The sequence below is a fragment of the Leucoraja erinacea genome, chromosome 22, assembly GCF_028641065.1.
Source record: "Leucoraja erinacea ecotype New England chromosome 22, Leri_hhj_1, whole genome shotgun sequence".
Classification (NCBI taxonomy): domain Eukaryota; kingdom Metazoa; phylum Chordata; class Chondrichthyes; order Rajiformes; family Rajidae; genus Leucoraja; species Leucoraja erinaceus.
In genome coordinates, this window is record NC_073398.1 from 601,071 (window position 1) to 717,500 (window position 116,430).

Genomic DNA, 116,430 nt, shown 5'->3' on the forward strand with positions numbered 1-116,430 from the left:
TCTACCGTCATTTCTCCTCATTTTTGGAATTCTGAAGTAGGCTAAATGTCTCACACGCTTATTCCGATTTCCATAATTATTTACAGCGCAAAAATTGACAATTTCAGCAGGTTTTAACGGGCCCGCTACGTTGGGAACAATGATAAGTGCCTACTTGCAGTACATCGCATGTAATCCATTTGGAGTAGCGTAGCAACAGTACGGGTCATGGGTCGTGACCTGACTGCCGTGAAACCTCCTTAGAAACAAGATGCTAATTTCCGAGTATGAAAATGGCCATAACATTTTTAATACTGAAGATATGAAAGTGAATTACGTGTCAAATTAAACTTCTTTTTATGCTATATCTGATGGGATAAATTAGACTTGATTTTTTTAATCTCAAAATTTTGTAACATTGCTACCTTGAGGATCTACAGCCGGGAAGATGGGGTCAACAGGAAAGCCACTCCACTCGAATTGGAGTTATGATGGCTCATGTAGACCCCCTCCTACCTCCCTCCCTCCCTCCCCTTCACGCTGCAGGAGCCAGGTGGATTCATCACTCGCCACAGTGTGTGTTTCCTACAAGAAGCTCATCAAAGATACTAGTATCCTTGAAGGTACACAAAAATGCTGGAGAAAGTCAGCTGGTGCAGCAGCATCTATGGAGCGAAGGAAATAGGCGACGTTTCGGGCCGAAACCCTTCTTCAGACTGATGGGGGGTGGGGGGGGAGAAGGAAGGAAAAAGGGAGGAGGAGCCCGAGGGCGGAGGGATGGGAGGGTTAAGGAAGGGGAGGAGACAGCAAGGGCTAGCAAAATTGGGAGAATTCAACGTTCATGCCATCCGGACGCAAGCAACCCAGGCGGAATATGAGGTGCTGTTCCTCCAATTTCTGGTGTTGCTCACAATGGAGGAGACCCAGGACAGAGAGGTCGGATTGGGAATGGGAGGGGGAGTTCAGGTAGGTTATTGCGGACTGAGCGGAGGTGTTCGGCGAAACGATCGCCCAACCTCCGCTTAGTCTCCCCGATGTAAATCAGCTGACATCTAGAGCAGCGGATGCAGTAGATGAGGTTGGAGGAGATACAGGTGAACCTTTGTCGCACTTGGAACGACTGCTTGGGTCCTTGAATGGAGTCGAGGGGGGAGGTGAAGGGACAGGTGTTGCATTTCTTGCAGTTGCAACGGAAAGTGCCCGGGGAGGGGGTGGTACGGGAGGGAAGGGAAGAATTGACAAGGGAGTTGCGGAGGGAGCGGTCTTTGCGGAAGGCAGACATAGGGGGAGATGGGAAGATGTGGCAAGTGGTGGGGTCACGTTGGAGGTGGCGGAAATGGTGGAGGATTATGTGTTGTATTTGTTGGCTGGTGGGGTGAAAGGTGAGGACTAGGGGGACTCTGCCCTTGTTGCGAATGCGGGGATGGGGAGAGCAGTGTTGCGGGGTATGGATGAGACCCTGGTGCGAGCCTCATCTATGGTGGCGGAGGGGAATCCCTGTTCCCTGAAGAACGAGGACAAATCCGATGCCCTGGTATAGAACGTCTCATCCTGGGAACAGATGCGGCGTAGGCGGAGGAATTGGGAGTAGGGAGGGGATGGAGTCTTTACAGGGGGCAGGGTGGGAAGACGTGTAGTCCAGATAGCCATGTGAGTCAGGTTACACAGAAAAGCTGGAGAAAACTCAGCGGGTGCAGCAGCATCTATGGAGCGAAGGAAATAGGCAACGTTTCGGGCCGAAACCCTTCTTCAGATTGATCAGGGGTGTGGGTGGGGACAAGAAAGGGAAAAGGAGGAGTAGCCGGAAGGCTGGAGGGTGGGAGGAGACAGCAGGGGAGCTGAGGAAGGGGAGGAGAAGTCTAACGATGGGAGAAGTCGGTGAGGGGGTGCAGACTCAAGGAATGGGTGGGTTCCTCCAATTTCCGTGTGCTGCTGAAATGGAGGAGACCAGGACAGTAGGTTGGGAGGGGGAGTTGAAGTGCTGGCTGGCCAAGGGGTGCTTGGTGAAGTGGAGGTGTTCGGCGAAACGATCAGCTTGGTCAGTTGTGTGTCTAGGGTGCAGATGAGGTGGCCCCTGTCGCAAAGCAGTCGTCAATGTAACGGAGGTAAAGAGGTCGGGGATGGGGCCCTGGTACGTATTGAACAAGGATTGTTCAAGCGTACCCAGATACAGATGTGGAGTAGAGGAGGCGAAACTGACAGGCGTAGCTGGAGCCCATGCGTGTGCCCATAGCTACGCCTTGTATTTGGGGAGGAGAGCAGTGGGCGGGGTAGGAAGAACGTGTGCGAGTTGTATGGTGAGGGTTCCCTGAATAGGAGGACATTTCAGATGTCCTGGTGTGGAACGCCTCATCCGCCAAGATGCGGCATAGACGATATTTGGGAGTAGCCACCCTCCCGTTGCCCTGGTGTAGCCTGGCGGAGCAGATATTTGGGTTACTCTATCGCGCAGGAGATCAAGCAATGTCAGGGAAGTGTTGGGGGGGGGGGTGGAGGTTGTCTGAAGTGGAGCGCGCGCTGTCACTCCCCCCAAAGCCTATGTGGGGGAGGTCGGGGTTGGTAATTGGATCTCGCGCTACGCAGTCTCTATTTGTCGCTGAAGGGGGCGGGGCGCGTACGTGTAGCTCGCGCAGTCTCGCTGTTGGGGGGGGGGCGGGGTTACGGAGAAAGCGTTGTCGGTGATAGGTCCTGGGCGAGTGGTCCGCGCGCAGCCGCAGTCGTTGCCCTGGGAGACTGGGGGCGTGGTGCCGGGAACGCGCGCGTTTGCGTCCGTCCGCCCGCCCGCCCGGAGCAGCAGCGGTTGGTGCCAGTGGCCGGTCGGTCGGCCTGAGCTGTCCCGTCCTGTCCTGTTGTTCGCCGGGCGGCCGCACAACTACCCGCGCTCATCCGCAGACCCCGCTCACAACTCGGGCTTCCGTGTTCATCCAGCCCTTGTCCCAAGTTCGCCCGGAGAGAGCAGCCCGGGAGGGGAGGGGAGGCGGCCGTGGCCCGCAGGTAAGTTGCTCACGCCGCCGGAGACAACTGCAGTCTCAGCGGCGACCGCGGCTCCCCCTCAGCCCTGCCCAGCGGGCACACACGCGGGGAGAGTGGGCACACAGGGGAGAGTGGGCACGGGGAGAGCGGGCACACGGGGAGAGCGGGCACACGGGGAGAGCGGGCACACGGGGAGTGGGAACACGGGGAGTGGGAACACGGGGGGAGTGGGCACACGGGGAGAGCGGGCACACGGGGAGAGCGGGCACACAGGGGAGAGTGGGCACACGGGAGAGCGGGCACACGGGGAGAGTGGGCACACAGGGGGGAGTGGGCACACGGGGAGTGGCACACGGGGAGCTTGTATCCACTTGTATGACAGACATACAGAGTTAAAGAGACCCTTTGGCCCAACTTGCCCACGCTGATATGTCCCATCTACACCAGTCCCATCCCATCTGCGTGCATATGGTCCATATCACTCTAAACTTGTCCTATCCATACACATGTCCAGATGTTTCTTAGGCAGCCTGCATACGAAGGAAATGAGAATACTGGTTTACACTGAAGTAAGATACGAAATGTTGGACTAACTCAGCGGGACAGGCAGCATCTGTGCACAGAAGGAATGGGTGATTTTTCTGGTTGAGGCCCTTCCCTTCCTCTGGCACTGTGTTCCATACATTCACCACCCTTTGTGTGAACCTCCTCGACCCTTTGTGTGAAAGGAGACCTGCTCCCAACAGAACAATCCCATTCACCCTCCCTATTGCCTCATATACATCCATCCCGTTGTCTCTTGCATGTTCATCAATTCCACTTTGATTCTTTGGTAGACAAAAATGCTGGAGAAATTCAGCAGGTGAGGCAGCATCTATGGAGTGAAGGAATAGGTTACGTTTCTGGTTGAGACCCTTCTCCAGACTGATGTGGGGGTGGGGGGGCGGGAAGAAAAAAGGAAGAGGCGGAGACAGTGGGTTGAGGGAGAGCTGGGGAGGGGAAAGGGGGAGAAAGCAAGGGCTACCTGAAATTGGAGAAGTCAATGGTCATACTGCTGGGGTGTAAACTACCCAAGCAAAATATGAGGTGCTGCTCCTCCAATTTACGGTGGGACTCACTCTGGCCATGGTGGAGGCCCAGGACAGAAAGGTTGCATTCGGAATGGGAGCGGAAGTTGAAGTGCTGGGCCACCGGGAGATCAGGTTGGTTGTTGTGAACTGAGTGCAGGTGTTGGGCAAAGCGATCGCCAAGCCTGCGCTTGGTCTCACAGACGTACAGCAGGACACCTCGAGCAGCGGATGCAATAGATGAGGTTGGAGGAGTTGCGGGTGAACCTCTGCCACACCTGCGAAGACTGCTTAGGTCCTTGGATGGACTCAAGGGAGGAGGTAAAGCAACAAAATGTAGCATTTCCTGCGGTTGCAAGGGAAGGTACCAGGGGATGGGGTGGTTTGGGTGGGAAGGGACGAATTGACCAGGGAGTTACGGAGGGAGCGGTCTTTGCGGAAAGCTGAAAGGGGAGGAGATGGGAAGATGTGGCCTGTGGTGGTATCCTGTTAGAGGTGGCGAAAATGTCGGAGGATTATCGGTTGTATGTGATGGCTAGTGGTGTGGAAGGTGAGGACAAGGGGGACTGCGCTTGTTAAGAGTGAGGAGATGGGGTGTGCGAGCGGAGCTACGGGGTACAAAAGAGACTCATCCTGGGTGCAGATGTGGTGTAGGCCGAGGAATTGGGTATAGGGGATAGAGTCCTTGTAGGAAACGGGGTGGGAAGAAGTGTAGTCCAGATATCCATGGGATTCAGTGGATTTGTAGCAGAGATGACCCAGGATGAGGTGTTCCATACCAGGGTATCTGAGATGTCCTCATTCTTTAGGGGACGGGGGTTCCCCTCCTCGACTATAGATGAAGCTTTCACCAGGGTGTCAGAGCGACCCCCGCAGCCACATGACCACATCTTCCCATCTCCCCTTTCGTCTTTCTGCAGAGACCGCTCCCTCCGTAACTCCCTTGTCAATTCATCCCTTCCCACCCAAACCACCCCCTCCCCTGGCACTTTCCCTTGCAACCACAGTAAATGCTGCACTTGTTGCTTTACCTCCCCCCTTGACTATCCAAGGACCAAGCAGTCTTTGCAGGTGCGGCAGAGGTACGCCTGCACCTCCTCCAACCTCATCTATTGCATCTGCTGCTCTCGGTGTCAGCTGCTCTACATCGGTGAGACCAAGCGTAGGCTTGGCAATCGCTTCGCCCAACACCTCTACTCAATTTGCTGCCCAGATTCTGCCCAATGCTGCCCAAATTCTACCAGCATGTTAAATGTGCTACAAGAGGAGCTAACACACTGGACAAGGTCTACTCCAACATCAAGCTGGGCTACAGGGCTAGACCACTACCACACCTGGGCCAGTCTGACCATATGTCCCTGCTCTTAATTCCTGCATATGCCCCCCTCAGGAAAACCGCTCCTACTATTACAAAGACCATCACAACCTGGCCTGATGGTGCTTCTCAGCAGCTGCAGGACTGTTTCGACAGGACCAACTGGGAGGTGTTTGAAAACCAGGACCTGGAGATGTTCACAGACAGTGTACTGTGTTACATTAAAAACTGTATGGACACGGTCACAGTGGGCAAACGCATCCGGGTCTACCCCAACCAGAAGCCCTGGATGACCCGGGAGGTCCAGCGGCTGTTGAAAGAGAGGAACACCACTTTTAGGTCTGGCGATAGGGCTTTATACAGCATGGCCCGAGCTAACCTGAAGAGAGGCATCAGAGAGGCCAAATCAAACTACAGGAGGAAGATAGAGGACCACCTGGACAGTAATAAAAGCAGGCAGGTGTGGCAGGGGATCCAGTATCTCACCAACTATAAGACCAACCTTGGAGCTGTTGAAGGTGACGCCTCGCTGGCAGAGGAGCTGAACCACTTCTTTGCTCGCTTTGAAGTGGAGCCACCCGAGACAGCCACATCATAGCACTTGGTCCACAGCAGCCTAACACTCAAGATAGAGGAGCATGAGGTGAGGCGCACGCTGCGGGCCATCAATCCAAGGAAGGCTACTGGACCTGACGGCGTCTCTGGACGCGTGTTGAAGGACTGCGCAGACCAGCTGGCTGGAGTCTGGACGAGAATTTTTAACCAGTCTCTGGCACAGTCCACTGTTCCACCCTGTCTGAAGTCCTCCACCATAGTCCCCTTGCCCAAAAAAACCAACATCTCCAGCCTCAACGACTACCGGCCAGTCGCACTCACACCAGTGGTGATGAAGTGTTTTGAAAATCTGGTCCGGGGTCATATCACATCACTCCTGCCCTGAAGCTTTGACCCCTACCAGTTTGCGTACAGAGCAAATAGATCTACAGAGGACGCTGTAGCCACAGCTCTCCATGCTGCACTGTCTCACCTGGAGCAGCGGGGGAGCTACGTGCGGATGCTCTTTGTGGACTACAGCTCTGCTTTTAATACCATCCTTCCCCACAAACTGGTGGACAAACTGGGGGACTTGGGACTTCCACACTCCACCTGTACGTGGATAAATAGCTTCCTGTCGGGTCGCAGCCAGAGAGTCAGAGTGGGCCATCACACATCCACGGCCCTCAGCCTCAGTACCGGCTCTCCACAGGGCTGCGTACTGAGCCCCCTGCTCTACACCATCTACACACATGACTGCACCCCCGCCCACCACAGCAACACCATTGTCAAATTTGCGGATGACACTACGGTGGTGGGACTCATCTCCGGGGGGGACGAGTACGCCTACCGGGATGAGGTGGAGCAGCTGACAGTGTGGTGTGAAGAAAATAACCTGCTCCTCAACACCTTAAATACAAAGGAAGTAATAATAGACTTCAGGAAGAATAAAACGGACATGGTACCATTGACTATCAGAGGGGACTGTGTAGAGAGGGTGGCGGATTTCCGCTTCCTGGGAATCCATATTGAGGAGGACCTGACGTGGGGCGTGAACACCACTGCGCTGCTGAAAAAGGTCCAGCAGAGACTGCACTTCCTGAGGGTGCTCAGGAAGAACAACATCACTCAGAGACTGCTGCTGTCCTTTTATCGGTGCTCCATTGAGAGCATACTAACATACTGTGTATGCGTGTGGTACACCAGCTGCACAGCGGCTCAGAGGAAAGCGCTCCAGAGGGCCATTGACAATGCCCAGAGGATTGTCGGCTGCCCTCTCCTTACCTTGCTCCTTACCTTGGAGGACTTACACAGTTCCCGCTACACCAAAAAATCCCAGAGTATCATAAAGGACATTTCCCACCCCGGACACTCCCTGTTTGAACTGTTGCCGTCAGGCAGACGGTACAGATCTACAAGGACCAGAACGAACAGACTAAAAAAACAGTTTTTACCCCACTGCTATAAAAGCACTAAATGTAGCTGTCAAGGAACGCAGGGGCGAGACATACTAAGGGACTGTGGTAACTGAAATCGACAGAAGGATGGAGGGTTGGGTGTTTTTTCGTGATATTTATTGTAGTTTATCTTTTAATATTTTACCTTGTATGTATCGTTAGCTTTTAGAAATGTTTGAATGGTGCACTGACTGGCTGACATTTTTAAATTTCGTTGTACATGGTTCATGTTATAATGACAATAAGGAAACTATTCTATTCTATTCTACAACCAACCTGATCTCCCGGTGGCTCAGGACTTCAACTCCCCCTCCCATTCCGACCCGACCCGTAAATTGGAGGAGCAGCACCTCATATTTTGCTTAGGTAGTTTACACCCCAGCGGTATGAACATTGGCTTCTTCAATTTCAGGTAGTCCTTGCTTCCTCCCTCTTTCCCCTCCCCTTCCCAGCTCTCCCTCAGCCCACTGTCTCTGCCTCTTCCTTTCTTCTTCCCGCCCCCCCCCATCAGTCTGAAGAAGGGTCTCGACCTGAAACGTCACCGATTCCTTCACTCCATAGATGCTGTCTCACTCGCTGAGTTTCTCCAGCATTTTTGTCTACCTTCGATTTTTCCAGCATCTGCAGTTCCTTCTTAACCACTTTGATTCCTTTGTCATTCACTATGTGAAGCAATAATTAACCTTTAAGCATATTTGTCAGAATTGTGGAATGATTACACTTCAACAACTAATTTTTGAATGAATGCTCTAACCAAACAAGATTAGCCATTTGTGGGAATATCGGAGTCAGCCGCTCTGTTTATTTTGTTGAGTTGGATTGTGAATTGAGGACACTGACGGAGAAGAGAAGGAATTTCTAAATCGTTTTATCCAGAATATTACATCCTAGACAAAAGCAAGTTCAGGAAGAAATGGACGAAACTGTTGCACTACTGGGTAGAGATAAATTCTGTCAACAAGTTTAGTTTACAGACACAGCACGGCAACAGGCCCTTTGCACTGACCGTTCATCACCTGTTCTCCACAGTTCTATGTTATCCAACTTTCTCATCCACTCTTGCCATTAGGGACAATTTACAGAGGCCAGTTAACCTACACACCTGCACATGCCAAGACAGGAAGAACGTGCAAACCCCACATGAACAGCTTATGAGATCAGGATTGATCCTGGGTCTCTGGTGCTGAGGCAACAGTTCTGACACTATGCCTCCCCTGGTGTTAAGTAATCGCTATTTGTGAGGATAAGGAGAGAGGCGATCGAGTGGATCACCACATCCAAAGCACTCTGAGAAGTAAGAAGACAAGCAATCCCGTGATTCTGAATCAGTCCCAACGCACAACATTATCAGTTCATACTGCTTGACCCGCTACATTTCTTTAGCACTTTGTTTTTTTTTAAGTAATCCAGTAAATAGGATACAGTTGGAGAGATATTTACAGCTTAACATCTGTAGCTGGAAATTTACTAGAAAGTATTCTGAGGGGTAGGTTAGACAAGCATTTAAATGGAAAAGGGCTGATTAGGGATAGTCAGCATGGTTTTGTGTGTTGGAGGTCGTGTCTTACAAATCTGAGGGGGTTTTTTTAAGACATGACCAAAAAGGTTAGTGAGGGCTGAGCTAGTTTTCGTATATATGCACTTCAGCAAAGCATTCGACAAGCTCCACATGGTAGACTGCTCTGGAAAGGTTAGATCACATGGGATCCAAGGAGAGATGGCTGAATGGATAGAAAATTGGATTCATGGAAGGAAGCAGAGGGTGAAGGTGGAAGGTTGTTTCTCGGACTAGAAGTCTGTGACTAATGTGCCTCAGGGTTCGGAGCTGGGCTGATTACTGTATGTCAAATATTTGGATGAGAACATACATGGAAAGATTAGCAATTTTGCAGATGATACAAAAGTGGGTGGTTTTGCAGATAGTTAAGATGATTATGAAAATTTGCAGCAGGATCTCGATTGATTGGCCAGGTGGGCTGATAAATGATTGATGGAATTTAATAGTGACAAATGTGAGGTGCATTTTGGGAAGTCTAACATGGGCAGGACCTAAACAGTGAATGGCAGGGCTCTGGAAAGTGTTGTAGAGCAGAGGGATCTAGGAGTGCAGCTGCAAGATTCCTTGAAAGTCGAATTGCAGGTAGATCGGGTGGTCACAAAGGCTTTTGGTACATTGGCATTCATCAGCCAGAGTATTGAGTATAGAAGTTGGGAGGTCATGTTGCAGTTGTATAAGATGTTGGTGAGGCCACATTTTGAGTATTGTGGTCAGTTCTGGGAAAGCTGTTATAGGAAAGTTGTTGTCAGGCTGAAAAGGGTACAGAGAAGATTTACTAGGAAGTTGCCAGGACTCGAGGGTTTGAGCTATAGAGAGAGATTGAGGAGGCTTGGACTCTATTCCTTTAAGTTCAGGAGGATGAGGGGTGATCTTATAGAGGTGTATAAAATCGTGAGAGGGATAGTTCGGGTAGATGCACAGAGTTGGGGAATTGAGGACCAGAGGACATAGGTTTAAGGTGAAAGGTAAAAGATTTTATAGCAATCTGTGGGGTAATGTTTTCACCAGGGCTGTGTAGTCGATGCCCAAAACACCCGACTCCGATTCCTTGATTTCTTGTGTATTCGACTCCGATCCTGACCCCTAGATGTATTAATTCTAAATCTGCTATGATGACATTACACAAGATGGCATTTCATAACAACCACATGAATCATCAGGCTACCTTTTAAACCCATTTCCTTAAAGAGGTAGCCTGAGGTATAAATGGAGTAGATGGAAGGGATGTTGGTTTGTGTGATGGTCGGGGCTGCGTCCACAATTTGCTGCAATTTATTAATGCTTGCTGAACCTATTTATTTTTCTGGGGAGAGTTTAGTTTATTGTCATGTGGACTGAAGCATATCGTCAGCATGGCCTGATTCTGTTCAGTTTTGCTTTATTACCATGAGAAATCTTGAGAAAATACACGGCATGATTAGCAAGTTTGCAGATGGTACTAAAGTAAAATTGGTTTGTACAGTGCCAGGGTTTATGGGGAGAAGGCAGGAGAATAGGGTTAGGAGGGAGAGATAGATCAGTCATGATTGAATGGTGGTGTAGACTTGATGGGCCGAATGGCTTAAGTCTGCTCCTACTTGTGGGAGAGTCTAGGACTAGAGGTCATAGCCTCAGAATTAAGGGATGTTCCTTAGGAATGAGATGAGATGGAATTTCTTTAGTCAGAGGGTGGTGAATCAGTGGAATTCTTTCCCACAGACGGCGGTGGAGGCCATAAGGCAGAGATTTACATAGTCTCTGAGATGTATGTTGTCGGAGTTGGTACTTTTTTACTGATTCCGACTCGGGCAGCACCAAAATTGCTACGACTTCACGGGTCCGACTCCACAACCCTGGTTTTCACACAAATGGTGGTGGGTGTATGGAACGAGCTGCCAGAGAAGGTAGTTGAGGCAGGTGCTATTGCAACGTTTAAGAAACAGACAGGTACATGGATAGGACATTTTGAGTGATATGGGCAAAATCACACAGGTGGGACTGGGGTAGTTTTGACATGTTGGTCAGTGTAGGCAAGTTGTGCCAAAGGGCCTGTTTCCATGCTATATCACTCTATGATTCGACCAAACTAGTGTAATTAAACTGGGTTAAGTACAGGTTCTCCGCAACCAACAAGGACAAAGCTTAGATATGAAGGAGCCTTTGGAAGACTGGCGGGTTGGATGAGAATGGATTTGCTGGCTGCTGCAGGGCTACATTGATCTTCTGTCAGGCGGGACCACAATGACGCCCACCTGAGCCACAACATGGATGTGGGTGGAGCTGAGCAGAGCTGGGAGCACTGAGCAGACTCACTCACTCAGTGAGGCCGGCTGGCTGTGATCTTCCTGCGCATGTTCTCCCCTTTCGAATGTCTCTGTGATCTCTCTCTCACTGTTTTAATTAATTTCCTACTTACAAACAAGTTTGGGTTATGAACAGTTTTTGGTATTGGAGAGGTGGAGTAATCTGGGGACTTTCTGTAAAGTCTGATATAAGAAATGTTACGGTCAGTATCAGTGCTGTTGCATCGAGTTCACTAAGTACAGGTGGTGCAGTGGTAGAGTTGCTGCCTCACAGCTCCAGGGACCCGGGTTCGAACCTGACTGCGGGTGTTGTCTGTACGGAGTTCTTCCCGTGAACTGCGTGGTTTTCTTCCGGGTGCTCCGGTTCCCTCCAACACTTCAAAGACATGTGGGGTTGTCATTTAATTGGCCCTAGTGTGTAGGATAGTGTTAGTTTAAGGGGTGATCACTGGTCAGTGCGGACTCGGTGGACCGAAGGGCCTGTTTCCGTGCTGTATCTCTAAACTAAACTAAACAAATAAAAATCTATTGGCTGCACAAAATCAAGAGAGTAATTGCTTGTCATGGAATCATAATCATAATCAATACTTTATTAGCCAAGTATGTTTTGTAACATACGGGGAATTTGATGAGAATTTGATGAAGAGAAAAAGATTAGTTAAAACAAATGTAGGTCCCTTGCAGTCAGAAACAGGCGAATTGATCATAACCATTTAACCATGTAACAATTACAGCACGGAAACAGGCCATCTCGTCCCTACAAGTCCGTGCCGAACAACTTTTTTCCCTTAGTCCCACCTGCCTGCACTCATACCATAACCCTCCATTCCCTTCTCATCCATATGCCTATCCAATTTATTTTTAAATGATACCAACAAACCTGCCTCCACCACTTACACTGGAAGCTCATTCCACACCGCTATCACTCTCTGAGTAAAGAAGTTCCCCCTCATGTTACCCTTAAACTTCTGTCCTTTAATTCTGAAGTCATGTCCTCTTGTTTGAATCTTCCCTATTCTCAAAGGGAAAAGCTTGTCCACATCAACTCTGTCTATCCATCTCATCATTTTAAAGACCTCTATCAAGTCCCCCCTTAAACTTCTGAGCTCCAGAGAATAAAGACCTAACTTATTCAACCTTTCTCTGTAACTTAGTTGTTGAAACCCAGGCAAAATTCTAGTAAATCTCCTCTGTACTCTCTCTATTTTGTTGACATCCTTCCTATAATTGGGCGACCAAAATTGTACACCATACTCCAGATTTGGTCTCACCAATGCCTTGTACAATTTTAACATTACATCCCAGCTTCTATATTCAATGCTCTGATTTATAAAGGCTAGCATACCAAAAGCTTTCTTTACCACCATTTCTATATGAGATTCCACCTTCAAGGAACTATGCACGGTTATTCCCAGATCCCTCTGTTCAACTGTATTCTTCAATTCCCTACCATTTACCATGTACGTCCTATTTTGATTTGTCCTGCCAAGGTGTAGCACCTCACATTTATCAGCATTAAACTCCATCTGCCATCTTTCAGCCCATTCTTCCAAATGGCATAATCATTCTGCAGACTTTGAAAATCCTCTTCATTATCCACTACAAAATGTCCTCATTATTCAGGGAACGGGGGTTCCCCTCCTCCACCATAGATGAGGCTCGCACCGGGGCCTCTTCCATACCCCGCAACACCGCTCTCTCTCCCCATCCCCCCCACTCGCAACACGGGCAGAGTCCCCCTAGTCCTCACCTCACCAGCCGTCACATACAAAAAATAATTCTCCATCAGTTTTGCCACCTCCAACGTGACCCCACCACTCGCAACATCTTCCCATCTCCCCCCATATCTGCCTTCCGGAAAGACCAGTCCCTCCATAACTCCCTTGTCAATTATTCCCTTCCCTCTCGTACCACCACCTCCCCAGGCACTTTCCCTTGCAACCGCAAGAGATGCAACACTTATCCCTTTACCTCCCCCCTCGACTCCGTTGAAGGACCCAAGCAGTCGTTCCAGGTGCGACAGAGGTTTACCTGCATCTCCTCCAACCTCATCTATTGCATCCGCTGCTCTATATGTCAGCAGATCTATATCGGTGAGACCAAGCGGAGGTTGGGCGATCGTTTCGCCGAACACCTCCACTCGGTCCGCAATAACCAAGCTGAGGTCCGGGTGGCTCAGCACTTCAACTCCCCCTCCCACTCCGTCTCCGACTTCTCTGTCCTGCGTCTCCTCCATGGCCACAGCGAGCAGCACCGGAAATTGGAGGAACAGCACCTCATATTCCGCTTGGGGAGTCTGCATCCTGGGGGCATGAACATCAAATTCTCCCAATATTGTTAGTCCTTGCTATCTCCTCCCCTTCCTCAGTCCCCCTGCTGTCTCCTCCCATTCCCCAGCCTTCGGGCTCCTCCTTTTTCCTTTCTTGTCCCCGCCCCCGATCAGTCTGAAGAAGGGTTTCGGCCCGAAACGTTGTCTATTTCCTTTGTTCCTTAGATTTCGTGTACCACCAATTGAATAACTACTTTGGTTCCGTCTTCACTAAGGAAGACATAAATAATCTGCCAGAAATAGCAGAGCACGCGGGTCAAAGGAGATGGAGGAACTGAGTGAAATCCATGTTAGCCTGGAAGTGGTGTTAGAATGGATTAAAGGCCGATAAATCCCCAGAGCCAGATAGGCTGCATCCCAGAGTACTTAAGGAAGTAGCTCCAGAAATAGTGGATGCATTAGTGATAATTTTTCAAAACTCTTTAGATTCTGGAGTAGTTCCTGAGGATTGGAGGGTAGCTAATGTAACCCCACTTTTTAAAAAGGGAGGGAGAGAGAAAACGGGGAATTACAGACCAGTTAGTCTAACATCGGTTGTGGGGAAACTGCTAGAGTCAGTTATTAAAGATGGGATAGCAGCACATTTGGAAAGTGGTGAAATCATTGGACAAAGTCAGCATGGATTTATGAAAGGTAAATCATGTCTGACGAATCTTATAGAATTTTTCGAGGATGTAACTAGTAGAGTGGATAGGGGAGAACCAGTGGATGTGTTATATCTGGACTTTCAGAAGGCTTTCAACAAGGTCCCACATAAGAGATTAGCATACAAAGCACACGGTATTGAGGGTTCAGTATTGATATGGATAGAGAACTGGTTGGCAGACAGGAAGCAAAGAGTAGGAGTAAACAGGTCCTTTTCACAATGGCAGGCAGTGACTAGTGGGGTACCGCAAGGCTCAGTGCTTGGACCCCAACTATTTACGATATATATTAATGATTTGGACGAGGGAATTGAATGCAACATCTCTAAGTTTGCGGATGACACGAAGCTGGGGGGCAGTGTTAGCTGTGAGGAGGATGCTAGGAGGCTGCAAGGTGACTTGGATAGGCTGGATAAATGTGAGGTGAGCAAATGCATGGCAGATGCAGTACAATCCATGCCGAATGTGTCCCACCTGCCTGCACTCGTACCATAACCCTCCATTCCCTTCTCATCCATATGCCTATCCAATTTATTTTTTGCCACTTTGGTGGCAAAAACAGGAAAGTAGATTATTATCTGAATGATGGCCGAATAGGAAAGGGGGAGATGCAACGAGACCTGGGTGTCATGGTACACCAGTCATTAAAAGTTAGGCATGCAGGTGCAGCAAGCAGTGCAGAAGGCGAATGGTATTTTAGCATTCATAGCAAAAGGATTTGAGTATAGGAGCAGGGACGTTCTACTGCAGTTGTACAGGGTCTTGGTGAGACCACACCTGGAGTATTGTGTACAATTTTGGTCTCCTAATCTGAGAAAAGACATTCTTGCCATTGAGGGAGTGCAGAGAAGGTTCACCAAACTGATTCCTGGGATGTCAGGACTTTCATATGAAGAAAGACTGGATAGACTCGGTTTGTACTCGCTAGGATTTAGAAGATTGAGGGGGGATCTTATAGAAACTTACAAAATTCTTAACGGGTTGGACAGGCTAGATGCAGGAAGATTGTTTCCGATGTTGGGGAAGTCCAGAACAAGGGGTCACAGTTTAAGGATAAGGGGGAAATCTTTTAGGACCGAGATGAGGAAAACATTTTTCACACAGTGGTGAATCTCTGGAATTCTCTGCCACAGAAGGTAGTTGAGGCCAGTTCGTTGGCTATAATTAAGAGGAAGTTAGATGTGGCCCTTGTGGCTAAAGGGATCAAGGGGTATGGAGAGAAGGCAGGTACAGGATACCGAGTTGGATGATCAGCCATGATCATATTGAATGTGCAGGCTTGAAGGGCCGAATGGCCTACTCCTGCACCTATTTTCTATGTTTCTATGAGCCGTACAATCATACCAATAAAGAGCAACAAAACACACTAAATACATTTTAACATAAACATCCACCACAGTGACTCCTCCACAATCTTCACTGTGATGGAAGGCAAAACAAAAAGTTCAATCTCTACACTTCTTTGTTCTCCTGTAGTCGGGGGCCTCGAGCCTTCCGTTGATGGGACGACGGGACGATCTTGGCTCCTGTAGCTGGCGGTCTGGCCCTCCGCATCGGGGGTATCCCAGCTCCCCTGCGCGGGCGATTGGACCCCAGGTCAGGGCTGGTTGAACCTCTTGCGACTTTGGAGCTTCCCAACCGAGACTGCGAGCTCTTTGGTGTTGAAATCCGCAGGTCGCGGTTGGAACGTCGATCCCAGGCAAGGGACCGCAAGCTCCGATGGTAACTCTTGCGGCCCCGTGGTGGGACTCAAAGTCAGTCTCGAACAAGGCCGCCAGCTACATGATGTTAGGCCGCAAAGCGACCAGGCACGTTCCAGAAAAAAATCGCAAAATCATACATCGCTTCTTAGATGCTGTTGTAGCATTAGAATTTGTGCCTATTTCAGTTACTGTAAGTTATGCTTAATGGTGGAGTTGGGTGGAGTGAAGGAAATGCTGTTGAATGTTGAACTTCTCTGAGACACGGTCATTGCCTGGGTTGCACAAACGTTGACATAATTGACTGCAACGTAAGCATGGAATGTAAGAATAGGATTGATCCATGTGCAGTCACCAGCAGGCTTTCTGTCTTTCGATGTTGTGGTGTTTGGAAGGTCATTGATAAAACAGCTGAAGGTGGCAGGTCATAAAGCAATCTCATGAGGAACTCCTGCACTGATATTCTAGGGCTCTGGTGATTGTCTGTCGATGACACATTTCGTCCTTTGTGCAAGTATGGTTTTATTTAGTGGAAGGTTCTTTGAACAGTTCCGTAAAAGTAGGTTCAGTCTGAAGAATCGTCTCAACCATTCCTTCTCCCCAGAGATGCTGCCTGTCCCGCTGAGTTACTCCATCATTTAGTGTCTATTTTCAGTTTAAACCTACATCTGCAGTTCCTTCCCAATTGTTTTGTACCACAGTATTTCAAGATGGATTGATTGATTATTATCACGTACCATGTCACTGTGAAATTATTTGTTCTGCATAACATACGCAAAGAATCGGCAAGTATCGGCAGAATCGACATAGTTACACCGGGTCCCCTTTGGTTTATGACGACACTCCACGCCGGCTTCCTCTTTGTTCAGAGGCATGTCCTTGGCCCCCGCCGCCGGCTCCTCTCCTGGACGGCTCCGCCACACTCACTGGGAGCTTCACGATGGCCTTCCTTGATCATGACCACCTTGTGCTGGATGATTGGGAAAAGGCATTAATTACTTCCCTTTGTCATTCGATGAGTGAATTTTTAAAAAACTACTGAGCTGCATGCATTTTTTCCTCTTCATTTTCTATTTATCCAATTTTTGATATCAATTCACTTTTCGTGAAGCTAATGTTTTGCTAATGAAAACCTTTTATTTTGGCTCATACTTTCCAGGACATACCATGCAGGAAAGCATCAAATTAGCCTCGTGTGGGGATGATATTAAAATCTGGGATTCGGTTTCCATGACTATAGTGGAACAATTTAATCCTCATAAGAAGCCCTGTGAAATAACTTCTGTTTGCTGGACTGCCGATAATATCCTTTTGGGCATGTAGCTGCCAGTAACGACTGCAAGCGTGTGATTCAAGTTCAGTGGTGTTTTTATTGTCACGTGTACAAAGTGCTAACACAGTGAAACTCTTGTACATACAAACAGTCCAGTAGAGAATTCAATGGATTCAACAGTGGCTGAATGGGAGATGCCAGAGAGTAATGATGGATGGCTGTTTGTCAAGTTGGAGGCCGGTGACTAGTGGGGTGCCTCAGGGATCTGTGTTGGGTCCACTGTTTGTCATATACATCAATGATCTGGATGATGGTGTGGTAAATTGGATTAGTAAGTATGCAGATGATACTAAGGTAGATGGTGTTGTGGATAATGAAGTAGATTTTCAAAGTCTACAGAGAGATTTAGGCCATTTGGAAGAGTGGGCTGAAAGATGGCAGATGGAGTTTAATGCTGATAAGTGTGAGGTGCTACATCTTGGCAGCACAAATCAAAATAGGAAGTACATGGTAAATGATAGCGAATTGAGGAATGCAGTTGAGCAGAGGGATCTAGGAATAACTGCATAGTTCCCTGAAGGTGGAATCTCATGTAGATGGGGTGGTAAAGAAAGCTTTTGATGTGCTGGCCTTTATAAATCAGAGCATTGAGTATAGAAGTTGGGATGTAATGTTAAAATTGTACAAGGCATTGGTGAGGCCAATTCTGGAGTATGGTGGACAGTTTTGGTTGCCAAATTATAGGAAAGATGTCAACAAAATAGAAAGAGTACAGAGGAGATTTACTAGAATGTTGCCAGTTTAAGCAACTAAGTTACAGAGAAAGGTTGAACAAGTTAGGTCTTTATTCTTTGGAGCGCAGAAGGTTAAGGTGGGACTTGATAGAGGTCTTTCAAATGATGAGAGGGGTAAACAGAGTTGGCGTGGATAAGCTTTTTCCATTGAGAGTAGGGAAGATTCAAACAAGAGGACATGATTTGAGAATAAAGGGACAGAAGTTTAGGGGTAACATGAGGGGGAACTCAGAGAGTGGTAGCTGTGTGGAATGACCTCCCAGTGGAAGTGGTGGAGGCAGGTTTGATTTTATCATTTAAAAATAAATTGGATAGGTATATGGACAGGAAAGGAATGGAGGGTTATGGTCTCAGTGCAGGTAGATGGGACTAGGTGAGAATAAGTGTTCAGCGCGGACTAGAAGGGCCGAGATGGCCTGTTTCTGTGCTGTAATTGCTATATGGTTATATAATTGCCATACCCCTGATCCCTGATTCCCGGTAAGAAATAGTTTACTGAGCCCACCCGCTAGAGGCAACATACCATGTTTTGGTGCCATTCTGTTTCAGGTAAGTCCAAGGCTGTTGCGGGCCTCCAGCCGTTCCTTGAACAGAGCGTCCCTCGTCTCGCCCGTCCACCTTTGCTCCACAGGGGTGCCTCCCGCAGCCGATCATGTGGGAGCGGTAGGCCAAACCCCTGTTCCCTCTGCTCTACTACCGGCCTTGCTCCTTTCCTGTCTTACCGGCTCCATCCTCCTAGTCTCTGGTCTTCTGGGACGAGTAGGGGCCAGCACAGCAGCCTCTTCATTCCAGGCCGGTGGTCTGCTGGGTCCAACAAGCTGGGGTCCTGCCCAGCAACTTCCTTCTGCAGGCCACGATCCGTCATGGAGGGGGCAGCTTGGTGGGCTCCCACTGAAGCCATGGACCACCGGATTTTCTATTCTGTTCGTCCAGTTCTCAAAATGTGGCAATATTTTATCTTAAAAATAGCGTACCAGGACCACTATTTATATTGCACTGATGATTGCGAATTATGTAAGCAAGGACTAAGTCAACTTCTACATGCACTTTGCTGTTATTCTTAGTGAAATTCAAAGTTTTCCTTAATTCTACTTTACTTGGCTTGTCTTACCTCTTGCCCTTTCAGTGAAAGACCTTTTTCAGCTTTTTGTTTTACTGCGTTTTCTTGCTTTCCTTTTATCTAACAAAAGTCTAATGCTGCCATAATTGCTTGTTAATTCCCATGTATATTATTATGTACAAAATTATATTTTTAACAATACAATAAAATCTTGTGTTTAGTGCTAATGTTTCTAATATTTGGCCAAAGTAGAGCAGGAATATAACATCCAGAATGTTTTTAATATCAAGGTTATATATGCTAACAAATTTCATGCAGAACTGAGTTTTGCATAGTTTATCAATGCCTCAAAATGTTGAGTTGCAGCTTCATTTGCATATGTTATTTTGTCTGTCAATATAATTTGTTTCTTTTAAATGAAGCAAAGTGTCAGGGTTTTTTTTCCAGTTATTTTACCTTAATTCTTCTACATCAGTGTTTGTTGAGTTCATCCAGCAGTGCGGATAAGATTGTATTATCAACATGCAAATCTACTCCAGTTCCTATAAAGGATTTTGCAGAAGGGGTAGGTAACATTTTATTCAAGCTTGTGTTGATTCATGGTTGATGTATGACTACATTTGGGGGAATTCTTCAAAACATCAGATTTGGATGAATGTTTTCCATTTAATATCATACCATTTTGATGTTTTTTTTTCATTCAACAGAGAAAACAGACATGTGTAAGTCTGGGTTCTACTGGCAAGTGTATTGTAAGTGGCGGTCTGGATAACACAGTTAATATCTGGGATGCAAAGTCGAAGAGATGTCATAGAACACTGAAGGTATTCTAACATGGTATCTAACTATGCAAATGTATTTCACTGCAGAAAAATTAGGTTCTGTTATTTTTTAAGAAAATCGCCTCCATGTCCTTGATTCCTCAACTAGCACAATATATAGTTACATAATCGAACATTTAGTTCCCTGAAATATTTTTAATCAAAGCACCTCTTAACCTGGGAAATCTACATTCAGCTCCTTTTTGAATTGGTGTCAATGCCTTGGGAATAATCTAGCCAGGCTTTTGTACTCCTGTAATAGACCTTGTTTACTATTAGTTTAGAGATCCAGGGTGGAAACTCGCCCATCAGCCCACCTAGTCCGCGCCGACCAGTTCTGTACAATATTCAATCGTGTACAATAGTTCTATCCTACACGCCAGCGACAATTTGCAGAAATCAATTAACTTACAAACCTACACATCTTTGGACTGTGAGGGGACCCGGAGAAAACTCACGCGGTCACAGGGAGAACATGCAAACTCTGTACAGATACTTCCCATAGTCAGGATTGAACCTGGGTCTCTGGCTTTGTTAAGGGGCTGTCCCATTGCAGCGACGGACAAACACACACAGCCACGCCACGCCAACACACACACACACACACACACACACACACACACACACACAGCCACGCACACACACACACACACACACACGCACACACACTTCAGCCCTCCTCCCACACCGATCTGTTCTTACTAGTTCCATATTATCCCATTATCTCATCAATTCCCTAGACACTAGGGGTAATTTACAGAGGCCATTTTAGCCTGTAAATCCACCCATTTTTGGGACGTGGGCAGAAACCAGAGGAAACAATCGCACACCAGGCATAGTTCCTGCCTCACTGCGCCAGAGAGAGAGAGAGAGAGGTTCAATCTTGACCTTTGTGGAGTTTGCATTTTCTCCCTGAGACCACATGGGTTATCTCCTGTTTGCTCCAACATCCCAAGGACATATGGGTTTGTACGTTAATTGGCCTCTGTAAATTGCCACGGGTGTGCATGGAGTGGATGAGAAAATGGGATAACATAGTACTAGTGTAAACGGGTAATCGATGGATGGCCGAAGGGCCTGATTCCGTGCTGTATCTCTAAAGTAAAAAGCCCATGCGGTCACAGGGAGAGAGTGCAAACTCCACATGGACAGCACCTGAGATCAGGATCGAAACTGGGTCTGTGGCACTGGGGCAGCAGCACGTCATGCTGGTCTTCTTTTGAAGAGATGTGACTAAAAGAGATTTAATCGAGTTGTCTAAAGTTAAATGGCCTGTTTAGAGTGTACAGGAAGGATGTCTTTTCCTTGGAAGTCATGAACAATGGGTTATAATCATAAGGAAGCAGTGGGAAAGAGGAGGAGAGATAAAGAAACATTTTTCTTGCTCAGTGCATCAGGGATCAGGAACTGAATGAATCTTGGAGGCAGAAATCTTATTGCATTTATGAAAAGCACTTGAAGAGCTGACAGCAGGATTATGGGCCTGAAAGGTGAATTTAGGCTGAGCAGCTTTTTCTCAACCACATGATGGACCAAATGTAGATTCTGTATTATTTCGTCTTTTCTTTGGGAACAATAAGGGGTCCAAAGGATGTAACAGTCTTTGAGGTTTCTGCTCTTTTGAGGTTTTGTTACAGGAACTGATAACCCAAAGGGATGGATTGGGGCAGGACTTTCATGATCATGTGAGGGACAGAAGTTTAGGGGTAATATGAGGGGGAACTTCTTTACGCAGAGAGTGGTGGCGGTGTGGAATGAGCTCCCAGTGGAAGTGGTGGAGGCAGGTTCATTGGTATCATTTAAAAATAAATTGGATAGGCATATGGATGAGAAGGGAATGGAGGGTTATGGTACGAGTGCAGGCAGGTGGGACTAAGAGGAGAAAAATTTGTTCGGCATGGACTTGTAGGGCCGAGATGGCCTGTTTCCGTGCTGTAATTGTTATATGGTTATATGGTTATGTGAAGATAAGTTAAAGATACCGCTTACTGAGCAGATCTTAACATAGGCTATGCACGTCCTTCTCTTTTGTAATAAACCTGAATAACAGTCCCAAGTTTTTTCTTGCATAACCTTCAGGGTGAAAGACATGAATATTTGATTCTGGTTATATCAAGGTGCTGGGTCTTCAGTTAGAATTTTTGGATGTGCTTTAGATAAAATGCACAGTGGTGCAGTGGTAAAGTTGCTGCCTCACAGCGCCAGAGACCCAGATTCCATCCTGACTACCGATGCTATCTGTACGGAGTTTATACTTTCTCCCTGTGACCTGCGTGGGTTTTCTCTAGGATCTCCGGTTTCCTCCCACACTCGATGTGCAAGTTTGTAAGTTAATTGGATTGGTATAATTGTAAATTGTCTCTAGGGTGTAGGATCATGATAATGTGCAGGGATTGTTGGTGAGCCGATGGGCCTGTTTTCGAGCTGTATCTCTAAACTAAACTAAAAATTCCGAATAGATTCAGTTCATTCCTACTTTTGCTCAGATTCTTAATAGTTTGGAGAAGGTGTACGGCATTGGCCTTACAGGGTGATTGAGTGGGCAGATGCAGTATAATATAGATAAATGTGAGGTTATCCACTTTTGCGGCAAAAACAAGAGGGCAGATTATTATCTCAATGGGGTTAGGTTAGGTAAGGGGGAGGTGCAGCGAGACCTGGGTGTCCTTGTACACCGGTCACTGAAAGTTGGCGTACAGGTACAGCAGGCAGTGAAGAAAGCTAATGGAATGTTGGCCATCATAACAAGAGAATTTCAGTATAGGAGTGAAGAGGTTCTTTTGCTGTTGTATAGGGCTCTGGTAAGATCACATCTGGAGTATTGTGTACAGTTTTGGTCTCCTAATTTGAGGAAGGACATCCTTGTGATTGAGGCAGTGCAGCGTAGGTTCACGAGATTGATCCCTGGGATGGTGGGACTGTCATATGAGGAAAGATTTAAATGATTAGGCTTGTATTCACTGTAGTTTAGAAGGATGAGGGGGAACTTATAGAAACATATAAAATTATAAAAGGACTGGACAAGCAGGAAAAATGTTCCCAATGTCGGGCAAGTCCCTAAATAGGGGCCACAGTCTTAGAATAAAGGGGAGGCCATTTAAGACTGAAGTGAGAAAAAACTGTTTCACCCAAAGAGTTGTGAATTTGTGGAATTCCCTGCCACAGAGGGCAGTGGAGACCAAATCACTGGATGGATTTAAGAGAGAGTTAGATAGTGCTCCAGGGGCTAGTGGAATCAAGTGATATGGGAAGAAGGCAGGCACGGGTTATTGATTGGGGACGATCAGCCATGATCACAATGAATGGTGGTGCTGGCTCGAAGGGCCGAATAACCTCCTCCTGCACCTATTTTCTATGTTTCTAGGTTACCTTCGTACCCCTGCGCCTATACTACAATGTTCCTAATCTGCCATGATATTGAGCGCTCTTCTGTTGCCTATGATGCCATGCCTATTCCTCCGGCAGGGAGTCCTCATGCCCCCGACCAAGGGATGACCAGTACTCCTCGGCACGCAGAACACCTATCTTTTTCATATCCATCCCACTCCAATCTCACCTACAAAGGCACAGCCCACACTGAGTACCAGTCCTAATATTGTCATCAGATCTGCTGACTAGGACGTTGCCATTGCAGTTTAGCAGACATGTCCACTGTGTCAGCTTTAGGACACTTCATAGATTCCCTGTGGTCATGATCCCAATGGTGGATACCAGGTCACAATCTCCCAAACCATCAATGATCTTATCCCCCTCCACCGCCTCTAATCATAGTTCCCCAACATTGAACTGCCTGTTTCTATCTCCTTCCCAAAGGCACATGGCTGAGCAGTAGAGTGCTGCCTTACAGTTCTAGGGACCCGGGTTTGATCCTAAATACGGGTGCTGGCTGTACGGAGTTTGTACGCTCTCCTCGTGACCTGTGTGGGATTTCTTTGGGTATCCCGTTGCCTTGCACACTCCAAAGGCGAACAGGTTTGTAGGCAAATTGGTTCGGTTTCATCGTAAATTGTTCCTAGTGTGTGTAGGATAGTGTTCGTGTACGGGATCGCTGGTCGGTGTAGAGTCGGTGGGCCGAAGGGATTGTTTCCCAAGTCAAGTCAAGTCATGTCAAGTTTATTTGTCACATACACATACGAGATATGCAGTGAAATGAAAGTGGCAATGCTCGCGGAACAACAAAACACCAAACAAATTATAAACACAATCATAACACACATATTATTTTACATAATAAATAATAGAAGGAAAAACGTTCTGTACAGTTAGTCCCTGGTGAGAAAGGCGTTTACAGTCCGAATTGCCTCTGGGAAGAAACTCCTTCTCAACCTCTCCGTTCTCACTGCATGGCAACGGAGGCGTTTGCCTGACCGTAGCGGCTGGAACAGTCCGTTGCAGGGGTGGAAGAGGTCTCTCATGATTTTGTTTGCTCTGGAGTTGCACCTCCTGTTGTATAGTTCCTGCAGGGGGGTGAGTGAAGTTCCCATAGTGCGTTCGGCCGAACGCACTACTCTCTGCAGAGCCTTCTTGTCCTTGGCAGAGCAATTCCCGAACCAGATGGTAATATTCCCGGACAAGATGCTTTCCACCGCCGCTGCGTAGAAGCACTGGAGGATCCTCGGAGACACTCTGAATTTCCTCAATTGCCTGAGGTGGTAAAGGCGCTGCCTTGCCTTACTCACGAGTGCTGAGGCGTGTGATGACCATGTCATATCCTCAGAGATGTGGACTCCCAGATAGTTCACTCTATCCACAGGATCCCCATTTATACTCAATGGAGTGTACGTCCTCGGATGATGTGCCCTCCTAAAGTCCATGATCAGCTCCTTTGTTTTTTTGATGTTCAAGAGGAGGCTGTTCTCCTGGCACCAGAGTGCTAGATCAGCCACCTCCTCCCGATAGGCCCTCTCATCATTGTCTGAGATCAGGCCCACCACCACTGTGTCATCACGAGGAGATTCCCCGCTGTATCTCTAAACTAAACAGGTTCACGCACCTCTTCTAATCGTATCTTTTGCATTTGATGCTCCTTTACATCGACGAGGTGTGGACTCAATGACCATTTCACTGAGCACATGCTCAGTCCTTGAGAGATGGTATTAACATTGGTTTTTCCAGTTTTAATTATTGCTCTTTCTTCCCCCCCCCCCCCCCTCCCCCCCCCCCCCCCCCCCCCCCCCCCCCCCCCCCCCCCCCCCCCCCCCCCCCCCCCACCACCTTGGCAAGTGCACATTTCTCCCATCACCTAAGTCGCGCTGTTCCTTTCCCCTCTTCCGTATGCTCATATCCCACCCATCCAGTCCCTGTCCTCCATTTTCCTTTCATTCCTTATCTTTGGCCTACCATATTCCACAGCCAGGCTCTATTGTTCACTTTTCTTTCTTTATTTGATACTCTTTTGCCTCCTTTTTATCTCTAAACGGGAGGAGAATGAGGAGAGCAGGGGGGAGATAAGACTTTGCCTTCCATCACAGTGAGGAGGAGATTCGCTGTGATGGATGTTTGTGTAAATTGTGTTGCGTCTTGGTTCTTTTTCTTGTTTGATTGACTGCAGAAACCAAATTTCGTTTGAATCTCATTGAGGTTCAAATGACAACAAATAAATTGTATCATTGTATCTAACCGTTGTTATTAACTGCAGCACCCTCACTTGCATCTACATATTATTAGCCAGACTTTGCCCCACCTCACTTCTCTTCCACTTTTCTTCACTCTACTGCATCGATCTGAATGGTCCTGATTCCAAATGTCGTCTTTCCATTCCTTCCAGCTTAGTTTAGAGATACAATGCAGAAAAAGGCCATTTGGCCCACCGTGTCCACGCTGACCAGCGATCCCCGTACACTAGCACTATCCTTACACTAGGGGCAATTTGCAATTCTTACTGAACCCAATAAACCTACAAACCTGTACGTCTTTGGAATGTGGGAGGAAACTAGAGCACCCAGAGAAAAGCCACGCGATCATGGGGAGAACGTACAAACTCCATACAGACAGTACCTCTAGTCAAAATCGAACCCAGGTCTCTCGCGCTGTAAGGTAGCAACTCTAGCGCCGTGCCACCATGATGACCTGCTCCCTGACCTGCTGAGTTCCTCCAACACTTTGTTTTTAGTTCAACAGAAATGTATTTATTTAATTGTTATCTCATTTTCCCCAAGCTAATGCAACCCTTGCTCAGTACCAGTGCTTTAGTGTTTGTTCTAAAGAATTTCATACTTATATTCTTCAGATTAGTTTACTGAATGCTGCAGCCATAATTCTATACTGGTAATTCCAGAGATACAAGTAATACCAATTTTCTATTTTAATTACTTTCTTAACATTGCCTCCTTTAACTCTAAATGTTTCATCTTTTGTCGCTTTGTGCTGATCAATAATATGTGTGTTGCAGGATCACAGGGAAGCAGTGACTTGTGTATGTTTCAATTGGAATGACCACTACATAGCCTCGGGTTCATGCAGCGGTGACATTATTGTGCACAGTCTGACAACAAATATTTCCAGTTCTCCGTTTGGCCATGGAAAAACGCAGGTACCTTTTATATATTTTGCCTAATATCCCTAACTAATATAAACCTTGCTCTGTACCAGTGCTTTGGTGTGTGTGTTCTAAAGAATGGAATACATTTTATATTCTTTAGATTCATTTTACTTAATTTAGTTTACTGTCATGTGTACCGATATACAGTGAAAAGCTTTTGTTGTGTGCTATCCAGTCAGCATTCACGATTACAATTCACATCAAGTCATTTAGAGTATACGACAAGGGAATTATGTTTAGTGCAAGGTAAAGCTTGGAAAGTAAGATCAAAGTAAAGTCAGATGGTCACCAGTGAGGTAGATAGTAGTTCAGGACTGCTCTCTGGTTGTGTTAGAATGATTCAGTTGTCTATGTTTCTAACAGCTGGGAAGAAACTGTCCCTGAATATGGAAGTGTGTTTTCACACTTTCTATACCTTTTGGGAGAGAAGAGGGAGTGGCCAGGGTGCGATTCGTCCTTGATTATGCTGCTGGCCTTGCACAGGCGGCGTGAGGCTTAAATTGAGTCAATGGAAGGGAGGTTGATTTGTGCGATGGCCTGGGCTGCGTCATTTTTCTGTACTGTTAATTCCAGAGGTACAAGTAATAAAACATTTTAAAACTAAGAATATTAAAATCAATAAATTGTTAATTTTAGTTTAGAGCTTGACTCACTGGTTGCTTGACTATCTGGTTTGGGTAGACATGAAAAATAATTAAGGTTTCATTGGCATTACTAGTTCTACTTATTAAAACTAGGGAGAAATTTGTAATTTCGCTGATAATTGGTAAAATATTCAAATTTTCCGGTTTACGTGGGAAGCACAGGAGAGCAAGACTTATTTAGTTCAAGAGTCAGATGTTTTAATGTCAAATTTCCCAAAAAGGGAACAACAAAATTCTTACTTGCAGCGGCACAGCAGGTATGTAAAGACATGCCGTGTGTTCACCTTCCCCCACTGACCTCCCCCTTTCTGATATGGAACGGCCTGTCCTCAGCAGAGTCCTCACCTTTGTTCCCCTCGGCCCCAATCTCAATGAATTTCCTGTCCGCCACGTTGTAGAGCTCTTCTTCTGTCGCCTCTGCCCCCAGGGGTTTTTTCTATGCGAAGGAATCCTCACCACCCAGTGATGACCTATTCTCCCGTCTCCAACGGACCCCCACCTCTTGGACTCCCCCGAATGGCTCTCAACCTTCTTTAGACCTTTGCATTTCCAACTGCCGGCGGGACATCAAGAGCCTCAAAGTTTCCACTGCCCTGTCTCACTCTAACCTCTCCCCCCCATGCACTCTGCTCACTCTGCAGCAATCCTGACTGGATAATCAAACCCGCCGACAAGGAAGGTGCCGTGGTAGTCTGGCACGCTGACCTCAACTGGACTGAGATTCTCAGACACTTCCTCCCACTTATCCTTGGATCATGACCCCACAGACAAGCACCAGCCCTTAATCTCAAACACCATTACTGATTTCATCACTTCTGGCTCTCTGCCCTGTAAAGCCTCCAACCTTGTATCTTGTAACCTTATCGTTCCCCACCCCCGCACGGCCCCATTTTAGCTTCTCCAAAATCCACTATCAGAACTGTCCTGGCAGACCCATTATTTCTGCTTGTTCATGTCCCGCCGAATTAATTTCCACGTACCTCGACTCCATCCTATCCCTCCCCACCTATGTCCAAGACAACTCACACGCCCTTCGTCTCCTCAATGACTTCCGTTTTCCAGGCTCCCACTCCCTCATCTTTACTATGGATGTCTACACATCCATCCCCCACCAGGAGGGTCTTAAAGCCCTCTGTTTCTTCCTCGACCACAGAACCAGCAATTTCCGTCTACCAATACTCTCCTCCGCCTTGCAGAGCTGGTCCTTACCCTTAACAACTTCTCCTTTGACATCTTCCTCCAAATCAATGGTGTAGCTATGGGTACTCGCATGGGCCCTAGCTATGCCTGCCTCTTTGTAGGGTATGTTCCAGGCGTACACTGGCCCTATCCCCGAACTCTACCTCCGCTACATCGACAACTGCATTGGTGCTACGTCCTGCACCTATGCAGAACTCACTGACCTCATCAACCACCACCAAATGCAGGAGATGCAACACTTGTCCCTTTACCTCCCCCCTCGACTCCAACAATCTTTCCAGGTGAGACAGAGGTTCACTTGCACCTCCTCCAACCTCATCTACTGTATCCGCTGTTCCAGGTGTCAACTTTTCTACATCAGCATGGGCAAACGCAGGCTCGGCGATTGTTTCGCTGAACACCGCCGCTCAGACAGTCTTAACCTACCTGATCTCCCGGTGGCTCAGCACTTCAACTCCCACGTCTATTCCCAATCTGACCGTTCTGTCCTGGGCCTCCCCCATTGTCGGAGTGAGGACCAGCACAAATTGGAGGAACAGCACCTCATATTTTGTTTGGGTAATTTTCACCCCAGCTGTATGAACATTGACTTCTCTACCTCCCCTGATATCAGTCTGAAGAAGGGTCTCGACCTGAAACGTCACCCATTCCTTCTCTCCAGAGATGCTGCCTGACCTGCTGAGTTGACTCAAGCATTTTGTGTCTACCTTCAATTTAAACCAGCATCTCCAGTTCTTTCCTACATGGATATGTAAACACGTTACTCAGTTGGCACCAGAATAAACGACAAAAAGTTCAATATGTGAACTGAAACCATCAATATAGTGGAAAGGCAAAAACAAAGCCCCAAGTCCTTAATACTATCAAGGCATGTCATAGTTCGGAGTTTATTTCGAGTTCAATAGCCTGATGATCATTGTGAAGAAGCTGGTCTTGAACATGGACTTTACAGTTTTCAAGCTCCTATACCTTCCCGATGGCAAGAACTTGGCCAGGATGCTGGCTGCCTTTTTGAGGCAGAGCCTCCTATACTTTCTCTTGACGGTGGTGAGGTCAGTACCAATACTGGACTGCGCAGAGTTCACCTCCTTTTGTAATATCCTTCATTCCTGGGTGTTTGAATTGCTAAACCAGATCGTGATGCAATACATTACAATCAGTTTTATTCGTCACATTGCACATAAAGTGCAAGTGAATGAATTTGCCAGCAGCGGTACAATGATAAAGAACACACAAAAACACGCTAAAAATTTCACACAAACATCCACCACAGCATTCATCACTGTGGTGGAAGGCACAAAAATTGGCCGGTCCTCCTCCATTTTCCCCTATGGTCGGACCTCAACCCTCCGCAGCCGTCGCTGCGGGCGTCCAGATGTGCAGAAAAGGTCAAAAATCCAGGTAAGTCCTGAACCGATGCCTCCCCCACCGGAGACCGCGGCTTCAAGTTGGTGTAGGCCTTAGGTCGGCGGTTGGAGATTTAAAGTTCGCGCCACAGCCAGAAGCACTGCAGACCGCAGGGCCGGTAGTCAAAGCTCCCCTCCAGGGGTCCCCGGCGAGGAACCCTGCTCCTGATGGTAAGTCCACGCCGCGTCGGCAGTAGAAGTTTACCGCGGGCCGGCATTCGGAGCATTCTCCCAGGGTCCCCCGCGAGGGATCCCAGGCTGCGGATGCCGTGCCGGCTGGAGCTCTGCAGACCGCGGGTTCAGGCTGCCGTGGGCCAGCGAACGGAGCGCTCCCCTCCGGCGAGGACTCGCCCGCTCTACGCCAAGAGTCCGCGCTGCGCCTGCTGATGAAGCCCCGGGCACGTCTCCGGGAAAGGCCGCACCGATTCTTGCTGTTAGGCCATGTGGGAGACATGGAAAAAGCCGCCTCTCCGTGGAGGAGGCGACCAAAACTGTTTCCCCCTTACCCCCCCACACCACCTCCCACACAAGACACACAAAGAAACATTAAAAACATACATTAACACACACTAAAAAAATTAAAAAAGTTGAAAAGACTAACACGCTGCTGACAGGGCTGCCGGCTTGCAGCGCCTCCACCATATGCAGCCAGTCAATATGCTTTCCACTGTACACCTGTAGAGGCTCAAGAGAATATTAATTGGCATACCAAGTTTTCTCAATTTTCTAAGGAAGTAGAGGCGATGTTGGGCTTGCTTCCTTAAGGAACTAACTTTGGTACATTGTTTCAATTGGTCATCCATTTTTTCCCATCATTCTATGAATTGATAAATCTGAGTTTCTTAATGTTTGTAAAATTCTTGGGAATTAGAATCTGTTTTCAAATGTTTAACTGTAATACAGTCTAATGTTAGAATTGGGCACCGCTTTATTCATTTAGCACATTACAGGTACGCAACCTTTTATCCGAAAGGCTTGGGACCAGACACTTCTCGGATTTCAGAATTTTTCGGATTTCGGAATGGAAGATTTTTAGCGTAGATTAGGTAGGTAGCGCGGGCGGCTTGAAAAGTCTGGAGCGGCTGCCTCCTCCCCGGAGACCGGGGAATCATTGTAAATCATTGCTTAAATGTTAGTCAGTTAGTTTGGAGGGATTTTATGTGGTGGGGGGGGTGAAGGGGAAACTTTAATTCTTAGTCCCCTACCTGGTCGGAGAGGCGGGAAGCGGGCAATGCCTTACCAGGTCGCCGTGCAGTAAGCTCCGGAGCGCTGTGGCCGCCGACTCCCAACATCGCGGAGCTGGGGCTGCGGGCGTCCGGCCGCGGACGGCGCCGGTTGGACCTCCGACCCCGGCGAACGCTACCCCTGGCTGCGCGGCGCTCCAAATCCAGCTACGCCCGCAGCCCCAGCTCCGCGATGTTGGGAGTCGGCGGCCACAGCGCTGGGATACGAGCGGGCAGCGGGCAATGCCTTACCGGGTCGCCGTGCGGTAAGCTCTGGAGCTGGATTTGGAGCATGATATCATGGAGAGATGCGGCAGTTCTCTGACTTCACAACAGGATTAATAGGTGCAGGAGTAGGCCATTTGGCCCTTCGAGCCAGCACCGCCATTCAATGTGATCATTGCTGATCATCTCCAATCAGTACTCCGTTCCTGCCTTCTCCCCATATCCGCTGACTCCGCTATTTTTAAGAGCCCTATCTAGCTCTCTCTTGAAAGCATCCAGAGAACCTGCCTCCACCGCCCTCTGAAGCAGAGAATTCCACAGAATCACCACTCTCTGTGCGAAAAAGTGTTTCCTCGTCTCCGTTCTAAATGGCTTACTCCTTATTCTTAAACTGTGGCCCCTGGTTCTGGACTCCCCCAACATTGGGAATATGTTTCCTGCCTCTAGCGTGTCCAAGCCCTTGACAATCTTATATGTTTCAATGAGATGCCCTCTCATCCTTCTAAACTCCAGAGTGTACAAGCCCAGCTGCTCCATTCTCTCAGCATATGACAGTTCCGCCATCCCGGGAATTAACCTTGTAAACCTACGCTGCATTCCCTCAATAGCAAATTAGCCGACAGTTATACTGTGCAGTAAACAACTTTTGTTTTTTGTTAGATACAACTATACAAAAATATACTATCTACTACATGGGTACCGATTATTTGATTAGTTCGCTCTCTTGTGTGTCAGACAACGTTCTGCCATCGCTTTGCCACAGCCAGTGCCACATCTGTGCCTCTGCAGAGATCGTCCGCAGTGCATGCCTCTCCGCTGCAAGTCAGTAGGTGGGTCATTGTCTGTACCTCTCCACAGTTGCACTTGTCAGAGTTCGAGGGCCCCCACTTCTTCAGGTTGAGCGCAACGTCCCACTCCAGTGTGGAGGCGGTTTAGGGCTTTCCAGGTAGTGTAAGGCAGGTGGTGTCCTGGTGCCATCTGTTGTTTGGTTTTGGTGCCTGGTACGGTTGGCTCTAGTTCCATGAAGCTGTACCGACTCTTCAGGCGTTTCTTGCTATGTTGGTGATTGTGCAAGGGGTGACGGGGGTCAGTGTCCGCAATGAAGCGTTCTACTGCAGCTGCCCGATCATGTCTTCGAGATGGTTCGTCGATGCCAGCCAGCTCGTACAGATGTTCAACCTTTGTCGGCTTCAGGCATCCTGTGGTTTTCCTGCAGGCATTGTTTAATGCAGAGTCCACCTTACGTGCATGTTTAGAGCGGCTCTAGAAGGGGCTTGTATATTCTGCCACTGAGAAACAGAGCGCCAGGGCTGCAGTGCGGATTGTTGTTGGGTCACTTCCAAATGAGCTGTTTGCAATTTTTCGATAACATTGTTCCAGGTGTTGACATTTGCCTTGGTTTTCTCAACATGTTGGCGATGTGATAACATGCGATCGAGGACCACACCTAGGTACTTTGGGACTTTGCAGTGTTCCACTGGACACCATTCCATCACACCTGCAGTTGACATTTCGCATCCCGGTTCCGGAGGTGGAAAGCTGCACTTTGTGTTATTGTTGGGTTTGGGCTTAAGGAGTTCTGTTGGTAGTATGTTTGAGTTGAAGGGGGTACAGGAAAAATGACAAAAGATTCTCAAATTAATGGGAAGGAAAGCTCGAGAATGGACAACAGAGTACGGTCAGGGCCAATTGCGAGCGGTGCGAGGGGGGAAGTGAATACGGAGGTCAAAGTGCTGTATATGGATGCGTGAAGTATAAGGAATAAAGTGGACGAGCTTGAGGCTCAGTTAGAAACTGGCAAGTATGATGTTGTGGGAATTACTGAGACATGGCTGCAAGAGGGCCGGGGCTGGGAACAGAATATTCAAGGGTAAACCTCCTATCAAAAAGACAGATGGGTGGGCAGAGGGGGTGGGGTTGCCCTATTGGTGAGGAATGAAATTCAGTCCCTTGCAAAGGGTGACATTGAAACAGGAGATGTAGAGTCAGTATGGATAGAACTCAGGAATTGTAAGGGTAGAAAGACACTAATGGGACTAATCTACAGGCCCCCAAACAGTAGCCTGGACATGGTGCAAGTTGAATCAGGAGTTAAAATTGGCATGTAGCAAAGGTATGGCAGTAGTTGTTATGGGAGATTTCAACATGCTCAACAAGTGGCTCAAGAAATCGTGGATGCATGGTGATAATTTTCCAATATTCTATAGACTCAGCATCAGTTCCTGTGGATTGGAGGGTAGCTAATGTTGTCTCACTTTTTAAGAAAGGCGGGAGAGAGAAAACAGGGAATTATAGACCAGTTAGCCTGACATCGGTGGTGGGGAAGATGATAGCCGATAATTTGGATAGCAGTAACAGGATCGGTCCGAGTCGGCATGGATTTACGAAGGGGAAATCATGCTTGACTAATCTTCTGGAATGTTTTTGAAGATGTAACTAGGACAAGGGAGGGCCAGTGGATATGGTGTACCTGGACTTTCAGAAAGCATTTGATAAGGTCCCACATAGGAGATTAGTGGGCAAAATTAGGGCACATGGTATTGGGGGTAGAGTGCTGACATGGATAGAGAAGTGGTTGGCAGACAGGAAACAAAGAGTAGGGATTAACGGGTCCCTTTCAGAATGACAGGCAGTGACTAGTGGGGTACCGCAAGGCTCGGTGCTGGGATCGCAGCTATTTACAATATACATCAATGATCTGAAGGGATTCAAAGTAACATTTGCAAATTTGCAGATGACACAAAGCTGGGTGGCAGTGTGAACTGTGAGGAGGATGCTATGAGAATGCAGGGTGACATGGACAGGTTGGGGGAGTGGGCAGATGCATGACAGATGAAGTTTAATGCGGATAAATGTGAGGTTATCCACTTTGGTAGCAAAAACAGGAAGGCAGATTACTATCTAAATGGCATCAAATTGGGAAAAGGGGAAGTACAACGGGATCTGGGGGTCTTTGTACATAAGTCTATGAAAGTAAGACTGAAGGTACAGCAGGCAGTGAAGAAAGTGAATGGCATGTTGGCCCTTATAACAAGAGGAATCGAATATAGGAGCAAAGAGGTCCTTCTGCAGTTGTACAGAGCCCTAGTGAGACTGGAGTATTGTGTGCCGTTTTGGTCCCCTAATTTGAGGAAGAACATTCTTACTATTGAGGGAGTGCAGCGTAGGTTTACAAGGTTAATTCCCGGGATGGCGGGACTGTCATATGCTGAGAGAATGGAGCAGCTGGGCTTGTATACTCTGGAGTTTAGAAGGATGAGAGGAGATCTCATTGAAACATATAAGATTGTTAAGGGCTTGGACACAGGTTCCCGATGTTGGGGGAGTCCAGAACCAGGGACCACAGTTTAAGAAGAAGGTGTAAGCCATTTAGAACGGAGACTAGGAAACATTAGTTCTCACAGAGAGTGGTGAGTCTGTGGAATTCTCTGTGTCAGAGGGCGGTGGAGGCAGGTTCTCTGGATGCTTTCAAGAGAGAGCTAGATAGGGCTCTTAAAAATAGCGGAGTCGGGATATGGGGAGAAGGCAGGAACGGGGTACTGATTGGGGATGATCAGCCATGATCACATTGAATGACGGTGCTGGCTTGAAGGGTCGAATGGCCTACCCCTGCACCTATTGTCTATTGTCAGCCTCTGGTACGGTCTCAATCTGGCTGAAGTTTGAGGATTGCGTTGCGATGCATAAGTCATCGACATACAGAAATGACCTGGTTTTCTGGGTGATGGGTTGGTCATTGGTGTATACATTGAACAGCATTGGGGCAAGGACACTGCCCTGTGGTGGACCATTCTTGTGGCGTCTCCAACGGCTGTTCTGACCATTCAGGCATATGAAGAATGGCGGTTCTCCATCATTGTCATGATGAACTGGACAAGATGAGAGTCGTGTAGTGTTTGTTGCAGTTTGGCTTTCATGCTACGTTGGTTTACAATGTCATGCTGCGGACAAGTTTACAAATACTGCAAATTTCATGAGTCATTACATAGCATACTTTTTTGTTCAACAACAGATGGTTAATACACGTCAAACACAATGCAAGGGGATCTTGACATTATTCTATCTCACCTTTTAGATGGACCGCGCCTCCATCTTCTCTCTGAGCCAATCATAAGCCCCCCATTTACCACAACGTATCTACGCTACTAATAATAATAATAATAATATATTTTATTGTCATTGCACGTCAGTGCAACGAGATTTAGTTTGCAGCTTCCAACCGATAAGTAAATAAATAAACTGTGTAATGTGACCATCCGAGGGAGACAGTCCAGGGGGGATGGGGGTAGACTAAAAAATAGTTTCTACCCATGTGCGATAAAAGAGCTAAATTCCAACGGAGAACACTGGGGAAACAAAATGTAATTCCAAGAAATGCCGCCAAATTCTTTTAAATTCTTTTAAAATACCTATTTATTATTTTATTAAGTGTACATATGTGTTAATGGTTGTCGTGTTTGTATATTTTTTTATTAACCGGAGGAGATGTAATGGAATTTCGTTGGACAGTATTGTGCAATGACAATAAACGTATTCATTCATTCATTCATACTTACATATTTACCTCTTAATTGTTTCCAACAAAAATGCCTGAGTATTGATCCTGGAAAATCTGCAGGAAAATCTATCATTATATTGGAACTAATGCAGTATTTATCTTTCGTTCTCTTAATGATTACTTGATAATTGTATAATGTTGAATGCTTGTTACATTAGTAAGATTAAGAATGTAGCAAAATACTATTTCTCTTTAGTCTTAATTTCTGATTTATGAAGTATTGTTTTGTCCCAACAAAACTTGTTGTTTCTATAAGTGGTTAATTTGGAGAGTTTCAATTCATGACAGAGTAAGCTATTCGGTCCATTGAATCTACTTCACCAATCATGGCTGATCTAACTTTCCCTCTTAACCTCATTCTCGTACCTTCTCCCCCTAACCCTTGAAGCCTGTACCAATCAAGTATCTGTCAATCTCCACCTTAAAAACACCCAATGACTTGGCCTCCACTACTGTCTGTGGCAATGAATTCCACAGATTCGCCACCCTCTGACTAAAGAAATTCCTCCTCATCTCCTTTCTAAAGGTACGTCCTTTTATTCTGAGGCACCGTGGTTCCAGACACTGCCACTAGTGCAAACATCATCTCCACATCCAGGCCTTTCACTATTTAGCAAATTTGCCTTCTTTACTACCGATTCAACTTGCAAATGAACCTGTGTTTAAGAAGGAACTGCAGATGCTGGAGAATCGAAGGTTACACAAAAAAGCTGGCGAAACTCAGCGGGTGCAGCAGCATCTATGGAGCGAAGGAAATAGGCAACGTTTCGGGCCGAAACCCTTCTTCAGGCTGATCGGGAGCAGGGGTGGGAGGGGACAAGAAAGGGAAAAGGAGGAGGAGCCCGAAGGTTGAGGGATGGGAGGAGACAGCAGGGGGACTGAGGAAGGGGAGGAGACAGCAAGGACTAACAAAATTGGGAGAATAACCTTCGATTCTCCAGCATCTGCAGTTCCTTCTTAAACACTGTGTATACTCCACTGCGTTATCTCTTCAAGATATGCCTACCTTGAAGAAGTTCTCCTCTTCGGAGACAGTTTCACAACCTCCTCTCTAACTGTCCCCCATCTGTGATCCCTCCTGCCCTCCAACTGTACGAGGAGTCTGCATCCTGGGGGCATGAACATCGAATTCTCCCAATTTTGTTAGTCCTTGCTGTCTCCTCCCCTTCCTCAGTCCCCCTGCTGTCTCCTCCCATCCCCCAACCTTCGGGCTCCTCCTCCTTTTTCCTTTCTTGCCCCCGATCAGTCTGAAGAAGGGTTTCGGCCCGAAACGTTGCCTATTTCCTTCGCTCCATAGATGCTGCTGCACCCGCTGAGTTTCTCCTGTTTTTTTGTGTAACCTGCAAGTGAACCTTTTGGGAATCCTGCACCAGCACTCCCAAAACCTTTTGCACGTACGATTTCTGAATCCTCTCCCCTTTTTGAAAATAGTTACATTTTTATTCCTACTACCAACGTGCATGAGCTTACACTTTGCTGTGCTGTATTCCATCTGCCACTTTTTTGCCCACCCTCCCAACCTATCCTAGTCCTTCTCCAGACTACTGTTGATATGAACATGAAGAGTAACGGCCCAGCACCGATTCAGCAGTGACCGTTAGTCACCGACGGCCAACCAGAAAAAGCCCCACTTATTCCCAGTCTAAGCTTTCTGCCATTCAGACACCATTCAATCCATGCTAGTATCATCCCCCTAACACCATGGGCTCCCATCTTCTTTAGCAGCCTCAAATGCGGAACCATATAGAAACATAGAAAATAGGTGCATGAGGAGGCCATTCGACCCTTCGAACCAGCACCGCCATTTGTTGTGATCATGGCTGATTGTCCCTAATCAATAACCCGTGCCTGCCTTCTCCCCATATCTCTTGATTCCACGCCCTATCTAACTCTCTTAAATCCATCCAGTGACTTGGCCTCCACTGCCCTCTGTGGCAGGGAATTCCACAAATTCACAACTCTCTGGATGAAAACGTTTTTTCTCACCTCAGTTCTGGACACGCCCAACATTGGAAACATTTTTCCTGCATCTAGCTTGTCCAGTCCCTTTATAATTTTATATGTTTCTATTAGCGCCCCCTCATCCTTATAAACTCCAGTGAATACAAGCCTAGTCTTTTCAATCTTTTCTCATATGACAGTCCCGCCATTCCAGGGATCAATCTCGTGAACATACGCTGTACTGCCTCAATCACAAGGATGTCCTTCCTCAAATTAAGAGACCAAAACTGGATACAATACTACAGATGTGGTCTCACCAGAGCCCTATACAACTGCAAAATAACCTCTATACTCTTATACTGAAATCCTCTTGTTATGAAGGCCAACATTCTTCACTGCCTGCTGTACCTGCACGCCAACTTTCAGTAACTGGTGTACAAGGACGCCCAGGTCTCGCTGCACCTCCCCCTTGCCTAACCTAACCCCATTGAGATAATAATCTGCCCTCTTGTTTTTGCCGCTAAAGTGGATAACTTCACATTTATCTATATTATACTGCATCTGCCACGCATCTGCCCACTCACTCAACCAGTCCAGGTCTCCCTGCAACCTCCTAACATCCTCATCACAGTTCACACTGCCACCCAGCTTTTTATCATCCGCAAATTTGCTAGTGTTGCTCCTAATTCAATTTTCCAAATCATTAATATATATGGTAAACAGTTGCGGCCCCAACACCGAGCCCTGCGGCACTCCACTCGCAACTGCCTGCCATTCTGAAAAGGACACGTTCACTCCTACTCTTTGCTTCCTGTGTGCCAACCAATTTTCTATCCATTGTCAACACCCTACCCCCAATACCATGTGCTCTAATTTTGGTCACCAGTCTCCCGTGCGGGACCTTATCAAAGGCTTTCTGAAAGTCTAGATACACTACATCCACTGGCACCCCTTCATCCATTTTACTTGTCACATCCTCAAAAGATTCCAGAAGATTGGTCAAGCATGCTTTCTCTTTCATAAATCCATGCTGACTTGGACTAATCATTTTACTGCTATCCAAATGCCCCATTATTGCCTCTTTAATAATTGACTCCAGCATCCTTCCAGCATCTATCAAAGACGTTCTGAAAATCCAGATAAATAACATCCACTGACTCCTTTGTCTATCCTCCGATTAACTTCCTCAAAGACAATAGACAATAGGTGCAGGAGCAGGCCATTTGGCCCTTCGAGCCAGCACCACCATTCAATGAGATCAAAGAATTCCAACAGGTCAGGCTAAACTCCCCTTCGCTAAACCATGCTGACTTCAGCCTATTTAATCACGTGCTTCGTAAGTATTCGGAAACCTCATCCTTTATAATGGACTTTCCTTAATGGATTACCAACCACTGAAGTCAGATGACCAAAATTGGTATCGTATTGTGTTTTTGGATACTTGAGCTCATACTTTTCTCTTCCACAAGTGAAGTTTTCATTTTTATTTTTCTTTTGCAGCCAGTGCAAGACTTGAAGTATTCCATCTTTAAAAAAGCTTTGCTGGGAAGTGTCCACGACAGTGGAACTGTAACTCTTTGGGATGTTAATACACAGCAAGTTCACCATACGTTTGAAAATGCTCATAAGGCTCCAGCTTCCAGCTTGTGCTTTTCACCAGTAAATGATTTGTTGTTTGCCACAGTTGGTTTGGATAAAAAAATAAACTGCTATGATTCCTCCAGCAAAATGTAAGTTATATAAGTGATGTAAAATGCAGTGGGCCAACTGCAATTTGTAATTTGCAAATACAAGTAAAACCTGATGTAGGTCCACCACCAATTTTCCAGGCAAATATTATAAGAGCATTGCATGTGTCTAACGCTCTTTTGGGACGTGTGCCTCCATCCTGAAAGAGTTAATTGTTAAAGAGTTAAAACTTCTTTGTTTATTTAAAATTCTTTAAGTTTCTAGCAGGTGGTTTAGAGGCATGGAAGGGGTATAATTACTGGGTTAGAGGTGTATTGTCGAATTATTATTTTGTGACCTCTGATCTGGCATAATGGGTAATCTGGCAAAGCTCTGGAGCCAAGGGTGCTGGAAAATCAATGATGTACCTGTATTTAAGAGTACTGTACTGAGGATTCAAGAATGTTTGCATGGAACATAAAATCTATGTCAAATTCAGACAAGTCTGTTTAAGAACACATCCTCAAGTCCCCATGAGTTGTGGGGGAGTTGTCCAATGTTTTTGTTTAACTTTTCTGAATGGATGAGAACATACAAGGTATGATTAGTAAATTTGTACATGGTTCTAAAGTGAGTGGTATCGTACAAACTACAAAGATTGTTATCAACGGTTACAGCAGGATCTTGATCAGGTGGGCAAGTGGGCAGAAGAATAGTTAATGAACAAAATCAATGATCTGATTCAATGGTGTAGCATGACAATGGGCTGAATGGCATATGCTATCTTCTATGTAAGTGAAGAAGGTCATCAGCTTTTCATTTCCAGCAATCCCGGGGCTGCATCACAGCACACATAACTTTAGGAGAAAGAGAAAAAGCACAAAAATCATAAGTTAGAAGCAAAAAAAAGTGCTGGAGGAACTTCAAACAAATATGAAAAATAAACGTATTCAGAGGTTTTTTAATAGATCAGTGAATTATATTTGAGGTAAAATGAATTTCAAAAGAAAGTTTAAATATTTTGGATGTAATTGTTACTACTGATCAACAAATCTATAGTCATAGCGAGATACAGCACCAAAACAGCCTCCTAGTCTACTGACCTGCAGCTGACCATCAATGAACCATTTATAGTAATCCTTTACTAATACTATTTTATTTGCCCTACATTCTAAACAACTTCCACAAATTCAACCACTCACATACAATCCAGGTTAGGATTGGACCTGGGGACTGGTGCTGTGAGGCAGCCGCTCTTCTAGTTGTACCCCCGTGCCCACCCAGTCTTTAATCAGTTAGGGTTCTGATTCCACCATTCCTTGTCTGAACGTCATAAATCTTTAAAATTCTCTACTTTGAATGAAATCATTAATTCGAGGTGAAGTTTACAGGGATCAGGCAAGATATTTCCTTTGAAAACTTATTTTTAGGGCGAATGTTAGGAAGATCTCCTTAACAGCAAACAAATTGTCTAAGAACTTCTGTCAGAAACTTAATTGTTGCATCATCATAAAAATACAATTTCACCAAACGCATGTGGATTAAATAGCTCCTATAAATTTGTGTTACTTTAAATTTGTGTAAACTGAAGTACTCAGCTAAGAACTGAATTGAGGGTCAAAAGATTTTCAGGAAATATTTTTGAGCAATTTAGTTTGATGCCTTCTAAAGTGGGTTTCATTTCAGCTTGCAACTTGCTGCTTGATTTCATACCTGCCTTTTTAATTATTGATGTTTCTCCTTTGATTCAAATTTCATATTCATTAAAACAGTTACAAGAGTGACTTAAGTCACCTAAGCTTCTGCACCTGGAATGTGGTAACAACGTTTTTCCACTACAGTAAACCCCTGTAATAGTTGTGGCGGATGAACCTGCATATCCCCGTCCGCTCCAGCCTAGGCTTCGACGCCATCCCCGACTCACAGGGTGCACCAGCGAACCCTTCATCCAGCGCACCATCTGGTTGTTGCGGCTCACATTGTAGCCCTTGGGGACAGCGTTTTCTTCAGGCCACTTCCCCCTCACTAGCCGTTGATTCTTCCTGGTGCACGTTGCTTCCTCTGCTCCATCGCTGCTGCCAACTCCTTCTCCCATCACTGTGTCTAGAAGAAGCGATAGATGGTGAGTGGGGAGGAACCCCCACGATGATTGGTGTCGGTTGCGGCGACCTGAAGAAAGCGTTGCTGGCCAAGGGCTGCAACGTGAGCCGCAACAACAGTCACGTAAACCAGACTGCGGTAGCTGGGGAAGGCATGTTGGTGCAGACCAGCGGCACAGTGCTGGAGTAATGAGTCTGAAGAAGGGTCCCAATGTGACTTATCCATGTTCTCCGGAGATGCACTGAGTTACTCCAGCACACTATGTCGTTTTTTGCATTCACCATCATCTGCAACGCTTTGATTCCACCACTTTCAATGATAATCCCTTACTCTGTATAGCTGGTAATTAGCAATAACTGATACTATCCCTCCCCCCATTCTCGCATGGTCCATCTTAACGAGGGTTTACTACATAGAAAAGTTATAGAATAATCCAAGGATTTTATAGAAAAAAACATGGAATGGCACATGATTGAATCAACTCGGTCAACAGAACTGAGAAAGGAGTTTAAGCCAAGATTTATCATGCTGATTTTCTTTTCTGAATTTCTTTTTGCACAGGATATTACGAACTATTTCTGTTGAGGCCCCTTTGACTGCAGTTAGCTTTATGACAGATGGAGCAACGTTGGCTGTAGGATCCATCAGAGGAAAGATTTATGTGTATGATTTGCGAGTGACCTCTTCACCATTAAAAGTTGTCAGTGCCCACAAGAAATCTGTTCGCTGCTTAAAGTTTCAGAATGGTCCAACACAAATCAGGGTAGGTAGACTGTTTCTACTTGTACTTGGGTTGTACTTGTGTAATACTGATACACTTTTAAATCCAAGTGAATTGAGGTGGAATGCAGTTTTGCCATTTTATATTGAAGGCGCTTAAACACCCGCTATCACATGGCGTCGGGGGCGATGCCAGGTTCAGCAGTGACCACACTGTAGGGTGAACTCGTGTGACATGTTTTATTTACAGTGACAAGAGAGTCCAGGATCACATGGAACGCTGTCTCTCATCGTCAGGGTGCATGTACAGTGCGCTGGCAATCTCGGGCGTGTCCCGGCAGCTCAGTGCTAGTCTCAAAGGAGGAGGCATGGCAATCTCAATCTTCTCCCAGCAGTTCACTTTTGCCTCGAGAGCAGGCACTGGCGGTCTCAGGCATATCAAGGCGGCTCAACTTTGGGCTTGAAGAGGCGGCACTGGTGGTCTCTGGGTTATCCAAGCCACTCAGTCTTTGCCTCTGTGTGTGGGTGCAGTCCCTCGTAGTCGATGGACAGGAAGAAGCACTGGCATCTCCGCCCTTCCCCAACCACTCAGTACTGGCTGTCTAGGGCTTCCTCCCGGCAGCTCGGGGTCAAACACATTGTAACACCGGTGGTCTCAGGCTTGCCCCAGTGGCTAGGTCTTCCTCGAACCTGGACAGGGGAACACAGGTAGCAAGGAGGCACCCCACTTTCTCTCCATTCCTTTCTCTCTCTCCTCCTTCCACTTTCTGTCTTGCTTTTGTCACCAATCCCTTCTTCCCAAAGACTAGAGTGCATGAGTTTTATAAGGAGGCTGATGAGGTTAAGTGGGCCATTTCAATCGGGCATGATATTCTTCCGATTTTTTTTTTGGATTTTTTTTCTTTTTTCTTTTCCTAATAATGAATCAGATTTTTCTTTTTTTTTGTGCCCGATTTTGATAGTTTAGTTGGCAAGATCATAAAATAAAAGGGTGAGGGGAGGTACCGGTCTGGAGGCGGGCAAGCTAGTAATACATGATGGAAGTCAGCAAGGTCAGCCAATAGCTGGGGGGGAGGGGGGGGGAGGGAACACAACAATGATCTTTGGCTGTTGCTGAGATCAGCCCGGCATTTGTCGGTGGGAACCGGAGCGTGAGCGGGTGAGACGCGGGGGCCACGAACGGGAGCGCGGGCTCTGGGTGGCTGGGATACCCGGACAGCTGAGACGGGGATGATGGTTGATCCCTTCCCCATCCGCTCTTGTGGGGAAAATAAATAAATGAACACAACAGTGTTTTGTGTTTCCCATATGGAGCTGCGACTGGAAAGGGAATGGTACCGGCGATGATAGTGGAGGTTAGAGAGATGCGGGGCCCCACCTCCTGGGCAGTGGTTACCCCTCCCTTTTCTGGTGATTTTCTGTTTATATTGAGGATTTTTGTTTTCATTGTTATTGTCAGAGGTTTTTAGTTTTCTACCTTCTTAACGTTGTCGATGTGACATCAGTGTATTGACAGTTAACTGTGCCTTGCAGTATTGTGCATAATTATGCCTTGAGATGGTATATTTCCAAGGTGATGTGTAGGTTTTACTTTTGTGTTCTTTTGGCATCTCTACAAATAGCTCATTTAGAAATTCAGGTAAAATTTTTTGTAAAGATTTTTTTAGCTGTATAAAGTCAATTATTTCATGAAATATTTCTCTTTTGGAGGTTATTTTGCTGGTTATGTGTTAGAAAAATTCTAAGCTTCTGTAATGTAAACTACCAGCAGAAAGCTTGGGAATCGCTTTCAATTTATTGAAAATGAAGGAGCCCCCTGAACTGCCCGTGTACCCCCGCTGGGGGCCTAGCGGGCTCTAGGACCCCTGGCCAATACTTCCTGCTTTTTTTCTGGAGATGAATATCATGCCTGTCCAATGTCACCTAATTGGACCTGGCTGTTAGCAATAATGCGGTGGATTGCCCTTCCTGCCTGTCAGCTAGTGAAAGGGAGCAGAGTGACCTGAGGGAGGGGCGCTATATTTGGTTTCAAAATGTCGAATTTGATCATTTGGCAGTCATTGTCCAGGTTCACATAAGACCAAGCATCAAGCTATATGAAAATATGAAATGGGATACCAATAATGAGTAAAGATAGGTTTTTGCAATGTATGTGAAAACGATGAGAGATTGGGTTGAAAAAATTCAGAGAAAGAACTTCTGATAATCTGGCCCAGTAAATTGAACATGCAGCGGTGAAAATCCAGGGTTCAGTTAGTGCGTTGGAATAGTGAAATCTAAAGATTACAATAGTGTTTTGTAATCTTTCACAAAAATGAAAAATAACTTTTTCATTTAGTTTTTTAGTTTAGAAATACATTGTGAAAATAGGCCCTTCAGCCCACCGAGTCCACATTGACCAACAGTCACCCATTCACACTGGTTCTACACTATGCATTGGGAACAATTTACAGAAGCCAACTAACCTACAAACCTGCACATCTTTGGAATGTGGGAGGAAACCGGAGGACTTGGAAGAAACCCACACAAGTCACAGGAAGAACTTACAAACGCCATACAGACAGCACCTGTAATCAGGATCGAACCCGGGCCTCTACTGCTGTAAAGCAGCAACTCTACTGCTTTGCCATTGTGCCGCCCCATTATAGATACAGGCTTCAGCAGCAGAAAACCTAAGAAGGTCAAAGTCATTGCAGACGAGGCAAATAGGTATATCATGGAGGAGAAATGCTGAATGTGGCCTGGTTGAAGATGGAGCTGATGCTTAAGGAGCTAAACTTGAGCTAAAGGATGTTCTTTTAGGAAGGAGATGAGGAGGAATTTCTTTATTCAGAGAGTAGTGAAACTGGAATTATTTGCCACAGAAGGCTGTGGAGGCCAAATCAGTGGATATTTTTAAGGTAGAGATAGATTCTTGATTAGTACAGGTACCAGAGGTTATGGGGAGAAGGCAGGAGAATGGGGTTAAGAGGGAGAGATAGATCAGCCATGATTGAATGGTGGAGTAGACTTGATAGGCCAAATGACCAAATTCTACTCCTATCACTTCTGATCTTATGAAAGCCAAGGATTGCTTTTAAGAGCAAATATGATGGGGTAACAAATGTGTGTAATGATGTTGTGGATCTTGAGTGAATAGTTCAGGAAAACTTTGATAAAATGGTGTTTAGCCTGAGACTATTGGCACTGACAACTGTGATTTGTGTTCTTGTTGGATTATGTGAACAATTTAGTTTAGAGATACAGAGAAGACCTACATGGTCACGGGGAGAATGTACAAACTCTGTACAGATAGTGCTCGTAGTCAGGATCAAACCTGGGTCTCTGGCGCTGATAGGCAGCAACATTACCACTGCGTCATACCGACCTAGTCGATATTTCATAATTTTAAATGAACTTTTTTTTTCTTCCAGTCAAATGGGAGCAAGAGCATTGTAAACAGGACTTCGACCGTGTTGTCAACTGGAGCCATGAAGAGGCCTTCAGCTAAGTCGAACAGTGCACCAAAAGAGCCCCTGGATTTTGCTACACTAATGACAACTGCTCCAACTGTTAAAGTAACTCCTTTCATTCCAGAAGTCAAAGGAGCTGAAGCTAATCTAGAAGGGAAAGGTAGGACAGATAACCTATCTGCAAGTTATTCAAATGTGCAATTAACAGCATAATTAAGTGGCCATAAAAGCTGTCAAAATGGTTTATTTCATGGAAAGAGGATGAATCTGCCATCTGTATCCATTGTGGTATTTGTGTTAACTCTACCTCTACACAGCGCAGTTAACTCTTCATGTCCGACAAGCATCCAGGGATCATCTTGCCAAATCTTGTGAATACTTTGTTTAATACTACGTTTAAGAAACATTTTGACATGTACGTGGATAGGACAGGGTCAAACGCAGGCAAGTGGGACTCGCGTAGGTGAGACATGTTAACCGGTGTGGGCAAGTTGAGCTGAAGGGCCTGTTTCCATGCTGTAAGGCTCTATGTCTCTATGACGTTGATAGGTTGGTTAGAAAAGTGGTTGGAGCTTTCAGTACAAAGTTTTAACTATCCTTGGCAGAAGTATGTTACCACCACACAACTTTAACATTGGACCGGTAAACATGAGGCCAGAGGTACAAATCCTGCTCTTGTAAAACTGAATTCAATGCATCAACCAAATTGGAGCCAGCATCCAAAACCTCCATGAAAGTAAACTCATGGAATTATTTCAGGCAGCAGTATTGGTCACTTCATCCTACTTTGAAATAGATGTAATTCCATTTCTATGTTGACTTTTAATGTCGGGACAACAGAATGTAGAAGATTGAGGGGGGAATCTTATAGAAACTTACAAAATTCTTAAGGGGTTGGACAAGCTAGATGCAGGAAGTTTATTCCCAATGTTGGGGAAGTCCAGAACAAGGGGTCACAGGGATAAGGGGGAAGTCTTTTAGGACCGATATGAGAAAATCATTTTTTACACACAGTGGTGAATCTGTGGAATTCTCTGCCACAGAAGATAGTTGAAGCCAGTTAATTGGCTATATTTAAGAGGGAGTTAGATGTGGCCCTTGTGGCTAAAGGGATCAGGGGGTATGGAGAGAAGGCAGGTACAGGATACTGAGTTGGATGATCAGCCATGATCATATTGAATGGCGGTGCAGGCTTGAAGGGCCGAATGGCCTACTCCTGCACCTATTTTCTATGTCTATGTTTCTAACAAAGTAAATAAATACTGAATTGACAGTGGCAGTAAAATATAATCTAAATAAAAAGTAAACATTTTGTTAGGGTTTGAAAACTTATAGAGTCATTGAGTCTTACAGAGTGGAAACGGGCCCTTCGGCCCAACCTGCACAGAACAGCCAACGTGTCCGATCTACACTAGTCCCACCTGCCTGTGTTTGGCCCATCTATCTATCTATCTATTATTATCTGCCGCCGTCCGTCCGATGTCCGGCGTCTGTCTGGCTACCTGTTTGCCTTTTGATTCGTTTCCATCGTGTGATGTCACATATGTCCAATTAGGATGGACACATTTACATAAGCCTTTGCACCAGCCCCTGGTGAACGTTCCATCGTGTGATGTCACAATGCACAATGCTAACAGATGTCCAATCGGAATGGATCCATTTACATATGCCTTTGCACCAGCCCCAGCCATGATTCCCACCCCGCAACCGTGCTTTGGAGGAACAGACCCAATAGACCCAGGTGGTTAGTGTGACACCTCGTGTGATGTCACAATGCCCAATGCCCGAAGACATTCTTGTCATAGAGGGAGTACAGAGAAGGTTCACCAGACTGATTCCTGGGATGTCAGGACTTTCATATGAAGAAAGACTGGATAGACTCGGTTTGTACTCGCTAGAATTTAGAAGATTGAGGGAAGGTCTTATAGAATCTTATGTTTCTATGATTCCCTCTCCTCGCCCCTCTCCCGCTTCCTCTCCCACCCACCCCTCTCTCTCCCCCCCCCCCCTTCACTCTCTACCCCACCCCCCCTTCCCCTCTCCCCCCCCCGCTCCCTTCCCCCTACCCCTTCGTCCCTCTTCCACCACTCGCCCTACCCCCTCCCTCCCCACTCTTTCACTTCTCTCCCCCCTTCCCCCTCCACTCTCCCTCCCTACTCTTTCACCTCTCTCCCCCCCACCCCTCTCCATCTCCCTCCCTCTCCTCCCCTCCCTCCACCTACCCCATCCCCATCCCTCTCTCCATCTCCCCCTCCTCACCCCTCCATCTCCCACTCCTCACCCCTCTCCCTCTCCTCCCCTCCTCCTCCCAACCCCATCCCTCTCTCCCCCACCCCCCTTCCTCTCCCCCCTTCCACCAACCCCCATCCCTCTCTCCCCCACCCCCGTCGCCCACCCCCCCTTCCCTCCCCCACCCCCCTTTCCCTCTCTCCCCCACCCCCTTCCCCCACCCTCTCCCGTAAAAAACTGAGTGATGTAGCAATGTTACAAAATTTTGAGATTTAAAAAATCAAGTCTGCAATTTATCCCATCAGATAAAGCATAAAAATAAGTTTAATTTGACACCTAATTCACTTTCATATCTCAAGTATTTAAAAAGTTATGGACATTTTCATACTCGGAAATTAGCATCTTGTTCCCTATTGATTTTCTATGGACATAACAAAAAAAGCTGTGATCGTGGACAGTCAAAAGCCCATAACTTTCTTAAAAATTAAGAGAACTGAATGAAATTTTCAGTTATCATAGATTGAAGCATTCTGAAACAAATATAAATCAATCTTACTTGGATGACCTGAAATTAAAGCATATAATTAGTTAGTTACCCAATTGAAGGTAATTTCAAACTTCAATTACAAGATCTAAACATCTATCTATTTCTTAATAAATGATTAACATTTTTAAATAGCCTAAGTGTCCAAATAATATTCACAAATAATTCACAATAAAACATGATTTTTAAATCTCATTTACATTAATTTATAGACCAAATAGAAGGAATTTGGTGTTCAATTGCTGTAAATTAAAGTAAATTTAAATCAGCTTTCTAGTGGGTTCCTGTGAATGCGCTGGTTTAGAACGTTCACATTGCCCTAGATTTGTGCCCTCAAATGCCCAGAAAAATACTGTGAGATATAATGGGCCCAAAATGAGCTACTTGCAACTTTAAACTTTGTATAAAGGGATCTTAAGAAGCCCTTTTTAATGTAAAAATAAACAGCCTACCTTCTGTTGTCTGCTGTATGAGACCCTGCCGGTTGCCGGTGGTCGCGGGTTTAGAGGTTAATTTTTAAACTACTACAACAATTATATAAAGTCTTTAAAACTAATAATAGCTAAAGCGACGGAATATTCCAGCGATTTTCCGTTAATAATTAACTAGGCTGAACATCCTCGATTGGAACAGCCTAGGGAAAATCGCGTTTTAAAGCCGCCCCCTCTAAACGGCGCCAAAATAGCGCACACCCGCAGCGACAGATTTTCAGCGACGCTTCAGGTAGGCTTTGCAACATACCTAAATGATGATGTGAGAAGACAAATGAAGTCATTTGGCTGAATATTCTTGCACTGAGGATTAGACGTTAATCGTGTACAGGTGCACAACCTTTTATCCGAAAGCCTTGGGACCAGACGCTTTTCGTAATTCAGAATTTTTCGGCTTTCGGAATGGAAGATTTTTAGCGTAGATTTTAACGGCTGGCTCAGTGGTAGAGTGCTCGGCTCATATCCGCAAGGTCGCGAGTTTGCGCCTCAATCCCGGCAGTTACTCGATCGCGAGTTTGAGTCTTCAATGTAGTTTTTTCTTGCAGAATAGGAGAGAATAGGGAGGGTTAGGCTGGGATCATTCTCTGCGAGATAATCTTAGTGCGGGAGACAAGTGTAGGAGAGGTGTACTGACTGTGTGGGCAGAACTTTGGATGAGATTGCCCACCATTCTCAAAAGCCGCTGTGTCTCCCTGTCCCTCCAACTCCAGAGGAATCCGCTCCCCGATGGGCCCTTACGGCGACAAGTGGCAGTTCGCCCACAGCCCGAGCTGCGCCCCCTCATCCGCAACCCGGGTTCCTCTGGAGTTGGAGCGGGGCTGGGCTCGAGTTGCTGCTGACTGTGAGTCTCTGTGATCTCCGTGCTTGCAGTGGGCCTGGGGGTCGATGTCCCGATGAGGGGGCGCAGCTCGGACTGTGGGCGAACTGCCACTTGTTGCCGTAGCGGCCCATCGGGGAGCAGCTTCTGGTGGTCCTGACGTCTCTCAGCTCCTGTCCAGGGGGACGGCCGGAGACGTCAGGACCAACAAGAACCCGCTCCCCGATGGGCCGCTACAGCGACAAGTGGCAGTTCGCCCACAGCCCAAGCTGCACCCCCTCATCCGCAACCCGGGTTCCTCTGGAGTTGGAGCGGGGCTGGGCTAGAGTTGCTGCTGGCTGTGAGTCTCTGGGATCTCCGTGCTTGCAGTCGGTGTCCCGTTGGTCCTGACGTCTCCGGTCACCCCCTTGGAATGGAGCTGAGACTGGGAACTGTACCGCCCTTGCCCCCTCCCTCTGCAACTGCAAACAACTCCACAGTTCCCAGTCTCAGCTCCTGTGGCCGGAGACGTCACAGCCCGAGCTGCGCCCCCTCATCCGCAACCTCAAGACCAAGACGCACCTTGCACACCATCAGCTTCGGTCCCTACAGGGAGCGTGTTCCTCTGGAGTTGGAACGGGGCTGGGCTGCTGCTGGCTGTGGGTCTCTGGGATCTCCGTGCTTGCAGTGAGCCTGGGGGCCGGTGTCCCGTTGGTCCTGACGTCTCTGGTGACTGACACTAGCTCCGACGTGAAGACAGTGCAAAACCCCCGCGCCGGTGCAATGGGCGGGGAGCTGGAGAGGGGAGGGAAGGGATCACACACATGGCCGGGAAGCAGAGGGGTGTAGGTGCGGTGAAACTGAAGGGAGCGACAATCTGCTGCTGCCTACCCGCTGAGTTTAAAATGTTCCCACGCAAGACTCACGATACACTGTGTATCGTGAGTCTACCGTGGGAACGTTTTAACTCAGCGGGCAGACAGCAGCATATTGTCAATTATTACCCCTCCCGCGCAATATACCCTCACCTTCTTTTTTATGAATGGGGATTTAGTTCCCCTTTCTTCGAGGACCGACCGGAGGTTCCACTGTCACCTCTGCGGGCCGCCCTCGGTGAACGTTTTCAAGGACCTTTCTTCAAGGACTGAAAAAATGTCCGCTATTCGGAGGTTTTCGTTATTTGGAACTTCGGATAAAAGGTTGTGCACCTGTACTTGAGTGGCAACGTACAGCAGCAATTGTACATTGTACTCCATTTCTGCAGCTTATTCCAGTTGAAACAATTACAATGATTTCAAAATAAAGATCAACATACCACGATTGCTATATTACTGTTCTGTTCATGTAACTGAGAATTAATTTCTACTCCAATGAATCCTTTGTTTGGGATTATGACTGCATTGTTCTCTGGATAGCCGTCCTCTAATTATAAACCAAACAGGTGGAATAGTAATGTTTTCTTTACATTAATAGCATGTTTGTCATTACTGTGTTTGCAGGTTTATCACATAGTACCAGTTTAGATGTAATTCCATCCAAAGATACGGAAAATACAAAAGTCACGGATAGCAGTGGTAGCTTTAAGAACCTTGATTGTTTGGGTGGAAACAGCTTTGGAGATGTATTCTCACCAGTTCGAGACGGTAAGTTGATTTAAATTAATAGGCATATTAAAATATACAGACAATTCATGAGCATAGCAATTGGTCCTGATGAACTATGGCTTGGTTTTCCAGATGTTTCGGGGTCAAAGGCAAGTGAAGACAGCGTGGCAAGAGGAAATGGTATGATGTATTTTGTTGAGCGTTTAATTTAGTTGACACTTATTTTATTGAAGCCTTGTCTAGCTGCATTCTTTTATAAGCCATTTGAAAACTGTTCGATAGAACATTCCTTCATTTGCAAAGATTGTAATTTTATTGGGAACCAGAAATTAACTAACTAGGTCATGCAGCATTTTCTGGGAAGAGATACAGTTGCCATTTCAAGTTGGGTTGAGGACATTTTATCACAACTGGAAAAATAGAAAATAACTTTGTTGTGTTTGAATGAGAAAAAACCCGAACAGAAGAAATGTCTGTATTTAGATACAGACAAAAAATAAGGAATAAATACTTTAAAAGCAGCAGTTGGAAACAATTGGTAGATAACCAAACAAGTTAAAAATGAAGGTTACACAGAAAAGCTGGAGAAACTCAGCGGGTGCAGCAGCATCTATGGAGCGAAGGAAATAGGCTTTGGCCTATTTCCTTCGCTCCATAGATCTGCTGCACCCGCTGACTCCAAACCTTCGATTCTCCAATCTGCAGTTCCCTCTTAAACACAAGTTAAAAATGAAAGTGCAGCCATGTCTTTTAATGTCACACAAAACACTAAATGCTGGTGGAACTCAGCAGGTCAGGCTACATCTGTGGAAGAAAAGCATAGCTGATGTTTTGGGGTGGGACCTTTCTTCAGGCAGAGAATTCAATGCTGGTTTGCAGTTACAGTTGTGATATGGAGCTTGTGGCATGATCTACCCGTTGGGATCAATAGTAATGGTCCTCTGGCATTATTTGAAAAGGAATGTAGACTGTATCTGACCAAGATTATTCTTATAAAAAACATTTCACTGATTTGACGTTTGCAAAATCTAGCTGTTCGGAGTTATGGAACTATTTCCCTTCTCTTCTGGAGAAGGAGAGAGGATGTTTTCACCAGTGAAAGTGTCCCAGTCATGGGTTGCAGTGTCCCAGTCATCAAGTTGGATGGTAACATGCTGGAGAAAGACTTTTTAAGACAATTGACTGGTTTATGTTGCATGGAATAGATAGATGAACAAAGTAATTGTACAATTCAAGAATTATCTTTTGTGTCACAAAGAAAAGTTGCAACCTTTGACCCTGTTATGAGTTGGTAGCAAGATTCCAAGCCCAAAGAAAACTGCCATTTGGTAAAACAATAGTATATGGCAGGCCATGTGTGTTTATGTTCAGTCTTCATGCTTTCCACAGGAATATGTCAGTCACTTTTTCCTCGAAACCTGCACCTTTCTGCAGGAATATATTCACAAGCATTAATTTCCAAGCAAAAATTGCAGATTAAAATTGCTGAATTAAAAACATACGGCAGTTCAGGCCTTGTCATGAAACAATGCCTGCATTTCAGGTCAGTCCACCGTAGGTCATTAGCCTGAACTGGTGACTGTTTTACTCTCTCCTCAGATAATTGCTGAGTATTTTCATTTTAAGTTTCAGATAACATCCAATCTCGAGGTTAAGGTTGGACAAATTTGGACTGATTTCTGTGGAGCTTCGGAGTTTGAGTAGAAACCTGATATCTATATCATATACTTATTAAAACTCTGATCTTGTACGTGTGTGTGTGTATGTGGTTGTCTTTACATCTTTGCAAAAACACTACGTGGTAACGATTACATTTTTACATATTCCGAATTACATTTTTCCCCTCGAGGCCGAGATCACCTTCACTGAACATTTATGCTTTATTTCTCGACTCATCTATATACTTTTAAAACTCTGTGTGTGTGTGTGTGTGTGTGTGTCATTTTTTAGTCCTTTGATTCGTTACTCCGCCAAAACCACACGCAAAAATGCCGATATCTTCCGGTGGCATCATGCTCTGCTAGCAGTCGCAAATTTTTTAGCTCCGCTGAAAAAAATCGCGATTTTTCGCGTTAAAATCGGGTCTGGAGGTCGGGACCGTTTTTAAAAACTTACCAGAGCCCCGGGTCGCTGTGCTGATGACGTCATCAGTAAGCGCCGTGAATTTAACGGAGGGAAAGGCATTTTAAATGAAAAACACGTCTCCAGGTCAGAGTCCACAGAGGAGAGTTACAAAACACCTGCTGAAGACTCAGAAACATCAAGAAACTGCAGAACTGACCTCTGGAGTGGTCTCTGGAATGGCTACACGATCTAAGACTGAGATGGCCACAAAAGAGAAAACCGAAATGGAGGAGATAAAGAACTCGGTAAGAGATTTGAAAAATGACATTGAAGCTGGAAACTTAAACTTGATGGAAAACATGCAAACGATTAATGCCGGTAATCAAAAAATTCTTGAGGGCATTGGTACTCTGCAAAAAAGAGTTGAGGATGTGCACGAAGAACTAACGGGGAGAATTAATAAGGTGGAGGAAGAGTCCACAAAGAAGTTTGAGGCTGTGCATGAAACTGTTTCTGCAAATGTAACTGCGGTGAAAGATATGGAAGTTGTTGTGGAAGAGATGGCCGGAGATATGCAGGCGATGAAGTTAGAACTAGACAGCCTCAAGAGCCAACTAACAAAAGTCTCTGATAAATGTGTCGACCTCGAAGCTCGCTCAAGACGCCAAAATATACAAATACGTGAAGTAACAGAGGGAGCTGAGGGGGACAATGCCTGTGAGTTCACTGCCAATTTAATCAAACACGTACTCAAGCTACCTGAGGCACCTGTAATTGAAGTAGCACATCGACTACCCAGATTTAAACCAAGATCACAAGGAGACCAAGCCTATCCACGTCAGATCATAGTCAAACTTCGGGATATCTCAACAGTGGAAGAGCTGATGAAAAAAATTAAACACGGAGAGAAGATGATGTACAGAAATGATTCTATCAAACTCCTACGGGACTACCCTTACGAGATTGTGCAAAAGAGAAGAATGTTCTCACATACAAGAGAAGCTCTTTACGGTGTCAAGGAAGTCATATGCGGAGTGTATTATCCGGCCAGGATGCGTATTACTTACAAGGGAGTTTCAAAAACATTCACTAATTCGGTAGCATCTCTTAAATATGCTCAAGAAATCGTGACAGAACTCACAGCATAGGAACAGAAGATTAATCACGGCACCAGGATGTTATGAACAAACTAACTTGCTTATTCACCCAACGAGAATATTAGAAGAAAAGAGAAATAACACCAATCTTTAAAAATTATTAAACGCAACAGCTTTTCCACGAGAAGTGTCTAGACATTATTATCTCCCCTCGGACATTGTGGAATCCAACTCAAGGACACTTTGTGTTCAAACGGGGAAAGACTGATAAACATGGGAGTGACGATCTGCTGAGCTGAATGTGGAAAACATTACAAGGACAAGTGTCGCTTTACGATCTTACATAGTTTCACAAAATATAGAGAATTAATAATAATTAATAACTAACAATACTATTATAAAAATAACAGTAATGGAAACTGACTTGAGGTATATAATGGTAAAAATTGTAAAAATGCGTTGCCTGCTATATAACGTAGACAACACTGTAATCTCATGTGTTTCGCAGCCCGAGTGGAGAGGGGAGGAGACTCGGGCACCTGACATAATTCCAGGAGCCTGACTCTGGTTAACCCTTTCAGCGAACAGCTCACTATTAACAAAGCTAAAACCGATTATTTAAATAGTTAATAGATAAAGAGTGAGGAATATATGTAATTGAATATATGATTAGATTTGATAAGTCGGAATGAAACATATATATATAGTGTAACTGGGTGAAATATAACTAATTTGGAAATGGTACCGACCCCCTAGGTTTAGGGTAATAAAGGCAGCGGGGCTAACTTCATAACATCTACACCGGAAGCTGTATGTCGAATGCCACAGACGAGTGGGACACTCACTACAGTGTCGAATACTCAGACACTGTAAATTTACTTGTTCTATTTTTTTTTTAAATCACAATAGGTCACATCTATGTGTTTTTTTTCTCAAGGAAAATCGCAGAAGGGAGCTACCAAAGAAGTCTATAATATAAACGCCCCCCAAATAACCAGAGTCCTGAGGTATGGACGCACCGCAATAAATAAGGTCATTAAAATTGGTAAAAATGCATGACGACAATCAAAAGAAAATGGGAGGAATCACACTATGTAGTTGGAATATAAGGGGTATTAATGAACCTAATAAAAGGGGCAAGATACTAGCTCAGTTGAAATCATACAACACGGACATTTCGTTTCTACAAGAAACGCATCTTAAACATCAAGATCAGACGAGACTGAGGGCGAACTGGATAGGCCAAACATTTCACTCTTCATTCACTTCCAAAACTAGAGGCACTGCAATCATTATTCGTAAAGGAATACCATTTAAATCAAAGAATATTATATCAGATAAGGAAGGGAGATATCTTATAGTAACAGCAGAGATCAATACTACGCCAATTACGCTGGCAAACATTTATGCGCCCAATTTTGATAATCCTCAATTTTTTAATAACATTTTGAATATAATTGCAGAATTTAATTATCAAAATGTTATAATTGGGAGAGACTACAACTGTGTTTTAGACCCTTATCTAGTTAAATCGATGCAAAAGCAAAGAGGTAATATGAAATCTAAATCCAGTGAACTCTTACATACATATATAAAAAACACAAATATAGCAGACATTTGGAGGATTGCAAACCCGACGGGAAGGGATTATTCGTTTTATTCAACGGTACACAAAACATACTCACGTATAGACTATTTCCTAGTGGATACAAAATTAATTCCGCATACTATGAACCCTAAATACCACATCAATGCGATCTCAGACCACTCTCCGTTAACTTTTGTTTTAAAATTAGAAGGAATGTTTATGAATAAATCGTTCTGGAGGTTTAACTCGCAAATTTTAAAAGACCCACAAGGGAGTATATATCTAAAAAAACAGATGGACCTATTTTTTGAGATAAATGATACACCAGATATATCCCCCACGCTATTATGGGAATCCTTCAAAGCATTTATTAGAGGAGTCATTATTTCATTTCAAGCTTTTCAAAATAAAAAGAATAAGAATGAACAAAGACATTTAGAAGAACAAGTAAAACAATTAGATACAGATAATGCTAAAGATCCAACTATGGATATACATAATAAAATTCTACTATTGAAATTCAAGCTAAACAAATTATTGTCAGAGAAAGTTATAACACTATTTCAAATTACAAAACAAGAACATTTTGAATTCGGGGACAAACCCCACAAACTTCTAGCACGCCAATTGAAAAAACGGGAAAAAGAGAATGCAATACTAAAGATTAAATCAGATAGAGGGGAATTATTAACACTACCCAAGGGTATCAATAAAAGATTTGCTCAATTTTACCAGAATCTATATACATCTAAAACGTCAATAGACAATAATAACGTTTCAGAATTTCTGGATAATTGTAACCTCCCTCAATTAGTATTGAGGGAACAAGAGGAACTGGCAGCACAAATTACTTCTAAGGAGATAAAAGACACAATAAACACACTTGAGAACGGAAAAACACCAGGACCAGACGGATTCAGTAATGAATTCTATAAATCCTTTTACGACATAGTTACTCCACGCTTACAGAAAATGTATACATATGCTTTTAAAGAGCAAAGCTTACCTGAAACATTAGCAGAATCAACGATCACACTAATACTTAAAAAAAGATAAATATATAGAAGAACCAGGATCGTATAGAGCTATTGCTCTGTTAAATACGGATCAAAAAATAATAGCGAAAACACTAGCCAGAAGACTAAGCAGGTATGTTAGTAGATTAATAAATGAGGATCAAACAGGATTTATACCTAAGAGACACTCATTCAATAATTTGAGACGCTTGCTTAACATAATGCACTCACATAAATCTCATGACCAAGAGTTATCTATCATTTCACTGGACGCAGAAAAAGCGTTTGATCAAGTAGAATGTGATTATATGATTAAAGTATTGCAAAAATTCCAAATGGGAGAGAACTTCATCGCATGGATAAAATTATTATATAACAAACCCACGGCTAGAATACTAACTAATAATATAATAATAAGGGGTAATAGACAAGGATGTTCACTATCACCACTGTTATTTGCTTTGGTAATTGAACCCCTTGTGAAAAAATAAGAACACACCCGGATTTTTATGGTTATAATACAAAACACTCAAATAACATAATATCTTTATACGCCGATGATGTACTATTGTACATCACAAAACCACAAACTAGTATACCAAACATATTAAATTTAATTGAGGACTTTGGATCCTTCTCAGGATATAGAATAAACTGGAACAAAAGTGAAATTATGTCGATAAAACCCAAAGACTCAACACACCTCTGGAAATTCCCCTTTAAAATAGCCACAGAAAAATTCAAATATTTGGGAATTGAAATTACTAGAAACTACCATGATATGTTTAAAGCCAATTATAATCCCTTACTTAAGAAACTAAATAATTTGATGAAATTCTGGAAAACACTTCCGATGTCCCTAATAGGCAGAATAAACGCTATAAAAATTATCTTTTTACCACAAATCCTATACCTATTTCAATCAATACCTATATATCTCCCAAAAAAGTTTTTCAAAAAATTGGACTCAGACATTACAAATTTTATATGGGATTATAAATCCCATAGAATACAAAGAGCACACCTTAATAAACGAAAAGAGTTGGGTGGTCTAGCGCTCCCTAACTTTATGTATTATAATTGGGCAGTAAATATTAAAAATATGATTCACCTGCTGGACAATTCTGCCCAGCAGGTGGACTGGATTGTAATGGAAAGAGAGGACTGCTCTCCGTGTAATATAGGAGCGACTCTCCTCTCACCAATACATCTGAATAACAAAAATTATAATAAAAATCCAATTATACATAGCACAATTAGAACATGGAAACAAATAAAACAGAATCTAAAATTAAGAAACCTATCTCTTTTAATACCAATAGTTAATAATCCATCGTTTAAACCATCAATTATAGACAAATCATTTATACAATGGGAAAGAATGGAAATCAAAACGCTCGGAGATCTGTATGAATTGGGAAAATTATTATCATTTCAACAACTACAACTGAAATATAATTTGAAAAATAATCAATATTTTAAATATCTTCAAATTCGTGATTATCTGAAAAAATACACAAAAGACTATCATAATATGCCTATAGACTTACTGGATGAAGCAATGAAGACAAAGGCGGAATCAGCGAATCTAACATCGTACTTATATAACATCATCTTAAATATAGAAATACCCACAACTGATGGAATCAGAAGAGACTGGGAACAAGAATTAGCTATAAAAATTTCAAAAGAGAGCTGGGATAATCACTTATTACAGGTGCATAAATGTTCGACCAACGTACGACATACTCTCATCCAATTCAAAACATTACATAGACTATATTATTCAAAAACTAAAATAAATAAACTCTTCCCTAATGTCTCACCCATCTGTGATAAATGCCTGTGTCAAGAAGCTACCATAGCACAATCTTTTGTTTTTTGTATAAAAATACAAAAATTCTGGAATGAAATATTTGACATCTTTACAAAATTAATTAAAATAAAACTGGTACCAAAACCAGAATGGATTATTTTTGGAATATCGGAAGGTAACCCTGAACTAAACGTGTTTCAGAAGAATTTACTCAATTACGGGCTAATAATGGGAAAAAAGCTCATACTTAAATTCTGGAAAAATGCGCCTACACCAACAATAAAAATGTGAATATCAAATATGTTTTTAACACTACATCTGGAAGAGATGAGATTCCTCTTAGCAGGCAAACCAGACCACTTCCAAAAGACGTGGTCTACATTTTGGAACTATTACAAGCATAAGGTGCAATAGTAGTTTTAAAAATAAATAAATAAATAAATAAAAGGTGCCAGGATCTGGAAGTATGCCAGGAAGTAAAAAAACAAAAAAAAAAAAAACAACAAAAACAGACTTGGTTGGTAGTCCCCTTTCTGCGGTGTTTAATGTTATAATAGAGCGATTGTTTCTCCTTTCTTTTTCCTTCTTTTCTAGGGTCTTCTTTCTTTCTTAATTCCTTCTCTAACTTCTTTTCTAAGGGGCTTTCTTTTCTCAACATTCTCCTGCACCTTCACGACTCTTTCTTTACTTCTATCTTTTTCTTAAAGCTCAAAAAATGAAGCGGTACAAAAAATGTATTAAGACATATGTGTTGTGTAGTATTGTAATTTACCGTACTTCTAATTTTAAAAAATAATAAAAATAAAAAAAACGCCGAGATTTTTACCATTTCGCTAGCGATTTCACTTTTACATTTACATTTTTGTCATTTTTCTGTACACATTTTTAATAAAATCCTTCTCCTCCCACTCACTTATTTTTTTGCCTCCTGCTGGCCAGCGACCATAACGGCTGCTGCCGCCCGGCTCTCCTCCAAAAACGCCAACATTTTTCCCATTTCCCATTGCACTCTCGGAAAATCCCGCGCGTAACACGACTCGCAGGCGCATTGAGGGCGTACGCAGCGTCTTGACGGTGTACGCAGCGTCTTGACGGTGTAAGCAGCGTATTGACGGCGTACACAGAGTCTTGACGGCGTACACCTAGCGGGTGGCGTTGCGCCATTATGTCAGTCCGCACCCCCTTGCAACCGCGCGTTGCGGGAACAGACCCAATGGGTCTGCACTTGGTCTAGTTACTGATTAAAAGTCTAAAAAAGTCAAAAGACATAGATGCTCCATAACCCGAAGGCTCCATAGATGCTGCTTCACCCGCTGAGTTTCTCCAGCTTGTTTGTGTACCTTCGATTATCCAGCATCTGCAGTTCCTTCTTAAACACTTTGTATACTCCACTGCGTTATCGCTTCAAGGTATGCCTACCCTGAAGAAGTTCTCCTCTTCTCTCCGGAGACAGTTTCCCAACCTCCTCTCTAACTGTCCCGCATCTGTGATCCCAATTTTGTTAGTCCTTGCTGTCTCCTCCCCTTCCTCAGTCCCCCTACTGTCTCCTCCCATCCCCCAGCCTTCGGGCTCCTCCTTTTTCCTTTCTTGTCCCTGCCCCCCCCCTTCCACCCCCGATCAGTCTGAAGAAGGGTTTTGGCCCAAAACGTTACCAATTTCCTTCGCTCCATAGATGCCGCTTCACCCGCTGAGTTTCTCCAGCTTTTTTGTGTACCTTCGATTTTCCAGCATCTGCAGTTCCTTCTTAAACCTACAATGTATGTCTTTGGAATGTGGCAGGAAACTGGAGCACCTGGAGAAAACCCACCTGGTTACAGAGAAAATGTACAACTCCGTACAGACAGCAAATGTAGTGAGGGTCAAACCCAGGTCTCTGGCGCTGTGGGGCAGCAACTGTATTGCTGTCCCACTGTGCCGCCCACCAGGAGGCTGGGCAGGCTAGGAGTGTATTCCTCTGAGCGTAGGAGGATAAGAGGTGATCTGATGGAGGTGTATACGATTATGAGGGGAATAAGAATTCTTACGTAAGAATGCTGTTCATCGATTACAGCTCAGCATTCAACACCATTATACCATCAAAACTGATCACCAAACTCGGTAACCTGGGCATCGACCCCTCCCTCTGCAACTGGATACTGGACTTTCTAACCAACAGACCCCAGTCTGTGAGGTTAGACAAGCACACCTCTTCAACCCTCACCCTGAACACCGGCGTTCCACAGGGCTGTGTGCTGAGCCCCCTCCTCTACTCCCTCTTCACCTATGACTGCACACCTGTACATGGTACTAACACCATCATCAAGTATGCAGATGATACAACGGTGATTGGCCTCATCAGCAACAACGATGAGCTGGCCTACAGGGAGGAGGTCCAGCACTTAGCAGCATGGTGCGCTGACAACAACCTGGCCCTTAACTCCAAGAAGACCAAGGAGCTCATTGTAGACTTCAGGAAGTCCAGAGGCGGCACGCACACCCCCATCCACATTAACGGGACGGAGGTGGAACGTGTTTCTAGCTTCAGGTTCCTGGGAGTCAACATCTCCGATGACCTCTCTTGGACCCACAATACCTCTACTCTGATCAAGAAGGCTCATCAGCGTCTCTTCTTCCTGAGGAGACTGAAGAAGGTCCATCTGTCTCCTCAGATCCTGGTGAACTTCTACCGCTGCACCATCGAGAGCATCCTTACCAACTGCATCACAGTATGGTATGGCAACTGCTCTGTCTCCGACCGGAAGGCATTGCAGAGGGTGGTGAAAATTGCCCAACGCATCACCGGTTCCTCGCTCCCCTCCATTGAGTCTGTCCAAAGCAAGCGCTGTCTGCGGAGGGCGCTCAGCATCGCCAAGGACTGCTCTCACCCCAACCATGGACTGTTTACCCTCCTACCATCCAGGAGGCGCTACAGGTCTCTCCGTTGCCAAACCAGCAGGTCGAGGAACAGCTTCTTTCCAGTGGCTATCACTCTACACAACAACGTACCTCGGTGACTGCCAATCACCACCCCCCCCCGGACACTTATTATTATTTATTCAAATCGTTTGCTATGTCGCTCTTCAAGGGAGATGCTAAATGCATTTCGTTGTCTCTGTACTGTACACTGACAATGACAATTAAAATTGAATCTGAATCTGAGATAGGGTAGATGCAGTCTTTTATCCAGAGTAGGAGAATCAAGAACCAGAGGACAGGTTTAAGGTGAGAGGGAAAAGATTTAATCTGAGAACAACTTCCTCACTCTGAGTGTGGTGGGTATATGGAACGAGCTGCCAGATGAGGTAGTCGAGGCAGAAACTATAACAACATTTAAAAAAAGATATTTGGACAGGCACATAGATGCGAAAGATTTGGGCCAAATGCAGGCAGGTGGGATGAGTGTAGATGGGGCACCTTGGTCGGCATGAACAAGCTGGGTCGAAGGGCCTGTTTCCCTACTGTATGACTATAAACAAAAAGCAGACAAAAAGCAATCATGGAAAGGAGCATAGTGAATGCAGCTGAAAAGCAAATCTGTGCGTCATTATCAGGGATACTCACGGGTAATACATGCTCTGTATGTATTTGATGTAGATTCTTTAAAAGTTGGGAACTGCTATCAACCTTTTTGTTAACAGGCCACATCACTTCACCTCAATCCAATTTATATGATGTAAAACATCAAATTAGATGATGTAAAATATTAATAAATTAAAATCGCTTTCATGTAAATTGGAAACTGATGATCAGGTTTTCCGTATCGATTTAAGAGTGGAATGTCTAGGAACAAATATTTGCGGAACTGAATACTAAATGGAAATTAAACCATACATTAGATAAAGGAGAAATATGAAGCAAGGCAGTGTAATGACAAGTCAAAGAACACGTCAGTCTGAAGACGGGTCTCGACCCGCAACGTCACCCATTCCTTCTCTCCAGAGATTCTGCCTTTCCCGCTGAGTTACTCCAGCATTTAGAGTCTACCAACACATAATTCGTTCTGACTAGCATTTGTAGATTGATTTTAAACATAATGAATGAATTGTCCAAATCTTTTTTAACCCTTTTCTCACATTGCCAATCTTGTACCAAACATCATTGGCAACATAGATGGCTGGTGTGGATATAATTTTAGTTAGTTGTAGAATACACCCTTTGGCCTCAACTTTTTTTAAACATTGGCATCTAAGAACAAACAGTTCGAATGTATTTCTCTTTGCAGGTTTAGGAGTTTCGCCAGAACTGAACACCATGTTTTCCACAAGAACTAATCCAATGGGTTCTTGTACAAAGGGAGACTTGCACTCCAGCTCCTTGCATGGCTTTTCATCGCCATCTCCTGTGAAGGAACCGACACAGTGCCATGAGAAGATTTCCATCAGTAGCCAAATCCAGAGTGGGAGGCCATACTTGAAAGAGACATTTGCCCAGGTTAATATTTTAGTTGATGTTTTTTTTCCAGAACTGGGAAGATTTGAGTGCCAACAACTTTTAAGGATGTTGGGGAAGGGGAAAGAAGGGAGCGGGAGGATGGGGGTCAAGCTCAAAGGTTAAGATCGGGTGGATAGGACTATTTAGATTGCTCTAACTTCACATAACCTTTGTATCGCCTTTCTCTCCTCGACCCTCCCCCACCCTAGTCATCGTACTAGTTTCACTGTCGTCCTGCTGAGTTTCACTGTCTGCATCACTCGTTATCTCCTTCCCCATAGCAGTTGTGGACTACATCTTTCCTTGATCACTTTTGCCGGCACTGATTTGTTCTGTACATCTTCATACCTCCCATTTTCCTCTCCCCTGGTTCTCAGTCTGAAGAAGGATCTTGACGTCACCAACTCCTTTTCTCCAGAGAAGCTGCCTGACCCACTGAGTTACTCCAGCTTTTTGTGCCTATCTTCGGTGTAAATCAGCATCTGCAGTTTCTTCCTCCACCTTCAGCCAACATGTCCATTCCAACCAAGGTGCCCCATCTTAGCGAGTCCTGTTTGATCAAGTTTGATCCATATCTCCCTAAATCTATCCTATCCATATATCTTACTATGCGGAGGCATGGTTGCATAAACCATTCTGACACTGAGTTCATTAAGGTTCAACTTGTTTCCCTTTGGTCACAGCAGATAGTGCCACGCTTGTGCTGAATTACCTCTGGCCAGATCTCCCATTAAGTTCAGGTCCGTAATATCAAATATTTTGAAGTAAGACGTTTTTCTTAGACTTTCTTTGAGGGTAATTTTCCTACATGTAAAATAATATTTTACACAAGACATTATAGCCTTCCATAATATTTGCATCTTAATTCTCTGCAGGGAATTGACATGGGGTTCCTGAAATCAAAAATGATAGAGCAGAATGGTCAGGTGGAAAATAAGAAATTGGAACAGGTAGGTGTTAGTTGGACTAATACTTTTTTTTAAATGAATATAGGTTAGTTTAGATTAGAACGTAGAACAGTACAGCACAAGAACAGACCTATGATGCCATGCCCATCACTTATCTACCTGCACATTATCCATATTCCTCCACTCCCTGCATTTCCGTGTGCCTATACAGAAGTCTTTTAAAGATCATTAGCGTATCTGTTTCAACCACCACTCCCGGCAATGCAATCCAGGCACTCACCATCCTGTTTGAAAGAAAATTTGCCCACGCATCTCCTTTAAACTTTGCCCCTCTTACTTGAAAGCCATGTGCTCTAGCATTTAATTATTCCATCCTTGGAAAAAGATTCAAACTGTCGACCTATGTTGAGGAGGCTTTTAGAGAGCCACAAGACAGACAAGGAATGGAGGAAGATGAACAATATGCAGGCAGATGAGTTTAGGTATCCTGTTTGGCACAGACATTGTGGGCCCAAGGTCCTATTCCTATGCTGTACTGTTCTGTGTTCTTCACAAGACGTTTTTTGTCAGAGTTGAACATAGAACAGTGAAGCATGGCCTTTGGTCCATATGCTCATCCAAGGTTCGTAGTTTCATTTGTTGGCCATCTGGAATGTAAAAGTTGCAAAAGTGAAAATAACATAACGGCGATTGCTAAAGAAAATGTTATTGCAAATATAGGAAATTGGATTTGTTTAACATTTTCATTTTATTTAAAAATAAGAAGGAAAATCATTCTGGATAATCATGCCTAAAAACCCTGAATATGTTCAGGAAATATACTTCTGTTTTAACAAGAAAGTAGTTAATGCAAAATTAGCACTGTGCAGATATAGCATTCATCCCAAACATCTTGCAACTGGTTCCAGAATGGTATGTCTGTGCACTATTATTGGACTGCTGCATAACATCAGGGATAATTTTTGATGAAAACTCAGCAGTTCATAGTCGGGTTGTACAATGTGATTTAGAGGATAATTCACAATTAGTCATTTTGCCACGGATTCCAATTAGAGTCCAGTGAAACAAATATAATATCTAGATCAATAAAGAGAAATTCCCTCAGATGTCAGAATACACTGATTTTTATGTATATTTGAGAATAAGGTCCTGTGCTGTACTGTATTAAAAACATGGATTTATATGGTGTGCAGATGATACAAGAGTATTGCTAGTTACAGATGACTGCTCTAGTCCTACGTTGTAACTAATTTCCGGTATGTTGGTCAGAACAGAAGATCTTTGTTCTCTGAACCATACTTTGTACATCTTGTGGTTCCCCATCTATCTAGTCCTCCTTCACTTTAACCTCCCACTTCGTAGTCTAATATAACTCAGCAAAATGGTGCCAAGTAATCATGCTCTCACTTGTAAAGCTAGAATGGACAGAAGATAGTGAGCTAATAACTTTAGTTGAGCGATACAGTGTGGAAACTGGCCCTTCAGCCCATCCATTCAGTGCTGACCAACGATCACCAGTTCTATCCTGCACACTGGGGGTAATTTACAGAAGCCCATTAACCTTCAAACCTGTATGGCTTTGGGCTGTGGGAGGAAACCAGTGCACCCGGAGAAAACTCATGCGGTCACGGGGAGAACGTACAAACTCCGTACAGACAGCACCCGTAGTCAGGATTGAACCCGGGTCTCTGGCGTAATATGGTAGCGACATTAACGCTGTGCCATTCTACCACCCTACATTTTCTGATACTGGCCTTCTGTGTCTCTTAGTTTGGACAACTATCCCAGCAGACTTTGACACCTTACATTCACAGAGAGTTTTTAACATTAAGCATGAGGTTGCGCAAATATATATCCCCCAGGTTACCCAGAATATTTGGAAGTTCATGTTGCAATTTAGGTAGGTCTTAAAATTAGATGGGAAAATTCAGATGTTCAGCTGCATCTTTCCCAAAGAGCAGTCAATTCAGGAACTGCTCCTTCAGATTGAAAATATCCAGAAGTAATACCATTGTTTATGAAAGGTGGGAGAGACAAGCTTGCAATTTGGAGATCTTGTCAGGCTAACATGACAATTATTACCATATGTTTAGTATCAGAATGGACTTGTTAGAAGAGGGCCAGCTTGAATTTGGAAAGGATAGTACATGCCTGACAAGACTAACTGAATTGTTTGAGGAAGTGATGGGCATGTCTATGGATGCGTGCAGCATCATGGATCTTCAGAAGGCTGTGTCTGCAGAGGTGCACACAAGAAAATGCTACATTTGTCTGCAGAGTGGAGACCAGGCTTGTTTAAAACCTGTGCAGACTGAATCCAGTAAAATTAAAAAGGCCAATGTTGAGAATAATGGATCATTGCTCCTCTCCGATTTTGTATTCCTTCTTCTTAAGGGACAGAAGTTTAGGGGTAATATGAGGGGGAACTTCTTTACTCAGAGAGTGGTGGCGGTGTGTGAAATGAGCTCCCAGTGGAAGTGGTGGAGGCAGGTTCATTGGTATCATTTAAAAATAAATTGGATAGGCATATGGATGAGAAGGGAATGGAGGGTTATGGTACGAGTGCAGGCAGGTGGGACTAAGGGGAAAAAAATTTGTTCGGCATGGACTTGTAGGGCCAAGATGGCCTGTTTCCGTGCTGTAATTGTTATATGGTTATATGGTTCTTCAACCCTCATTGTTTTTTTTCATGTTATTAAGTTTGTGTTAATGGCTTCAATTTGTCTCAAGTTAAGCTCTTCCATAACTGAGACTGGAATCTTGTCTATGCCTCTAACGTCTTCCATGGTGAAAACACCTGAACTGGGGGAAAGAAAAGGAAGAGTATCTTTTATCCAGGAATCTATGGAGCATAATTCTCCCATATCTGGTGAGTATTGCACAGCTCAAACTGGTGTCATTGTACCATCCTGAAAGGAATACATTCAACAAGTTCAAACTCTAAATGTATACCAAAAAAGTGAAGATTTTTCTTAATAAAAGAAACAGTGAAATAATATTTTATTAAAATATAAAATCTTACATTTTTTTAAATACATGCTGTTTGTGTGTCTATGTTTTGTGTTAGAAAATATTGTATACATTGTTTTTCTCAAAATTAAAATGGATTTTGTGGTGACTCCTTTGACCCATTGAGATTTGCCTTAGTCTATATCACACATGGTTAGACATGCAACATAATTCACATTGCAGTCATTAATAATCTCAGTGGTACTTTCCAGTAAGAACTAAACCCATGTATATGTCATCACCTTATCAAATTAGGAAAGAGCTATAAATGCCTTTTTAAAACAATAGGTGCCGTGGATTTATCAGCAGGAAGGAACTGCAGATGCTGGTTTTCACTGAAGATAGACACAAAATGCCGTGGGACAGGCAGCATCTCTGGATAGAAGGAATGGGTGACATTGCGGGTCAAGACCCTTCTTTGGACTGAGAGTCGGGGCAGATATAGATACAGAGATATGGAGGTGTAAGGTGTGAAAAAGAGACATCAAAGGGGATGAAGTTGAAGGAAAATGTGGAACCGGTCATTGTTAGCTTGGAGAAGGTGACAACGAAGCATTCAGAGATAAAATTGAATCTGGGAGACAATCAGACTGGTCAGACAACTCGGAAGGGGAAAGGGGGGCTGGAGAGAGAGGGAATGCAAGGGTTACTCAAAGTAAAAAAAGGTGCTGTTACTCACATCAGTGATGGGGAAACTATTGGAGAGTTCATTGATTTGAACTTACTCCCATTTGGAAGAGAATGGGCTAGTTAGGATAGCCAGCACGTCTTTGTAAGCGGCAGGTCATGTCTCAATTACTTGGTTGAGTGGTTTCAGGAGATGACAAAGGAGATTGATGAAGGTAGGGTGGCAGATATTGTATACATGGATTTTAGTAAAGGTTTTCATAAGGTCCCCCAGTTGAACCAGATCCTTTTGTTAACCTAAACGGCCTTACCCATTGTCCACTGCACCACCAATTTTCTCAGCCACAAATTTACTAAACACTTGAACTGCATTATCATCCAAATCATTTATATAGGTGACAAACTACAATGGATTCAGCACTGATCCCTGCAATACACCACAGGTTACAGAACTCCAAGCTGAAAAACAACCTTGCATTACTATCCTCTGACTTCTTCCACCAAGCCAATTATGAATTTGATTGACGTATTCATCCTGGATCCATGTGATCTAACCTACTATGTGGGACCTTGTCAAAGGCCTTGTAAATCTCATATCGACAACGTCCCACTGCCTTGTCCTTGTCAGTCGTCTTGGTGACCTCTTGAAGTCATGGGACATAATTTCCTACACACAAGCCATTCTGACTATCCTTAATCAGTCCTTGCCCATCAAAATGCAGGTAGATTCTACCTCCTCGCAATCCACCCTAGTAACCACATCAACCAAAATTTCTTTTAGTTTTACCAAGTAAACTAACATAAGTTCATAAGTGATAGGAGCAGAATTAGGCCATTCAGCCCATTAAGTCTACTCCACCATTCAATCATGGCTGATCTATATCTCCCTCCAAACCCCATTCTCCTGCCTTCTCCCCATAATTCCTGATACTCGTACTAATCAAGAATCTATCTCTGCCTTAATCTCCATTGACTTGACCTCCACAGCCTTCTGTGACAATGAATTCCACAGATTCATCACCCTCTGACAAAATTAATTCCTCCATCTCCTTCCTAAAGGAACATTCTTTAATTCTCAGGCTATGACCTCTGGTCTTAGACTCTCCCTTTAGTGGAACCATCCTCTCCACATCCACTCTATCCAGTCTTTCACATTTCGGTAAGTTTCAATGAGGTCGCCCATCAATAGAAGCAAGCAAGCTAAGTTGCAGCTGATATTAGAAACATTGAAAATAGGTGCAGGAGGAGGTCATTCGGCCCTTCGAGCCATTCATTGGGATTATGGCTGATTGTCCCCTATCAGTAACCCGTGCCTGCCTTCTCCCCATAATATTCTAGTGGAATATTAACCACTGATATCAAAACTGACCGGCATGCTGGTCTTTTCGTATTTTGTTGCCATTTGCAAGTGCCAAAACCTGTGCACTGGCCAGATCAGTGCTTATTAAATGTGCTTGTTTTACAGTTGCAAATATGACTGCTCCTCCAGGGATTCCTAACATGTCTGAAAAATTTGTGGATGCACTTGGAAGTGAAGGGCAGCAATTAACATCCGCTCAAGTTCAATTAATAAAGACCATTATACAAGATACTTTGGAGGATTATAAGTAAGGAACATACATGTTTCAAATAAATTACCTTGACATAAAGGCCTTGTTTCAAGCATGGAAAACAAGCACGTTGGTCATGCATTTTTGTGTTCAGACTTGCCATCTGTGTTTGAAAAAGTTGATGGAGCTATTTCTAATGTTCTGTATTCTTCAATTTCTATTTCAACAAACCTCTGTTTTAGACTTTTCATGAGTTAAGAGCTTTATTGTAATATGTCACAGATAAAACAATGAAAGTCTTACTTGCAGCAGCACAACAGAATATGTAAACATAGTATTCTGTAAACAATATAATAAACGAGGGGGAAAGGTTCAGTGTGTATACTCACACATGAAAAACAATAATAGTGCTCTTTTTGTATACATTTGTTGTTATGATACCGAAATTCTAAACTTTCTCTAATTAACCCAGAGATGCTTGGCACCGAGATATCGTAAACCTACAGCTAGAGATGATCAAACAATTCCAAATCCAACAGGTAATTAAAATATTCAATGTTGTTGGAGTGATATTTTGACTTTTGTGTGCGCTTGGTATGTGGACAGTATCAACAAGAGACAATTGGATGTATCTATTTTCCAAAATGTATTCCTGCAAATATCTTCCTTCATCCATCTGAAAATCAGGTGGTAGAATTTTTAGCCTGAAAAAGGAAACAGAATTTGAGTTTATTTTATTTTGTTGCATTCTAGCCAGTCAGGGGAACAGCAATGCATGGTTACAAAGGAGCCATCCGCAGTGTACAGATACATGATAAAGGGAATAACGTGAATAATGTTTAATGCAAGGTGAAGTCCGATCAAAGATAATCCAAGGGTCTCCAATGAGGTAGATAGTAGCTCAGGACTGCTCTCTAGTTGTTGGTAGGATGGTTCAGTTCCCTGATAACAGCTTGGAAGCAACTGTCCCTGAATCTGGAGGTGTGCTTTTTCACACTTCTGTACCTCTTGCCTGATAGGAGAGGGGAGAAGAGGGAGTGATCAGGGTGCGACTCATCTTTGATTATGCTGCAGGCCTTGCCGAGGCAGTGTGAGGTGTAAACGTAGTCAATGAAAGGGAGGTTGGTTTGTGTGATGGTCTGGGCTGCATCCACAATTCTCTAATTTCTTGCAATTTCGGATGCAGCCTTGTGATGCATCCCGATAAAATTCTTTCTACGGCGCATCTGTAGATGTTAATGAGATTTGTTGGGGCCATGCCAAACTTCCTAAGTTTTCTTTTAAAAACCCAACCTGCTCGATTTTCCCTCATGTTAACCCATTAATCATAGCCATCAACGTACTCTTTCATCTCCCAATCCAAGTTTGTCTCTGGACCTGAGGAGATGTCCTTCACCATGATCTTGGGCAGCCAGCACACCTTTCAAAATTCTACTGCAAAGAATAGTATCTATCGTCCTACTGTGCCCTAAGACCATTTCCATGCACCACAGCACTCTAGTCTTGAACGCCCTCCTGTACCATGTATGTGTGATCAGTTTCACATCCCTTCCTGCAGTCCCTGGTCTTGTCCACACTGTGACAAGAATTCAAATCGATTGTATGAATGCTAGGGCAAAGGAGAGATGAAACGTTTTTGACAAGCTAAAATAAGCAGCGGCTGACCATTCAGAGATATTTAAAAACTGCTAACATTGAATGAATTAAAAATCTTTAAAAAGGTTCAATAAGTCATCGGGAGGCGCAGTGGTAGAGTTGATGCCTTATAGCGCCAGAGACCCGGGTTCATTCCTGACTATGTGTGCTGTCCGTATGGAGTTTGTACATTCTCCCCGTAACCTTTGTGGGTTTTCTCTGGATGCTCCGCATTCCTGTCATTCTCCAAATACAAACAAGTTTGTAGACTAATTGTCCCTGGTGTGAGTAGGATAGAGTGCGGGGAACACTGGACAGCAGCGACTCGGTGGGCTGAAGGCCCTGTTTCTGCACTGCATTTCTAAGCTAAACTAAAGTTAACCAAAAGTACTTATAGGGGCTCTGAATATTCCCTCTCAAAATGGTGCCATCATGCACAAGTAAATGCAAATGACAAGGTTGAAGCAATTAGAGACAGATCGAGTTGAGTAAATAATCCATATGACTCCTTCTAAGATCTCCAAAGTCACAGAAGAAAAGCCATCCTTCAGCCAAACTCATCCATTCCCATCTGATATCCAGATATAGCAGAGAGCCTATTAGTTCAAACTCCACCCATTGTAATGGTGAAGATTCATGCTTCTGATAGTGACATCTCGCCTTAAGGTTCCAATCACGTTGCAATGCTGGTATCTATCTTGTTAAATTTCCAGTTATGTTCTGTTGATAAAACTCAGCAAATCTGGCCAGGTTATGCCAAAGATAGACACAAAATGCTGGAGTAACTCAACGGGACAGGTAGCATCTCTGGCGAGAAGGAATGGGTGACGTTTCGGGTCAAGACCCTTCTTCAGACTGAGAGTCTGAAATGAGATATGGAAGGTACAAAGAGAATGTAAGGTGTATAAAGAACAGATCAAAGCAGACGATAATAAGGAAATGTAGAAAGGTTCATTGTTGGCTGAGGAGAAGGTGACGACGAGGCATACAAACAGTAAAATAAATCAGGAGGCCAGTGAAACTAGTTGGAAAACGTGGGTGGGGAATGGACGGAGTGTGAGGGAAAGCAAGGGGTACTTGAATTTAGAGAAATCAATACTCAAACCGCTGGGTTGTAAGCTGCCCAAGCAAAATATGAGATGCTGTTCCTCCAATTTGCGTTTGGACTCACGTTGACAGTGGAGGAGACCCATGACAGAAAGGTCAGTGTGGGAATGGGAAGGCAACCGGGAGATCATGTAAGCCCAGGTGTTCTGCCATATCAGCCTGCTCTTGATGGCTGACCATTAGCGTGCAACATTTGTACCACAGAACAGTTGAACATTCGCAGCCTCCAAGGCAGTCTAATATTTAATTACATTTCTACCATCATCACCCTGGCACTCAGTATTGAACAGTAATAAACTAGGCTAGCCACAGTTCAAAAAGGCTGAAGAAATGTTGCGAGAAACCCAAATGTTGCAGTGAAAAACCCAAGGTGACTTACAAGTTGGTTTATTTCAATTATGTTTGCATCAAATTTGTTTGATCCATCTATCTTTCTCCTTTCAGAATGAAATCCATGGTTTACTTGAAAGATACTCCATTAATGAAGCTTTAGTGGCAGAAAATGAGAGATTGCGAGAAGAAAATAAGAGGCTACGAGCCATGTTTTAAGATGAGATGTTGCTGAGAGCTCGCTAAAGCAAGAAGGTTTTGCACTGAGAAGCAGCAATAATACCCTGCCATAAGGCAAGCATAGGTGAAGACTGACTTCAACGCATTAATATTTAATACGTAAATGTTTTGTACATCACACCATTAATCGCAGAGTAGCTGGCCCATTTTGATTCTAAAATGAGCCAAAAAACAGCTGTCTCAATGGATGGAATGTATTAAAAGTCTTTTCAGATGCAATACAACGGAATTTTGATAAATGTTACAAATAATCTTCCAGAAAATGTGCCACAATCAGGAGTTTTGCATAATAGAATTGAATGAGAAAGGTGTATTAAAGCTCAAAGTAAAAATCATACTAAAGGTGGGATAACATGCATTGTTCAAGATTCTAAAGCGTAGGTTTTACAAAAAAAACCAGCAATAAATGAAAATATACTCAAAGATAGATCCCGCACACTGGGTAAAGATTATTTTATAAATTGGCATTTTCTACTTTTTACAAATTATTGTTTATTTTTGTCTGACAATAACCATACTTACTCAGATACTTAAATCGTTGATTGCTATTTGTGAATATCTTTACTTATTTTCCATCGGCTGCCTAAAAACAATAACTCTACTAGTTTCTGTTCATTACAAGCAGTATTTTTACTACTGGATAAGCGAATCTAAATATTTGAACGTTGCATTAATACTGAGTAGATGGTCTAAAGTGCCTTTTTCAGATTTCTAAATGAGCAGGTTACACAGGAATTCTGATACACTGTCATTGACTTGACATTCAGCAATTGTGTAGAATAGCCATTGTTTATATTACGTACACTATTTTGTAAAGAATTTGGAGTGGATTCTGTTTTTGAATTAACATTTAAAATGCAGGATATTTTTAATGAAAAAAATACTATATTAAATGTGGTTTGCAATAAATATATTCGTAAGCGTTTGGTATTTCAGAAAGCACTTAAAAGTAAATTAGCTGGAATTGAATCAAAGAAAAGATGGCATGTTTTTATAATAATCAAAATGCTTTAAGTAAAAAGATTGGTTCTAACAGCAACTTGCATATAATTTACTGTATTGTTGCACATTTCAGATAGGAATTTAATATTTTTAAATACCATGAAGTATTCCGAATCCAATTCCGTTTTAATCAATTTCCAGCCATACTAGATTTTGGAGTATTGGAAGAAAAGGCTGTATACAGCAAAGACATTTCCCATTTAGTAATCTTCACAAATTAAGGGAAACACTTTATAAATAGGATGAAAAGTCTGATACTTGCTATGTTCCGTTGAGATCGGTATAATCCTGGTGCTTCAGAAGCTGAATTCAGTACTCAGTGATGATAATTAGTCCGAATGAAACAAGGTTATGAAGTTTCTCTTAAGGATGATTTTTTGAGCTTCAGCCCAATATTTTTATAAAAGTGGGATTGCTGGCAAATAAAATGTCATTGCTGCCCTTTGATTTTCCAACTGTTCTGTTCTGTTCAGTTCATCCTTTGAACCAGGTCATCGTAGGTAGCAATGAGAACTGTGTACAAAACATGCCTTTAATTTCATTGTTTTTTTAAATATGAGCTTTAGATGAAGTTTAGGGATAAATAAGTGAAGTTGGGGCATCTTTTGTTATTCACTTTCTGCCAATTCACCCAAGAATTTAAATAGGGACCCCTGTTATAGAGGCTGAAAGATGATACCCCTGACACACTCAATGGTGCCAGGAGTGGGCCTGCATTATGAATGCAGCCCGAGCTTGCCTTTCTGATTAAGACGAGTATGGTATCAAATAGGCAAAGCTGAATCTTATTGAGGAGCTGGAGTGAAGACCAGAAGACAAAGTGAAGGAAATCATAGGACAAGTGTACAGAAGAAGCTGCCAGGGGTAGTGGAAAGATGGCTACAATGCAGCATTTAAAAGACATTTTGGCAGCTTCATGGATAGGAAAGGTTTAGAGGGATAATATGAGAGGTGTAGGCAAAAGGCATTAGCTTGCTCAGGCAACTTGGTTGGCATGGGCAAGGTGGGCCGAAGGGCCTGTTTCTGTGCTGTATAACCATTTGACTGACAAAATGTGCATAGAGATGGATTTTCTTTAATCAGGAATGACAAAGCAATTTTATAGAATCACATAGGAATAGCACCTTCATAGAAACATAGAAAATAGGTGCAGGAATAGTCCATTTGGCCCTTCGAGCCTGCACCGCCATTCAATATGATCATGGCTGATCATCCAACTCAGTATCCTGTACCTGCCTTCTCTCCATACCCCCTGATCCCTTTAGCCACAAGGGCCACATCTAACTCCCTCTTAAATATAGCCAATGAACTGGCCTCAACTACCTTCTGTGGCAGAGAATTCTAGAGATTCACCACTCTCTGTGTGAAACATGTTTTCTCATCTCGGTCCTAAAAGGTTTCCCCCTGATCCTTAAACTGTGACCCCTTGTTCTGGACTGCCCCAACATCGGGAACAATCTTCCTGCATCTAGCCTGTCCAACCCCTTAAGAATTTTGTAAGTTTCTATAAGATCCACTCTCAATCTTCTAAATTCTAGTGAGTACAAGCCAAGTCTATTCAGTCTATCTTCATATGAAAGTCCTGACATCCCAGGAATCAGTCTGGTGAACCTTCTCTGTACGATAAGAATGTCTTTCCTCAGATTAGGAGACCAAAACTGTACGCAATACTCCAGGTGTGGTCTCACCAAGACCCTGTACTCAGCCCATTGAGTCCATGCTGACCACAAACCTTGAACATTATTTCACAAATTACTTCATATTACTTAACATAGACCATAAACATTTAGATTCACTCAAACTTAATTCTATTTTTCCAACATTCTCTCAACTTATGGCAGATTCCACCACTCACCTACACACAGTGTAGGTGAGTGGTTTGAAGTGGCCAGTTAATCTACTCACCTGCGTATCTTTGGTGATGTGGGAACAAACCTGAGTTGCTGGCGGTAACCCATGTGGTCACAGGGAGATCATGTCAACTCCACACAGACAATGCCATGTGGTCTCTGCTTCCGCGAGGCAGTGGCTCTGCTAATAGTGTTTGAATTTATAAAACTGGTGACTGAACATGATAAAAGCAAACATGATGAGAGATCACATTGGGCAGAGTCCAGAATAAAAAGCAGCGATGGGGTGGTAAGACATTGATGGTCATGAGGATGAATTTATAGATGTAATTGCCAATAATTGCTGTGGTTGTTAAGATCTGGTAGTTGTGTTCTGAAGAGCCTGAAAACCCGGTGGTTTTTGCAAAGTTATCGACTCAGTTGGCATATTAACCCTAAAACCATGATCTTGCCACAGACTGACTGTCGGCCAAGCAAGAGAGCCAAATCCCACTTCCCAGCTCTTCATGTGAAGCATTGCAGTTGAACACACGTCAAATGCTCAACTGTGTATTTATGTGGTACAGCGCCCTCCATAATGTTTGGGACAAAGACCCATCATTTATTTATTTGTCTCTGTACTCCACTATTTGAGATTTGTAATAGAAAAGAAATCACATGTGGTTAAAGTGCACATTGTCAGATTTTATTAAAGAGTATTTGTATACATTTGTTTCACCATGTAGAAATTACAGCTGTGTTTATAGTTCCCCCATTTCAAGGCACCATAATGTTTGGGACACATGGCTTCATAAGTGTTTGTAATTGCTCAGGTGTGTTTAATTACCTCCTTAATGCAGGTATAAGAGAGCTCTCAGCACCTAGTCTTTCCTCCAGTCTTTCCATCACCTTTGGAAACTTTTATCGCTGTTTATCAACATGAGGACCAAAGTTGTGCCAATGAAAGTCAAAGGAGCCATTATGAGACTGAGAAACAAGAATAAAACAGTTAGAGACATCAGCCAAACATTAGGCTTACCGAAATTAACTGTTTGGAACATCATTAAGAAGAAAGAAAGCACTGGTGAACTTACTAATCACAAAGGGACTGGCAGGCCAAGGAAGACCTCCACTGATGACAGAAGAATTATCTCTATAATAGAGAAAAATCCCCAAACAACTGTCCGACAGATCAGACACACTCTTCAGGGGTCAGGTGTGGATTTACCAATGACCACTGTCCGCAGAAGACTTCATGAACAGAAATACAGAGGCTACACTACAAGATGCAAACTACTGGTTAGCCACAACTATAGGATGGCCAGGTTACAGTTTACCAAGAAGTTCTTAAAAGAGCAACCACAGTTCTGGAAAAAGGTCTTGTGGACAGATGAGATGAAGATTAACATATAAGAGTGATGGCAAGAGCAAAGTATGGAGGAGAGAAGGAACTGCCCAAGATCCAAAGCATACCACGTCATCTGTGAAACACAGTGGTGGGGGTGTTATGGCCTGGGCATGTACGGCTGCTGGAGGTACTGGCTCACTTATCTTCATTGATGATACAACTGCTGATGGTAGTGGCATAATGAATTCTGATGTGTATAAACACATCCTCTCTGCTCGTTCAAACAAATGCCTTAAAACTCATTGGCTGGAAGTTCATTCTACAGCAAGACAATGATCCCAAACATATGTTAAAGCAACAAAGGAGTTTTTCAAAGCTAAAAAATGGTCAATTCTTGAGTGGCCAAGTCAATCACCTGATCTGAACGAAATTGAGCATTTTTTATATGCTGAAGAGAAAACTGAAGGGGGCTAATCCCCAAAACAAGCATAAGCTAAAGATGGCTGCAATACAGGCCTGGCAGAGCATGACCAGAGAAGACACCCAGCAACTGATGATGTCCATGAATCGCAGACTTCAAGCGATTCCATTGTTGCATATCCATTGCATGCAAAGGATATGCAACAAAATACTAAATATGACTACTTTCATTTACATGACATTGCTGTGTCCCAAACATTATGGTGCCTGGAATGTGGGGGACTATGTATAAACAATGCAATAACTTCTACATGGTGAGACCAAAATGTATAAAAATGGCCTTTATTAAAATCTGACAATGTGCACTTTAACCATATGTGATTTTTTTTTTCTATTACAAATCTCAAATTGTGGAGTACAGAGGCAAATAAATAAATGATAGGTCTTTGTCCCAAACATCATGGAGGGCACTGCAGTATTTGCTTTGTCTACTTTTCAGGTAGTCAACCTCTCACAACTCAACAAGGTTCCCATTAATTCCATCTAGGCCTTTTACCTATTGCCATAAAGCCAAATCCTTTGTATTTTGTCCCCTGCCAAGTGAAATATGTTCCTTCTCTTTCACTGAAGAAATTGAATAAATCTATACACCAATTAATTGTCTCAGCTGCTTGTTCTTTTTTTCATAACAAAGTCCATTTTAACCTAACAATCCCTTTGGTCATAACCAAAATTCATCATCCTTGTACCCTTTTCCCTCAATCAACTAAAGGCTGTTTTGGTGCATTGAAGCTCGTAGTAAATTTCACTGATGCTTGCCTTCGTCAAGAGCTAGCTCCAGCGAGGCGGAGGTAGTCCATGTTTTCCAAGTCTCTTTGGGAACCATTATTGCTGGAGGGCAGTGTGGTCAGATTTAGTTTAGAGATGCAGTGCGGAAACAGGCCCTTCAACCCACTGAGTCCAGGCCGACCAGCAATCACCTGTGTACTAGTTCTGTCCTACACACCAGGGGCAATTTACAGAAGCCAATTAACCAACAAACCTGCACGTCTTTGCAATGTGGGAGGATACTGGAGCAAAACGCTAATCAGAACTGAAATTGAATAGGAGCTAGGTTTAGTTTCGAGATACAGTTCAGAAACAGGCCCTTCGGCCCATCCAGTCCATGATGACAAGTGATCCCTGTATGCTAGCATCAGTGGCAATTTACTTTTTTTTACTGAAACCAATTAATCTACACCTGTATGTCTTTGGAGTGTGAGATGAAACTGGAACACCTGGAGAAAACCCACAGTCACATGGAGAACGTGCAAACTCCGTACAGACAGCACATGTAGTCAGAATTGAACCCAAGTCCCTGGCGCTGTAAGGCAGCAATTCTACCGCTGCACTATCGGGCCACCCATGTTGAGGGGTTGTCCTGAGTTGTGGAGTTGTTGGGAGATACAGCCTGGAAACAAACCTTTGGTTCACCAAGTCAGTGCCCATTCGCACGAACCCTGCACCTTACACCTGAGCATTGGGTTTGGATGAGGGGAGACCTCATTGAAACTTACTGAATAACAAAAGGCCTGGACAGTGCGGATATGGAAAAGATGTTTCCACCAGTGGGAGAATCGTGGATCAGAGGTCATACCTCATACCCTCAGAATAAAAGGATGTACCTCTAGAAAGGAGATGAGGAGGAATTTCTTTAGTCAGAGGGCAGTGAAACATAGAAATTAGGTGCAGGAGTAGGCCATTCGGCCCTTCGAGCCTGCACCGCCATTCAATATTCCGCTGCTGACGAGAGTCGCGCCGCCTACCGAGTAAGTCCCGTTACTCGGAGGGATTGTCAGAAAACACCATCAACACGATGACAGCATCCCACCGTGTATCCACAAGGAAACAATACTTGTCAAGCATCAAGAAGTGGGAAAAATACTGTTCGGACACAGGAACCACATACTCAACCACAACTGTAACCAATGTACTGGAGTTCCTGGCAGGCCTTCATCACAATGAAGGACTCGGCTACAGCGCCATTAATACAGCCAGACGTGTTCTGTCAGCCTATTTAATTCAGGCACCAGGACAACAGGCCATGGGGTCCCACCCACTGGTGATCAAGCTCATGAGAGGCATATTTAACTCCAATCCCCCCAGACCTAGGTACACCCAAACCTGGGATGTCATTGTGGTCCTGACATACCTTAGGGGATGGTCATCAGCCAGGTCCCTCACCCTGGAACAATTAACTCTAAAGACGGTCATGCTGATGGCACTTGTCTCAGCACAAAGAGTCCAGTCACTTCATCTATTACATAGAAACATAGAAATTAGGTGCAGGGGTAGGCCATTCGGCCCTTTGAGCCTGCACCGCCATTCAATATGATCATGCCTGATCATCCAACTGAGTATCCTGTACCTGCCTTCTCTCCATACCCTCTGATCCCTTTAGCCACAAGGGCCACATCTAACTCCCTCTTAAATATAGCCAATGAACTGGCATCGACTACCCTCTGTGGCAGAGAGTTCCAGAGATTCACCACTCTCTGTGTGAAAAAGGTTCTTCTCATCAGCAGTGAACCTGTGGAATTCATTGCCGGAGGCTGGCAATAGATATTTTTACGGCTGGAATTGATAAATTAGCCATATAACAACTTTTTCTCCCCTTAGTCCCACCTGCCTGCACTCATACCATAACCCTCCATTCCCTTCTCATCCATATGCCTATCCAATTTATTTTTAAATGATACCAATGAACCTGCCTCCACCACTTCCACTGGCAGCTCATTCCACACCGCTACCACTCTCTGAGTAAAGAAGTTCCCCCTCATATTACCCCTAAACTTCTGTCCCTTAATTCTGAAGTCATGTCCTCTCGTTTGAATCTTCCCTGTTCTCAAAGGGAAAAGCTTGTCCACATCAACTCTGTCTATCCCTCTCATCATTTTAAAGACCTCTATCAAGTCCCCCCTTAACCTTCTGCGCTCCAGAGAATAAAGACCTAACTTATTCAACCTATCTCTGTAAATAGTTGTTGAAACCCAGGCAACATTCTAGTAAATCTCCTCTGTACTCTCTCTATTTTGTTGACATCCTTCCTATAATTGGGCGACCAAAATTGTACACCATACTCCAGATTTGGTCTCACCAATGCCTTGTACAATTTTAACATTACATCCCAGCTTCTATACTCAATGCTCTGATTTATAAAGGCTAGCATACCAAAAGCTTTCTTTACCACCCTATCTATATGAGATTCCACCTTCAAGGAACTATGCACGGTTATACCCAGATCCCTCTGTTCAACTGTATTCTTCAATTCCCTACCATTTACCATGTACGTCCTATTTTGATTTGTCCTGCCAAGGTGTAGCACCTCACATTTATCAGCATTAAACTCCATCTGCCATCTTTCAGCCCATTTTTCCAAATGGCCTAAATCACTCTGTAGACTTTGGAAATCCTCTTCATTATCCACAACACCCCCTATCTTGGTATCATCTGCATACTTACTAATCCAATTTACCACACCTTCATCCAGATCATTGATGTACATGACAAACAACAAAGGACCCAACACAAATCCCTGAGGCACCCCACTAGCCACCTGCCTCCAACCCGATAAACAGCCATCCACCATTACCCTCTGGCTTCTCCCATTCAGCCACTGTTGAATCCATCTTGCTATTCCTGCATTTATACCCAACAGTTGAACCTTCTTAACCAACCTTCCATGAGGAACCTTGTCAAAGGCCTTACTAAAGTCCATATAGACAACATCCACTGCTTTACCCTCGTCAATTTCCCTAGTAACCTCTTCAAAAAATTCAAGAAGATTAGTCAAACATGACCTTCCAGGCACAAATCCATGTTGACTGTTCCTAATCTGACCCTGTTTATCTAGATGCTTATATATATTATCTCTAAGTATCTTTTCCATTAATTTGCCCACCACTGAAGTCAAACTAACAGGTCTATATAATTGCTAGGTTTACTCTTAGAACCTTTTTTAAATAATGGAACAGCATACGCAGTACGCCAATCCTCGGGGACTATTCCCGTTTCTAATGACATTTGAAATATTTCTTGAATAGTAAGTCTAATGACATTTGAAAAAATTCTTGAATAGTAAGAGTGTCAGGGGTGAAGGCAGGAGAATAGGGTTGAGAGAGAAAGATAGATCAGCCATGATTGAATGGCAGTGCAGACTCGATGGGCCGAATGGCCTAATTCTGTTCCTTGAACTTATGAACATGAACATTCTGGTGGACATTGCAGTGCACGTCATGGATGCTGACCCCCCTTCCCCCCCGTCATCAAAGGATTCAGTACAAGGCACATCCTCAAAAAAGCAGCCAACATCATCAAAGACCAAAACCACCCTGGCCACGCTCTAATTTCACTCCTACCACCGGAAGGAGCCTGAAGAATGTGACCTCCAAGTTCAAGAACAGCTTCTTTCCAGCACCCATCCAGCTCTTGAAACCTGCATATGGTTACCTATACCTAATATTATTGATTATTAATTTATCATATTATTGTGTATTTGTTTGTGTGTTATTGCCACAATGGTCCAGTTAACCTGCAACAAGTAAGAATTACATTATTCTATTGTCAGTATGTATGACCATTAAACTTTCTTGACTCTTGTGGACAATATACCTGGTACTTCTGGTGGCGCAGCGGTAGAGTTGCCGCCTCACTGTGCCAGACACCCGAGTTCCATCTTGACTACGGGTGTTGTCTGTACGGAGTTTGTACGTTCTCCCTGTGAGATGGCGGCGCGACCAGTGTTTGCAGCGGCCTCTCTCAGTGGATATTCAGTGCTTTTGCGTGTTATTGGAGCGAGTGGTGTGACTGGAGAATGTGTGTTGGAGAGAGTGTGTGTATGTGCGGCAGTATGAGCGACAGTTTCTGTTGGACACTCACAACAAAGCTTCTTGCTGTAACAAACACTTACGGAGCGTTCTGGGCGAGCTGGGACTTCTGCGCCGCGTAGGCTCACGGAAAGCCGCGGCTGCACCTGGAACATTGGTGAGGAATCACCGCAAGCGGTGTAGCAGGATGCGGAAGCGGGAAAGCGCGGAGGAGTCTACCCTAGGCTAGTCGCTAATCCCTATAAACCAGCAGTGCCTACACTCATGTTGGCAAATGTCCGCTCCCTCGACAACAAAATGGACTACATCAGAGCGTGGAGAGCTACTCAACGTAGCGTGAAGAACTGCTGTGTCTACGTCCTTACGGAGACCTGGCTGAACCAGAACATCACGGACGCTGCGATCCAGCTGGATGGGCTAATGCTACACAGAGCTGACAGAGTAGCTTCGCTAGCCGGTAAGTCAAGGGGGGGTGGTCTGGCTGTGTATGTTAACACATCGTGGTGCTGGGAGTCCGTGGTGGTTTCCACTTACTGCTCACCCCACGTAGAGCTAATGACTGAAATGCCGACCCTTCTACTTACCGAGGGAGCTGACGGCAGTCTTCATAACAGCCGTCTATGTACCACCAAGCGCGGACGTGAAGGATGCTATGACAGAGCTCTACACAACATCAGTGAGCAGCAGAGGGAACATCCCAATGCTTTCTTCATGGCAGCTGGGGATTTCAACCAGGCAAGTCTTACATCTGGTCTGCCTAAATTTTACCAGCATGTGAACATTGCAACCAGGGGAAAGAACAAACTGGACCTGGTGTACACCAATATTAAAGATGCATATAAAGCAGCCCCCCTCCTCCATATCGGCAACTCTGACCACCTGGCGGTTATGCTCACACCTGCATACAGACCCAGGGTGAAACAGGACAGGACAGGCCAATGGTCAAAGAAGTCAGAATGTGGCCACAGGGAGCTATTGCAGCACTGCAAGACTGTTTTGAAACCACACAGTGGGCCATTTTCAGAGAGGCAGCAACAGGTGACAGTGGCATTGACCTCCAAGAATATACAGAATCCATCATCGGATGCATCAATAAATGCATTGATGATGTGACGGTGGTTAAAACTGTCAAGAGGCGTGCCATTCAGAAACCTTGGCTAACTGGGGAAGTTTGTTCTCTACTGAGAGTTCGGAATGCTGCATTTAAATCTGGGGACAACGCAGCATACAAACTGGCAAGGAGTAACCTATCCCGGGGGATCAGGGAAGCGAAGAGGCTGTACGGACAAAAACTTAATAGCCACTTCACAAATGACAAAGGCACACGTCGCTTGTGGCAGGGATTTCATATCATCGCTGACTACAAGCCCCCACCCCCGCTGCGGATATGCCAAAATTACCCCTCTCTACCAGATGAACTGAACGGGTTTTACGCACGGTTTGAGGTTAAAAACACCACCCAGATACGAGCACTCCTGCCATCACCCAGCGACCAGTCACTCGGGCTGTCCACAGCCGGAGTTAAAAAGGCCTTTGCCAGCATCAATCCACGCAAAGCTGCAGGGCCGGATAACATCCCTGGATGCGTTTTAAGGGACTGCGCTGATCAACTAAAAGATGTCTTCACAGACAGTTTTAACATCTCACTCAGCCAGGCAGTAGTGCCCAACTGTCTAAAAGGTGCCACCATCGTTCCCGTCCCGAAGAAACCCAACCCAGTCTGTCACAATGACTCATCCAGTGGCTCTCACACCCATATTAATGAAGTGTTTTGAGCGGCTGGTTATACAGCATATTAAAAATTGTCTCCCTGCCGACCTAGACCCACTGCAGTTCGCTTACAGAGCCAACCGGTCCACTGCAGTCTCCACAACACTCAACCTCGCACTGTCACACCTCGACCGGAAAATTACTTATACCAGGATCCTCTTTATAGATTTCAGCTCCGCTTTTAATACAATCATTCCACAGCAGCTGGTGGAGCAGCTGAAGCTGTTAGGGTTGGATACTGGCACTTGTAACTGGGTCCTTAACTTTCTATCACAACGGCAGCAGACGGTCAGGGTGGGCAGTCGGACATCAAGAACCATCGCCGTGAGCACTGGCTCACCCCAAGGCTGTGTCCTAAGCCCCCTGCTGTTTAGTCTGCTTACACATAATTGTAGTGCTAGACTCAGTAACAACTATATCAACAAGTTCGCTGATGACACAACAGTGGTGGGTCTCATCAGCGACAATAATGAGTCGGCGTACAGGATGGAGGTGGAGCTGCTCACAGGATGGTGCAAATCCCACAACCTCACTATTAATGTGGAAAAAACTAAGGAGATGGTGGTCGACTTCAGAAGGGCGGGAAAACAACACCATACACCGCTGTATATTGATGGAGCTGCTGTGGAGAGGGTCAGCAGTGTGAAGTTCCTAGGCTCCACCTGTCGGATGACCTGACCTCTATGACCAACACCACAGCAGTGGTCAAAAGAGCCCAACAGCGACTCCACCCTCTCCGGAGACTACGGAAAGCAGGTCTCCCCACTGCCCATCTAAGAACCTTCTACAGGGGCACAATTGAAAACATAATAACCTACGGCATCACTTCCTGGTTCGGGAGCTGCAAGGCTTACGAACAATATCAACTAAACAGGATAGTGAAGACCGCCAGCAGGATTATCGGTGCCCCACTCCCTTTCCTGCTGGGGATATACAAGAAGAGGAGCATCAGTAGAGCCATCTCCATCATCCAGGACCCCTACCACCCATCACATCACATCTTTTCCATTCTGCCATCTGGGAAGAGGTACAGGAGCATAAGCTGCAAAACCAGCAGGATGTTCCTCAGCTTCTTCCCACAGGCAATAAGACTGCTTAACGGACTTTGTCCCCTCCCAAAATATCGCTCACCAACACATCCAACCCCGCCCATACTTTGACAGTTAGGCACCTGTCAAAGTAAAGCCACTGTGAAGCCACTGTCGATCAGAATGACTGTTTTTATTATAATGTTAATTTTAGGCCTACTTTCTGTTTTAAACATGGTCATTTTAATTTGTTTTTAAAGCTCTATGTATTTATCCTTTTTTTTACTTATACACTGAATGGAAACCGATCGAGCAACGTTTTTTCGTTTTCTCTGTGTATGTGAGTGAAATGATATTAAAGACATACTGAATACTGAACTCTGACCTTGTGGGTTTTCTCTGGGTGCCCCCGTTTCCTCCCACACTCCAAAGATGTCAGGTTTGTCAGGTAATTTGATCTGTAAATTGTAAATTGTCCTTAGTGTGTATAGGATAATGTTAATGCACGGGATCACTGGTCAGCACAAACTCAGTGGCCTGAAGGGCCTGTTCCCACGCTGTATCTCTAAACACTGACGAAGGAAGCGAGGCTACGGTAAATATTGGTGCGAAGGGTCTTCAACTTGAAATGTTGACTCTCGTTTCTCTTCCCTCAACTCTTCCCTCAACTTGCTCACTGTTTCCAGCATGTTCTGTTTCGATTTTATCGAACAGATTGATTTGGGGCTAGGGTGATGTAAAACATTATATCCACCAGGGGCCAGTGTTGAGACGATGGTAGACATTGGCCTTTTGAACTAAAAAACTGATAAAAAATAGTTATTTCTGTGACTCATTGTAATTTCATGAATTCATTATAGATGCAAGTTTCAACACCACTTTAAATTGTTAATTATAAAATATTTAAGAAACATAGAAAATAAGTGCAGTTTCTATTCCCTCAACAACAAGAATTACCTTCCTCAAATTGGGAGACCAAAACTGCACATAACACTCCAAGTGTGGTCTTACCAGGGCCCTGTACTGCAGTAGGGCTTCCTTGCTCCTATACTGAAATCCTCTCATAATGAATAATAATAATAATAATAACTTTATTTATAAAACGCTTTTAGACAACATCAGTTACCACAAAGTGCTGTACATGGGAAGTCAACAAAAAGTTATTACAAACAACTAAAACCATTAAGACGACAGGACTATAAAAACAGTAACAATTAAAAGACATTAAAAGCACTAAAACAGGAACAATGTCTCAGCCAGTGTCGAAAGCCAGTGAATAAAAGTGAGTTTTTAGGGAGGATTTAAAGATGGACAGTGAAGGGGCCTGTCTGATCTGCAGCGCCAAGGTGTTCCAGAGTGCCGGGGCAGCAACAGAAAAGGCTCTATCCCCTCTGAGCTTCCGCTTAGACCTTGGTACCTCAAGGAGCAGCTGATCCGCTGACCTGAGGCACCGGGCAGGAGCATATAGGTGGAGCAGCTCAGAGAGGTAAGGCAGGGCGAGGCCATTCAATGATTTAAAAACAAATAAAATAATTTTAAAATGAACTCGAAGGTGCACTGGGAGCCAGTGAAGGGAGGCCAAAATTGGCGTAATGTGCTCCCTCTTTCGAGTTCCGGTTAAAAGGCGAGCGGCAGCATTTTGGACCAACTGGAGACGAGCCAACGAAGCTCGTGAGACTCCAGTGTAGAGCGCATTACAGTAATCCAGCCGAGATGAAATAAAGGCGTGAATTACTGTTTCAAAATGCTGCCGCTCGAGAATGGGCTTCACCTTTGCCAGCTTCCTTAGGTGAAAGAAGCTGGACTTAACCACTGCGCCTATTTGTTTATCTAATTTAAAATCACCGTCCATCATAAAACCCAGGTTTAAAACTGTTGGCTTTACGAACACTGCAAGTGGACCCAAGTCAACAAAGGGAGGTTCACGGCAGCCATTAGGGCCGAACAAAATCACTTCTGTCTTTTTTTCGTTAAGTCCCAGAAAGTTTAAGGCCATCCAGGACTTAATGTCCTCAAGACAAGACAGAAGTGATTTTAGGGAATAATTATCTTCTTTCCTGAGTGGCATGTACAACTGGCTATCATCCGCGTAAAAGTGAAAGGAGATGCCATGCCTTCTTAAAATTGAGCCCAGTGGAAGTAGATAAAGGGAGAAAAGCAGGGGCCCTAAAATTGAGCCCTGTGGAACCCCATATGCCAAGGGAGCAGAGGAGGATTCAAAGCCACCAAGGCTTACACGCATGGTTCTATCTGCCAGATAGGACCTGAACCATCCCAGGGCACTGCCACAGATGCCCACTTGTTGCTGTAATCGGGAAATTAATATTCCATGGTCCACAGTGTCGAAGGCGGCAGATAGGTCCAGCAAGACAAGAACCACATAATTACCGGAGTCGTTTGCCAGGAGGATGTCGTTAGAGACCCTTAGCAAAGCCGACTCTGTGCTATGCATAGCCTTGAAGCCAGACTGAAAGACCTCCCGGATGTTGTGCTCATCCAGGAAGAGTTTCAGCTGGGCATAAACTACTTTCTCCATGATTTTCGAGATAAATGGCAGCTTGGAGATTGGCCTAAAATTGGCCAGGACAGTCTGGTCCAGGCCAGGTTTCTTGAGTAGTGGCTGCACTACAGCATGTTTAAATTTTACGGGGACAACCCCAGAAGACAAGCTACTGTTTATGATGGCGAGGACCGAATGCCCTATGCTCGGGAAGACCTCTTTAAAAAGAAGAGGAGGGACAGCATCACATGGGGAGCCCGACGGCTTGATATGGGTAACCACATCCTCTAGACCCGACAGCGTCAGGGGAACAAACTTATCAAATGCCACCAGGCAAGGGGCCAGAACAGGTGGGTCTGAGGCAGGAGCTGAGATAAGAGCCCTAATAGAAACAACCTTGTTTATAAAGAAGTGCAGGAAGTCGTTGCACAATTCGGGCGATGCTTCCAGGCAGACAGGCTGTGGGGCATTTAAAACAGAATCAATAGTTTTGAATAACGCACGTGGATCGTGACGCTTAGACACTATTATATTAGAGAGATAATATCTTTTTGCCTCTTTAACAGTATTTTGGTAGTTTCGCCAGCTGTCCTTTAGGATTTGCGATGAAACCTCTAGCCTGTCCTTCTTCCACATTCGCTCAGCTCTGCGACACTCCCGTCGAGCTGTACGAGTTGCGTCACTGAACCAGGGCTCGGGTTTAGCTCTGGGCTGCAAAGTTTTTAATGGGGCCACAGAGTCGAGAATAGTTCTGCAGGAGGAGTGGAACCAAGAACTAATCTCCTCCGTACCGATGGAAATGGACGCAGAGGGGGCACAGAGCTGATTGAAAGCGGCAGAGAACTGGCCAGCAGCAGAGGGGTTAAAGGTCCGACAGCACCGAGCAGACGCAACAGGTCTAACTGCAGCACTGGAGAAACCAACATCCAATATTACCGGCATGTGATCAGAAAACACACTGTCACAGACCTCCAAGTTTAACACAGGCAAACCATAAGATAGTACAAGGTCCCATGTATGTCCATGTTCGTGTGTGGGACCAGACACACACTGTGCAAAATTAAAAGAATCAATAAGATTTAAAAAGTCCTTCGCCAACGGTTTATCGGGACAGCACACGTGAATATTAAAGTCCCCAACCAAGAGGATACGGTCATAGTTGGGTATAATCCCAGCTAGAAACTCAGAAAAGTCACTCACAAAGTCCTTATGGTATTTGGGGGGTCTGTAGATGACACCACACAGCACCGTGCCAGGGCGACCCACCTCAACCAAAGTAGCTTCAAAGTTGGAAAAAGTTGATAATGTAGTGCACTGTTTGCATTTAAAATTGCTTTTAAAAACGACTGCAGTTCCACCACCACGGCCCGACATCCGCGGCGTGTTGAAATAGGAGCAGCCCGCCGGTAGAAGTTCAACAAAAGTGCTGGACTCACCAGGACCGATCCAAGTCTCTGTCACCCAGAGGAAGTCCAGGTCTCGGGAGAGGAAGAAATCCCTCAAGATAAAAGTCAGCGATCTGGCTCAAGATAAAATGGACTTTTATCTGCAGAACAAGCCCGATCTGGCATTCACCAGGCCAACCGAGGGGAAGGGGGAGCGGAATGGACTCTTCAGATCGTCTGCAGAACGGGGGGGGAAGCCCGGGCCGGTTCAGTGGTGGCTGCCGCAGGCGGCGCGTCGGGTGTTCACCCCGCGCAGGTAGGCGGGCTCTGCCGAGGGGAGCAGGGGGAGCGCCAGGCAAGGAAAAGGTCCCACCTGCTGCCCCCCTGCCCTCCGAGCAGCCTCAGATCGTATCCGAGAGGGGTGGGGGGGGGGGAGGTTGAGGAACCCCGGGGGAGAAAGGAACCCCAGAGAAGTCGCCGACAAGGGAGCTGCTGAAGCAGCCGGTTCACACCTGGTGGCTTGCCCCCCCAGGCCCAGTCCAGGTAATCTGACAAACGGGGGCATTCATATAATATTCATCTGCCTTGTTGTTCTTTAGCTGTATAGTGCAAAAGAAAAACCAAACACAGACAAAGCGATAGACATCACATTTATGAAGGACAGCATGCCATCTTCTCACTGCCTGCTGTACCTTCAGGCTTACTTTCAGTGACTGATGTTCAATGACACCCAGGTCTCGTTGCATCTCCTAATCTGACACCATTCAGATAATAATCTGCCTTGTTGTTCTTGCCACCAAAGTGGATAACATCACATTTATCCACATTATACTGCATCTGCCATGCATCTGCCCACTCACCCAATCTATCCAAGATACCCTGCAGCCTCATAGCATCCTCCTCGCAGCTCAAACTGCCACTTAGTTTTGTGTCCTCCACAAACTTGGATATGTTACATTTAATTCCCTCATCAAAATTGTTAATATATATTGTAACTAACTGGGGCCGCAGCACCAAGTCTTGCAGCACCCCACTAGTCACTGCCTGCCATTCTGAAAAGGACCCATTTATTTCTACTCTTTGCTTCCTGTCTGCCAACCAGTTGTCTATCCATATCAATACCCTACCCCCAATACCATGTCAAAGGTCAAAGGTCAAAAACTGTATTTGCCATTTGTGCTTACACACATAGGAACTCTTGTGCGGTTGTTCAGAGAGTCAAGTCAAGTTAAAAAGACACACAGAAGACACATAATCTATAAAAACATATACTTCTCTAGAACTAAAAAGAAAGAAAATGCCTAAAACCCTATATAAAGGGAAAAGTGAGAGCATTGTAAATTACACAAACCCTATATAAAAAGTATTGATTGCGTTGTAAATTGCACAGACCCAGGAGACAATATAATATAATATAATATGATGTGCTGTGAGGTGTTCTGTTTGTGACGATGCTGTCCGTTCGTCTGTGCCCGAGGTTGTATGTGCAGTTTTTGTGTTTGAGCAGGGAGTGAGCTGGATGTAGTGTGTCTCTGATGATTCTCTCTGCTCTTTTTAGACAGCGCTGTGTATAGATTGTATCCATGGAGGGGAGTTCCGTTCTGATAATCCTCTCTGCAGTCTTTATGACTCTTTGCAGAGCCTTCCTCTCTGTCTGTGTGGTGTTTCCATACCACACCGTGATGCCTGTGGTGAGGATGCTCTCTATCAGTCCTTTGTAGACCTGGGTGAGAGGGCGACAGTGCAGACCAGCTTTTCTAAGCAGCCTGATGAAGTACAGTCTCTGCTGTGCTTTTTTCACTGTGGCAGCAGTGTTCAAAGTCCAGTTCAGATCTGATGTTACTTGTAATCCCAGGTATCTGTAACCGTCAGCCCTCTCCACCACAGTCCCCTTGATGATAAGGGGTGCAGGGGGGGTGGATTTTTCCTGAAGTCCATTATTATTTCTCTTGTCTTGTCTGTGTTGAGGCTTAGGTCGTTCACCTCACCATAGGCAAGAATGTCGTTCACCAGACTCCTGTAGCCCGACTCGTCCCCTCTCTTGATGAGGTCCAGGATGGTGGTATCATCCGCATACTTAATAATGATGGCATTTTCCTGGGTGGAGACACAGTCGTGTGTGTACAGGGTGAAAGGTTTGGGACTGAGACAGCAGCCTTGTGGTGATCCTGTGCTGACGGTGAGCTCTGCAGACACCTGCAGCGTCATACACACACACACAAACCACCCCCCACATACTCACACACCAACCACCCCACACACACTAATCAACCCCCCTTGATATATTAATATTATTAATTTGCTCCTTTTGCCCCATCCCCGCTCTATCAACTCATGCATAGCCCCCAACTCGTAGGCACGTCTAGAGAGGGCGAGGGAAGGGGGTTAAAGAGAGAGGAGCAGAGAGCAAGAGGGGGGTAGGAAGAGAGAGAGGGGCAGAGAGACTGCGGCCTGTGACGTCACACATACACTAACGACCCCTCCCCCACATACATACACACACACTAACCACCGTCCACACACACACTAACCGCCCCCTTGATATATTAATATTATTCATTCGCTCCTATTACCCCATCCACTCAGGCATAGTCTGCAAGTCGCAGGCGCAGCTAGAGAGGGAGGGGGGTAGAGAGAAAGAGAGAGAGGGGGCAGAGGCACAGAGGGAGGGCAGAGGTGCAGAGGGAGGGCAGAGGCACAGAGGGAGGACAGGAGCAGAGGGAGGGCAAAGGCAGCGAGAGGGCAGTAAGAGGGCAGAGGGACGGATGAGGGCAGAGGGGACTGGGGGGCAGGAAGGGAGAAGAGTGGCAGTCATGCAGATCCATTGTGACGTCATCAGCGAAAGAGTCTTTTATCGAACCTTTTTCAGATTTTTGAACATTTTATTAATAACTCAAGAAATAAAGCATTTTATCAAATAATTTTTTTTTCAGATAACGCGCTTTGAACTCTAGGGGAAAAATGTCTACCGGAATATGTAAACATGTTACTGTTAGCGCATCGTTTTTTCGAGAAGATGTGATTATATACACACGCAAGCGCGCGCGTGTCTAGAGAGGGAGAGGCACCGGGAGAGAGAGATGGGGCAGAGACACAGACAGAGGGGCAGAGACAGAAAGAGAGGGGCAGAGACAATGAGAGAGAGGGAGAGAGGGGAGAGAGAGAGGAGGGGGGGGAGAGGGGGGGGGAGAGAGCAGGGGAGGGAAGAGGGGGGGAGAAGTGGGGAGAAGGGAGAGAGAGGGGGAGAGAGCTGTCCGAGGTGCGAGCGGACGAGCGTCGAACAAAGGACCGAGAGTTGTGCCGCCGCAGTCTTCAGCAATGATCTTTAGTCTTCAGTCGACGGCCCGACTTTTGCCTAACGGGGGAGGAGGGAGGGGTGGGGGAGTGACGTCACTTGCAGCACGAGGAAGAACAGCACGGAGATCAATTGTGTTGACATCAGTTGTTCAGATTTCTGTCAGATTTTTGAACATTTTCATTAATAACGAGAAATAAAGCATGAAATTTTTTTTGAGAAGATGTGATTATACACAAACAAATAAACACATAAACAAATACATCCACATACAAGGGAGACAAAAATGCTGAAGAAACTCAGCGGGTGAGGCAGCATCTATGGTGTGAAGGAAATAGGCAACGTTTCGAGCCAAAACCCTTCTTCAGACGCCCGAAACGTCTATTTCGTACGCTCCATAGATGCTGCCTCGCCCGCTGAGTTTCTCCAGTATTTTTGTCTATCTTCGATTTTCCAGCATCTGCAGTTCCTTCTTAAACATCCATATACATGTGAGTTAATAGTTACTAAACCAATTTGGAACCCGTCCCCTTAATGCGCAGTTTCAGGGGGTGGCCTGCGGCCTCACATACATGCTAACCACCCACCCCCCTACACACACTAACCACCCCCACAAACAAACTAACTATATAACTTGATATATTAATATTATTCATTTGCTCCTTTTACCCCATCCCTGCCCTATCCAGTCACGCGTAGCCCCCAACTCACAGGCACGTCTAGAGAGGGCGGGGGTCGAGAGAGAGACAATAGACAATAGGTGCTGGAGTAGGTCATTCGGCCCTTCGAGCCAATTCAATGTGATCATGGCTGATCATCCCCAATCAGCACCCCGTTCCTGCCTTCTCCCCAAATCGTCTGACTCTGCTTTCTTTAAGAGCACTATTTATCTTTGTCTTGAAAGTATCCAGAGAACCTTCTCTGATTGAATCTGAAGAATTAAATCTGAAGAATTAAAATTATCTGAATCTGAATCAGAGAACCGGCCCCCAACACAGAGAGGCAGAGAATTCCACAGACTCACAACTGCGTGAAAAAAAAATGTCCTCGTCCTCTTTCAAAATGGCTTACCCCTTATTCTTAAATTGTGGCCCCTGGTTCTGGACTCCCCCAACATCGGGAACATGTTTCCTGTCTCTTGTGTGTCCAAACACTTAATAATCTTATATGTTTCAATAAGACGACTTCCAGGTTGAACAGCTGTGTGTGAGCGTGGCTCCCGATTACTGCTCAAGTCTACTCGTTTATCTTTGCTATAGTTTTGAGATAACCCACTATTAAACGCTATGAAGGACTCAAGACAGTATTAAGCATCTGAAACAGTAAGTAAAATGAGCCGTCGAACTAAAACCGGGGGAAAAGACAGTGACAGCTCAAGCAAGAGTGCTGCAGCTTTGGCACCCGGTGGCTCCCGGAAGCTGGCCTTGAACTACCAGAGGATTTGGAGAGGCTTTGTTCAGCACTCCTTGCTGATATGACACAAGCAATTAACTCTGTCCTAAAAAGAGAACTTGAAGTGGCTTTGTCACCAGAGTACACCAGTCTGGAGCAAGTTAAATCCTATCACGAATTGCATGATGAACGCATTCGCGAGGTTGAAGATGGCCTGAATGACCACAGTGACAGACTGGCGAGCGCCGAAACTGCTATAGCTGCATTACAGAGTGAAAACACACTCCTGAAAATGAAGTTAGATGACCTCGAGAACCGGTCGCGGAGATCCAACTTAAGGGTGGTCGGGATTCCTGAAAAGATGGAAGGCTTGGACCCTGTTAAATTTATAACTGAGTTTTTTGAAGAAGTGCTGGGGGCGGATTTCTTCCCAAGACCTCTTATGCTTTCGCGTGCCCATCAAATTGGACCTACACCAACAGACGTCCCGAATATCAAGCCATCTAAGCCAAGAGTGTTCCTGGTTCTCTTTCATTACTTCCATGATAAACATCGTATCATCACCAAACGGAGGCAGGAGCTGTTCTTCCGAGGGCACCGGATGTTTTTTTATGAGGACTTCAGCGTTGAGCTGGGGAGAAAACGTGCAACTTTTAGGGAAATCAAATCCCTGCTTTACAATAAAGGGGTTCGGTTTGGCCTCCAGTATCCTGCCCGGCTCCAGGTCACTCATGAAGGTAAAAAGCACTATTTCAATACACCAGAGACTGCCAAAATGTTTTACTACTCGCGCTGGGGAGGTGACAGCCGTGAAGAACAATGACCTTTTAGGATATCCATGCGGTATTGGCACGGCCTCCTGCGGCGGTGATCTTTGGAAGATTTGATTATTCTTCACTTTAATTTGTGGAATTCGACTGAGCTGAACTGCAATGCTACATATTTTGGGTAGTGAGTCGAAGACCTTTAGCCAGCAAAATGTAAATGTCTATGATTACTCTTTGGGATACAATTTTCACTTCCTTCTTTCTCGTAATGCTTTGCTTGTCCGGGGTTATCTTTAGCCTATACATCTTAAAAGTAGAATAAATGACTGTACAACTTTCAAAGCCGGGAGCCACCCTCAATTGGATCAAAAATTTTAGTTAGGGAACACTTCGGAAGTTTTTTGTTTTGTAATGCCTGCGATCATCCTCAGTCGGGGAAGAAGATCTAGGTTTTTGGGGGTTAATTTTTTTTTTTGTTATTATAAGGGGATGAGGGAAAGGTTTTGGGGTAATGGCAGCTCATTCTTTGATTGTTACAAATGCACTCGACTTTCTTTTTTTTTGCTTTTTTTCTCTTCTCTTTTTTTTTCTCCCCCCCTATTGTGGGCTCTCACATGCAGCCTTCGCGTGGTTCTGGATGGCAGACGATGTACGTATTTTTTTTATCATATTTCGAAATATGCTAATGGTGATATTGATGGAGGCAATCCTGTGAGGTTTATATCTTGGAATGTAAAGGGGCTTAATGGTCCAGTTAATAGAGCTAAAGTTTTTTCTCACCTAAAACAACTAAAAACAGATATACTACTTTTACAAGAGACTCACTTAAGACTGCAATATCATAATAGACTGCGTAAAACGTGGGTTAGTCAGATTTTTCACTCCAGATTTAATAGTAGGTCCAGGGGTGTGGCAATATTAATCAACAAAAGAATACAGTTTACACCGTCTGACATAGTCAGTGACCCTAATGGCCGGTTTATTATAGTTTCCGGGTGTCTTTTTCAAAAACCTGTCGTTTTAGTGAATGTTTGTGCCCCCTAATTGGGATGATGTTCACTTTGCAAATAAGGTTCTGTCATTAATACCCGATCTGAACACGCACCAGCTAATTTTTTCGGGATACCTGAACTGTGCTATTAATCCACTGCTTGATAGGTCTAGTTCTAAGGGGACACCGTCTGGTATGGCAAAGACCTTCTCACTGTTTATGCAACAAAATGGTTATGTGGACCCCTGGAGATTTCTGAACCCAACTGCTAGACAATTCTCTTTTTTTTTCTCATGTTCACTATTCTTTTTCCAGAATAGACTATTTTTTTATAGACAGCCCCTTCATTCCGAGGGTTAAGAAAACTGAATATACCGCTATAGTACTATCAGATCACTCACCTGTGATACTGGACCAAGGCTTTCCTTTAAATATTAAAGGACGACCTCTTTGGAAACTCAACCCCCTTTTGCTTTCCAATGAAAAATGTTGCAGTTTTGTATCAGCTAACATAGACGCATTCCTCGAAATTAATAAAACTGAGTCCGTATCCTGCTCTTTAATTTGGGAAACTTTAAAAGCCTACTTAAAAGGTCAAATCATATCTTATACTTCATAGGCCAATAAAGAACGCAAGAAGGAAATGGAAACCCTGTTAAAATCTATCTTGACCCTGGGTAGGCAATATTCTGAAGCACCCACCACCCAATTATACAAAAGCCGTGCTGATTTACAAACAAAATTCAATCTTTTATCTACTAATCAAACAGAACAACTAATTCTCCGGACTCGTGGTCTTTATTATGAGTATGGTGATAAGGTGAGCCGGCTTATGGCTCACCAACTGAAGCGTCAATCCGCGTCACGGCTTATTCCTCAGATAAGAGACATACACCAAGACATAATAAGCAATCCAAAAGATATAAACAATACATTCACAGCCTTTTATTCTTCTCTTTACACCTCAGAATTCCCCTTGGATACTATGAAGATGGAAACATTCTTAGACGATTTGGAAATACACACTCTGGAATTAGAAGACGCAGAATATCTAGACCAACCCCTTGGGCAGGAAGAGATTACTAATGCCACTATGGCGAAGCAGGGCGGTAAAACCCCGGGCCCTGACGGCTACCCATTAGAATTTTATAAGAAATTTAAGGATAAGCTCACACCTGTTCTTTTAGAAATGTTTCAAGAATCTTTGGAAAAAGGTTCATTCCCCCCCACTCTTTCACAGGCTTCTATTTCACTTCTTCTTAAAAAAGACAAGGATCCGACTCAATGTGGATCATGCCGCCCCATCTCACTTTTGAATGTAGATGTAAAAATGTTAGCGAAGGCGCTGGCTTACAGTTTAGAATGCCAACTTCACAAAATAATCTCAGAAGATCAAACAGGTTTCATCAAAAATCATCATTCCTTTTCTAATATCCGCCAATTGGCCAGCGTGGTCTATTCGCCCAGTGCTTCTCCGCGCCCAGAGGCTGTTATCTCTTTGGACGCGGAGAATGCATTCGATCGAGTGGAGTGGCCATATTTGTTCAGAGTCTTGGAGAGATTTGGATTTGGCAAACTATTTGTAGCCTGGGTTAAGCTATTATATCATTCACCCTTAGCATGTGTACAGACAAATAATTTGCGATCTGATTATTTTCAATTAACCCGTGGCACTCGTCAAGGCTGCCCATTGTCTCCGCTTCTTTTTGCGATTGCAATTAAGCCCCTCTCTATTACACTTAGGTCAACTACATTATTCCAGGGCATTAGGAGAGGAAACAGGGAACATTGTGTGTCTCTATATGCTGACAACCTTCTTCTTTATGTGAGTGACCCTACAGCCAGTGGCCCTGCAATTGTGTCCTTGTTGGATCAGTTTGGGACTCTTTCCGGCTATAAACTAAACCTCCAAAAAAGCAAATGCTTTCCCATCAACCTAGCACTACAGATCCAACAGGAAACCCTGCCCTTTCCCATATCTCAAGAAGGTTTTGTATATTTAGGAATACACATCACCCGCTTTTTCACACCCCTGTTTGCAGCTAACTACATGCCTCAAGTTAGCCAAATGAAGGCTGACTTTGAGAGATGGTGCAGTCTGCCACTCACTATGGCTGGGAGAGTGCAGTCAGTGAAGATGACTGTACTTCCCAGATTTCTTTACTTGTTCCAATGTTTGCCGGTTTTCCTACCCAAGTCATTTTTTAACTCAGTTAACCAATCTATAACCTCCTTTATATGGGGTAACAAGGTTCCAAGGGTCAATAAGTGCACTCTCCAAAGAGGTTGTGAAGTAGGTGGACTGGGCCTTCCTAGCTTTATTAATTATTACTGGGCATCCAATATCCAAAAGATATTATTCTGGCTCCACCGACCAGATACAGACTGGTGTCTGCTTGAATCACAATCCTGTTACTCCTCGTCTCTCCCAGCTTTAGTATATTCCTCCCTGCCATTGAAACCCTCTAGATTTACATCCAACCCTGTCGTACTATCCACCATCAAAATTTTTAACCAATTTCGTTGCCATTATAAGCTTACATCAGCTTCAGTTCTGGGTCCCATTCATAGTAACCATTTATTCCCCCCCTCTACACTTGACTCAACCTTTCGACAGTGGGGTTTGAATGGTCTTATGTGCATTAAGGATTTGTACACTAACAACATATTTGATAGTTTCGACTACCTACACAAAAAACATGGCCTCCCACATAATAATTTCTTTAAATATCTTCAGGTTCGCCACTTTGTCATGAAAACATTTCCTTCTTTTCCTGATCTCCCTCCTGTCACAGTGTTGGATAAACTCACTCTTACCTTTGCAAATAAAGGACTGATCTCTGCAGTATATTCACAATTGATGTATTTAGGGGATCAAAACCTGAACAAAGGTGGGAGGGATGACCTTGGTATGGATCTGTCTGAGGAATGCTGGACAGAAGCGCTGAAAAAAGTCCACTCCTCGTCATCATGTGCTAGATTGGGGCTCATACAATATAAAGTTTTACACAGGGTTCATTTAAGCAAAGCCAGGCTTGCTAACATATATCCAGGGACGGACGCTGGCTGTGGCAGGTGCTCGTTCTTTCCAGCCAATCTAGCTCATGCATTCTGGTCTTGCCCCAAACTTGTTAACTACTAGGCAGTGGTTTGTAAAACCATCAGTGAAGTCCTTGGGGTGACAGTGAGACCTTGCCCGCTTGCAGCTGTATTTGGTGTAACAGATAAAACCTTGGGTTTAAATACAACCCAGTCTGATATCATTACATTGACATCACTTTTGGCCCAGAGGAGAATCTTGCTGGTGTGGAAATCTATCACTCCTCCATCTGCCGCTGCTTGGCTGGAAGACGTCATGTTTTTTTTAAGGCTAGAAAAGATTAAATTCACATTCAATTGTCTGTGAAAAAGTTTTATTTGAAATGGGAACCCTTTTTATCATACTTTGAGAGTCTAAAGGAACTACCTATTCTGTTTTGTTACTTTATTATTGTTAAAAAGTGCATTTGATTTTGTGATATATTTGGATTGTGAAAAAATAAGCTGCCAAGGGGTGTTTAGGGAGGGTGGGTTAGCGTTATTTTGTTTATATTATTATTATTATTATTATTATTATTATTATTATTATTTATAAAAAACAAAATGGAGGAAAATGTAATGCCATACATCAGATGTACTGTGAATTCTTTTATTTATTTTTTTCCCTCCAATAAAAAACTATTAATTATAACAATAAGACTTCCTCTCATCCTTCTAAACTCCAGAGTGTACAAGCCCAGCTGCTCCATTCTCTCAGCATATGACAGTCCTGCCATCCCAGGAATTAACCTTGTAAACCTACGCTGCACTCCCCCAATAGCAAGAATATTCTTCCTCAAATTAGGGGACCAAAACTGCACACAATACTCCAGGTGTGGTCTCACTAGGGCCCTATACAATTGCAGAAGGACCTCTTTCCTCCGATACTCAACTCCTCTTGTTATAAAGGCCAACATGCCATTCGCTTTTTTCACTGCCTGCTGCACCTGCATGCTTACTTTCATTGACTGAAAAACAAGGACCCCCCAGATCCCATTGTACTTCTCCTTTTCCCAACTTGACACCATTTAGATAGTAATCTGCCGTCCTGTTTTTGCTACCAAAGTGGATCCTCACATATATCCACATTAAACTGCATCTGCATCTGCCCACTCACCCAACCTGTCCAAGTCACACTGTATCATCATCGCATCCTCCTCACAGTTCACACTGCCACCCAGCTTTGTGTCTTCTGCAAATTTGCTAATGTTACTTTGAATCCCTTCATCTAAATCATTAATGTATATTGTAAATAGCTGCGGTTCCAGCACGAAGCCTTGCGGTACCCCACTAGTCACTGCCTGTCATTCTGAAAGGGACCTGTTAATCCCTACTCTTTGCTTCCTGTCTGCCAACCACTTCTCTATCCATGTCAGCACTCTACTCCCAATACCATGTGCCCTAATTTTCCCCACTAACAGCGCACAGACCCATTGTGACGTCGTCAGCAAAAACCCGTTTTTTTTCAAAGTTTTTTCAGATTTGTGAACATTTTGATTAATAACTCGTGAAATAATGCATTAATTTTTCAGATAAGGCGATTTTGGACTCCAGAGGAAAAATCTCTACCGGAATGTGAAAGAATTTTACCATTTTTTCAAGAAGATGTGATTATAGGGTCATTTCACGAAAGGTCACTGGATCATAGATCCTCACCCACGTGACCCCAAAATCCAACTGGGGTACAAGCGTCACTTCCGGTACATGTTATTGATGCTGAAAACGCGCACTTTCACTCCCGTTAAAAACCGCGAAAATGGCCCGTTTTTGAGCTGTAAATAACTGTGGCAGTCGGGGTGACCGTGAGGCACAGTTATCTTACTTTACAGTCCAGAAGACAGATAAAAATGAAGATAAATACAAGAGGGAGCTGAAGGTGCAACAACAGCGGAAGTGGTTAGCAGACATTCGCCGTGGAGATATAAATATTAAAAATTATCGCGTTTGCTCGCTGCATTTCATCAAAAGTAAGGCATTATTGACGTTTTATCTTTATTCATTTGTTATATGAAAAGTTGTAAAAGTGAAAAATCCGTCAGTAAAATAAATAAGTAGTTTGGGTGATTGTGCAGGCTTTAAACAAGAAACATTGAGAAATATATTTTGGCAAATAATCAAATGTTCTGATTTTGTCCAATTAACAGCTGACAATTATCCCATTCCTTAGCTTGCATCTGAGTAAAATTTATTTCAAAACGCATTGATACAAATCCACGGCTAGAATATTAACTAATAATATAAATATGATACTGAGTTGGATGATCAGCCATGATCATATTGAATGGCGGTGCAGGCTCGAAGGGCCAAATGGCCTACTCCTGCACCTAATTTCTATGTTTCTATGTTTCTAATATACTATCTACGAAATTCCAATTAACAAGGGACAATAGACAAGGGTGTTCATTATCACCGCTATTATTCGCTCTGGTAATTGAACCTTTAGCTGAAAATTAAAACACATCCTGACATCTATGGTTATAATACAAAACATTCAAATAACAAAATATCCTTATACGCAGACGATGTACTACGTACAATGTATATCACAAAACCCCAAATCAGTATACCAAACATATTAAACCTAATCGAGGATTTCGGCTCTTTCTCAGGATACAGAATAAACTGGAACAAAAGTGAAATTATGTCGATAAAACCGAAAGACTCAACACATCTTTTGAAATTCCCCTTTAAAATAGCTACAGAAAAATTTAAATACTTAGGAATTGAAATCACTAGAAATTATCACGGTATGTTTAATGCTAATTTTACTTCGGAGTCACGTGAGTGACTACGTGAAGAGCCCTGCCCAGTGCGCAGTTGCGGCATTATCGCACAGCTGTGCACACGCGGCCCAGCGGGAGTCGGCGCTCCCGCAAACCAAGGAACATTAGGTAAGTACCTACCTTAATCGGGCCTTGTGTTTTTTGCTCCAGGGGGAGCAAAGCAGCAGAGGAAGTGGCCCCCGTTTGACTCCAGCGAAGGAGCTGACAGTGGAGGGGGATAGGCGCAAACGGGACCACACACGCTGCGGACCGCTGACAGGGAGCTGCGCTGATGCCGGTCCGCTGAATAGCTGTTTGATTAACAGCAGCGGACCGGAGGGAAATTTAAAACCCGACCGGCAGCCCTGCAGACTCCTGACAAGGAGAATCGCCGCCCGGAACCGCTACAATGCCGCCTAAAACGGCAGGCAGCCTCTAACTACAGGTAAGACAAAACCTTACCAAAAATACAGGTTCTACAGGAATCAACTTCCTCCAACACTGGAACAGGCTGGAGACAGCAAAAACAAGTGTGTCTGTCTCCCCAAGCCAGAGGAGGTCATGGAGTTACAAAACCTCCAGGAAAACGAGGGGTCACTGGCTGAATGCCAAGGGAGCTGACACTCCTACCCCAGTGCTATTGCACTAGCCATCTCCCTTGTCGAGGGATTGATGCGACAACGGAGTTTGAGCTATGCCTCCTCCAATTTATAGCACACCCTTTTGCTCCCTCTTTTGAGGCTAGCTAAGGAGGCCAGGGCTGGGCTGGCTTAAACGCTGGGCAGGCGGACGAGAACAGGAGTATGCCAGGGGAGCAGGATCAGGAAGAGCTGCTGGGTGTCGTGGGCCACTACATGGCTCCTCCACGCGACCATCTTCCCAACAAAGCCCTGCAGGAGAAGGCCTTTCTAGAGGTAAATCTGCAGGCAGCTGGGTCAGCAGACTCGCAGTCAAGAGCTAAAAGCAGTGAATTCTGAAGCTCCTAACACCGAAAATCACCGCCTTTGCTCGTTTCCACGGATCATACTCACCTGGCAGGCGAGACGCCATGATCACCAAGGTGGTTCTCCCAGGATGAGGCTATCCCTTTGCACTTCGAGTGTGCTGACGCCTAAGATGTTCCCAAATTCGGGATACTCGACTGACATTTGTGCATATAAGACCTGCCCTCAACCCCAAATATACGGGGCTATGCAAACCGCTGCAGCGGGAAGAGAGGCAGCTAAACCTGTGCGCCTCATGAGGGCAGGCCCTGGAACGAGCAGGACATCGCATCCAACACCCAGCTGGCAGCACCCCTCGGCATCCACCAGCAAATATCGAACAAGGACTGGTGAAAGCCTGGCGACCGCTTCACATTACCCCCAAAGTTCTTTTTAGACAGGGGCCCAGAGCGGAGCCGTGGGAAAATGCGCCGCCCCACCGATAGCACCAGCATACCAGCAAACTGAGCCTTCATGAAAAAACAATGAACATGGAGGTAGGTAGTCTGGTTCCTCCCAGTTTACACAAAATAAGGGTGCTCTACTAACTGCGGGGGGGGGGGGGGGGGGGGGGGGGGGGGGGGGGGGGGGGCGGGGGGGGGGGGGGGTGCATTTACACTTGTTGAAAAAAGCATGGGGTGCTGTCACAAATAACTAATATATACTCAACAGTATTAGTGGATAAAAACTTGAATTCAAATTGGGCATATTACCGCCAGTTCAGCAATGCGCCCAAAGGGCATTTTTTCCCTCTAAGAAAGAGAAGCGAGAAGGTCAAGCTGAACTAGAAAGGTTCATTACAAAAGGGATCATGGGAGCAAACATGAACCATTGGAATTTGTATCAAATATATTCACCAAAACTACAAAAGATGGTGAATGTAGCATCATCATTGGCCTAATATCACTGAATAAATCTGTTGAGTATATACACTTTAAGATGGAGACGTTTTGTCACTGCCAGACATCCGATCTCCAAAGGATACCTTATGGCAAGCATTGATATGGAAGATGCATACTATCCTATACCCATACATAAGGATCATTGTAGATACCTAAAAATTTATCTGGATAGGGCAACTATGGGAGTATAGAGCATTCCCAATGATCTAACCTCAGCCCTAAACTAATTACAAAAATATTAAAAATAGCCATGAAAATATTAAGAAAACAAGCATAATCATGGCATATATTGGATGATATCCTCATATTAGGGAAAACAAAGGAATTAGCTGTGGCAGCAGTTCTAGCTACGAAACAGCTCCTTAAAGCACTGAGGTTCATCCTACACCCAGATAAACCAAAATTGAAGCCGTTAACTACCATGGATTATCTGGGCTTAAATATCAATTCTATCCATATGACTTACTTTGCCAAGGTGCTCGGGTCATTATAATCAAATCATGAATGTACCCACTGAAGCTATATCACAATTACAGTGGTGGGCAGACAATGTTTGGCATAGTTTTCAGCCCTATTATTATCACCAATCCTAACTTGGTTATTAAAAACCAATGCCAGTGCTTTAGGCTGGGGAGCAACTAACTCCATATCCAGCACGGGTAACAGATGGACCAATTCAGAATCATCGTTACTACACACACCGGGCATCAACTATTTGGGATTGGTGGTCGCCTATTGGGTTAAAAGCATATGCATTTCAAATGCAGCACGTACATATACGGTTACGGATGGATAATACTATGGTGGTGGCTTATATCAACCATATGGGGAGCATAAAATCATTATCGTGCAACAAATTGGTCAAACAGATCTGGCAATGGCGTGTCAAAAGACATTTTAACTATCAGCTGCATATCTCCTAGGAAGCTAGAACACAGTGGGAGACACCACGTCATGGGGGAAAATTTATGATAACATTGAATAAACCCAAAATATCTGCTAAAGGTATTAAGCAATTTGAACGCCAGATATCAATTTGGTTGCACAAGACGGAATCACCAGTAACCTATGTATGTGACTTAGGAACCAGATCAGAGGCAGCAGCGGTAGATGCCTACACGCTGGAAGGGGGAATTTCTGCTTTGCTTTCCTTCCTTCTGCCTCATCAGTCGGGCACTTCGCAATACATATGGAATCTGTCTCCGGGATATTGAAGGTGCCCGACCGGCCTACATAGCCATGGTTCCCAGTTCATCACGACATGGTGGGCGAGTCACCTATGGATTTCCCTAGTGGACCATGGTTGCTGACTCACCCAGTATCAGGCATAAGCCACCCATGCCATAAAAACATCAAACTCCTGGGTGTAGGTTTTGAATAGACCTTACCAGGGACTGGGATTATCCAAATGAACCATTACCACCATGTCAGCATCCCTGCGAACAGTCACCAAGAGCAAACATGGGAAAAATACTGCCACGACGCAGGAACAACATACCAAACTATTCAACCACTGACGTATTGGAGTTCCTGGACCATCTACACCATGATGAAAAGGTGAGTTACAGTGCCGTAAATACAGCATGAAGCGCCTTGTCTGCTTATCTAAAAACAGCAGGACAGCAGAGCATGGGATCCCATCCACTGAAGATAAACTTATGAAGGGCAATTATAATAATAAGCCCCAAAAACCCAGGTATACCCATGTATGGGATATCGGTGTGATATTGACATATCTGAGAGAATGGCACCAGCCAGATCCCTCAGTCTTGCACAATCTATGTTAAAAACGCTCATGCTTATGTCTCTCATATACGCTCACAGAGTCCAGTCACTCCATAAAACTAGACTGGATAACATGGTGATTACCCCAGACCGCATCACGTTCATCATTCTAGGTCTGGTAAAAACCTAACTCGCAGGTATATGGGACTAGGGGAAACTATGTGTTCGGCACGGACTAGAAGGGTCGAGATGGCCTGTTTCCGTGCTGTAATTGTTATATGGTTATATGGTTATATGGACCAGGAACGCCCAATTCACTGGTGGGATTCCGGGCCTACCCACCAGAGTCCAGGTTGAGTGTGGTGACCCATCTACAATAATATATAGAGACAACCCACAATCTTAGAGGGAGAGGAAAGCCTATGGGTCAACCACAGAAACCTCAAGACGGGGTAACGAGCCAAACCACTTCAAGGTGGCTCAAACAGGTACTGAAAGCTGCCGGAATAGATAATAATACATTTAATCCCATTCCACTAGGGCAGCATTGATATCAGTGGCTGAACGAATGGACATCCCGGTTGACCACATTCTCAATACGGCAGGATGGTCAAGGGAAACGACATTCAGAACATTTTTTATTGTAAACCGTTGATAAGCCTGATTTAATTGCAGAAAGAATATTACAAACTGCAAATATTTAATTTAAGCTCAGGGGAGCTATTTATGTTGTTATTGTTAACAAATACCTTTCTGTTTCTTGAGAAAGCAGATCCATTGGTTGATTACGATAACACTTCCTCCCTCAAAAACTTCGGCAGTGAGTGAAATAAAACTGTTACACGGTTTGAAATCACAGACCTTTCAAATCTTCACGTAGTCACTCACGTGACTCCGAAGTAAAATAGTAAGATTAAACGAGTACTTACCAGTATGAAGTTTGATCTGTATTTTATGAGGAGTTACGATGAGGGATTACGTGCCCTCCGCTCCCACCCTCATTATATAGATCAAACTAATAAACTGATGTCTCACTGATCTTTACTATGTTACTTCAAATATTGTGTCTATCCTGTGATTCCACACCGCTGCTTCGAAGTATGCCGCACCTGCGCACTGGGCGGGCTCTTCACGTAATCCCTCATCGTAACTCCTCATAAAATACAGATCAAACTTCATACTGGTAAGTACTCGTTTAATCTTACTATTATAGCCCCTTACTTAAGAAATTAAACAATCTAATTAAATTCTGGAAAACGCTGCCGATGTCTTTAATAGGTCGAATAAATGCTATAAAAATGATCTTTTTACCACAAATCCTATATTTATTTCAATCAATTCCAATATATCTTCCAACATTTTTTTTCAAAAAATTAGACTCAGACATCACAAACTTTATATGGGATTATAAATCCCACAGAATACAAAGAGCACACCTTAGTAAACCAAAAGAGATGGGTGGTCTAGCGCTCCCTAACTTTATGTACTATAATTGGGCGGTAAATATTAAAAATATGATTCACCTGCTGGACAACTCTGCCCAGCAGGTGGATTGGATTATAATGGAGAGAGAGGACTGCGCTCCGTGTAATACAGGAGCGACTCTCCTCTCGCCAACGAATTTGAATAACAAAAATTATAATAAAAATCCAATGATACATAGTACAATTAGAACTTGGAAACAAATAAAACAGAACTTAAAATTAAGAAATCTATCTCTGCTAATGCCAATAGCCAATAACCCTTCGTTTAAACCCACAATTATAGATAATTCATATACACAATGGGAAAGAACAGGAATCAAAACGCTCGGAGACTTGTATGAATTAGGGAAATTATTACCATTTCAACAATTACAACTGAAATATAACTTGAAAAATAATCAATATTTTAAATATCTTCAAATCCGTGATTATCTGAAAAAATATACAAAAGACTATTATAATATGCCCCCAGACTTATTAGATGAAGCCATGAAGATAAAGGCTGAATCAGCAAATTAATATCATACATATAATATTATATTGAATATAGAAATACCTACAACAGATAATATTAGAAGAGACTGGGAACAAGAACTAGCTATAAAAATTTCAAAAGAGAGCTGGGATAAACACTTATTATATGTGCATAAATGCTTGATCAACGTACGACATACTCTAATCCAATATAAAACATTACATAGACTATATTATTCAAAAACTAAAATAAATAAATTTTCCCCAATGTCTCACCCATTTGTGATAAATGTCAGTCACAAGAAGCTAACATAGCGCACTCTTTTGTTTTCTGTATAAAAAATCAAAAATTCTGGAACAAAATATTTGAAATTTACAAAATTATTTAAAACAAAACTACTACCCAAAGTAGAATGGATCATTTTTGGAATATCGGAAGGTAACCCAGAATTAAATATGTTTCAAAAGAACTTACTTAATTATGGGCTAATAATGGGAAAAAAGCTTATACTTAAATTTTGGAAAAATGCTTCAATACCAACAACATAAATGTGGATTTCAAACATGTTCGAAACACTACACTTGGAAGAGATGAGACTCCTCCTAGCAGGCAAAGCAGATCAATTCCAAAAGACGTGGTCTGCATTTATGGAACTATTACAAGCATAAGGTGCAATAATAAGTTAAAACATAAAGGCTACCAGGACCTGGAAATGGGGGGTATAAAATACATTTTTAATAAAAACACGGTTGGTATATCCTTTTTTGTGGAGTTTTGTGTTACAATAGAGCGATTGATTTTCCTTTCTTCTTCTTTTTCTTTTCTTTCTAGGGTTTTAGTTCTTTTCTTTACTTCTTTCTCTAATTCCTTCCCTAAGGGGTTCACTTCTCCCAACACTTTCCTGCACCTTCACGATTCTTGCTTACTTTCCTTACTTCTTTTATTTCTATCTTTTTTAAAGCTCAAAAAATGAAGTGGTACAACATAATGTAATAAGATATATGCGATGTAATAATGTGATTTACTGTACTGCTAATAAAAATAAAATTTAAAAAAAAACAAAAAAAAAACGCATTGATAGTTTACGATTATTTAAATGGTAAATGTAGCATCAGAAGCGTTTTCATTTTGCATATTAAAACCCACCTGAGAACCATGGGCGATTTTGCAATTTTACTGACGGATTTTTCACTTTTACAACTTTTTACAACTTCAAGAGTATGGTGTACAATTTTGGTCGCCTAATTATAGGAAGGATGTCAACAAAATAGAGAGAGTACAGAGGAGATTTACTAGAATGTTGCCTGGGTTTCAGCAACTAAGTTACAGAGAAAGGTTGAACAAGTTAGGGCTTTATTCTTTGGAGCGCAGAAGGTTAAAGGGGGACTTGATAGAGGTTTTTAAAATGATGAGAGGGATAGACAGAGTTGACGTGGAAAAGCTTTTCCCACTGAGAGTAGGGAAGATTCAAACAAGGGGACATGACATGAGAATTAAGGGACTGAAGTTTAGGGGGAACATGAGGGGGAACTTCTTTACTCAGAGAGTGGTAGCTGTGTGGAATGAGCTTCCAGTGAAGGTGGTGGAGGCAGGTTCGTTTTTATCATTTAAAAATAAATTGGATAGTTATATGGATGGGAAGGGAATGGAGGGTTATGGTCTGAGCGCAGGTATATGGAACTAGGGGAGATTATGTGTTCGGCACGGACTAGAAGCGTCGAGATGGCCTGTTTCCGTGCTGTAATTGTTATATGGTTATATGGTTTTTATATAACAAATGAATAAAGATAAAACATCAATAATGCCTTACTTTTGATGAAATGCAGCGAGCAAACGCAATAATTCCCGATATTTTCAATATTTATATCTCCACGGCGAATGTCCGCTAACCACTTCCGCTGTTGTTGCCCCTTTAGCTCCCTCTTGTATTTACCTTTGTTTTTATCTATCCTCTGGACTGTAAAGTAAGATAACTGTGCCTCACGGTCACCCCGACTGGCACAGTTATTTACAGCTCAAAAACGGGCCGTTTTCGCGGTTTTTAACGGGTGTGAAAGTGCGCGTTCTCAGCATCAATAACATGTACCGGAAGTGACGCTTGTACCCCAGTTGGATTTTGCGGTCACGTGGGTGAGGATCTATGATCCAGTGACCTTTCGTGAAATCACCCTATACACACACACACACACATCCACATATTAGATCAGAGAGATAGATAGATAGATAGATAGATAGATAGATAGATAGATAGATAGATAGATAGATAGATAGATAGATAGATAGATAGATAGATAGATAGATAGATAGATAGATAGATATAGATAGATATGATAAGCACACTGAAGAGAAGACAGGTGGTAAAGTAATGAGAGGGGGAGCAGTGATGAATGTTACAGAACTGTTTGAGGGAGTAGTTCATAAGTCAGGCATTGAGTATCAGTGTCTGGAAGTCATGATGCAGGTATGTAAAAACTTTGGCATTTGGAGTATTCTTTTCCAAAAATAAATTTTATTCAGAAAAAAGATTAAATACAAACAAAAGCTGTGGAAAACTCTCCAGACCTTTGTGTGTACATATAGAAGTGTCATATTCAGTAATGTTTGCACGTAACTTTAAACAAAACCTTTTAGCTTCTCATGTGGCCCCCTGGGGTGATGCCCCTTCACTTGTTTTGAGGGATGTCCCCATTGACTCTGCCCCTCGATGTCCAGCTGCGGAAGGACAATAGCCTGTGGTTCTCCCCGACAGAGCCTTGGCATTGGCTGCAGGGCCGGCCTTAGGAGGCGCGGGGCCCAATTGGGAACAATTTTGGTGAGTCCCAGGTTCATAGCCAAGGTTTGTAGAATCATAGAAATACAAATAAAGTTTATTATACTTTCTATCTCTATGGTAGAATGGAAAGTAATCAAAATGTGCACTTTAAAAGTGCCTGTGAGTTAATGGACCAAACAGATCTAAGCTACATCTATCTATATTACTAAATCTCTGATCTTGACCACTTTTGGCCTACTGTGCTGCGATTTCCGACAGAATGCCGCCACCTACGGCCGTCATTTTTGGCCACCTCGCACAGAGCACTCCTCCACCTTACGGGTGCGGAGGATTTTTCCCATCGATGACAAATCAGAGAGATATTAATTTTTTTTTTAATTCACCATTCTCTCTGATGGGGGGAGGGGGATGGACTATAAAACCAGGAAGTGGTGTGCCTCACTCACTCTCTGCAAGGTGGATGAAGCCAAGGGTCACGTCTCTCTGAGCTCTGAATAACACTGAACAAATGTCTACACAACTGTGAGTACCCTTAATGTGGTTTGAAAATGAAAATATGGTTTGTTTGAAGTAAAAAGGCACTGCCTGCAAATGGTTGTTTGGATGCTTTGGCTTGAAGTTCAAAGGCACTACTTACTGCAAATGGTGGCATGAAGTTGAAAGGCACTACTTACTGCAAATGGTGGCGGGTGCTTTGGCTTGAAGTTGAAATGCACTATTTACTGCAAATGGTGGCTTGGGAGCTTTGGTTTAAAGTTCAAAATGCACTACTTACTGCAAATGGTGGCTTGGGAGCTTTGGCTTGAAGTTTAAAAAAATCACCATTCTCTCTGCTGCACCTGCTGGAGGGAGGGGGAGGGACTATAAAACCAGGAAGTGGTGTGCCTCACTCACTCTCTGCAAGATGGATGAAGCCAAGGGTCACGTCTCTCTGAGCTCTGAATGACACTGAACAAATGTCTACACAACTGTGAGTACCCTTAATGTGGTCTGAAAATGAAAATATGGTTTGTTTGAAGTAAAAAGGCACTATCTGCAAATGGTTGTTTTGGGTGCTTTGGCCTGAAGTTGAAAGGCACTACTTGCTGCAAATGTGGCTTGGGTGCTTTGGCCTGAAGTTGAAAGGCACTACTTACTGCAAATGGTGGCTTGGGAGCTTTGGTTTGAAGTTTAAAAAGATTACCATTCTTTCTGCTGCCCCTGCTGGAGGGAGGGGGAGGGACTATAAAACCAGGAAGTGGTGTGCCTCACACAGTCTCTGCAAGATGAATGAAGCCAATGGAAAGTAATCAAAATGTGCGCTTTAAAAGTGCCTGTGAGATAATGGACCAAACAGATCTAAGCTACATCTATCTATATTACTAAATCTCTGATCTTGACCGTTTTTGGCCTACTGTGCTGCGATTTCTTTGAGCTCTGAATAACACTGAATTACTTACTGCAAATGGTGGCATGAGGTTGAAAGGCATCCTGGGCCAAAGGACCTGGTCTTGTGCGGTTCTCTGTATTACCCGGCGGCACGGTGACGCAGCGGTAGAGTTGCTGCCTGTAAAGAAGTCAGTCTGACATACTGTAATCTTTACTAACTCTGTTAATACAAGCCATGTCAAACACGTCCCAGTACTGACTGCATCTAGTCTTCAGGCGTACTGGAACCAAGGGAGGAGCAAGGGGAAGATATCACAGTTATACTGATATGACTGGGCGTGGTTAGTGGTATTGAGGTAGCTACATTATAGGTTGCATGCATAAACCATCTACATCCTTTCCCTTAGAAAATTAAAATTGAAATTATAACAGTGGCAGTGTGATTATACAACACATGCGAATTTAACCAAAATCACCGTAACGAACAGGAGGTTTGACAACCCGACCCGAGCGTGTGCGTATAGCACCATCACCCTCCCCACCGGATAAAAGAGGAAGCGGAGCAGTAGCAGCCGGGAAGGAGAAAGTCAGCGGAGACCCAACTGGGAAGGCGGGAGGTGACCCAAGCGGGGCAGGCGAGACAGGAGGAGGAGACGGGGAAGAAGGAGGATAGGGAGAAAGTGCAGGGGAGGTGATTAGTCGCCCGGAACCAGGAAGAGCCGTGGGAGGAGAATGCGGCAAGGGAACTGACCGGGGCAAGCCGGGATCTGCGGGGTAGTTAGAGACGACAGGCTCGAAACACAACGGAGGAGCATAGGGATCCGCAGGAGGAGGCTGAGGCTCGTTAATGGCTAACAGGTGCTGGCGGCTCCGGCGGTAGACAGTCCCATCAAAGTCCACCAGGTAAGATCTTGGGGAATCGTCCACACCAACAACGGTTGCGAGCCGGGAGAACCCGGTGGCTGTCTGCATGCGGGCGATCTGGCCAGGCAGTAGTGGTGAGAGCTGGCGGCAGGACTTGTCGTGGGAGCGGCGCTGTATCTCATGCTTGTGGGCAATCCGTTGCTGGACGGCGGCAGGCTGGAGGTCCTTGGGTACCAGGGATTGTTGGGCGATCGGCATCAGTGGGCGAAGAATGCGGGACATCAGACGCTGGGCAGGGGATCGCATGGTAGAGTCCCGTGAGATGTTGCGAAGGTTTAGTAGACTGGTAGAAATCACCATTAGAGAGACAAGACTGCTCGAGCAAATTCTTAGCACTGCGGACAGCTCGCTCGGCCAGGGCGGTGCTCTGCGGGTAATCGAGGCTGCTGGTATAGTTAGTGAAGTTCCACTTCACAGCGAAAGCCTGGAATTCTGCACTGGTGAACTGACGGCCGTTGTCGGTCTGTAAGTGGACCGGGGACCCAAAGGTAGCAAAGTGTTTGCGCAGCTTACTGATGACCATTTTGGATGTGATAGCAGGGAGAAGGTCCACCTCGAACCAGTTGGAGTATGAATCAACAACAAAGTAGTGCTTACATCGCCATTCGAATAGGTCAGCAGCCAACGAGGTCCAGGGCATGGCAGGCGCAGGCTGCTGCAGAAGTGGCTGGTGCTGCTGGTGCGGGGCCAGGATGTTGCACTCAGGACAGGAGGCTACTCGGGCTTTAATGTACTTGGCCATGCCGGGCCAATAGTATTGTTCCTGGGCATGTGAAACGGTGGCATCGGCTCCGGGATGCCCCATGTGGGCAGCGTTGTAGTACAAGTCGTATAGGGAGGCAGGGACGACCACCTTGTGACCCTTGATGATGATGCTGTCCCGGAGCACAAGCTCATCGCGAACCAGAAAGAAAGGGTGGACACCCGCAGGCAGTGAGGTGCGTCTGCTGGGCCACCCGCACTGGATGACAGCTGCGAGCTGTTGCAGATCGGGGTCGTTGGCGGTGTGCTCAACCAGGCACTGCAGCTGTTTAGAGGGAATAAAGTTGACATTGAGTACCTGCAGATCCTCCTGCTTGTAGGGGTGCCTGTCACAGGAGGACCGGGGGGCCCAGGACAGCGCGTCGGCCACATGCATCTCGGTGCCCCTCTTGTACACGGTCCTCTTTTAATACAAGCCATGTTAAACACGTCCCAGTACTGACTGCATATAGTCTTAAGGCATACTGGAACCAAGGGAGGATCAAAGGGAAGATATCACAGTTATACTGATATGACTGGGCGTGTTTAGTGGTATTGAGGTAGCTACATTATAGGTTGCATGCATAAACCATCTACACTGCCTTACAGTGCCAGAGACCCGGGTTCCATCCTGACTATGGGTGCTGTCTGTACGCAATTTGTACCTTCTCCCCGTGGCTTGCATAGGTTTTCTTTGGGTGCTCCGGGTTCCTCCCACACTCCTAAGGCGTACAGGTTTGTAGGTTAATTGGCTTGGTATAATTGTAAATTAGTGTGTGGGATAGTGTTAGTGTGCGGGGATCGCTGGTCGACGTGGACTGAGTGGGACAAAAGGCCTGTTTCTGCGTTGTATCTCTAAACTAAAGTACCCTAGTGTGTAGGAAGGAACTGCAGATGCTGGTTACAACCGAAGATAGACACAAAATGCTGGAGTAACTCAGCGGATTACTCCAGCATGAACTATAACAGTACATTGCACTAGGGTAGTGTACTATGTATCCTAGTGTTACCAGCACCAGCAAAGGCTACTTTGCTGATCTTTGCTGAGATGTGGCGCTTAATCAGTCTCCATCCACTTTACGTCATCTCACCTCATGAACGTATCCTTCTTTTACACTTCTATGCACCCAGATTCTCATATATGCTTTAATTTGTACTGAAGATAAACACAAAATGCTGGATTAAATCTACGGGTCAGGCAGCGTCTGCCTACTTTATGTAGCAAGTTCCACGTTTCAATCACTCTCTCACTGAGGAATGTTATCCTCAATCCCTTGTTGGATTTATTCATAATTCTTTGGACCCCACCGTTTTCTGGTCAGCATGAAGAACGAGACCTCGTTATGATATTATTAATTTCACAATCAAGAAGTCTAATCTCCTGAAATCCAGGAAGGGATGGAATTTCCAAACATGTAGTCTGTTTCACCAGATTCAGAAACAGTTTCTTATGTGCTGTTTATCAGACTACTGAAAGGGCTCTCCCATAAACTATTCTGTGCTCCCAATCTTCCATCCTATCTCATTGAGTACATTGCACATTTTTTATCTGCACTTTCTCTGTAACATGGTGGCGCAGCGGTCGAGTTGCTGCTTTACGGCGCCAGAGGCTCGGGTTCGATCTCGACTGCAGTTGTATGGAGTTTGTACGTTTTCCACGTGACATGCATGGGTTTTCTCTGGAATCTCTGGTTTCATCTCATGCTCCAAAGACCTACTGGTCTGCAGGCTAATTGGCTTGGTATAATATTAAATTGACCCTAGTGCTCAGTATAGTGTTAGTGTGCGGGGATCGCTGGACGGTGCGGACCGAGGTGGGTCTGTGCGCTGTATCTCTAAACTACACCAAATTAAAGTTTAACACCAAAACCGACACAAAATGCTGGAGTAACGTAGCAGGACAGGCAGCATCTCTGGATAGAAGGGAAGGGTCACCCGACCCAAAACATCACCCATTCCTCTGTGAATATGCAGGGATTTGGGTACTTTGGAAATGGCAGGTGTCTGTGAAAGACTGGGCTCCACTGATGGTGACAATACATTGCAAGGTGCTGGAGACCCATGTGACCCACCTGTTGCCACTAAGTCTGGGCTAAAGAGGTTTTTGTTATGTTCCGTGTCTGTGATTGGTTAGGGGAGTTCTGTATCTTCCCGCCGATACTCACGATTGGTCCTCTGTATGTTTCTACTTTGTACAGAAAATGTTTCTACTTTGTTTCTGTGTACTGACTAGGTGCCGTGATTGGTTGAAAGGGGTTCAAAGGTTTCTTTATTAGTCACCTACACCAATTGGTGTAGTGAAATGCTTGTTGCCAATGCAGCACATTAAAAAAATACAAACATGAAAATAATAAAGAAATTTAAACATAAAAAATCATCCCCACAATAGTTTCCATTATGAGGGAAGGCACTGTCCAGTCCCATCCCCATGTCCCCCCCATAGTCGGGCCTATTGAGGCCTCCGCAGTCACCGCTACAGAGGCCCGATGTTCCAGGCCATTCTCGCCGGGTGATGGTGCTCCGGCGTCGGGAGAATCCTCCCAGCGGCCTGGGACACCTGGAATGGCCACCTCCTTACTCGAGACCGCGGCTTCCGAAGCCGACAGGCCGTGCTGGATGGAGCTCCACCACTGGTGATCTCGGCGAGAGATCCCAGGCTCCTGATGTTAAAGTCATCGCCGTCACACGCAGCTGGCCGCTCCACAGACCTGCAGCTCCGCGATGTTTTTCGTCGATCTCAGCTCATGTTCCAGCGCGGTGACCCGGGCAAGGCATCGCCCGCTTCGCTCCACGATAGCGCTTCAGCGCTGTGCCGCTGCCGAAGCCGAGGTTCTGGGCGGTCCCCTCAGGAAACGCCACGAGGTAGGCCACGAGGACGGGTCGAAACTGCAGCCCGGAGAAAAGCTGCCTCTCCGACCAAGTAGGGACAATGAAAAGTAGTTTCCCCCTGCCTCCCCCCCCCCACCCCCCACATAAAAAAGACTAGAACTCCAGAACAAAAACACTTTAACTAACTAAAAATTAAAAAAAGATGAAAAAATGGACAGCTGCAGGCTGGGCAGCCATACCATACAGGTATAGTGCCCCCTGTAATTTCCCGTTTGTTTCCCGCCACTGTCTCGGGGTTTATAAAGGTGATCGTTTGGTTGGGGTGGGTCAGTTGGCTTTCCTTCTGTTCTGCTTACACGAGGCTACTGAGGGCTCGAGTGAATGGATCTGAGGCTGGCCCCATGGTGTTGTATACAAATAAAGAAGGGTTTATACACCAGTGTTCGATTCCGTGGATTACTGAACCATACCAGGGAGAGAGTATTAGATCCAGAATTAACACTTCTATCCGGAGATGCTGCCTGTCCCGCTGAGTTACTCCAGCATTTTGTGTTTATCTTCGGTGTAAACCATCATTCCTTTGACACCATAAAGTTGTAGCACTATATTCCAGCACTGATATTTTTCTCTTTACACAACCTGTACTTGTGTGCATGGCATGAATATACTCATGTATAGTGTGTACCAGAAATGTAACTCGATAAAACATATCTACATTGTATCTGGATACATAACAGTAATTACAAACCGAAACAGAATGAAAAAGAATGAAAAAGAATGAAAGGGATGTGTGATTTGTGTGCCAGAGAAAGGAAATGAATATGGCAATTATCCTCAGACTGTGGCAGTTTGCAATAGATAACGGAGCAAACTTAAAAGGTGCTATTGTAATGTTTCTCCTTTTCCCCTTCATTATAACAGTGAGTGCTCTTCAAAAGTAACTCAGAGGCTCTGACATCATTTGCATCCTAGTCACGAAAGGCATAAACTGAAAGCAGACACAAAATCCTCATATTCTGCTTGTCTGAATCCGACCTTTCTGTCCTGGGTCTCCTCCATGGCCAGAGTGAGCACCACGGAAATTGGAGGAGCAGCACCTCATATTCCGCTTGGGCAGTTTGAACCCTAGTGGCATAAAGATTGACTTCTCCAATTTCCAGTAGCCCTTGCTGTCTCCTCCCCTTTTCAGTTCTCCCTCAACTCTCGGGCTCCTCCTCTTCCTTTCTCCTTTCTTCTTCCCGCCCACCCATCCCCCCCCACACCCTACAT

At 44.4% G+C, this 116,430-nt stretch overlaps 1 protein-coding gene and 1 pseudogene across 2 annotated transcripts; both read left to right on the forward strand.

The window, feature by feature from the left end:
* The first annotated feature begins 2,764 nt into the window (after window positions 1-2,764).
* On the forward strand, window positions 2,765-77,778 carry nedd1 (NEDD1 gamma-tubulin ring complex targeting factor). Of its 2 annotated transcripts, XM_055652743.1 has the most exons (16): window positions 2,766-2,973; window positions 16,998-17,141; window positions 19,436-19,530; window positions 19,673-19,789; window positions 26,178-26,318; window positions 39,025-39,254; window positions 41,854-42,055; window positions 45,426-45,624; window positions 51,024-51,167; window positions 51,261-51,308; window positions 62,911-63,119; window positions 63,995-64,069; window positions 66,758-66,896; window positions 69,129-69,270; window positions 69,686-69,752; window positions 72,400-77,778. In XM_055652743.1, the coding sequence occupies exons 2-16, from the start codon at window positions 17,006-17,008 to the stop codon at window positions 72,502-72,504; spliced, it is 2,049 nt and encodes a 682-aa protein (XP_055508718.1). In that variant the 5' UTR covers window positions 2,766-2,973; window positions 16,998-17,005; the 3' UTR covers window positions 72,505-77,778. The 2 variants fall into 2 exon arrangements, with proteins under 2 accessions (XP_055508719.1, XP_055508718.1); XM_055652744.1 differs by lacking the exon at window positions 63,995-64,069 and having other exon boundaries at window positions 2,765-2,973.
* A 24,202-nt stretch (window positions 77,779-101,980) lies between these two features.
* On the forward strand, window positions 101,981-102,124 carry LOC129708068 (U1 spliceosomal RNA; annotated as a pseudogene).
* Window positions 102,125-116,430: the final 14,306 nt, after the last annotated feature.

What these genes read in the sequence shown, in the direction of transcription:
- nedd1 (XM_055652743.1), top strand. Translation starts at nt 17,006, where the DNA reads ATGCAGGAAAGCATCAAATTAGCCTCGTGTGGGGATGATATTAAAATC. An exon ending in TTGGCCATGGAAAAACGCAG is followed by an intron (nt 26,319 to 39,024) that starts GTACCTTTTATA and finishes TTTCTTTTGCAG; the next exon opens with CCAGTGCAAGACTTGAAGTA. An exon ending in AAAATAAGAAATTGGAACAG is followed by an intron (nt 64,070 to 66,757) that starts GTAGGTGTTAGT and finishes ATTTGTCTCAAG; the next exon opens with TTAAGCTCTTCCATAACTGA.